A 142,999-nucleotide genomic window follows, 5' to 3' on the forward strand; every position below is an offset into this window, starting at 1 on the left:
CATTCCCACCAGATAATTTCTTAAATATATCACAAAAAAGGAGAGTTCACAGGGGGAGACACATCACTGGAAGCACTTGGTGCGAAAATCAAAGACGAAAACATCATCTGAAAAGAACAGAGAGGCAGTCTCATGGCAAAGGGCTTGCCTGGCTTTCTGACACACAAGGCTTTTTACTGATGTAGTGTCAGAGAACAGAATCAGAAACTGGTGAGTGACTTGAGAAAAAATGTCGGATAGCTGGCTTGACAGTTTGTTTTATTTACCCCAGATTCTGTGAATAATCTTAGCAAAATTGAATGTGAAACTGCATTTCTAAAGTAGTGATGTGTGATTTGTATTTTCCTGATAAAGACAGAGTAAAAAGAGATCTGAATACTTTTAAAGTAATCATTATTTTGGCTTTTTTTACTCAATAAAAGTGGCACCGAAACCTCATTCAAAACCAAAAATGAGCTGTCATGCTCCAATGTGCTGGAACACCACCTGCTGAAGGCTCAGGACAATCCCAAACAGTAGTAGTCAACCGAAGCATGAATCAGCGGAATAGCTCTGCATGAACGCCCAGTTGGTGAGTGTGAATCATATCAGCAAAATAAAACATTTGTTCCAAGGAGGAGAGGATCATGTGAGCAAGAACAACGAGGAGGGAGGAGTGTCATTTTCTCCTTCAGCTGCTGGACTTTCATTGTAAGAGAGGAGAAGACGGAAGAGTAGAGTGATGGGGGTTCATTAGTCCAAATGAAAGGTTTCATTAAGACAGAGTAAAGAGCCCACTTGTGCAGTTTCCATGGCTAACAGTTACAGGTTCACCACATAGTAATCAGATTTTCCTTTCCTCTTAAAGTCTCACTCTGATCGTCTTTTGATCTATGTTCAAAGCATTATCAGTGGACTTTTAATTATGATTTTTAGCCTAAATCAAAAACCTGTGTAATTTTTAGGGACGTGGTTTCTGCAGAGCAGCAGTAGTTCATTAGAAATTCCTCTCTGGATTGTGGGCGGGACTGTTGGCACTGAGTAACCCCACCCCTTCCCTTCCTTGTTGCTGAGAGCTCTCTGTTTACACTCCTGATTGATGCAATTTGAGTAAAGAAATACTAAGAAATGGTATTTTAATCTTAATTTCAGTTTTTTACGAATTCACCGTCAGAAAAATAACACAACATGTTAAAAGCACCAAAAACACGATTTTAACCGGAATGGGTCTTTAAAGTTACTGTCTATTTTGTAAAAAAATAATAAAGAAAACCATCTTAAATAAGTCAAGCCTGACAAGACACCGCCCTTAAACTGTTGTCTTTCTCTGTACAGATTAGGAAAACTGGAATATTTAGTCTTTTTTATAGGTTTGGATTACAAAACTGAACCCTTTTGTTTATTTAGGTAATCCTGGGATATTTCAAACCATTCTTTCAAACCTGTTTACAGAGGGAAGGTCTTTTTGAAAGATGAACTTTCTTTTTTAAGGCCACGCTGTATAGTTATTCAATTTGATTAAGTTCAATTTGTCTAGCGTCAAATCACAACCTGAGTTGCCTAAATTGCTAGAGAATGCAAGAACAACAATAAAACTGAGTAAAAGTCAAATCACTTAGGATATGTATACCGGTAATTCAATTTGGTCCAATTTATTCCAAACAGCTAAATTGACCTAACTGCAGTTTATTCATTGCCTTTTAAGTATTCAACAGATTACAAAGGAAACTACTTTGTGTAGTCCTCATATAAACTTTAAAACTACATGTAAAAGTCATTTTTTTGGCAATTTTGATACCAAATCATGCAAAAGTCAGTGCTTTGATAATTTTCCCTTAAAAAAGTGCTTTCAATGACAAACTGCCTTTGAATCAACTCATCTGAAGCTATCAAAAAATATGAAATAAAAATCAAGAGTGCGTTCATTTCCGCTCATCTTGTCTTGAGGTAAAGAAGGTTATAAAAGCCTCCTTCAGACAGACTGTCAGACTTGCATGTGCCAAACTCCCAATGTTGCCTCTTTTGGTGGTTTCTCAGCTCCATCAGAAACTCAAAGTGTTTCCAGGCTGTTCTGGGATTTCACTTTCATGCTCTCGCACATGCTGTTCACATGAATCTCGGGAGCCAAGAAGACCTGATGTGCACTCAGTCCTGCCACAAGCATCATCACGTTTAAAGCCAAAGTAAAGTGCTGAAAAGAACCAACATATGGTTGCATCACAAGTAATGACCCATTGGTTTCTATTGAGTACGATTTATTACAAAACAGACATTCTGAGAGGTTGATTCCTATAGTAATTAACTCTGTGCAGCTTGTTCTATATAATTAACCATTTTTTATTCAACACGACAGGACTCCTATTATTTAACAAGATCAAAACTCATTTCTGTCGTGGTTCTGAAAATAGCCCAATTTCAGCGCAAATTGCAGATATTTGACGTGCAGTAATAGAAATTCCATCTGGGTAATAATTTCCTATGAAAGGACTATTAGGAAAATCTAATGATTTAAGCAGTTTATTAGCATTTGCTGGAATTGCCCTTTAATGCCCAACGTCTGAAAGTGTAATTCATCAGTTTAGTCTGTGCGTCCTCAGCTCAAAGCCTGAAAATGTTAGCAATTATGAGAAACCCGGTCTGACATTGAACAACACACACAATCACAGATACACAGATGTCGTATTTGGAAAAACAGTAACGGGCAAATGGATTCCCCAAGAACCAGGGCTAATTAGCTGTTCTATTATGAGCACCATCAGAACAGTCTCTGCAGGGGACGACAAAGTAATGAGACCCAGGCAGGTACATGTGTGTGCGAGAAAAAACGCACTTTCCATAAATAAACCCAATGAACCAAAGCACTAAAACTAGCCTATTTCTGTATGAATATAATTACAGACAATTTCTCTGGACACTCAACACTATTTTTGAAACACCTAATTATGTCCTATATGCTACAGTGGTTTTTATCTTCACGTGCCAGCTTGGTCCCCCTGAGTACAGGAAAGTTGACAGTCCACTTGCATAATACTGTATAGATCAACCTGCCTGGAAACATGAATAAGAAGCTGCTGGTTTGGAGGAAAGTTTACTTCCTGAAAGTAAAAACACAAAGCAACCCCAAAAAAACCCCGCTCTGGTTAACTTGTTTCTCAGTTTATCGATTGCACTGAGATTTGCACTTTAGTTTTTATTGTCCGTCAATCTTAACAACACGCTGAATCTCTTTTGGGATTGCAAGATTGCGGGAGTTTACCTGCAGCATCTGTTGGGCCAAGGTGGGGCGCATCCAGAAGAAGTTGGTGGGCCACACACGCTAAGTACAACTTAGAGACATCAATTTACCTAAAGGCCGTGTCACACAGCCACTAAGTACATTTTGCGCATATTGCACGTATGAAAATTGTTCATATGTGAATATACGTGGAAAAGTTGTGGTCTTTACATCAAATTTTCATAGATGTATCACGAATGGACCATGTTAAAACCACGGAAGAGGTACGAAGAAACCACGCAAAGAACACGTAAATCAGCGTAGAGCGTGAACTGTGTGTGATTATTCTGTGGTTTATATGCAATTTGTTGGTGATTCATGCGTCAGTTGTGTAATTTTAACGTGATATGTGCGCTATAAACTCAACATAAAATTTGAACATTGGTGGTACAGGCGTGAAAAGTCTGTTAGAAGTACATGGAGCCTTCGTGGAAAGTCATAAATTTGGCTATGCATCATGCAAAAATCCCTCACAGTTGCATCAGATTGATGCAATTGTGTATAAACTACTTAGAATATGCATAAACTGTGTAATTCTCAACCGCCCAAAAATTTTGAACAGCTCAAAACCAGATTCATGTGAAGATCCGTCAGCTGAAACCCTCTGCGCACATCAACAAATGATGAACACAAGAAAAACTTGTGAAAGACAGAAGTTTCATATGTGAAAAATGCGCAAAATTAACACAGTGGCTGTGTGACACGGCCTTAAGAGACATGCTTTTGGACTTTGTGAGAAAGTGGGAGCACCTGGAAAACCTACATCTGCTCAATGAGAACACAAAAGCTCTACACAAAAAGGTCCCAGTCCGGTAGTGGAGCCATTGCCTTCTTGCTGTGGGGTAACAGTGTTAACCCCTACACCACCATGCAACCCCAGCTTTTGTTTTTTCCAATGAAATAATGTCATTTCCTCCACTTATTTGCTTCCATTCTTTGGTTTGTATGCATTAACACCGTATAGCTTCAGGAAACCCAGAGTTTTCTTGGTTGGTTGGTCCACACCCAAGCTCATGTGAGCTTCCTCACCTGAAAAGAGAAGTAAACAGTCTGAGGAAACAAACTCTAGATATGGAAGTGCCCAGAGAAACTTAAATTAGCACAACCTACCGTAATTAACATTATAATTTCTTTTATTTCTCAGGGACATTAAAAGCATCACTGCCATGAGCCAGAATGAGCCCACTGACTATTTTTTGTCTGTAGTCCCTGGAAAAATGCTATAATTGTCTTCCTAAAAAAACAAAAACTATTTTTATATTTAGCTTAAACAATTTATGCTTCATTCACACACACAAAAAAACAAAAATATAATTTTATCCGGTTCACTTGATGTTGTGTTGCTTTGATAAAAATTGGATTCAAAACCACGATATGATTCCGAAATGCAGCATCCTAAACCCCCCAAAAATGAGTAGTTATGGTTCTGTTTGTTGGTCAGCTTTCATTTCCCTGAACAAGAACAGAGAAACTTTGTCTCATGTCATGACCATTACACCCTATATGTGCCTTCCTAAAGCAACTTAGGAGATCTTTGTCATTCTTTCTTTTTATGATTAGGTTGCCCCTAGAGACGGATGGTGATTAGTTTTGGTTTTGCTTAAGGGTGTTTACATGGAAACCAGAATCCCCTCTACAACTCTCAATTAGCTTTTAGCAAACATTGCTTGGCTAAACTTGACAGACTCAACTGATTCCTTGGAAACGTTAATTTATTTGTTCCTTTCAAGATGTTTTTTGTACAATATTGAACATTTTCATGATTGGAACGTCAAGACTAGACCCCACCTGAATGAATTGTTCCAGCCAATTTAAATAATTCTGAGGCTGATTTTTGCAAGCTTGCATGGCTTCCTGCACTGCAGATTTATAATATCATTTGAAACTTTGCCTGATGTATCTGCAATGATTCACAAACGCTCCACACCTCTCAGGATCTGACACCTCCAACGTGTTAATTTCTGCCGACTGAGATATTGAACATTCTGTCAGATGGCTCTCTGGACGCGGACTGATGACAGAGTGTTGCTGTCCGGGATTGTTGATATGTTTAAGATGATGGTGCTTTGTTAACATCCTGTGAGCGGCCGCCAGCTGCTCCTTTCCAACTGCTGGCGGGTCGCAGCCTTTGGTCTCGGTCTGGATGGCAACAGGTAAAAAAGCAGCTCAGAATGGGCTGAGAGAAACTCTTATCTGAGGCATGACCATTTTGCCAGTTTCCTTATTTTCCTGTTGGTGACACATTACTGCAGAACATTCCTGTGGAGCATTTTCCATCATTGAGGATATTGTGAATTATTTCTTTAAGTAGCTAATTAGATTCATTATGTCTTGTCTTAGCTTTTCAATTCCGTCTTCATGCCAGATGAAACTCCTTATATTTGGCACATTTTTGGCAGAGTCCTTGTACAGACAGGATCTGCTAAATGTCAAATTGAAAAACACAAGTTAGAAAAATTGTTGCAAAAAAAGAAAAAAAAGTAGGCCTAGGTAGACCTAAACACATAAATTATCACCAAAGAAAAAATTAGAAGGCAAGATAAAATAAAATAAAAAACCTTATTAGTACATTTGTCAATCTTACGAGGGAACCGGACAGAGTGAGTTTGACATCACCTGTAGAAGATGACTTGCTTCCGGTTACAATGAAATGAAGTCAATCCGGGTGCCATTTTGAAGCCAGACAACGTCAGTAAGCAGTGATTGTTCATGTGGGTCTGAGTTAACATTTCTCTGGTAACCACTCTCACCAGTCAGGAGTGAGCTTGTTAGAAGTCACTTGTACTACTTTTACTACTACTTGTACTAGTATGCTTGGAGAACAGAACAACCACTAATTTACAAAAAGTTGGGTTGTTGTCATATAAGCATGGCTTACATTTAATGCTGCTATGCTGATTCTGTTATGAGCTGGGGTCTCTTTTGTCTCCTGTCTTTAACCATTTAAATTTCACAAACAACAAACATTTCCTTTCTTCTTTACAGGTCATGGCACATAATACAAGTACAATCCCACTTATCTTTGAAGTCAAATATGCTAATAGCGCCACGCTTTCATTCCTTCTTTGATATTAAATCTGATTTCAGGATTTATTTTTGGAACGCGCCTTTTATCTGGGCTTGTTGCTTGTGAAGCATTTCAGTCCAAAACATACGGCTCTGAATATAAAACACTTGCTGAAGAAATAAAAAAAAGTTAATTCCCATTTAACGAGGATCAATTTATGTCATTTTTAACATGGAGAACATATTCAAAGTATTTTCTTTTTTAATACTTGTGTATTTTTTCTCACCTTTTACAAATATTTGTCATCAGATTGACAATAGAAACAAGTTAACCAGGTGTGAACCTTTTTGGGTTGCTAAAAAAATTGAGATAAATTTACTGACCCGAATGTAAATCACAGAGCTTAACCACAGTCCCAGCAAATATATTAAATTCATTGAGGAATAAAACCTATCCTTCCACATTAAAATGTATTAATATTACTTAAATACAAAAAAAATAAGATTTAGAGCAGTTCTGAAATGGGAAGAGAGAAATTGTATCATTTTTTTATGAATGGCTGCAACACAGGGCATAATACTGAGCTACCATCTGGACCTCAGGAGGGAATTCTTATCAATATTTATCAAAATATGATTTATAGCTGGAGGGGAAATATGTTTTTTTTTATCTCACATTTAGTATCTTCTCCTGTGGATATTTTTCTCCAAGGTTGGCTGAGAACATTTATTATTTACTATAAGAACTTGGTTTGATACAAAGAAGAAGTAAAATAATATTTAAAGGTTAAGAAAAGATGGTAATTTGCTCTTTTCCTGAATGTTCCAGAGCCATTTTGCAACAAAAGGTTTGTCAGTTCCCTAATTAAGAGACAAGGCAATACCACACTCGAGTGTCTGGAAATCCACTTAAAGATATAATTTACTTTGCATCACAAAGCAATCATTTTTAAAGGGCAGACCAACTATTGAGAAAAAAAAGACTTCAGACAGCCCAAAATAGAAACAGCTGAGTGATTTCAATTGAGCCCTTGTGGAGCTGTTGCTATTGTGAGTCATACGTGTGAGTTTTGTGTCTTGATGACGCTGGGGGGACATGTGGGTGAAATTTGGGGAAGGTGGGCGGACGGGAGCAGCAGATGAGCTCTCGTCTTCCCCCAGACCCTTGTCACCCTCCCGGTCTGCGCTTCATTCAGACGGCCGTTGCTATGAGACAAAGTGGAAGATGACACTCCAACTGAGCATGCAGACAAAAGCATAAAAGCTGTTACGTGTTTGCACATTCTGCAGATTTGTCTCTCGGCTTCAGACACAGTTAAAGCGTCTTGCCCACATTATGTCAGTGTGGAGTAAAAGGCTTGTCTTTTTGTGAACTCTCAACAGATTTGATGACAGAATCTTGTTTATATAAGGGATAGGATAAACAGGTTTGTACCTTATCTGTGGCAACATCACCTGGTTTGGATTTTTCCATCAATGGAGTTTTTCACATCTGATCTTTTGAGGTATCACTTTCCCTTTCTCTGATTCCTCTATGCGATTTTCATTTCTTAAAGAAAGAAAATCCCCTTTGGAACACTTCAGGCCAGCTTTTTATACGTTACATTAGAAAAAAAAACCCTCCTGACGTACATCTTTAAAGAAAAATGCTGGGTTTGTCTGTTCCAGGGGTCGGCATCCTTTCACACTAAAAGGTCCATTTGGTCCAGTTTCTTACTCACCAAAACCCAGCGAGAGCTGCCAAATCCCTCTTAACGTTTTAGAAAAATGCACTACATAACACAGCGTATAAAGGCAGCATTAATAACCCCTTTGTAAACTTTAGTTCCTTTTTTATTTATTTTATATTAAGTCCCTGGGTTTTATAAACCTCAATTGTGTAATCTACTCCCATTTGAACAACTCCTGTTTAGGCAGTTTATCATGGCTAAAGCTATATAATCTTTGTTGTTGTTGTCCATTCCAAATAAAAATACAGAATAAATAAAAAGTAAAATTCAATTTATTTATGCTTTTGTGTCCATTAAGCCATTCATTTATAAAATGTTAGCCGTTTAAAACTTTACAAAAATAAATAATATTATCATATTTTTCTATAAATGGCAACTTTAATCTTTTTACTGTTGAAAGCGTCACATAAAAGTTCCTTTCAAAATAGAGCACATCCGTGTCAAAAAAGACATTTTCAATGTCGTGTGACAACAACTGGACGATTTTGTTCAGCCCGAATTAGAATATGTGCTTAACTTAATTTATTAATCGATTATTCATTGAAATGCTGAGCAATTTTCTTCAAAGCCAAAGAGACACAACTGAGGGACAAAAGAGCTGCATGTGGTTTTGGAGCAGAAGGTTGAAGACCCCTGTCGGATATTAGGGATGTAATGTTTCACTTTCTCCATAATTCGGTTCAAACCTAAATTTTAAGGTCAGTTTTGTTTTAGTTTGATTTTTGAATTGTGCATTCCAACACAACAAAAACACTTTTTTTCTAATTGGATAATATGCAAGTATGAAGAAACACCTTTCATTAGTCTTTTACTAAACCTTATGTAATGTAAATAAGGGTTAATGGCCGACGAAGTGTGCGTTATTACTTCGCGGAAGCAACCGTCCTCCGTGGCGTGCGTTAAAAAGTAAACACGCTGCCTCTTCGAAGGCCATTAACCCGCTTATACCATGGTCACTTACAAAAGCAATACATATTAACAAGTTTTTAGTCCTTAATTCTTTTTTTTCCGATTTGGATCGCTTTTTTCACAAAAAGCGGACTATTTGTTACATGATGCGGCGATATATATATGCTGATCTTTCTGATGGGTTGAATGAAGCATCAGTTCAGACAGCAAGTTCTCCTCTTACCGCTTGTTTTTGTCCAAATGATGAAGCAAAAGGTTGTTTAAAAGAAGCCGGCGCAGTGATACGAAACATTTAAGCTAGGTGACCGGAACTTTTTTTTTTCCACCGTGCGGTTATCAGGTTTTAATGCACACCCAGCAGCCAATCAGAATCGAGTATTCACCCGGGCCATGGTATAATTAAACAATAAATACTAAATCCTTCTTACATTTAACAAAACACAAGTTTGAAACTTTCAATGTAAACATACTGGTGTCCAGTTTGGATGCAACAATTCTGCATGATTTATATTAATAGTGTAACATATGGTTCAGGTATAAACTGACAATTGTTGCATCCCAAGGATATTCCTTTAAAACAAGAGATAATGTAGTGATCAAAAAGAATGTTTAAATGCTTAAACATGTGAAAAGTGCCCTAAAGTTGATCACTTCATGGCCATTTAGCAGTTCAAGAATTCCTTATGGTGGAATGCATCATTTCTTTAAGCTGAATAAAGTCCTAGAATGATTCATTTTTATCAGTTATTTTGAATTTCCAATATCATCTTCTAATCTTTTCCTTATAAATAGGACACACTAATCAAAACATTTTCCTCTGATTAAACCACAAGAAGGGTTTGGAGCAACGTTGCTGATTGCTGCAGAAAAGCTTTTGTCATACGAGCTTCTGGGGGTGTAAGAAGACATTGATAGAAAGCTTTGAGGCAAAGGGAAATGGAGGAGCCACGCTGACCAGTCAGGAAGACGGATCATCTACCTGTTGAAGCATTTTCCGCTCGACTGCCTCTGATTGCAGAGCTTTAGCTTGTCTGGAGATTCTGGCCCTGGTGGTTTGAGTGGATTCCATTGATGCTGCAAAGACTCATCAGAAATCTGGGGAATTCTTAGCCTTAACTTTTGATTAGAACGCAAAAGAGGAGGTCACTGCAAGTTTAAATAGGCAGTAACAGATACCAGGCCCAAACTGCTTAAATCGAAACCCTCTCCGACAAGACAAAATGTGCCAATGTCACATTGAACTGAGTTCCTGTATTTATAGGTTTAACTGAGCTCATTTGCCATCCAGTCCTATTAACAGAGTCCTCCACAGACTTCTCCTTGCATCCAAAAAAGGGAGAAAGTCCACCGTGGAGGTGAAGAGGGACAAAGTAGGCCAAGGACTCAGAACAGAAAATAGACTGTGAATCACTGAGGGCCCAGAGCATCCAGGGAAAGTGGAGGAAATGGGAAACAATGTGGGTTACCAATAATACTGTACTGGAAAATAGAAGAGTGGGAGTGTTGCCAGTGCAGTTAATCAGGTAAAGAGGGGATGCAGTCACCACCTGAAGGACCTCTTCACCTAAATGCCACACACTTCATTTGTTTGAGAACTTGATTTGAATAATAATAAATTTAGCTTAAAACTAAAAGTAGCTGTTTCTCCACTAAACTACCAGTAAATAAAAAAATACTGGTAAACTTACATGCAATACTGGCGGATATATTACTGTTATCTGGTTGTTCTTTTACTGCACCTTTGTAAGAGTCAAAGAAGGAAAACACAGTTAATAAATGCAGTAGATCACGCAACCACAATATAATCACCTAATTTATTTTTTGTCCCAATACTCTACTTGTAGGTAGAAAATGCAGTTTAAAACTGGAAAATCCACTTTTTGTTTCAATTATTTTTTTGGCCACTGTTAATCGCTGCTACCTAAAATGAACAAAACAGACAAAAATAATTGTCATTAAAACTTTAAAAGTCCAAAATAATTGTTCTTGGGTTCTCCAGGGTTAAATAACAAATGGTGTAAAACTTTCACTTTCGTTTCAATAAGTTCAGATACAAAGAAGCATTTTGTATAAAGTTATCTGCGTTTTGCAAGCACCAACTCCAAGAAAAATGTTTTTACCTCAAACTGTTGGACATTTTTTACGAGTGAACAATGCTACTAACCATCTACCTAACTTTGTCTTTTCATGGCATAAATTTCGTTTATATTTGCTTCCTTTGTCCCAAATGATTTGCTGGAATAAAACAAAATTAGCAGTCTTTTACAGAAATGAAAGGATCTTTAAAAAAGAAAAAGAAAACCTCAGTGCTGCCCCCATGTGGTGTTCCTTATCATGGCATGCTCTAAAAAAAAAGAAATCAAACTTGAAAAAACATCTGCGCAATCTTTATTTACAAGTTGTTGCATGACAAAGAAAAGAGGAAAAAAACATATACACGGTGGTGAGGGATAAATGCTGCAATGATTACATGCACTCAAGTATAGTTGAAATTCAAAAAACTAACAGAGCAGCTCCTCTTCTTTGGGAAGTGTTAGAAAGAATAAGATGTTTTGGTATCTAAATACACAGACCCGGCCAGCATGATCTACATTTGCAAACACTTTTTTCATTTCTTAAGGTGTTCAAGGATGAAAGAGAGGCTCATTTAGGACAACAAACCGAAAACATTTGCAGAGTAGAGAGGGATGGAGGAATTTTCAAGAGGAAACGAAATAGAAATCTTTAGTCTACATGCTTCCACATGGATTTTGGAAAATTTTGGTGGAACCTTTAAGCCAACCCCCAATTTGAACTTTCTAAACTTTACCAGAGCAATCGTCAAGTTCTGTGAATATTTTCAGACTAAATGCTTCTTAAACTGCTTTATTTCGATCTTTCTAGCAATGGGACAAAACAGGCAGTAGGTTTGAACAGTAAATCAAGGCCCCTTTTTAGAGGAGTTTGCAATCAAGTACACAAGAAAACCAGTAACTTTTAACCTAATTTCCAGAACTTTCAGGTCATTTTAGTTTCAAAACAGGTTTAATGTCTAGCTATCTATAGTTAAAAACACAAAAGGAGCTATAAAGGCTACAGGATTCAGTTTCAGTACACTTTGTTCATACACAATCTATGTTTCTGTGCGCACAACAGCTTTTCAGCTGTACAGGAAATGGGTTCAAGTATGTTACACTTGTTTATTCAAAAACTATTTAGAAAACAAGAATAGAAATCAGTAAGGTAGAAGAGGCATACGTTTCTCACTCACAGCCTTCTTTAAAAATAAAACGCCATAGGTGTAAAACTGATTATTGTTTTTATCTGAATCCTTTGTGAAATAGAGAATAAATCTACCCAAAAAGCAGCACAGCAACTGCTGATTCTGTTAGAAATAAGTCTGTGTTGTACTCTGGTGGAGGCTTTTGCTTCAGGTCTCAAAGGCGAGTGTCAATAAAAAAGAAAACGCCTAGAATTTATAGTAAAAAGGAGCAAAAACCAGCAAGCAAAGCTAGTTTGCTTTAAGAATGGTATCGGATATAAGTTTTTGTTATTTTTCTAAAGAAGAATTTAAAGCCCAGCAGCTTTCTTGACTTACATGAAGCAGCAGGATTTGGGTTTTGATGCCCCACATCTTACACTCTACTTTCTTTTCACAGCAGCTGTATCTTCTTCTTTTAGGACAAACTTTTTCCTCAGAGCTTCTGAAATCAACAAGGCAGAATCCTCTTCTCGAAGAGATGTGCAGCCTCGGTTGTACCTAAAAAAAAAAAGAGAAATATCATGAGGAGTATTTCACTACTGGTAAGTAAACGTTCTTACTCGAGCACCTCTTACCTGTCTTTGCTCATTTTCATTCGGTTCATGTCCTTCAGGATGTCCATGACATCAGCAAAACTGGTGGACTTGGACAGCGACACCGTGTCCTCCTCCGCCTCCTGGTAGTCCATGCTTGGCCGATCCAGATCGAAAGTCGCTGACGCTGTCATGGAAACCGGCGGCAGAGGGTCAGGGACCAGCTCTGACACTACGGACACCTCGTCTTTGTCGTTGTCCTCTTCCTCGTCTTCGTCTTCCTCAGTCACGTCGCTGATGACGAAAGAGGCGGGAGCGATGGCCGCCGGCTGGTAGGGCGCAGTCTCAAAAGGCGCCATGGAGAAGCTCATGCTGGTGTCGTCGGGCGAGAGCAGGTCAGGGGTCAGGGGGTTGGAGCCTGGAATCAAAGACAAACAAAGTCTGCCAGTCCACAAAGCTGAAAAGGGAAAACAATCTCAAGCTCATTTCAGCTTTTGTCAGCTGTGTCCAATGGAAATTTAAGGCATAAACTAGATTAAGCAACAGCTTTCCAACAACAACCATATCTTTTGTTAAAAGCATTTACAGTCAACCGTCATACTTTACAGCTCCCAGCTAATCGCATTTTCTCTTTGCAAAATTTGATTATAGGAGTTTAGGCCAGATAAGAGCAGTATGACACAAATTTCTGTGTTTTTCTCCCTCTTTTTTTTTAAAGAAAAAACTCATGAGCCAATTTCAAAGGAGTTTAGTTACCACTTATGTGTTTACTGAGCTCACTAAGGTGAAGTCTGCAGATGGAGTTTAAAGTCTTTTCTCTGTGCTGGTGAATCCTCCTGCCCATCTGATTCTCTGTGCACAGGGAGGAAGCCAGGCCACGGTTGCAAACAATAAGCTCATTAAAAGTAAGCTACCACATCACGCTGGGAAAAGAACCAATCAGAGAAGATGCTAAACCAGCAGGGGCGAGTATTAAACAGAATATCCTAAAACAGGCAGGAGGGAAAAGCACAGAATCAATTCAGTGTTTACAAGTTTGTGGAGGAACACAAAATTCAGTCTTTGTGATTTTTTTTAAATAAAATGCCTAAAATAGAAACTGTTAGTTAAGATTTTCTATATCTACCCATAAACAAAGATGACACAGACTGAGGGTCAGACCCTTTTTTCATTAAGCCTCTGTTAAACTGATGACCACACAGCACAGAACTGAAGAGGTAAGCTTCAGTCACTGACCTACAAATTGAGGCAAAATACTTTGGAGCTTAAGAAGAATCAGGGCAGCGTCTAAACAGCATGAGAGTCATAAAAAAAGAGTCAACAATGCTTAAAATAACACAGCAAGTTTGGAAAAAAAAAAAGAAAGAAAGAAAAAAAAATCACGACAGCAGATTTCTGACTCCTGGAGCAGTGTACAGGGATTTACCAACCTGTGTCGTTTGCGACAATCTTTGCGATCTGAGCTCGGAGTTTGCTGAGCTCATCCTGCAGGGCTGTAGTACAGTTAAGAGCCGTCACGCCGGGCTTCCTGAGCCCCTCCATCCTTTTGCCCTCCCGGCGGAAGTTAGGCACAGATGAGTTCCTGTGGAGCACCAGGAGTGGCGTGGGCCTCCACTCGTGTTTCAGAGGGCGCGTGTCACTCCTTACAAAAAAGAAAAATAAACCACAGATACAGAGATTAGTATCCAGAAAAACCAGCTTCTGTCAAGGCTTCAAGTATGTGGTTTAAACATAGCTTTTTCTGTTACTTGTATGTGGACCCACTAAATTATACATATAATGAAAATATAATATGATAATATAAATGGATGTCAGAGGAGGAATTTGCCCCTTATTTTTTACTGATTTGCCTGATTTACCTCACTCTGGCATATGTCTCCTCCTCATCTGCAACAATCCAAGCGATATCTGCCAGTGTAGGAACCATAGGGCCGTCAGCAGGGCGAAGAGACGGCAAACCAGGCAATTCCTGTCACAAAGAGTCAGTAAGATACCAAAACTAACACAGAGTTCTACATTTACAGTACAAGAATAACAGAGAATGTTGAGTCAACCTGGAAACATGCTCTCTGTGGAGGTTTGAGTGGAAGAGTGGAGCCTATTCTTCTCACAACACTGCGAGTTGATCCATGAGGCTTATTCTGCCAGATAGGTATAATTTCCTGCATAACACACACACAAAAACATGGAGTGCCCTTCAGCTGTATTTGCTATTAAGATGGATTTTGGAAAGTTGAAAAACAAACTTACTGCTTGAGTTTCCATGCTGATGGCTGCAGTGTCATCCGTTAGAGAGTTGCACGCCAGTGCTGGGTGCTCGTAGTGTCTGGAGATGTAGCAGCTCAGTTAGCAGATGTCATGTTAAGTATTTGAACTTGTTCCTAGGATTAAAACGGTAATGAGTTTAGGTATAAGTTGAAAGGAGTGTATCGAGTATGCCTGTTAAGTGACTACCCTTTTATGTGATTGCACAAAGTCTCTCCCATTTTTTCTTTTTAAATATTAAAAATATACACAAATGTTGTTGTATATTTATTTTTAAAAAAGTTTACAAGATAAAAAAACATGTTAGGTTTTAGCATGTAGTAAAAAAGAATTTCACTGGAGGCTTATGGGAGCATAAATGTCCCAGCATTCACGTTTTTATTTAAACTATTTTTGTATAAACTTTAGGAAATGTATTACATTGTTTTAAAAAAAATCAGTTTTCCAGATTTCCATATGCCAACATATTTTGATTATTATAGAAGTTATTAAAACAACATATATTCAGATAATGTATTTAATGCCGCACACAATGACAATACTAAGTGCGGCGTTAGGTTAGCAAAGACACTTAAAGCCTCGAACACGTTGTTATATTTAAACTTTTTCTTGTAAATATGGCACCAACGAACCTAAAATACTATTTCTGCTTTGATATCCTCGAAATAAATCAATAGTCAAGATAATGTCGGCTAAAGAGGCTAGCCGACCTAAGACGCAGGTTAACTTATTGGACACACAGTCACAGTCGGACATCGTTAAAGCTTTCACAATAAAAGATCAATATTCTTTCATACAGACATACAAATACATATTGTATTTTTATTAAATGCTGTCTTTCGGTCGCAACAGCCGGTGGTTAGCTTAAAATAGGCGTTTAAACACAGAAGGTTTAGCTTTAGCTGCACCAACAGCAACAACCGTTTGCTTTGACCCACTGCTGAAATAAATAACCAGCGTCTATTCATCTTACTAACTTTAGAAAATACAATAGTAATTCAACTTACATTAAAGTTATACCGTAAAGCTCGAAGCAGTTACCGGTTTAGGGATTTTTCACTTCTGCTCCTTGTCTTTCAATGTTGTTCATTAGGCCGGAAACCTGTGTCTCCCTGTCCTCAGATCTGATTGGCTCCCTGGGTTACGTCACTGACACAACAGAAAACAATGTTCCCAATGGCGCCCTCTAGCGATTGTGACAAGCAAAATGGAGTCAAAATATGAAGGTAAAAATGTATGTAAATGAACGAAGAGCTTGTAGATTTGATTGGAGAACTTGTAAAAAAGAATGTGAGAATTTGCGCACCAAAAATTTGCATCTGTGTGTAAAACTCTTATGCTGTAAAGTTTGAGAAATGAAACCCAAACTGACAAACTACAATTTCCATGTGTTCATTTAGAGTTACAACGTCAAACCGGCGATTACAACGAATTTGCTGACGCGATTTACGAGCGCTAAAACTGCGCTAGGACTTTTGCTACACATTGCTTCCAAGACATTTGTGCCAAAACTGATTTGTTTCTCCGATAATGGAACAAGGAAGAGGGGGGTCAGAGGAGGGGGAGGTCAATCAATCAGAGTACAGGACTCAGAAGACTCAGTAAAGTTGGAAAGGTCTTCACAAATTCTGACTTCAAACCTCAATAACTCTTCTGATAAACGTTCAAATGTGACAGCAAGTATATCAATCATTTTGAATTAACACATGGAGTGAACTCCAAGAGAGCCGGTTTAGCTCGTGCTAGTTTGCGGCGCCTTCCGTCCGTGAAACCAGGGTTCAAATCCAGGCTGCTCTCTGTGCCGGTCCCAAGCCCAGTTGCCTTGAGAAGGTTGCGTCAGGAAGGGCATCCGGCGTAAAACATTGCCAAGTTTACCAATGCGACTTGTTCGCTGTGGCAACCCCTGATGGGAAAAAGCCGAAAGAGGAAGAAGACATGGAGTGAACTACAAATGCATTTCAAAAGATTGCTTTTTCTGCCTTGTAATGAGAATTGCTCTCTTCGAGTTGTTAATGCAGACACGGCGACACGGCTGCCAAGGGACCGTCAACAAAGTGCAAGCTCAGAGCAAAGACCATTTTTGTAAAAATCAATAATCTCTCAAAAATGATTAAATGTCTACATTTATATGAGCTGGTAATGAAGACTCATCATCATATTCATGCTACAATCAATATTTTGTTAGAAATTCCATCTTTCTTTATTTGTACATAGTTTTTCAAATTTTAATAGACATATGAATCATAATAAAGGTGCTCAATAGTTGTGAAGATGGTAAATGGTGTATACTTATATAGTGCTTTTCTACCTATAAGGCCCAAAGCACTTTACAGTCACACACACATTCACACACACATTCACACAATGGTGGCGGCTCAGCTGCCGAACACTGGCGCCATCCTTCCACCAGAGGCAAGGTGGGGTTCAGTGTCTTGCCCAAGGACAATTCGACACATGGGTGTGTAAGGCGGGAATAATAATGTAATATTACGAACATGGGTCGACCGCCCTACCGCTGCACCACGGCCGCCCAGATACTGAAGCTATTGTCACCAAATTTTCTGTACTGACTAATCGTGACCCTATTGTCCTACTACAGCAAAGATTATGCCATAAATTCACTTTGTTTATTTTCAAGAATTTCTTTTATTTAAATATGGATCAAATTTAGTCAAAATGCTCAATAGCTCTTATTAACAAAAAGGTTAAGCTTTTTTTTTTAATACAATAAATAATAATTATTCTTTAACTTAAAAAATACACAAGTACATTTTTTAAAAACCAGACATTTCTTTAAACATTTCACAAATTGGTTAAAAAAAATTGCAATGGCTCCTTCAAAAAAAGGCGGAACGTATAAACAACGTTTCTTTTTGTAACACTACCTTCATCACTGGGGGCGATTTTCAATGCGAAAAGATATTTCTGTTTGTTTAACCCATTAAACAATGTCTGTGACAATTTCTATAATTGACTTTGATTTTCAGTATGTGTTATTTGAAAAACAAAAGATGCAGAAAAACTGCAGAGTAACAAACGCCTGCAGGCTCAACTGCCAGCAGAACACGGAACTAGAGAAAGACCACAAACACGACTTGATTTGCATAAACTTGTGCTAAGAAATGAGACAATAATCTTTCATTGACATTTTAACCTGCAGTCATTAAAACACAGCTGGTCTTACAGAGAAATCCTAAAGATCTAATATGCACTAACCTACGGTAAGATCCAGTCAATAACGTGGAGATTATGGGACTTGATTAGTAACATTTAGCATCATTTCTGCCCTTTTCTCAACAGCAGATGTTTATTTACCTTCCTCCCCAGCCTCCAGCAGTAGTTGCTGTCCTGAAGATAAGGAGGAACTGGAAACATCTGTAAAGTCTGACATGCAAAAGTGAAGAAAAGTACAGAATTGGCAAACGTTTCTCATTTTTACAACTATTTTCATCCACATTAAAATGCAAACGTTCTTGAACAGCTCTTGAACTTATTGATGTACAACCTGATGTGTAAAATTGAGATCATCAAGTTAATGTGTAATATTATCAAGATAACGACAAAATGTATCTGGAGTGGATGCTTATATTATCTGAGCTAAATGCACAGAAACGACCATATTCATAATAAAGAAAAGTTTAAAAACAAAAAGGAGAAACTAGAGAAAGAAAAAAGCTCTAAACTTACCTTTCAGGTCTGAATAGCTTCCTTCATAAACTTGGCAAATAAATCTCTCAAGTGGCTTTTCTACTGTCTGCAGCAAAGTCTGAGCACAAACTGAATTTTTTAAGAACTGATTCCTTAAACCAAAATAAAATGAGGTCGCCGTTGTAATCGCCAATTTCAAGTTGTGTGACTGTAAATGAACACATGAAAATGGTAGTTTGTCAATTGGGATTTTGTTTGTCAAACTTTACAGCAGATTTGTATACACAGATGCAGATTTTTGGTGTGCAAGTTCTCACATTCTTTCTTTACAAGTTCTCACATCAAACCCACACGCTCGTCCATACTGACACTTTTTTTAACCTTCAAGCAGTTTTGCAACATTGACAAACAATCCTGTTTAATTTGCATTACATGTTCAACAGAAATGGCATGGAGTCATGCAAAACGGGTGATACCATTGGAATCACAGTAGTCCAAATAGAGTGTGTGCAGAAATATGGAATGTGGCATAAAAACCACAGGGAATCTTAATATAGAGTAAGATCCAGACTAAATTATGTTTGATAGGTTTGATATATCAGGGTTCCATTTAACTGTCCAATCGATCACAATTATTATACATGTTTAGTACTGAAATTATAATGCTATATTATTAGACGGGTAAACAAGTAAATAACGTTCAAAAGTTTCGTTTTTATTGCTTTTTTGTGATTTAGTTTTCTCAAAGCTCAAGATACAAGATAAGACCCTGTCATCCACTTCCGCTTTCGTCAGTTCCTCTTTGGCGGAGTGGAGGCCGGAACCATCTGACCCACCACCAGCTTCTTTACTGCGAGGTGAGCGCGGGGCGGAGCTTCAATATTAATCATGTTCCTGTGTCTGCGGAGCTACCACAACCACAACACCGCTGTATTTTGAAAACACGCGCATGTGACCGACACTCGTCTCTATCCACGGGCAAGACAAAGGTCAGCAAACCCTCCGCGCAGGTTGCTCCCCGCTTGTCCCTCATCTCTCTGTCATTTGCTGCCGATGTCACGATGTGTTTCCGTTAGCTGTCTCGATTCTGTGATGATGTCGCTTAAAATGCTTTCTTCAGATGTTAACTATAGACCATCATCATTTAAGGAATATAGATATTTTTTTAAACAGAATAATGGGTTTTTAGAGCTTATTTACAAGGTTAAAGCTAACAGGGCCTCTTCTAAGCTAACCCAGTTATTCAAATCTGCACCCATGGCATGACCCAGGTATTTTGGTATGATCATGAATAGCACAATGACAACAATGTAAGCTATTCCAGCCAAACATATTTATTTTTTGTTCATGTAAATGGATGTATTATAAATTTAACGTTATAGCACTGCTAATATTGTTTTAAAATGACATTAATTCAGTATTGCTAGGGGAAATTGTACTGCTGCCATACAATATTCTATGCTAAATTAGTATATTTCTGTGAAATATTAGGAAAATGGTGCAATAGCTCATACTGACTGTAAGGTTATACAACAAAAAAGTTCCATTAGATAGGGTCATGCCCCCCCCCCAACGTCCTGGATCAGATGAATGTTTCTGTCCACATCTCTGTCTCTGTAGGTGCTGTGACCGAGAACACAGATCAGGGATGGAGATCGAGGAAGGAAGGGTGCCGTCACGTTCCCTCGTCCCATTGCATCTCCTGGCGCCGGCGCAGTGACGAAAAACCGAGAATGGCTCAATTTGTGAGGAGGCCAGAGGCTTTAGGAGCCGTGTACCTTGAGTCGCAGAGGAACAAGTCCAGGACCAGCTACTTCTGCAACGTGAAAAGCAGGTCAGGCTTCTTAACACGTCGGAAAACAAGCAAAACCGTCAAGCATTTTCCCTCTCACTTTACCTACTGTTCAGAATCTTTAACAAGATACATTAGGAAACCTCTAACGAGCAATTCTAGAAGTATTTGTAATAAACTTTTTATGAGCTGTTTCCACTGCTGAATGACAATAATAATCTGAGCATCATGTGGGTGAAAGCAGAACAGCCTTCCATGGAACTGTGGCTCCTCATTGGACAGACGACTCCCACTCCTCTATAAATAACACAGAGCAGACGGCGGGCATTGCTCCATTTGATTATTCACACATCAAGTACTTTCCTATCAGGAAAATGCATCCTAAAAAACACTTAAAAGTGTTGAGTCTTCTTTTTCTGGCACAAATACTGTTCTACACAGCATTGGTAACCAAATGAAACCAGGTTAGTGTGTAAATTCTCAACTACCAGGTGCAGCAGGAGACTTTGAATGTCACCATGTCACCCATTGCTTGAGTATTATAGGGATTACACTATACCCTATGAAGCAATCACTTATATAGGCTATTGTTTGTACACCGTTAAGACAGTTTAGCTTTAATGAAATAATCTGGATTGAATTGGATTATAGCAGTAATGGATTAGTCTTGGGTTTATGTTTTTGACCTTTTGTGTTTTGCTGTGAGACAACTTTAATTGTGAGGATGCAATAGAAAAAAAACTAAACTGAATCAAATAAATAATTACATTTTTAACGAGAAATGCAAAAAGCAGGAAAATTTTAAAAATTATTGATATTGTGCCAAAAGAAGCAGTTAATCAATTTTTTTAAAATATGTCGATAGAATTAGGTTTTCTCCCTAACTTTGTGTCAAAAACAATTTTTTTGGGGTGTTTCAAAATGTACACATCTCTTTTCGACTGCCTGTCAGTAAAACAGCTGTACAGATGTTGTTTAAACTTCTCTAGAGACCATTCAAATGAGACTGAAAACTATTCACTAAATAAAGTGTATTCAAAAATAACCTTTCTAGTCATTTCTGTGGAATTTTAGTGCAATTTTACAGAAATGTGCCAAAAGAACAGAATAAAATTGCACAGCACTTCATCTCTACGAGAGACTCAAAAAAGAAACTTCTTATTCTTTGAAATATTCAAAAACATTGAATAAAGCAAAATATTCCTTTCTGACAACTAATGCTTCCCCTAATTTAAAGAATAAATGATTTTAAAAAAGGAAATTAAAAAAAGAAAAAACAACAACAACAATTGTAGCTGAGTAAACACCATAGGTCCGCATTAGGACATCTACTTCAGTCAAAATATATGTTTCAGGTAATTCTGAAAGCTTTTCAAGTCTTCATTATTCACCTATTTTTTGCATAAAGAGTCAAAGCTGCTAAAAAGGAATACAATCTATTGTTTGGCTGCTTCAATAAAAAAACATAAACATTTTAAATAACCTTAAATTACAATTAAAGAGTTATGTAACTCTTAACTCAGGTTTCTAACAGAGAGAAGTCTGGAAAATATTATTTGCTACAATGACCCTTTTTGTAAAAAAAAAGTGTGTTATTTTAGACAAATTTGTTTCAATTTTAGTAGACATCACCTAAGATTTAAAATGATAATTAATTTCACAGTTATAAAATTAAAGTAGAATCCCTGGATTGTTGTCTCACCCCCATGAAAACTCACATCAGGTGATTTTTTTCCCCCGGAAATGTCGAACTTTGGCCTCAAGGGCCACCGTCCTTCTTCTTTGTCTTCTTCATTCAACAGCAGCTTCTTATTGGTGGAACCAATGTCTCAACCAGTTTGGAAAAATATTATTTTGGCTTCATAATAAGAGGAATGATTGAATGAGATGTAGAATATTTTCCTCTTTTTTTTTTCTAAAAAGATAAAATAAAAAATAGAATTAAAAAAACCCTCAACAAATTAGCCACAAAAAAACAACAAATGTCAAACACCGTTTATCCCTCTAGTTATGTCTTGGGTCAAACTAATCCAGAAACCTAAAACTTTAAAACTTCTCTTGCTTTGCTTTTTTTTTTAATATAATCAACCAATAGAATATTCACTGTGATGCATCCACTTGCAGACAAATAGATTCATCCGGTAATTTTAGGTTTGGGGGTGTGAGGAGCTGTAAACTAGTGGGAGAGAGTGTAAACAGAGAGCTCTCTGCAACCAGGAGGGAAGGGAGGCGGGGTTGTTCCGCTGCTCTGCAGAAACAATCTCCTAGAAAATGACACAGGTTTTTGGATTTGGTCTAAAAAAGGAGAAATCGTAGTTAAAAGACCACTTTGAACACTTTTACAATAGATCAAAAGAGGATCGGAGTGGGTCTGACAGTGAATTTAGACAATTAGATTAGACTCGGACGGTTTTTTGGTAAACGGTGCATAGAAATTCTTGTAAAACTAGTGCAGTTTTACAGGATTGAAAGTATTTTTATGTCTTTCAGGTTGGGATCCAAGCTGCCTGCTGGCGTTTCCCAGCCTCCACAGTTTGCAAAGCCCCCCTGGAAGACAATGCAGGAGGCGGCCGCTAACGGCCAGCTCCAGAACCAGCTCCAGAACCAGCCCGTTCTGACGCGGCCTCTCGACCACATCCCCCACATCAGAAACCCAAAGCTGCGGCAGTACTACCTGCAAGGTGATCCAGTGGGGTTTGGTACCTGCAGGCTGTTGAATTTGCATATCATTTGAAACTTCTTTGCAGTTTTATGTCTTTGCATGAAGTTATTTTCATATGGAGAGGCATGTGCGGCATGAGCTAGATCACATGACAATTGTCCTTGTTCTCCACAGAATTTCTTTTTCTGTTTTTCTCTTTTATAGGGACTTCATGGGACTTCAGCAGCTCTGCAGTAGCAAAGGAGCCTGCAGGTGGACCGTCACGTGACCGCCTGAGCAGCAGGGTGAGCGACACCATTCAGTTTTGGACGGGAGTGCTTGTGAGCCTGCGGCATTTATGTAACGCCTGATTAGGGTTGCTGGGGAGATCTCTTATGTTGGTGTTGCAGTTTATGGCCTTAAAAGAGTTTGACAGGGAGTGTTCAAGGTTCAGAGTGTATGCTTTGATACCATGGGAAGAGTGTGTTAAAGAAATTCTGCAACAAATACAGCTGCAAAGAGAAGACCTTTAGAAGTTTTTTTTTACCAAGGTAATCTGTAAGCTGCCTTTTTAAAATTCAACAATAAACTGCTTTGACTGTAAAAATGTCCTTTTTGGGTAAAATCCAATACTTTTGACATCACCAAACTGTGTTAAAGTTCAGATATTTTCAAGAAAGATAATATTTGTCATCTAGGACTGCCATGAGGTGAAGCTACTAATTGTAGGCTTTCCTGTTATTTGTCATGTGGTTTATTTCCCCCTTATTTTTTGCCCATGGACAGATACGTTATTGTTTGAAGCAGGAATCGGAAACCTGAGGCTCCGCAGCTACATGTGGCTCTTTTACTCCTCATCCCTGGTTTAAAAAAAAAGTTTTTAATTTAAAGAAGTAACTGTAAAATAAAAAGTAAGTAAGTAGTTAAGTAAAAGCAAAAGTAAACTCATTCACAAACAGTTGAAGGACAGTACGTATCACGAGACGAAGTTAAACATTTTGACAGACTTTTGTGCACCGTTAACCACAGAAAATCCACTGGAGGTCAGTAAACATAGCCAGAATTAAGGCACATCAGATTAAAAACTATATTTTCTATTTTGAATAAATTGAAGGATTTTAAGTGTGCCTTATAGTTAGGAAAATACGGTACGTGTCACTTATTATCTCTGATTGAATTTGGGTTAGTTAGTTTTACAAAATTCAGGCCAAAAACTGTAAAATAAATGGTTCATTTTTAGTTGTTTTTTTATGCCACTGCTGATTTTACACTTCCTACTACTATATTTTCAGTGTTGACATGATCCTGTGTGACACAGGGTGTCTTCTATTTAGAAAGAAAGCCAATAAACAAACCCATAAATTAAACCAAACCCTGGTGAGCTCTGAAGACTGCCGCATGATAACGGACCAAACTAAATCATTTGCAAAGTTTTTCTAATGTCTCTCCAAGCTCAAACAATGTATGTTTTCTGGACTATCCTGGCTTGAGCTTCAGAATAATGGTTTTTTGAAATACCTTTGAGTATCCCTAAGGATTTTTACAAGATTTAAGAAACTATATCCCCCAAATAGGACCCTGTAAGCAAACTCAGAAGCTTACTGCGAGGACTTAGGAAGCGTTTCTCCCACAGTTGGGTCTTTTGGTTTAATCCAGAGCCACAGAGAAACTCTGTCAACCAAGATAACGCTCTCAAAGTCTGAGATTTGGAGATGTTAACTGTTGTTGATGCACTCCAAAATCTGAATCTTGAGAAAGTAAAAAGATTATTTTTACAAGAAGAATTGTCTTATTTTTTTGTCTTGCAAAAAAAAAAAAAAAATCTTATCAAAAAAGTTTTTAACTGCAAAATAATCATAGTTTGAGTAAATTTGTCTCACTTGAGCATTTTTCTTGAAATATGAATTCTTGGTGAGACTACTTTTCTAACCCAACTGGCAGATTTCTTCTTGCTTACTTATTAACTGCCACTGAACTAAACTGTAGAATGTTTGACTTATTTCTGTTTTTGCTGTGTGTTTTCTGCTTGGAGCCATCAGGACTGAAGATCTGTTTGTTTTAAAAATCATGCAAACTTTTGTTTGTTTGTTTTTTTTGCATATATGAATGTAGGGATTCCCGGAAAACACAGTGTTCAGTGTTGCATCCGAGTCTAATGACGCAGCACCTTCAGCAGCAGAGGGCATGGGCCTCGCGGCTTCTCAGACACAACACGACTCATCTGCGACCTTCATGACTCCAGAGGTGAGGCCAGCTATTTCTTTAAACCAGGGGTGTCAAACTCATTTTCACCGAGGGCCACATCACTTTACCAGCTGTCCTCAAAGGGCCGGATGTAATTTATACATGTAACTAAATGTAATGAAAAATAACTAACTACTCCTGTATGTTAAATAACTCATTATTTATTTATTATAACTTTTTAAAGTGAGAATTACAGTTGCATAGAAAACAAATGTTTGCTTGTTACTCTAGCATAAATCCTTTTAAATTTGATTGTGTCAGGTTAGGTTATATAGACAGTGTTTAAGTCCTAATGTATTGTTGCCCAATCCAATATTTCAAGTCCAATTCCCCCTAGATATGAATAAATACACACTATTTTTTATTTTTTATTTTAAGAAATTAAAAACTTTTATGCTTTCGCGGGCCACATAAAATGACATGGAGGGCCACATTTGGCAGTTTGGAGTTTGACACATGTGCTTTAAACGTAGACCCTTTTTACACGCCTCTTTTGTAAGCGCGAGATTCATCAGAAAGGACAATTTCATCCTCTTTCACCATCGTGTTTCAGAAGCTTTAAAACCAAACCCACATGTTCAGCCTCACATGTACGGCCCTCAGGTCTCATGGAGTGACTGTAAACAAAGAGAGGAGGGGAACGAGCGGGCCGGCAGAAGAGGAAGTGTCTCATGTTGAACAGTGACTCCACATCGGTGTCAGAGCTGATTGTTTCATGGCTTCTGTTTTGAAGCAGCTTATCGCTAAGGGACTAAACAAAACCTCCGGAGGTGGATCTCAGCCAGAACCGCACTCCGGACATCAGGACAAGCCGGAGGCGGACGCCGACCACGACTGCTTTGTTTCGCTTACCGCTCAGCCCCACTCGCCGTCCCAAGAGGCAGATTATGACAAACTTCTGGTATGTGGAAAATATTGTAGTCACTTTGATGTCTTTGAAATGTTGCCTCATCATGAACATATGATAATGATTGTAGGTATTAGCTAATATTTATGTTGAGATTTAACACTTTATTTCACTAAAAATGTATTTTTCAACCAAAATGAAACAGAAACACCTTCCAAAACACCTTCTTTCTTTTTTTTGAATTTCAGAAAATAAAATATATCATTTTTTAAATCACAAGTAAAATTTAAGGCTTTACTGCATCAAAACAAGAGCATTAAAAGTTTGATGAATAAAAAGCAAGCATCCTGTTTTTTAACCCTGATGAGAGTTTTATTTGTAAAAATGAGACTAAATTTTAGGTACAAGATTAAATAAAGGCAATCAAGTAATGGCGTTCCCATGGAAATGATTGAAACTGATTTGCAGACTTTTAGTGCACAGAAAGGACAAATCAAATCCCAGATTGAAAGACAAGTAAAGTTCTTACTAGGAGGTCATATTTTTCTCTTATCTCTGGCATGGACAGGATGTGGAGGCGGTCCCTCTGCCTGATGGACAGCTCTGCTTACTCGCTCTACCCCCAGAGTTGTGTGAGGGGGAGGGCCCAGAGGCCATGTCGTACCTTAAACTGTTCGGCCGCCACATCACTGACAGAAAGGTGGGACGAGGAAAGACTCCTCTAAACCCTGGATTTGCTGTATTTAATAGCCGAAGTGTGCTGTTTTTGAATTTTTATTTTTTTATCAGGGTGTGGTTTCAGGTATTCTGTTGGTGACCTCCAGCAAAATCTTCTTTGACCCATTTAAGAAGCATCCGTTGGTGAAGGAGCATGGCTGTGAGGAATACTTTCTCTCTTGCTCCATTGATAATCTGGCTTCTGTGTCCTTCTTCTCCGATAGTTCACATGTTCACTTTAACACCACCAAGCAGAGGTGGGCACTGATGCACTGTTATTTTCTTAACTACAACACAGACACAGGGGACTAAAATGCTAAATTCCTGTTTCTTTTTATTCTAGGAAAAAAGAAAAGAATGTTTTCCAGAGGCTGAAAAACGCCAAAAGTCGATTAGGAAGTATCCCAAAACAAACAGTGGGAGAGTCCCTTCCTGCCTCTGCGTCTGCTTGTCCTTCTGATTTTGCTGAAAAGTTGATGGAGGAACCGTTTGAGGAAGAGGAGGCTGAAAGCAGAGACATGGCAGAGGTTGAACAGGAGTTGGATGGCAACTCACCCGGGGAGCTGTCTGAGAAATCTGTGGGTGGGTTGGCGGTCCTGAGCAGCGCTGCCTCCCTCTGCTGTGGAGGTCAAGAGGAGGCAGGTAAAGCCAGCGCGGACAGTCAAACTCCAGGTGGGATCACTTTCTCATTCACGTATAATCACTTTGCTTTTATTTCCTTCACTGAAAGTCGGTTTATTCTGTAGTGCCTCACAGGTCTTCAGCTGCTACATCTGGGTGGGTGATGTTTGTGCGGCTGCGGGTTCAGCCGCCTGTGGAGAAGAAGGGTTCAGAAGGTCTGCTGCTGGGAGGAGACAAAACCTCCACCCGACGGGACGCCTGGCTCGCCCTGTCACAGGAAAGGTAAATCATGACAAAGAAGACAACAGAAGAAAATTGAACAGATTTTAAAGTAATTAACTTTTTTTGTGTTAATTTTTTATTGTTAAAATGTTTGAAATGGACTCTTTAGAGCTGTAAATCGCTAAAAAACAGAAGTAAAACTCAAATTTCTGCCACTTTTTTATGTTTTAGCATGTTTTAAAAACAAATTTAGAACGTACTTAGGACTAATAACTTTTATTGATAAAAAACAAACATCAACGCTACTTCCAAATGGGCAAAAAAGACTTCCTTTTTCTATTGTATAGTAATATTTTAAGTTCCACCTACGAAAGTAACCTTAGACTGTAACGTTTGTCAGATTGTTCTTTCATTTAGCTCAACAAACGTAAAACCAAAAGCAGAATATTCAAATAATTACTTAGCTTTATTGTTGGTATCACTAGATGGGTGGGTGGAGTGCTCCTGCCCCAGGTGGAGGACTTTAAGTAGGTTCACGAGTGAGGGAAGATCGGAGCACGAGGTTGACAGCCGTATCGGTGCGGCGTCCACTCTTATGCGGTCGTTGTACCGGTCTTTCGGGGTGAAGAGAGAAGTGAGAAAGCAACGTTCTCCATTTACCGGTCGATCTTCCTTCTCACTTTTGGTCTTGATCTCTGGGTCATGAACAAAAGAGCGACGTCCCAAATTCAAGCGGCTGAAATGAGTTTCCTCCGTAGCATGGCTGGTTGCTCCCTTAGAGAGAGGGTGAGCAGATCACCCGGAGAGAGCTCGGATTAGAGCCGCTGCTCCTCCACATCGGAAGGAACCAGTTGAGGAGGCTCGGGCATCTGGTCAGGATGCCTCCCTGGGGAGGGGTTCCAGGCATGGCTCAGTGGGAGGAGCGGGAAGACCCAGGACACTCTAGAGAGACTACGTCTCTCGGCTGGCCTGAGAACGCCTCGGGGTTCCCCAGGAGGAGCTGGAGGAAGTGGTCGGGGCGAGGGAAATCTGGGCTTCTTTAGACTGCTGCCCCGTGAACCGGTCCTAGATGAGCGGAAGAAGATCGTATCCATAACCTGATTTGCAATGGTTTTAGATATAATAAGCATTTTTAAATAACTGAGTGAAAAACATGAAATAACTTGGATTTCTAATAAATTCAAAATGTGAAGTGTTTTTAATGGTTTTCTCTCTGAAGAAAGTTATTTTCTTCTCAAATGAACCTCTTTGGTTAAAAGACAACTCCTGCTACTTCTTAACTTGCATACTTATACACATTAAACCAAGAAAACTTAAGTTTAACTTGCAGAAAAGTTTTAAAACTGCTTTGACACGAGTTACTATGTGAAAGATGACTTCCAATCAAGCCCAAGAATGCATTTTTGAAATGTTTGTTTGCTTTTGAACTCTAGTAGCTTGACAATATTTGAATGATGAACCTGAGTTTTTTTTAATATTCATTACCATATATTTCACATCATGTTATGGACCTTTTGGCCTCTACATATTCATTTAGATAATCAGAAATGATTTAATAATGAGACAACATTCTTCGTGTGTTTTCTTGATTCTTTAAGTTTGTGATTCTCCTCCAACTTGTTTAAGGCAAAACTTTCTTTAATGGTAAAGTTTTGGTACGAGACGGAAAAATCCTTTTCCAAAAATAACTTATTTACTTCTGCGATTGCGCTCCAAAGTGCACAATAACCACTGGGAGGGGGTTTGCATGCAGCAGTGTCCTCTTTCTCAGCCGTTTGTCAGTTCAATAATTTCTTCTGATGCAGCTCCGACGAACTGCACGCCTACCTGAAGCGCTGCCGGCCAGACTTGTGCATCATTGACGGAGAGGAGGAGGGAGAGGCGGACCATGACGAAGAAGGCTTTGTACTGATCGAAGGCAGAGAGGGAGATGAGGAGGAAGCGGTGTTCCAGAGGCGCTGCAGCTCTGCTGATGATTGGGAGGTGAGCAGGTTCATGACGGTCCCACAGGAGAATCGAGCAGCAGGTCGCAGGTCACCGGAGGGGTCCTTTTAAAGCCGAACACACTCGCCTGTGGATGATTTCTACTTTTGTTTTGGCAGATGGTGCTGAAGATGGAGGACAGTAAGGACAAGCAGATCCTGGCCAGTGAAAAGGAACCTGATGGGCTCAGTTTAGTTGTGGAAAGAAGCCAGATTTTAGAGGAGTCTCATGTCAGAGAAGTAGGTGGCACCATTTTAAATAGCTTTAGAATCATGCATATATCACATACATTTCCACTATGGGTGTATTTATATAGTTTTGCAACTTTTATCATGAAATTCTTTGTGAAAACAAGCTTTTTAGGACAAGAACAATTTTAAAAATTCAGTTTTCCCTAAAATCTTAAGCTGTTCCCTATAAATCCTTCATTTTTGACTTGTGAAAAATCATTACATGAGAAAAAATATATAATAGTTTTTATTTTATGGATCACGTGAACAGTTAAAGTTGATTTTTCCTTTGATTTTTTTGCTCCTTCAAAAATAAAGGTAGAATGATATTTTAAATATGTACACAAATGGGAAAAAAAAAACAAAAAAAACAAGTAGGGCGTTACTGTTTATTTTAGAAACATTTTTGTTTCTTTTTTTTACTTATCTTTTCTATAAAATAAAATATAAAACTATAATATATAAAATCAAATATAAAAGCAATAATAGAAAAATATTATTAAAAGTGTTTTTACTAAAAAAAAGAGGCTAGTTTTCATTGTCTGTACTTAATTTTAATATCAGACAATATTCAGAAATAAAGGCCTTTGGTGTGACCAGTGATGCAATTACCGTAATAACTGAAAACACTAAGGAATACGTATTTTTTTGGAATAATTTCTTTCTGAAAATTTACGTTCTTAAAAACAATTTAAGAAATGTTGACTTGTTTGTTACAAACAAGGAAAAGTTAACAATGTAGCCTTGAGAAATTTCTTTCAACAGCAGATGCAAATATGTTTTCAACCAAAAGTTCTTTTGACTGCATCAAAAGAGGAAATGTTAGTTTAAGAGTATAAATGGAAAACGATTTTCTCCTTGAACTGTTCCTGCATATTAAACTATTGGCTGTTTAGTCTGATGCAGAAAGTTTTGTTGTGTTTTTTGGTGTGAGTGTGTCCCCAACCTGACGAGGTTTTACTCATTTTTAGACTCTTCAAAAAGAGGAACTGTAATTTAAACATAACCATGAAAGTGAGAAATGAAATATCCCTCGGTTAAGACTCCGCTACGGCCAAGATTATATGTGAAAGCGTTCAGATTGAAGTCAGATGTCAAGCGTACTCTATCAAATAAGAAATTTAAACATCAATCTGCCAGTTTGGTCTGTTGTTTTTTTCTTCAGTTTAGTGCGGAAGTTACTTATTTCCCAACTTAACCTGATGTTTGTTCATCCTGACATGCGGGGGCTGGGGGCGTCTAATTGTTTTCATTTCTTCTTTGCTAGCTGAATAAGGAGCTGCCAGCTCGAACGGTGGGTCATTCATGGCAGCTGACCTACAGCACGTCTCTTCACGGCGCCAGCCTCAAGTCCCTCTACAGAAAACTGGGAGCAATAGACTCTCCTGTGCTGATAGTCATCAAAGATTCTCTTGATGAGGTAAACTATTGTGCATTGTGCTTTCATATCCATCCTGTTTTAGTTGCCTTGTTTTATTCATTACTTCTCATCTCAGATTTTCGGGGCCTTCCTGTCTCACCCACTGAGACCCAGCGAGACTTTCTACGGCACAGGAGAGACGTTTCTCTTCATGCTGCACCCCCGCTTCAAGGTAACAACACGGTATAGGTTGTACAGTTTAATAATAGAGGATAAACTGCTTTGTATTGTTATTTTTTGTAACCATAGAAATTAAGGAAAAGTTGGTTTTGTATTGGTTAGTAGCTCATTTTGAAACCAAAAGCCCAACTTAACCTCAAGAAAAAAAGAAAACATTTGTCCAGTCCACCAAAAATCCAACATAAACCACAAAGCTCAGAGCCCCACCCTTCACATTTGGTATGATTGAAAAGCCACAAATGTTCTCTGTATTTATCAAAAAGAGGTAATTCGTTAGTTCGCAGTGGTTGGAAGATATTCAGGTGGATGTTCTGAAGAACGTTTTCACAGAAGATTTGACACCATGGATAAAGAGCAGATGGATTTGGAGTTCTGCAGAAACCAGAGCAGAAACACTAAAAATAGTGTGTTCTGTGTCTCACAGACATGTGGCAAGAATAGCTGTAATTTGTAATTTTTTTCAGCCTATTGCAGATATGATGAAAAAGAGCGATGAAGAGCTTTTTAAATTGAAAAAACTGCATTGCAGAACATCCTCCTCCAATCAGTCATCAAAAGAAAAAATTAATTTCGTTTTTTAGTCAGGCAGTAAAACCTTTGTGGTTTGTCTTAAAGTTCTGATGTTTTCTTTAAATGTTTTGGGTTTGAGCTGAAATGACTCTACAATATTTTTGATTTATTAATATTTAATTTCTGAAGGGGTCGATTAAAAGAAGATTACTATGTTTGGATAACTGATCGGAACTTTGTGATTCTTCTGTTTTTTTAGTGTTTCAAATGGACTGGAGAAAACTCATTTTTCATCAAAGGAGACTTGGACTGCTTTGCTATTGGTGGAGGCAGGTAATTCTGTTTTTTTACAATTCATTCCTAATGTATTTGATGTTGATTAAGAAGAAGGTTAAACATATTTAGGATATATTCTAAGAGTGATAGAAGCATGATTGACAGAAAATTTAGAAATAGCTTAAACCTACCTATACAACCCAAACTGATTTATTACATAAATATAATGTAAAAATCAAACCGATAAAAATTAAACTCAAACTCAAGACATCTCAAATAAATGGGGTTTTAAAGAGGCTGGGACGTTATGTGATGGCAGGTCCTGTTAAAGAGGGGCAGTTTTAAACATCTAAGACATTCAGTAAATGCCGTCAGTTCTGAAAATGTTTTTTTTGTTGCACCGGTAATGTTAGGTTGGGGGGTATGAGGGGCTAGCGGGTGAGCATGTGAACAGAGAGATCTCAGCGACTTGGAGGGAAAGGGGGCGGGGTTGCTCTCCGCTAATGGTCCCGCCCACAACTCGGAGGCAAATTTACAAGGAACTACTGCTGCTCTGCCTTGTGCTATCTTAGATGACCCCACCCTTGCCTTGACGTGTTTTCCCTACCATGACAAAGGTGGATAAAGGTGGAAAGATTTCATGTAATCCATGGACACCAGTGAAGATCACAAATCATTGAAGAAAAAAGGTTCAGCGCACTGTCTAGTGGGTCTAGATGACCCAACTCCCAATGTTAAAGTGCCTCGGATAGCACAAGGGTTAAAACGAAACTGCAAAATGATAAATAAAATACCAAATACATCAAAAGATGGTTGGAGAGGGACTTACCTGTTGTTCAAAGGCAGGATAGCAGAAGCAGTCCAGTGTGTCAAAGTATCAAATCTAAAAGCACTAATGTTAACATGTAAAAGAACGAATCCTGGTCTTAAGTCCCCTCTTTGCTTCTGTCCTCAGTGGTCACTTTGGGCTGTGGGTGGATGAGAGCCTGTACGTGGGGCGCAGCAGCCCCTGCTACACCTTTAACAACTGCTGCCTGTCGGAAACGGCTGACTTCCACATCATGGAGCTGGAGGTGTGGACGTTCAGCTGAGCCTACCGGGGGACTTCTTCTCATCTGACTCATAGACTTCGTTGCCACTGATTGGCTTCAGTGAGCGCAGACTTTATCACAAAGCAAAAAACAAAACAAAAACAGTCATTTGCTCATTCCAGTCATTGTTATCACATAGAGCTAACAAAAAATGGTGGATCTTGAACTGATCACGATCTCAGAGTAGATAATTGTAACACTGGAGTCATTCCTGTGGGGACTTGGCAGCCAAATCAGGTCTGCAGATGTAAAAAGAGCTAAGATATTATAAAAATAGAGCATTCAAATCTTTATTTCATAATAGAGCTGGTTACAAGTATGCACTTTGCTAACTTATTCATTATTCCTTACAAAGACACATTTTGTGCCTTTTTTGTTTGTGCATGTTCTGAGTTTCATGCTGCCGCTCAGCTCTTTAGGAGCACCCAAAAACTACCTTTTAGTCGTATTTAGAAATGTCTGCACTGCATTTCTGTACAGCGTGCTGTCTCACAAGCCATCTCCTCCTCCCCTAAACCACTCACCATATTTAAAAATTCTTTCATAACCATTTTAGGTGTGTGGAAACCAAAGCCGTTTCCAAATGAAGGTAAAAATCAATAAAAAGGACTTTACATTCACAGGGTTTTGTCATTCTGCTGCTGTAGATGCTTCTGCTCTGACTGACTTTGCTTGCATTGTACAAAACTGTGGGTTAGTTAATAAAACTAGCACAATGTAGACTTTAACTGTTGTATGATTGTTGCAAAGAAACACAATACAGTCCAATAAAAAAAAAACTTTAGTGGGAAAAAATGAAAACAGAATTGGAAGGCTTTTTATATAAAAGTCACTCAAAGTAAGCATTTTATGTCAAATCTTCATCTCTGTATGCTTATTTTACATTGTTTTATGGAAATACAAGAAAATAGATTGGTGTGTTACATTGAAAGGTCAAGGAGATCCTTTTATTTACCCAGAAACACCAGCTGTTTGTTGACATATGCCCATCTGTTTATCATGCTTGACATGACAAAACAGTGCTCTTTGTTATGGTCACATCTTTTGAATTTCAGATTAAAACATTTCTAAGTACACAAAGATAAATGAGCAGTCCATTTCAGTTTTCCTTCTGCTTTTGTCACAAGTCAGAGCGGGGAGTTTCCTTTCAGACGCCTCAGCAATGACATCAGGCTTCGCCCGGCTCGGATGGAGCTTTCAGGCCAAGACTTCACAGACTGCAGAAACGTAGCTGGAGGAAACGAACAGCGCTCCGACTCTGGATGACTCGGCAGCTTGAAGACTCACCGTTAACTATTGCTCATGTAAAACCACCATTGTAAAGAAATTAAAGGACATCAGGTAGGATTTGTGCTCAACTCTAATGGGGATTACCAGGTTTATATATTTTTATTCAAAGCAGCGACCAGAAATAAAGTTTTTAATCCAAAAACTGCATAAAAAATGTTAAATTAAATAGTAAAGAGAATACTAAATCCATTTTCCAGCTGCCAACACAGACATTCAAAGGCACCATCATTACGTCCTCTAGCGAGTTACTGTGCCGTGTACTCCTTTGCTTTCTGGAGCCCCTCCTTCAGGAAATTGATGTAAGTTGAGGTTGATGGGTCCTCAAACCCAGCTGAGAAGCTGACAGTCGCGCCTTCTTCCTCCGGTTTCATCGCAGTTTGATCCAGAAAGTAGTTTGCATTGATGTGGTGCACCTAAACAAAGACGCAGCTTTTTATCCCCAAATAGCAACAGGATGGCAGTTGATATGATAGAAAAGTAAATGTAGACTTAAGATCCAACTGGAGATTGTTTGGAGATGTTTTTGTGATAAATTATAAGCATTTATTAGAACAGTTATAACAATCAGGTAATTGTTTGTGCTCAATTTGATTGATGGGCTAGGCATTACTGTACGGTAAAGTTACAGTTTAACATTTTAAGACATGCTTACAATGGTTCCGTTGGGCAGTGCCACTATCATCTCCACAGGAAAACTGTACTTTTCCAGGTGTAAGCGAGCCTTTTCGCCTAACTCTGGATGCTGCACATCAGCCTAATAACAAAATAAAAAACATTACATTCATTTATTAGATCTATTTAAAGACCCACTCTGATCACCTTTTGATCTATTTTCAAAGTGTTTTTTTTAAATATTATGATTATGCTGTTTTTAGGCAAAATCAAAAACCTGTCCTTTTCAAGGACAGAGTTTCTGCAGAGCGGCAGGTGTTCAATAGAAATCTGCCTCTGAGTTGTAGGCGGGACTGTTGGTGCAGAGCGACCCCGCCCACTTCCCTTCCCCGTTGCTGAGAGCTCAGAGCAGGAAACTTGTAGCCCAAGCATATTTTCTACATCACAAATTCACTTTTTTCAGCAACATGTTTTTACAATTCAAATAAAGAAATATTTTATATATATTTTAGGCATAATTGTCCATCATCAGAAAAATGCTACTAGAACATGTTAAAAACACAAGTTTCTTTCCCCCTTTAAGGTGACCTTTGAATCTTCTGTGATTGCTGTTGCTCACCTGCATGTTTTCCAGCTCTTTGACCAGAGACCAGCTGCTGATGAAGCTCTGGTTAAGCAGAGCCAGGATGGGCGAACTTTCCAGGACCGTCTCCCGGAGAGTTCGCCCTGAACCTGCAGAGATGACAATGGATTGAACCATATTTTTTTTTTTTAAGTACAACATGGGATACACTTCATCTACCCATGTATGAATTTTTTATTTTGTTTTTTTTTTTACGTTTTTTTTGTATTTCTTTCTTACTTTTTACAACTTTCAAGTAAGCTTAATCTCAGTTTTCTAAACTCTGAAGTTTTTCTAAACAATGTAAATCAATTGATCCACTGAATTTTTTATTTCAAAGCTTTGGAAGTATCTTTTTTTAAAGTATCTCATTTGTAAGAATCTGCCATTTACTGCGTATTGAGTTTACTATATGGCTGTAAGATTGGAGAACTAAAAGAAAACATCACATTAGGTCATTTATGAAGTGGAAAAATTCCTAAACGGAGCAGCCAGAAACTCAATTTAAAGTTATTTGTCTCATGAATCCTCTCACCTCAGCAGGACTGATCGTCTAGAGCTCCCCAAAGGAGAATGGAATGCACCAACTTCTTCTCTGCCTCAGCTTTCTTGAAAGCTTCTGGAAAGGGAAAGTATGGTACCTGCAAAGAAACACACGTGTTTCTCACATCACTGAGAATCCACTAATGGCATCCTCTAAATCCACGGTGGTCACCTTCTTAAAGGGGTAGAAGGTGACCTCCAGATGGCGAGCAGCTTCTTCCCGGCTGATCTCTGAGGACCAGTGTATTTCCTCAAACACAAACTGAATGGGCTCACTGCTGCTGTCTCTTCTATCGATGATGTTTCCCTCCTCATCCAGGATGATGGACGGAGTAGAGGGGCCTGTGGATTGCAGCTCCATCTGGATAGAAAACTTCCGATGTTCAGGGATGTCTCAGAAAGTGTATTTCGTGACTAGACAAACTGAAAAACAGAAATGAATGGTAACACGTGTCACCAGTACTGCAGCACCTGAGGCAGGTATCCAATGTCCACCTCCATGTTGCTGCTTTCGCTGGCTCCATAAAGCCACTCCATGTCCACATTCAGGGATCTGCAACACAACCAGCACACAAGCTGACTGTGGAACGGGATCACGATGCAAAACTACTGCGCAACGGCTTGAAAAGGAGTCTTACCTATCATTTGGAACGTAGAGGTGGAAGTATCGAACATGGGAAGCGTCTTTAGACAGGACGATGTTGCCGGTGAATTGGCCCGGGGTGAACCAGAACGGAAAATTTGGGACATCGTTGAGCTGGAATTCAGCATGAATCCTGCAGGAGAAAAAAAAAAAAGAGTTTATGAAAAAAATTAGCTGTGGAGGACCAGAACGCCAACACTCTGACTTCCTGTTTGAATCCAGTTTGAAATGGAGTTATCAGTTCAACAAATTACCACTAGGTGGCTTGCAACACAAGCAAGTGTGTAGAACAGTCCCACTTACCAACACACATAATTACAATCTAGTTCCAAACCTACTATTATGATACGTTTTTGTTACGTTTGTCTTCTTTTTTTAAATTAAAGTCATTCTCAAATGTGTTTTTTTGCATGTTTGACACAGGTGACCTTAAAATCTTCAGCTCTGAAACGGCCTCCCTTTACTTTGGATCTGCCAAAGATGGCAACAAATCCATAGCTAGCATTAAAAAAACTTACCACACGCTGCCCATCTGTCAGTGGGAATAACATGGATGCAGGCTTTACTTGATTTTCATTTAAAAGATAGGAAATATTTAAAGTTTGGATTTTACAAAGATTGTTTTATTGTAGTAGGTTTAGGGGATGTCATCTGGACTTGGTTATTAAAGTTAGAAGACGTTTCGCCTCTTATCCAAGAGGCTTTGTCAATTCTGAATTAGCTGGTCTAAGAGCTGGTATATATATGCGTTCAAGGGGGAGGAGTCAGACCTGAAACTGAACCTCGCTCAAACCATCCTTTCTCTCTGGCTAGAATTCGGACTTCACTGTCCTCGAAAGAGTGGTTTGTGGCCTTCAGGTGGAGATGTACTGAAGACTCAGGTCCACTTGGGTTGGCTCTGCGATGTTGGTAAAGCCGCTTGTGTAGCGGTTGTTTGGTTTCTCCTATAAACTGTTCATTGCAGTTCTCTTTGCAGTGGATAGAGTACACAACAGAGTAATGTTGTGTATGGTAAGGATGGTTTGAGCGAGGAGTGAAAGAAGCCATCTTTGTCAAGAAGGATAAACCTTCTCTTAATAAGAATGGTGGTCTCAGGTTTATTCTTCCATCCATCTACGGCAGTGTTTTGAAACCTAAACAAACCAAACCAGTTCCACCTGAGTCGTTAACCGCTGAAAGAGAGGACCAATTTGGAGAGTGAGTCACTGGCTCCCCAACCCCCAGCAGAGGACAAAGGACTATTAACCACCCGAAACCATGTAGGCTTATTGGACAATACCTCCAGTTTCAGGTCTGACTCCTCCCCCTTGAACGCATATATATACCAGCTCTTAGACCAGCTAATTCAGAATTGACAAAGCCTCTTGGATAAGAGGCGAAACGTCTTCTAACTTTAAAAACCAAGTCCAGATGACATCCCCTAAACCTACTACAATGGAACCAACCTGGATGAATGAGAGTCTTCATAGACAAGATTGTTTTATGTTCATTAAAATAAAGGGTGTTTTTTAAAGGCAGATAATGCTGTAAATTTGTGACATTTTTTTTTCTTCTTTTGCTAATCACTTTGTCACTTTGTCACATCACTTTGTTAGCGTCTTCATCGTCATTTTAAGACCCACTCCGATGGAAATTGTGGTTTTGGTATTTTTAACATGTTCTTGTGACATTGTTCTCATAATAGAGGACATGTATGAAGAAAATTAAGCTTAAAATTGCATTTACGAGTTTTTCTGTATTTGACTTGTTGTTAGTAAGAAGCAGTTGGAAAAAAAATGCGTTTTTGTGATGTAAGAAATACAACGGGTGGGCCCCAAGCTCCCTGCTCCACTTCCTCCTCCAAGCTGGCATCTGGCTCAAAACTGTACGGCAGGATAGCTCAAATATTGCTCGCTATTTTTGTTGCACCAGGAATGTTGATGGCAACAAATCCATAGCTAGCATTAAAAAAAGTTACCACACGCTGCCCATCTGTCAGTGGGAATAACATGGATGCAGGCTTTACTTGTTTTTCATTTTAAAGATAGGAAATATTTAAAGTTTGGATTTTACAAAGATTGTTTTATGTTCATTAAAATAAAGGGTGTTTTTTAAAGGCAGATAATGCTGTAAATTTGTGAAATTTTTTTTCTTTTGCTATTTCAATCAGTTACCAAAACATAAACGGTAGGAGAAAATATTTGTTAAGGACACTTAATACTGAGGTGAGGAATGCATAAAATGCATTAGTGTCTAGATGATAAAAATCCACTGTTGTTTTTGCATCTTCCTGACTGACTTCTCACCTGAAGACGATGTCATAGTAAAAGTCATTTTTGGCACGGATGCAGGCGACTGCGCCCTGAGGAGCGAAGCGAGGCTTGACAAAGGGCCGTGGATGGAACAAACTCAGCAAGGAGTGAATGAGCACCTGCAGGATAAAAAAATGAGTTCATTGCAAAGTACACGAGGTAGAAGTTGAAATTCCACTGCAGAGTCGGGATGTTCAGGATACCTCCTTGCCCTTTGGAGTGGGAGGATGGTAACGGTTGTTGGGCAAGTATCCAGTAAAGATGTTGAGCTCGCTGGGAATCACCCACCAAGTGTCACCCACGTCTGCCTTGTTCTTTGGGGGCAGAAACACTCTGAACTGACTGGCGAAGAACGAAGAAGAAGGCACGGCGGGGCTCTTCCAGGAGCGGAGACCACTCAGAGAGCTGTGAGAGACCTGCCAGAAAGGAGGAGGGGGTATTCCAGACCACTGACTGTATATGAGAACTGGACCGAGTGTGACTTTCAACCAAATGTCAATTCAGTCGCCTTTTTTTTTTTTTTTTCATTACAAGCACAGCCATATTGGAGCCAGACGATGTCAGTTAGTAGTGATTGGTACAAGTTGGATTGAAGTCATTTTTTATATGGCAACTATTCTGGCCAATTGCCGTACAACTTGAAAGCAGTTGACAGGAAGTTTCTGTCAATCAAATGCTTCAAATGTTCAAGTGACAGCAACCAGGCATCACATGCTTTTATAAAGGCATCTGATTGGTCAGTTTATAATTGAACTACAGAAAAGAATAAGAAAGAACATGTAAAAAATAAGGCATCCGAGCAAAAATGGTTATTCTGATACACAGACTGATTAAGTAATAGCTGTTTATTTCTCAATTGAAGTCTATGGGATTTTGGCTTCTTGCAGCCGACAGGCACTTCCTGTTTGGAATACCCGAGGGAAAGGGTCACACAGTCCAGTTCTCATATACAGTCAATGTTCCACACTCTGGTGGCTTTGCTATTTTACACTAATTTCCAAAAGTTATAGTTTTTTTTTACATACCCCAAGGAAGCCATCTTTGCTTTTCGTCATGGAATCAAGCAGCAGGGGCTGCATTTTAGCCTCCAAGGTCAAGGTTTCTCCATTGGGGTCTTGGATCACTTCTTCATCCACATCCACCGAAGGGGTGATTCCTTTGAGGAACATCACTTTGTTAGCGTCTTTATCGTCATTTTTAAGACCCACTCTGATGGAAATTGTGGTTTTGGTGTTTTTAACATGTTCTTGTGACATTGTTCTCATAATAGAAGACATGTATGAAGAAAATTAAGCTTAAAATTGCATTTACGAGTTTTTCTGTATTTGACTTGTTAGTCAGAAGCAGCTGGGAAAAAAACGTGCATTTGTGATGTAAGAAATACAATAGGTGGGCCCAAAGCTCCCTGCTTCCTCCTCCAAGCTGGCATCTGGCTCAAAACTGTACGGCGGATAACTCAAACATTGCTCGCCATTTTTGTTGCACCAGGAATGTTAGGTTGGAGGTGTTTTGGGCTCGCATAGCAGGAGAGCTCTCAGTTATGGGTAATGGGGGGGGTCACTCTGTGCCAATAGTACCGCCCACAACTTAGAGGTGAATTTCGGATGAACCGCTGCCGCTTTACAGAAATGATGTGCTAGAAAACGACAGTTTTTTATTTTTGGCTAAAACCAGCATAATCATAATTAAAAGATCACTGAAAGGCTTTTACAATACAGATTTAAAGTTGATCGGAGTGGGACTTTAAAGAAGAGGAATGACTTGTATCATCACTTAAAATGATATAACCTGTAAGCTTTTCTGCAACTGGTTTGAACTCCTCAGGGCTGAGATAGAGGTCATGATCCGTGTCCAAGGAGGAGAAAAGGAAAAGACCCTCAGCGCCCAAAACGCGAATGCTCTCTTCCTGCAGAGGAAAAAAAATAGTGACAGCGGGTTATCAAGAATATTCCAACAGATTTTTTTTTTCCTAAAGCAAAGGAGACATCAAATCCCTTGGGGATTCCTGAGAGGGTGGCGGAGGGGAATTTGCGATGCTGAGCAAACTGAATCGGCAGGGGTCTGGGGCTTGGGGGGGGGGGGGGGGGGGGGGGTTCTGCCTGAATGAAGATCAGAAGATGATGAGTTCCGGTGAGATGCGTGCCTGCCAGCATCCGTCCAATGGAGGGGAAGGGAGGTGCGAGATTCAAGATCCTTTTGTACTTGTTCAGATGTGGTTGAGGAAGGGGGCTGGAGGGGGTTTACCAGCTGAGAGACATGCCCACCCACCCATAAAACCAGCAGGAGCTGGAAAAGCTGCACATGTAGGGGTTAAGGCATCTGATTAAAAACAATACACTGATTTAAAAGAAAGAAGTGATCTCCTCTCTTATACTGATTTATGATTTTTTTTAAATGTAATTTAACTTTTTTGTTATCTTAATTGAGCTGTAAACACAAAAAAAGTCTCACGTGACGTTTGAGGAGCTGGGTATCCTGGTAGTACTTGATCCCATAAGCAACAAGAGGGGCAGCACAGACCAGCATCAGGGTCCACACCCCCCTGTAGAACCTGGATTCAGAGGCCGGGGTTCGGAGCCCATTCTTCTCCGCTGTCTTTCGCTCTGCCTCGGAAGTCTTTTTATCCACGTCTGCGGCCATTATCGGACAACTATTTAGAGGATGGCATCCGATAGCATCTTAACCTAGACTTTTCGAGCCGGAATTCCTCCGCGGATTGTGGGGAGAGAATGTTCGGTTAGCCTGGAGCAGTTCCTGTGCGCCGTTAGTTCCAGCAGCGGCTATGAGACGTGAGTTTGCCTCCCAGATTTTCCCCACATCCAATCTGGTAGCGTCTGGGTGTTTTAGAAAAAGTCGAGTTAGCCATGGAAGCATGCGACCAAAGCGGATCTTTAACATTTTGAATTTCAAAATAAAGTCATAGATTAGCAAGTAAGTACTCGACACAAACATTTGCTTTAGTTCCTCAATATTTCATCTAATAAAGGATAGTTTGCATGACTACCAACTAACGTCAATATATTGTAAACCCAATTTATTAAATTTTTAGGACTAATTGACCAGGTCTTGACAACTTGACCTACATTGCACGGTTTTATTTTGAAAGACCCATACCGGTAGTTTATAATTAGTCCACTCCAACTTTGTAAACAAGTTTACAGCCAATTTTAAAGCGGTAGTTCAGTTTGTTCATGCAAAGAATGCCTAGTCTGACCGAAATTACATGTTTCTTAGCTGGAGGCATCTGCCAAAATCTTTAGTAACTACCCCGTCCACCGGCAGGGGTATACATAGAGGATTTGCAGTTTTAGTTATCCAATAACATCTTATTAAAGGGGTCTTTAAAATTTAAATATTAAGTTAGCTTGTGAAAAATAGAGAAATGTCCAGGCATTTTAAATGGTTTAGGATTAAAGCTTTAAGTATTTTATTTGAGTTACTAATTGTGTTGAGACGAACAATGTTAAGTTATTTAAGATGTACAGTCTTAATGGCTGTGCAAATGTTTCCTGGATGTCTTTTATAAGCTGTTTTGCCTCAGAATGCAGGTTTTTGGTAAAGATCTAGATGCATGAATGTTTAACTACTGTCACGGCTTGATATTGTCTTCTTGACACACGTACACACACAAAAAATTGTCCTCAAAAAGAAGAGGGCTGTTTTAGATTTTTTCATTCATAAATTATCTTGGCTTTTGCACTCTTTTCAAATCAATTTAATTTTAAATAAGTTAACAAATAGCAAGATTATATTTATCATATGATTCTGCAAGATTTAAACTAAAAGAAATGACAGGATTGTTTATTTACAAGTGTTTAAAGCTTCAATGGTTTAAAATAGTAGATGATTACTAAACTATTGTACAGGAGTCATTTTTTTAATGACTTTTTTAATGGTCTACACAAATCAGTCGATTTAAAAACCATATTGGACCCAGAACTTACACTAATTTACAACACAATTCATCGGAGTTGTTTTTCTAAAATTGTAATGTAAAATAGACAGAGGAAAATTCCATGGCTGCTTGTCGACTCTAAAGGGAAAACTTTGTAATTGAAGCACAGCGTTATAAATGCAGAAATAATAAAAAGCTTAATGTTTCTACCTAAATTTTATTGACTTTACATATTGATTGTTTGTTTTTTAGTCCATGTCTTCCTCCACCGGTTGTGTCTTGACTTCGATCATCTTTGGAGGAATGTAGGAGCCCATGCCTGCCGCTCTGTCTGCCTCAGCCTGGGTGTAGGGCTCCTCTCTGAGCTGCTTCAGCCTGGATGGAGAGAACAGTCAGCTCGTGTCGATGTTGACCCAAAGATCAGAATCTGCCTTCTCACCGTTTCTTGTGTACTTTAGTTTTGAAGTGCTCCTTTAAGGATCTCATGTCCACAAAATATCTCCTGCGAGTCCAAAATCAAGGTCAGTACAGCAACGAAAACAACAGTAAAGGTTGAATGCGTAAAGGCTCAAAGAGTGCCACTTACGCGCAGTGTAAACAGTAATGTTGTGCGCATCCCGTGACGTCATAGTCCACCTCCTGGTTCAACAGCTTGGCTGCGGTCTCTGGCTTCATGTCTGTGTGGATCTGATCCAGATCTTTCGTCCTGCGCTTCGTCTTCAATGTTTTTATGTTTTTATTTTTGTGGTTCCCCGTCTGTTTAGACTTACCCATGGTTCTCTACCCAGCAGGAAGGCAAATAAACAAAAAAATATTCAATTTCGCTTTTTATGAGTACCGAGTCACGAAACAGTTTTTAACACGAGTAGTGTTAACATTGGGAAAAGCCGCTAGTTTTCCACATTATTTAAGCTGAAATGGACAGTTTGATCAAAACCAGTAACATAAATAGATGTATTTGGATCTAATTCAAGCTAAGTAGATCTAGTAACTTAAGATTTTAGTTGATCTGTACTGATCGCTTACCTTTTCCACGTGAGACAGAAAGAAGTACTTCCGAGTCAAAGGGCAGTGAAGTATTTCTGCTCACCTGCAGGGGGCGGCATATTTTTTACAGTATGTATTTATTTTTACCATGAGCAATAGGCTACACAAGAACGGTGTGTAAATTGAATGTCTGTATGGATTTTGTTGACTAAAAAGAAAAAAAAAACTTAAAACGCATTTAAAATAAAACTACAAAACAGTTAAAAAAATAAATAAAAGAAAAGAAAAAATCTTTTGATTGGTGCCAGTAGGTGTCTACCACAAAGAACGTTCAAAAAAGATTTGGGAGAAAATTAAGAATTGATTTAATCCCACCTATTTTTATTCATATTTTCATGTTTTTTAGGTTTTTTATTTATTTCTAAATGATCAGTTACTGTAATTATTTAAACAAAAACACAAACCTTTGTAATATATTCTTATACATATTCTAAACTCTAACATGTACCACTCTAATACTTGAGCTTTTAGTATAGACTAAGGACATTTGTAGTACATTTAAATAGACTACCTTTTGCTAAGGGTGACAATCCATTAAGCACTTAAACCTGTTCATATAAAATTTAATTATAAAAATATCAATCTACCTCACAGTGTTTTACAACTACAGATTCTAACTAAAACAATTCATCAAAAATACAACATGATCAGGGTAAACCCATGACTAGAGACTGCAAACAACCTTATAAATTCCATTTGAAAGATGTCTCCCCCCTTTATTTTTCTTGTTAAAAATGAATACTGAGAACATAACCCTTTAACTATACACGAAAATTATGCCAGTTTATCTTCATACATTAAAACAGTAAACTTCTTTGTCACACGTTGATGGAGCTAGTTGAAGAGTCCTGAAGACTCCGAGCTCAAAACGAGCAACAAGATAATAGGTTTGAGATTCTGGAGAAAAGAGAAGACGACATGGAACAACAAGCAAGGATGAATAATGTCATTCATATTATTTATTGATACTTAAGCATAAATAATGACCTGAAATTTGTGTTGGGAAGGCATTGATACATATGAAAAGTTATGAACCGGATAATGATAAATCAAGTAATAAAATGGTTACGGTTGAACAGGGGTGGGATTATATAAACTCGTTTCCTTCCACCCGCTTTCAACCAATCTTTGATTTAATATCTAATTATCCTAAGAATGATGCGTCTTTGAACGTATGAATGCTTATTGTATTGTTTTGTGCATTATTCCTTGATCGCTTGAAATAAACCATTTCAAAACAAAACACATTCACCTATTTGTGTAAAGTGTACTTGATTATAAGTACAAGTATGGTAAATATACTAAAGACCATGTATACTAACTTAATACTTCTTCAGACTAAGTTGGAACATCTTAGTTTTACAATATAAAGTATAAAAAAGTCAACTTCAAGTATACTCTCTCACTTTTAGCAGACTATGCATAATTGTAGTACACTTAAACAGGCTACTTCTTGCTAAGGGAAGATCGGTTTATTTCTTAAATAATAGCTCTTTTTTGTTTCAATAATTTTTTTGATGTTGTATGAAATATATTCTTCTTATCTATGAACAATATCTGTGCTGTTTGTGCAAAGTTTGTTTAAAAATATTAAGTAATTTTGACTTTATGAACAGGGGCTTAGTGTGTTCAGGAGACAGCAGATTTTCGGCTATTAAAATAAAACATTTTTCCAGTATTTGCTATGCATATTGTGCTTTAAAAAAGTAATCTATTAGCCAAACCTTGGCTGGGTGTGGAGCTTGCATATTTCAGTTTTAACCAGTTTTGTATAATAGTTCTTAATGTCTGCGTTTTGATGCATTCATCCTCTCAACTTTTATGTCTTTGCGTCGTTTAACGGGAAGTTGATGCGATGTCGATGAAAATTCCGGGAGGCATTGAAGGCACCACAAGACTGTGCTGCATACGCGCCGTGGCGGAGAACGAAGATGGCGGAGAATAATGTCGAAGCAGAGCACGAATGGAGCGACTGGGCCCTAGATTCGGCCGAAGACACTTTGATAGCAATGGAAACCCTTCTTGCCACACTGAGGGCTTTTGAAGACGTCCTCAGGCAGCAGCCAATTTCCATGGCATCCTCGACGGAGTACTGCGACAACTTCTGTCAGGTAACATGTTCATGCAATGTTACGGCTACCATTAGCTTCATCATTAGCTTCCTTTGGGTTGTTTTTTCCCCCCGGCTGTCGCTAGCTAAATTAACCGAGTGATGCTGGCATGCTAATAGCAGCGTTTATTTATTGTTAGCATCTTTTCAACAAATGCCCGCGGTGTATTTTTGTTTTCAACTGAGGATGCATGATGATCCAAATTTCGTAATGATCTCGCGGTTCCTCATAGTAGTTGGGTAAACCGCATCTGTAAATTATTCTAGCAGGGTCACTAAAGCGTATATTTCGGTGTAGCCTTTTGGATTTATTCTTAAAAGTTGTCGCAGTAAATGTAATCCAGATGTTTTTGCTCCCTAGTAGTACATTGGCATCGCGCTAACATCAGGGATTACTGCATGCACATGGGGCGGGGCACCGTCCCTAAACATTTGTACTATAATGCATTTTTTTTGTATGAATGCATTTTGGTTTAAATGCAAAGACAGTTTTAGCTCATGAATAAATGAGGAGAAGAAAAAATTCAGTCTGCCATGGTTGTGTTGCAGCTGGAAGCCATGCATTGGATGCCATTCTGTTGAACACGGATTGTCCTCATAAGCAAACTTTAAATGGGTTTCTAGATGATTTGCATGAAGGTTGGCCTTTAGAAACAGTCTGAAATGAGTCAAATCTGGATAATAACAACGTAATAATTCTGATAAACCTGCACTGTGTGTTCTAAAACCGATAGTTAGGTTAAAAGATCTCCAAGGATGCATCTGATTTCCTCTGGTAAGTGATTGGATTGTGAAAATTCAAATTCAACTTTATTTATACAAAACTTTTCCTTCAAATTGCTTTACAAAAAATGAATAGATAAAGATAATTATATGCTTCTGTGCTCTCATCTCCTACATTAGCTAATTATACATTTGTAAGGGTGTAATGGTTCATTTTAACAACAATTTGATAATATCATAATTGCCGATACGTAGCCATTTATTCATTCTTAAAATGAATTTTTTTTAATGCTATTGGATAATTTGATGAACAACTTGCCTCAGACAGATGGATCTGATTGGAGCATAGGAAAATAAAACAATTGATTAAGTCAATTAATAATTACACCCCCTATTTATTTGAGCTATTTATGAATCAAAGTAGAAAAGAAAATATGTAATTTGGATTAAGTCAAATCGTCAAATATTAACAATACAGGGCATTTATTTTGCAAAAGAGAATTTATTTTTGAAACATGCAGTCAAAATCTTTTGTCATGTTTGTTGAAGACTGCTTTAGCATCTCACTTCGTAAAAAACAAACAAAAAAAACCTCAACCTGCAGCTGTGACCCTTCTGGTCCTTGGGTTCTTTCTTTTTTATTTTTAAGTGCACCCCTGACATTTGATCTCCACTGAAGGTAAATAACCCTATTGAACAAACGGATTGTTTGTTCGTTTGTTTGTACATTTAGATAGAAGATGGCGATGAGACATTTTGACTTAAAAGAATGAATCTTTTTATTTCCATCCTTTAAAACAAGTGTTAACTCAGTTCCAGTCAGGAGGAGTGCTGCTGTAATTACAACACTGATGCATCTCCCATGAGGGTGAGACTTTTATTTTTGGCTGATGATTTAGATAAATTGGAGTTAATTTACTGTCCTTTAAATGTCTGCAAAGTTTAAAAGTTATTTGTACATATATTTTTTTTAGATGTTGGCTTTATTGTATAGAATCAGTGAGAATAAGAAGCAGAGTGAAATCCCATTAGACCTAATCAGAAGCACCTTACTCCAGACGGTCAGCTGGGATCGATCAGGTGCAGACTGACATTTCCCCTCAGAGGACCCCCTCTCCCTTTGCTTTCATCCAGACAGACGACTCCCATCTGATCTCCTCCTCTGATCTCTTTTCCAACAGTTCACACATCTGTTTTCTTTTTATTTATTTTTTAATACTCCTCTTTTACTCCTGTTTAGGCACTGATGCACTATGCTGGAAGCAGGAACTCCATGGAGCACGGTCTGCCACTTTTGGAGGTCTACTGCCTGTCCATAAACTGTTTCGCTGCAGCGCGATCTCACCTCACTGCCGAGTCTGACAGAGTGGCCCTTGTTTTAAAGAGACTAGCTTTGTGAGTACAAAAAAAAAATTCAAATTAATTTTATTTCTAAGGCACCTTTCACGTAAAAAAGACCAGCTCGAGGTGGTGGACATAAAAACAAACAAGAATGCAAAAACTCCAATTCCCAGCGAAAATAATAAAATAAGCCCCTCATAATAAAATGCACAACAAAAAACACAAATAAAAGAGAAATGATTATAAAAAGCTAAATTAAATGAAAAAAACTGTGCACGGAATACTAGACAATGTCTGGATAGTACCTGGATCATGTCTACAAAAACGCAAATATTCAGCAAACATCCTCAACTAGTGAAGTCATTTATTATTTAATATTATTATTATTATTTGCTTTGAACTATTTATACATTTTTTCATGTGACTACAGATTTGTATAAAATTTGTAAAAAATGTGGCCACGAAGAAACATTTTGTCTTTGAATATGTTTAGAATTCTTGGTAACAGCCTGACATGCAGTTCATGGATAAAATAGCATTTTTCATTTCCCACCAATGCAGCCTCAGCATAGCTCCATATTAGATAGTGAACATGTGCCACACGTACCAGAAGCTTTTCAGACTGTCAGGATCTTCACTTGTTTTAGGATTTTACACAGTCTGGCTGTTTTGAAGTTGGTGCAAAGCAGAGTTTTGATTATAAGTGCAAAATCCTTTGCTTGTAAAGCAGAGGTAAAATGAATAAAAGTCATGTGAAATCAGACGTGGTGCAACAAATCAAACGGTTTTAAGACTTCAGAAACCCACTCCAATTTTTTGGTGTTTTTAACATGTTCTTATGACGTGAAAAAAACCCTAACCCGGTTAACAGTCGTGATATTGCAGGCAGTAAAGCGACGCCAAAGTCCAAAAGCGTTACAATAATCTGTTCAAAAGGTAATCAGAGCATTGATCGCTGTTTGAAGAAGAATCAAGATAAAATCTTCTTGATAACTCCGTTTTTAACCATTAAAATTGTCAGAAAATTATTTAAATTTAGTGCTTATTGCTAATCTGTAAGACTTTTATTTGTCTTTACACTTCAATCTCAATTTAACTGTTTATAATCAGTGCTTGCTGGTTTGATTACATAGGATGTCCTACTAAAGCGCTGTGAGAAACCTTGAAGGGTAGGTTCTAAAAATATGAGCTTATCTAAAACAATGATTTACTGGTACCATTAAATAATGTTATTTTTTAATGTTAGTTTTACACTTCTTCACAATCTGTGCTTTATTTGAAAGCTGGTTAACAGTGTTAGTGGCTAAGGATATGTCACTTGGTACACTCTTTCATCGAATTGAGGGCAGTCATTAAACATTTTTATAAAACTTCAATTTGATAACTCTCACATAACTTCATCTTTTTAATCGACATGCTTTGTTTGTCTTGCAGGAGCTGTTTTGAGCTTCTGCTTTCGGTGCCTGAGAATGAAATCCCATTTGAAGCCTGGGTTCAGTTCAACCAATCTGTTCAGGTAAAGCAGCTTTAAAAGAGCTTTTAGCTTTTTGGTTGCAAATTCAGATGCAAATCATGGAGTTAAGTTGACATTGTCATAGCTCCTCTGTCGTCAATACCTTATGCCAACTAATGCAAGCTTTGGAAGATGCTACACTAACAGGGTTACAGCTTTGAAAACGCATAAAAGCCACAACTGTTTAATTTGTTGTCATAATGATGAAATAAGTCATTGTGCTTTAGTTGTGGCCCAAAATTAAAACAAAATTAGGAGGGAAAAGGCATAAAATTGAGATGTATTATATGCGTTGATACAGAAACTGGTGATTTCAACCACGATTGACTACATTTGTAAATAACAAAATTAGGTATTCTACTATTTGTATCATGTTGTGTTTAAAGGCTCTGAATTCTTTTAATGCTGAATTAGATTAATAGGTTTTTCTAATAGAAGAAGTTTTGTTTAAAAAGATTCTGAAAAGATTTTAACCAGACAAAGATGACAAATCAATGAAACAAAGTTGTAAATTTGTAGAAGTTGTTTCTGATTTGAAAATAATTCACCATTAAAAACACTGAGAACTGAACCCAGTCTCATCTTTCAGGTTAAAGCAATTTATCATTTTGTTTTTTCATTGTGATTTTCTTAACAGATGTCTGCATAATTCAGCTTTGCTTGAGGAAAATTCATAAATGTCCTTTTTACAAGTGTCCACAAATCAGAAAAAACGTTATTTGATTGAATCCTCATTCTCTTTTAAATGTTTACGGCTGGTTTAAATTGAAATTTTTGGGATGAAGATTATCCTTTTAACGTCAAATCGGATGCTAACTTCAGCTGCGTCCAGCTTTTAAGCTGAGACGGAAAAATAAAGCAAAGTAAAAGGACACAATCGGCGTTCAAAAGTCAGTGGCCGCATATCAGGCAAGCGAGCGGTTTTGGTTCGTGGGAACAACGGTCTCAATAGATCCGTATTTGGAGGAAAACTTCTGGTTTTGCAGCTTTGTTTTTCTTTGAAATCGACCGTTTCCTCACTGACCCGGGCCACGGACTGGAATTGGTCCGCGGCCTAAGGGTTGGGGACCAGTGCCCTAACACACAAAAAAGATGCAATAAAGCTCAGAGTTCAAACTTCTCTTTTTGAGGTTTTACTTGGGCATGAAGTAACAGAGGAACGATTACAATCTGCGCATTGGAGGTGCGTTTGTAAATCACAAATAGTTCAACAATTCTGATTACACAAAAACAAGGGTTTAGCATGTTGACTGTTTCTGAGACCTGGACAGAGTGAGTGTGACGTCACACATAGAAAATGACTTACCGCATTTTACCGTGGTGGAGGGCGCACCATCAATGAAAGACCTATTTACACATTTTTGTCAAATATAAGCTGCATCAAACTATAAGGTGCATTAAGTGAGACAAAAGAGTCACAGATAAGTCCATCAGTCAGTCAGAAATGATTAACGCCGTTCTCAGTAACTCTAGTACTTTTTTGTAACACACTACACGTTTGAAGCATTGGCGTATTCACAATACATCTGACTCCAAACCTTGTTTGCAATTCTTAAATAACCAGACTGATATCACTAGTGCAAATGTTACTGTGACTAAAGTAACTCGCAACCTTTTTAGTAACACGTAAATAAAAATCATAGACCAACACAGCTCCACATGAGCCACATTAGTGGAATTAGACCAACACCCAACCTTGTTTGCAATCTGGTGTAAAAAACAGACGGACATTTTGACAGAGCGCTGTGTAAATCACAAAATCTCTTCGACATCAGTAAACAACCAGAATCAATCCAAAACACATGCCGTCATTTTCTTGGAAAACTATTTTGGCTCATAGTGTGGAATATACTTTACTTAAATCAGTCGCCATCTTTTTGCGATGCGGACACTGCCATGTTAGAGCCAGATGGCGTCAGTAAGCAGTGATTGGTCTGAGTCATCATTTCTATGGCAACTGCTCTCGCTAATAAGGAGTGAGCTTGTTGGAAGACCACACCCCTTCTACTATAAAGCCAGCTCAGGTGAATCTGTCAATCAACTGTTTTGAACGTTCCTTTATTGAGATATCTGATTGGTCAGTTTATAACTTGAATAACTTTTACTACAGAAAAATTACAGCTAATAAGAACTTTATTAAAAAATGTAGCAGAACACGAATGGTAATTCTGACAAACCGAATCACTGAGTAATCACTGTTTATTTCTCAGTAGAAGTCTAAGGGATTTTGGCTTCTTGGAACTAGCGGTTCTTCCTGTTTGGAAGTCGAAAGGGGCAGGGTCAGTCAGTCAGTCCAGTTCCCAAATATAATCAATGGCTTATCATTATCCCACAAACTGCATGTTTGCGCCCTTGAGTTCCCAGGTGCTGCTGTAAGGGGTGGACTTGCAGCGAAATAGAAAATATAATGTGGAATGTTTCTACAAATGGTGTAATAATATGTATTAAACTAACAAACCCAAAAATATATGTACAAATTGTAAAACGGGTGGTAAAAGTTCATACATAATGTTTATACTAAAATGCGGTGTGTGTTGCAGATTGCCCATGACAGCTTACTGCAGTTTGGAAGTACAGACCTCCAAGCTTTGCTGCAGATCACAGGAGAAGGTGGAGCATGGAGCAACCCCATCCTCACTGCCCTCCTCACTGGCCAGGCCACCAACCCAGACGAAGGTAGATTATTTTATTTTATTTTTGTCCTATTTGGATGTGTCACCTAAAAACTCCGGATGATTTTTTTCCCTTCTGTTCAAGGCAGATTTTAACAAACTTTGTTTGTAGTTGAAGCTTATATACTCTTGGAGGGCGAGGGCTTCATGGAGATGCGGGTTAAACACCTGGAGAAGATGGGCGAGGTGGCGAAAGCGGTTGTGTTGGCCAAAGCCTGCAGCGAATGCAGCTTCATTCCCAACCAGGCCATGTTTCGCCAAACATTCGTCTCCCTTCTTTGTCACTTGCTGCCCAACGAGGAGGCAATAATAGAGGTACGGGAGAATTTTCAGTACTAGTACTTGTTTTAGTCAGGATGGATGTATTTTTTTTTATTAAATGCCAAATGTTTTCTGGATTTTTCTTATTAAAAAAACTTGCTTTTATTCTTAATATTCCATCATAAACCATCTGCATTTCTTGCTATCTCCAGGACATGTCTATGATGTCTCCAATTTTAGTGTTCAAGTGGACAGTGACAGTAAAGGCATATCTATCTATCTATCTATCTATCTGATGTGACAGATAAGGAAATAGAAAATGAAAAATCAAAGCAGTCTATAAAAGAACAAAAAGACCTCTTTTGGTTTATTTACGTCTCCAAAAATAGAACTTCCAATCCTCATGCAAGTGGAGCTCAGAACTCTGTTTGAGAAGATTCATCTGTACAGGACAAGAAAATCTGAGTATTTTGTGGCTTCTTTTCAATTTAATCCACAACATGTCTGCCAAAATCTCTCACCGCATCATTTTCTTTTTTCTCTATATATTCTTGTCAGTTATTGAAATACATTTTTTAATAGATTTAATAAATTATGTAGCTTTTAATTATTATTGTCTTTTTCTTTGTTTTAGTTGGGAAATTGTTTGAAATAAACCAAATCAATCAATCAAGCATTAAAACAGAAGTATTACATGAAAGAAGTGATGGAACTAATTGTTCACTATCTGGAAACATTTTTCTGATTTTTTTGCGTTTCACAAAGAAATTGTGGCAAGTTGAGTTTCCAAAGCAATTCTGGAAAAATCGCATATATCTGGTATGAGTCTGCATACACTGCTGGCCAAAAAGAAGAACCACCTTTATTTAGCAAACAGGTGCTGCACAATGTGACCAAAGATTTCCTTTTTTTTATCAGTCTTTTGTTGTTTTGTTTTATTCTGGGTGAGGATTTAGTTTTTATCTGAACAATATGCAGGATTTATAGGTGAAAAGTGTCTCGTAAAAATGTTGTAATATTTAAATTAAAATGTATAGTTGTGTCAGATCTGTTTAATTCAAGACCTGACCTTTTTTTTTATCAGATATCCAGGCTTGACTGTAAGGATGTTCTGGAGATCACATGTAATTTGGAGATGGAGGGAGAAGAGAACACAGCCTTCATCCTGTGCACAACCTTCCTAACGCAGCAGCTGCAGCAGCAGAATCTTTACTGCTCCTGGTCAGTAGCCTCAATTTCATTCAAGAATAACAATTGAAATGAAAAAGCTTTAGCTGACCTGGAGGTTTTCCTGTTGTAATTGTAAAGGGAGTTGACTCTGCTGTGGAGTAAGCTACAGAGGAGACTTGACCCCTCACTGGTGTCTCTTTTGGAACGATGCCTTCAGCTCGGTGCCATTGCCAAAACAGTTCAACACCTGCTTTACCTTGTTCGTGTTATTCAAACAGAGGTGAGTGTGCACCGACAAACCCCGTTTATTTGGATTTTTAGGTAGTTTTTATACATAAAGTGGCTGTTTATGCATGAATTAATGCTAATATTCTATCTCTTTAGGCAGAAGAATTGGGAACACCTGCTTCTGTTGAACTTTGTGTCAAAGCCCTACAACTCCCAAAGCAGGAGGACTCTGAAACCAGAATATCTGTCTGCAAGACAATATCTTGTCTTCTTCGAAATGATCTTGAAGTGTTGCGTGCCTGCCAGCTCACCGAGTTGCTGCTTGGCTCTAGCCAGGAAGCCTTTACTTGTCTTGAAGAACTCTACTTACGGCCCGACCAAAAATATGACCAAGAAAACGAGGTTATTCCCAACTCCCTACGCTGTGAGTTGCTCCTTGCACTAAAAGCTTACTGGCCTTTCGACCCAGAGTTTTGGGACTGGAAAACTCTTAAGTATCACTGCAATTTCTTGCTGGGACTGAATGCCGAGTCAGAAGGGGAAGGGGAACAGGAAAAGGAGGTGAAGACTAAAAAACTTGAGGTACCAGTGGTTCAAAAGAGGGTTGAGACTGACCTCCACTGCAGGATAAACGGAGGACTTGGGAGTCACGAGCATCAAGACAAAAAAGAGCCTCACCCAGAAGTCGATGCGTCTTCTGAGGTAAAAAGGGAAAAGTTTTGCTGTAAGATTTGTAAGAGGTCATTCACTGATACTCAGATCGTTCACCACTCCAAAAGACACTCCCAGGAAAACAATCACCTCTGTCCAGTTTGCCTGGAGAAGTTTAAGAGCAGAAAAGATCTTGTCCCTCACATGAAAAAACACATTGGAAGCAAATCGATTCCTTCTCAAAACAACACAAAAGATGATGAGGAGGATGATGTAGAACCTGGCGAGATCACCTTAGACCCATCTTTAGTGCTCTACTACAACTCCACTCGAGATCCAGATCTGTTGCATCACATCGTACAGCAGACCAAAACCTCCAAAGAGAAGAGTCCGGACGATGATGAGTATGTAACGTTCGATTACATCGAACACCACTTCAAGCTGCAGAACCGGGATGAATATCCATGCCCGGGAACCAAGTGCAAGCGGGTTTTCAAGCATTCCAAGTATCTGTACGTCCACTTGAAGTCAGATCACAAAGGTGACGAGAATGTTAAGTACTTTCACCAGATGAGAGACAAACGGGAAAAGTGTGTGTTTTGTCGACGGCATTTTGTCTCAGCCTACCATCATCGCAAACACAGACGGGCCCACTACGGGGATCAGCCTTACACTTGTGTGGTGGTCGGCTGCGGTGCGAAGTTCAGCACATCGAACGAACTGGTTGTGCACAAGCAGACCCACGGCTATCAGCTGAGCTACCAATGCGAGCTTCAAGGCTGCTACGTCACCTACGCCGACTTGGGGCAGCTGTATCACCACGAAGCACAGCATTTCCGAGATGCAGCATTTGCCTGCTGTAGCACTGAATGTAAGAAATACTTCCTATCCAAAAAGGAATTTATGAAGCATTTATCAACACACAAGATAACTTTCACAGAAGAAGACTTTGAGGCTCAGAGGAAGGCAAAGCGAAAACTTTTTAAGATCATCACTGAACCCCCAGTGGGTTTCAACCAGCTGAGCGATCCAACAGATGGCGTCAATGGAGAGGTTCTGAACCCTCCATCAATGAGTTGTGCCTCCTCTGTTGAAGATTTTCCCAACAAGGAGCCCAAGGCCACTATGACCCTTGTGGCTGTGTGCTTCGATGGCAGCAAATTTACCTGCGGCTTTGAAAAGTGTGGCATGACTTTTTCCAGAGCCAGAGATGTCCAGAGACACTTGAAATGTGCACACCCGGAGCACCTTAAACTGGAGAACAGAGAGCACAAACACGACAAAGAGCAGGGCTCCAAGGGGATGGATACCAATGTGGCGCCAGACGGTGAAGAAAAGGAAACGGATGAGCACTCGGCTCCATTAAAACCAGTCGAAACTGACAAAAAGACTGCCACCCCTCCCAAAAGCAACGAAACAAGCTTTTTGAGTCGCCATGCCAAAAACGACGGACTAAAAGAAATTCTACTTGGGTTGAGTAAACTAAGTTTGAACTCTGTGCCTCTTAGCTCGCCAAGTGAGCCCTCTCAGTCCAGTCAAGATGCGTCTTTAAAGTTTAGTCATCAAGCTATCCTGGAGAAACCTCCAGTTGTATTGCTCAACAAAAATTCTGATATGTCTGACGAACAAATGGTAGTAGCGAAGGAAGAATACACCGAATCGCTAGGTAATGCAAAACCGTACGTCTGTGTGTACGCAGGGTGTGGCTTCAGGACTGCCAAGAGTTACAGTTTGCTGCGCCACTACATCTCCAAACATGGCTGCAGCCTTGAAGAAGCCCGTAAAATGACCTCTTTCAAAACCACCTCGTTCAAACCCTACGCCTGCCAACTTTGTTCCAAGAGCCACAGAGAAAAACACGTACTTAGAGCTCACTACATTCAAGCCCATAAAATGAGCGGGGCTTTGGTGGATAAAATAAGCTGTGGAACAGTACAACTTGAGCAAGACAAAAAGTCGTCCTCTCAACCCTTGAGCAACATTGATCCAAAAGGGATAAAGAAAGAGACAGTGATAATGGAACACCAGCAGAAGTCAAACACGCCGAGTCTGATTAGTGAGAACGGACAAAACTCTGACAATCATTCACCATCTGAAGGGGAAGGAGAAGACGAAGTAGGGAGGAAAGAGGACAACGAAGAGCAGAAGGAGGAAGATGAGACCAAAACTACACAGCAAGTCAGAACAAGACGTTTGGTAGCCAAAAATAACCTGTGCTATATACTGGATAAATTCAGCAAACCCTTCCATTGCGTGGCGAAAAACTGTGACGCAGCGTTCTCCACTCAGGGAGGCCTGGTGCGGCATCTACAGTTCATACACCATTACAACCGCTCTCAACTCCTGCTGGACAAAGACTCTGATGTCCAAGGTCCAGAGGTCCGAAAGGAGCCCGCGAGGAAAAGAGCTCAGCCAAACCCGGATGAGCCTCAGCCTCAGTTTAAATGTCACTTTGCTAACTGTCATGCCGTCTACCACCTCAAAAGCAGTTTAGTGCGTCACACACGGGATTTTCACTCGCAGCCACCTGAGCTCATTAGATGCAAGCATGAGGGCTGCTCAAGGGTCTTCAGTCACAGCAGTGCTCTTAAAAAGCATATGCTTTATAGTCACTGTGAATACTATGATTCCCTGGTGGTACGACTTCAGAGCACTCACAAAAAGTCGATTACTGGATGCCAAAATAAGCTTGTGGTGTCACAGGAGGGTTGCCAGAAAACAGACGCTGGTTCACCAGACACACATGATGGGACATCGAGTCCAAGGGCCGAAGGAACAGAACAGTTGGAAGAGAACAGAGGCAACAGTTCACAAAAGAAAAAAGAGTCGGGGGCAAAGAAGTCAAAAAGAGCTAATGTCAGCGACTTGGTCTTAAGATCCCATGAAGAAGCACTACAGATGTGTCAAGACCGCTGCTTGCGCATGGCCTACCCATGCATGGTCCAGGGCTGTGACTCTGTGGTGAAGTACCTGCACAGCGTGCACCGTCACTACATGAAAGTGCACCATTTGGGCCGGGAAGAACTTCACAAAAACGCAGACACCCTAGTGTTTCATGCTGAGAGGCTTGAAGAGCTTATCCAGAGGAAGTCTGCTCAACCAGCTGCGACGGGAGCAGGCAGCCCAAATGAGGGACAAGAAAAAGAGACCCTAAAAGAGTCAGAAAGCCCAGAGGAGCAGCCAGAACCCACAGGGGTCCCATCAGTCCCAGCTGAGTCGGAAAGCCCAGAGGAGCAACCAGAACCCACAGGGGTCCCAGCTGAGTCGGAAAGCCCAGAGGAGCAGCCAGAACCCACAGGGTTCCCATCAGTCCCAGCTGAGACACAGGATGGAGGCTCACCTGATCCACCAATTTCTACGGAGGAGCAAAAGGAGGAAAAGGAGGAGCCTTCACCTGTCGAGACAAATGAAGTCCCAGTTGGTTCAAATGAGGTAGTTGAAGGTGAAGCAAGCACAGATGAAAAGCCTGAAGAAATGCCAGTAGCACCACAGAGCTCTCCCAAACTTGAAGAGAGATTAAGCTTAGATCAAATCCGACCTCTTCTTCGTCCCGTTACAGTTGACCTTTCACCTCCGTATTCATTACGCTTTGCTCCAGAGGAGAGCTCGCAAGATACATCAGAACACAAAGAGGATTGTAAAATGGTGAATGGGTCGGCCGCGGTGAGCTCTCCTACCGTTCGCCTGCCACTAAAACGCAAAAATGAAATCTCTGAACAGCCCTCAAACGTGAAGGACACTCAGCCAAGCAGTCCTCAGCACTCGTTTGACATCACTGCCTACAAGCCCATCGGCTTTGAGTCCTCCTTTTTGAAGTTTATCCAAGAAACCGCTCCGAAAGACGAAGAGGCCCTCGTGAAGCGGCGAGACACATTCAAACGCAGCTGCTCAGTCAAAGAGAACCACCACCTGGGAATCTCTCACACCCGCGGCAGGCGGACTCATTCCCCACTGCTGAAGTCCAACAGCACCACTGGAGACTTTACATCAATCCAAAACTTGAAGTCCATCTTGGACAAAGCACTAGCTGGGTGTGGGGACCTGGCCATCAAGCAGCTTCAGTTCCTCAAACCAGTGGTGGTCCTTGGGAGACCCGTGTGCACCACCCTGCCTGACCTCTTCCCATCAGACACCAACAACAGCAAACTGCTTCTTGGCAGTTAGTTGAATTGAGCACCTTTTTGACTTTGCTTCTGGCAGATTATTTAGTATCTTCATAAGATATATATCAGTATTTTTGTTTTATTCACAATTTCATATGTTTTTTTTGTAAGGTGCCAAATTAAAGTTTTGTAAACATTAGCTAAAGGCAAATAAGATCCAGTCTGCATTTCAGACTTCAGTCAAAACCCACTTTGTATTTCAACTCATCACCACAAGTGTAAATATTGTAGTGCTCCAAGGTAAATGTACAGCTCTTCAGATTGTTAGAAATGGTCAGTAGCGCAATGCAATGCCTTTTCACTTTTGTGAAAATGTGACTTAAAATATTTCTTGACTGCAATGTCCTAAAGGTTCATGTTTGAATTTTTTCCCCTCCACTCCAGTTTATATAAAATCAGTGTTTGAATGCAGTGGTCAGACTGTGGGGCTCATGTATGTAACACTTTCTAATAAAGTAAGTGAAAAGATGGATTTTGAATAAATTGCTTTTATTTAGTCAAGAATCAAGACAAAAAATGCTTAAAAACAGAAATAAATAGATAGATAGACTGGAAGAAAACTTCACACAGATTAACTTTTAAGTTTTTAACTTCTAAAAGTATCTTTTTATAAATCTGATTTTGTGTGCATATTATAAAAGTTGTAATTTTTGTATTGAAAATTTGAATTTTGAGGGTACCCACCCTCCAAAAAAACAAAACAAAAAAACATCTGCAGCAATTTTGTAAGGAATGTTGTCAAGGTTTCAATTTTTACCACTGAAAGTGGAATATCTAAAAAAAAAATCTAACAAAAATAAAGGCCCTCCTCAGATTTCATTTAATTTTTTGCAATAGTATGTAGATTTTATAATAAATGTATTCTTTAGTATATAGATTTGACGTTTTTTGCAATATGCTGTTGTAATTTATATCCTTAATTTTTACTGATTCTTACTTGAGGGTTTATCACAAAAAAGTATTGAAACTTTTTTTTCTAATAAAAACAGCTATTTAAAAGCCCACAAAAGAGTAATGATTTAAAATCATATTTAAAAGAGTTCTTATTTTTTTAAAACATTGGCACGACAGTTTTAAGTAAGAATCTTAAACCAAAACGAGTATATCAATTCGGCACAGAACCAAAGACGTTGATTAGGCGTTTCCGGGGGACTGAATTCATCGAAACGCATCACCGACAGGCACTCGATTAGCATCTCGCATGAATGGAGGGATATTTTAACGTCATGGCCTCAATTTAGAAAATGGAAACTGTGTGCAAAGATTGTGTTTTTACTTTGTACGTAACACTTTAACTTTGCCAAAGTTATCTCGTCGTTTGGATTTAAAACGTGTATCCGTTTGTTGTTGAGCGGAAGCTAAGTAGCCTTTAGCAGGGGTGCCAGCGAGGCTTCGTAAAAGGACCGAGCCAACAGGATTGCAGCAAAAAATATTACCTGCCAAGATGCTGGAAACCATACTTAATCTTCCGGTGGAAAAACAGATATTTTATGCTGTTTTGGCTTTTTCGTGGACAGTGTATCTGTGGGAGGCCTACCTTTCTTACAGACAGGTTTGTTCATGTCACTCGTTGTTTGTTTTCGCCGATAACTGAAAGAAAAGTCAGATTAACCAACAATCGGGATCAGAAACAGAAATTTAAGAAAAGTCACTCCTTTATTTACATGTTTTCCAGAGAAACGTGTGCAAATTTCACCCAAAAGTTTCTTTAGTTTTTATATCTTAAGTAAAATATGTGCTTGCGTAAGTTAAGTAAGTGTGAAAATGAAAATAATTTTATACCTAATATGTGTACTTGAAGTGAATAAAAACACTTAATTTGCTTGTTATTTATATACAATATTTTGGGTTTTTTATTTGAACATCTACAAAGGTTTTTGTGAAAATTAACCTTCAAAATAAAGCTTTGTCTCCTATATTGCTCCCTTTAAATATCTGTTATACATTTGTTTATTTGAATAAATGTATCATGAAAAAGCTGGATTCTTTTTTGTTTTTGTTTTGCTAATTATTTTTATAATTCTCCTAAATTTTGTACTGACAAGTGTGACACGAATCAAATAATCAACATTTACTGCACCTTAAAAATCTTAATATTTTTTATTTCGATAAATGGTTTTATTCTGCTCTTCAAAGCTGTACAGCACAGGGAAGTAAATGCAGAAGTACCATTGGTTTTGTAGTTAATTTTGCATTTCATTGACTTAAAATTAGACCTAATTGGAACCTAACTTCATTTAAAACCTGAATTACCTGAATTATTATTTTTATTTTACTGGGTTTTCATCATCTCCTAACATTGTCTCTTTTTTCCTTATAGAGGAGAACATATAGATCAACGACACATGTACCTCAGGAACTTGGAAAGATCATGGATTCTGAAACCTTTGAGAAGTCACGTCTTTATCAGCTCGATAAAAGCAACTTCAGCTTTTGGTCTGGACTTTATTCGGAGACGGAAGGAACGGTGAGAGACTCAATAGTCGCCATTTCTTTAATATAAGTGTCAAATTGTTCACGAAGTGATGCTCATCTATCGAAACATTTTCAGCTGATCCTGCTGCTGGGTGGAATCCCATTTCTGTGGGACATCGCTGGGTCTCTAGCAGCTCGTTTTGGATTCACCCCGGAGCACGAGATAACCCAGTCCCTGGTCTTTCTCACACTTGCCACGCTGTTTAGTGCCTTGACTGGACTTCCTTGGAGTCTGTATAACACATTTGTAATTGAGGAAAAGCATGGCTTTAACCAGCAGGTAAGTTGATTAATATCCTTGAAGAGCTCAGTTTGAGTGTAAAATGTATCAATTGAAGGAATCCAGTTGCTTCCTTGCATAGAGATGTTAACTGACGTCTGATCTTCCCTTCAGACTTTGGGATTCTTCTTCAAAGATGCCGTGAAGAAGTTTGTTGTGACCCAATGCATCCTGCTACCTGTGACCTCACTGCTATTGTACATTATAAAAATAGGCGGAGACTACTTCTTCATTTATGCTTGGCTTTTTACTCTTGCTGTATCTCTGGTTAGTAGCGAAACATCTTTTTTGGGTCATGTATATTTAAATATTGCAATTTTTTGTCTGTTTGGATGGTTAATGTGCTTATGTCATCTGTTTTAAGGTACTGGTGACCATCTATGCTGATTACATTGCTCCTCTGTTTGACAAGTTCACCCCATTGCCAGAGGGAGAGCTAAAGACTGCAATTGAAGATATGGCTAAAAGTATCAGCTTCCCTCTGACAAAGATTTATGTAGTTGAAGGTAATTTCCTCTAATTTTTTTCTTTTTGTTGTTGTTTTGTGCTGCTTGTTGGCGGTACTTCACTCTATAATGTACACGTTTGGCTGTAATTTCAGGTTCCAAACGTTCGTCCCACAGCAATGCTTACTTCTACGGGTTTTTTAAAAATAAACGCATCGTGCTGTTTGACACTCTGCTGGAAGACTACTCCCCTCTCAACAAAGCTGGAGAGTCGCAGCCCGAGGAAACGGAGAACGACGAGACTGTGAGCGAGTCCAAAACTAAGCCCAAGGTTGGAAAAGTTTCCTTTTTAAATCGGAAAATGATTTGTCTTCATTAACAAGAGTTCTTTAAACTCTTAAGTGATATTATCTTTAGAAAGTACTATCTGCCTTTATGTTAAAGAGCGATGGGCAATATGGCCTGAAAATATAATCTCCAATTTTTTTTACAATAAATTTGATTGTTGATTGTTTGGTTTGATTGTTTTTTATTTTACTTCCTTAAACAAAAATTTCAAATGACGAATTATATTTACCAGAAACTTTTATTTTAACATTTCCTTTGGGAGTTGACCTTAGTTCAAAGGGCAAAAAAATACAAGCTGTAAAAATGTTTCTCGCTTTAGCATCCTGAACAGAGCAGCACTTCCTCGGGGGTTGAAGCAAATTCACTGTATTCCCACTTTTGGTAGCAACAGCCTTCAGGCATCCGGTTTGTTGCTTCAAGTCTGGAGTCACAAAACCAATGCAGTTCCATATAAACTGTAGAAAGTGTTCCTGTTTTTATGAACAAGTTCCTCTTTGTTAGTTGCTATTTCAACGCTCGGGCGGGCTGACCTGACCTTACTCTTACTTTTTAATTGCAAATTCCAATTGATCGATGAAATCGATTTCTCGCCCAACCCTGTGGTTGAATTTTAATGGCTTTATTATAAAAAAAACTAAAAAAACCTCAAAGATTGTAAATCATCTGGTAATCTAGTGGCATAAATGCTGCTTTTCTCATAAATCAGTTTTTTTGTTTTAACAGAACAAGAAGCAAGGATGCAACAACCAAGAGATCCTTGCTGTTTTGGGTCATGAGCTTGGCCACTGGAAACTTGGTCACACCGTCAAGAATATTGTCATCAGTCAGGTAAAATAATACCAACTATTTTTGTTGTGTCTAAAACTATATTTAGCTGCATGTGTTGTTACAATTTTATAAAAGTTCATCCTTTTTTTTTCCTCTCTCCACAGATGAATTCCTTCTTGTGTTTTTCTCTGTTTGCTGTGCTAATCGGACGCAAGGAATTGTTTGTAGCTTTTGGATTCACCAACACCCAGCCCACTTTAATTGGCTTGATGATTATCTTCCAGTTCATCTTTTCTCCGTACAATGAGGTAAATATGAAATTCCATAAATGCTAAATTACAACAAAACTTTCAAAACTATATATTTATAATTTTTTTTTTGTTGTCTTTGCAGCTGCTGTCTTTCTGTCTAACAGTGCTGAGTCGTAGGTTTGAGTTCCAGGCAGATGCTTTTGCGCGCAGTATGGGTAAGGCTTCACAGCTCTACTCTGCCCTCATCAAGCTCAACAAGGACAACCTGGGCTTCCCAGTTGCAGACTGGTTGTTCTCCATGTGGCACTACTCTCACCCTCCTCTCCTGGAGCGCCTTAGAGCCCTGGGCAGTGTTAAGCAGGACTGACGGGGCTGGAAGGAGGAGCAGCGACCTCTGCCTCCTCCAAAGGGCTTTCGCAGACCTCTCCTGGCCCTGTGATGCATCTGGATGTCCTTCCCATCAGCCCCAACTTGTTTTAACTTATTTTAGTCTTTTCTGGACATATTTTCCATTAGTTTGTTTTGAACTTTTATTTCACACAAAACCAAAATATTGGCCTGATAAACTAATTTCTTGTTAAAGCTTTTGCTCTTATTTTCTCTGAAATCTCCCATGCACTTGTTAGCAATTCATCTGGACAATAATTGTTAAAAAAAAAAAGGAGGTATTGTCAGAGTATGGATGGATTTACCAGCTAGAACTGATATTTTTCTTTTTGAAGAAATTTGGCTTTTTCAATTGACAACTTAATTCAGAGACAAAGGAAAAATTAAATGTTTTAGAGTGGGATGCCGAAATGATGGCCATTATCTTTTAATAGAAGATTTTTTTTTTAAATAAACGCACAGGTCGGTTTTGTTTTTTCCCAAATGCGCAACCCTTCTTGGACAGTTTTTTTTTCTGGCAAGCTCTGTAGAGATTTTCTACGAAAAGGCCTTTTTCTCAAATTCCGTATTTTGTTTGAGGAGATGTGCAGAGGCTTGGTCACCTTTTAGGCCTTTTAGGTTTCTAGTTTTAATTGTAAATAAAGCAGTGCAAAGACTCTGATTCAAAGTTAGAATTGAGATTTTCATTTTATGCAAAAAGAGTGGATGTTTTACTTTTTCTGTAGCACTTGCTTTCCACCAAGGGTCCAATTTCAACTGTAAATATGTAACTATTGGTTAGTGATGGGGATAATTGTAAAGAAGAAAAGGGGGTTGAATTTGGTTTAAACAATTAAGTTAATTCAAAGCTTAGTTTCTTTTCTTGATTGTGGCCCATCCTTGGCTGATGAGCAAAGGGGACTTTGGGAAGGTTTCAACGCATGAGCCAGACGTTTGGTTTGTTTGCTGTCTTTGATGTGTTTAAATAAAGTTATTGAAAGCACATTTAACGTTCTAATTTTTCCTTCCTTGTGTTAATATTTATTAAATGTTGAACTATGTTGCCTCTTGAGACACTGATGAGAGCAGTGCTGCAACAATTGTGCTGTTTTTTTATCAGCAATTTCCTACATAAGATTCCTTTAAACATGAATTTATCTTTTTGAACACATTTATTTCAACTTTGTAGGGTTTTTACATCAATAATGATGCTTTTTCGGGATTTATATATTTATATTTTTGTTACAATTGCTAATTTCAAATATGAATAAATACTGCACGTTATTAACGTACGAAATAAAGAATTCAGTATCTTTTAGTACGTGAAAACGGCTGTCATTTTGAGACTGTACCATTACTAAACACGCACTTCCATTTCCTTCATGGTATGTTTATCTTATCTACCATATTTTGTATTAATTTTAAACCATTAACGCGATTGTTTAACTCTCTGAAATTTTACCGAATACATTTTATATTCTGGTGTCTTGATTTTGAAGACACGGTGACACGTGTGGAGTCACCCGCGTTAATGGTTTGATCCTATACAGTGTTTTTGCAGACAAGGACAAGCTCCAGTGTCAGCGCTGTTTTCATTTAGCCGAATCAAACATGGCGAGGTTCCTTAGGCCCGGTATCAGGAGTTTTGTCACCTCTCAGCTGAGAATGTCATCCGACCAGGTAACTTATACAAAGCCCGACATTACCTTGTTCGACTGTCTTCCTGAATAGAGAACCGTTGATGCTAGACCAATTTTATTTGCATCATCATTCAGCCTTGCCGTTTGCTAGCGGCAGCCAACTGCCAACTCATTTCTCTTTTACAATTAACAGTTACGTAATTTTACACATAATTTTCATTATTTGAAGAATCGAACTATTTTGAATTGATAAGAAAGGTTCCCTGGAAAATATATTTGTTAGTAACACATACATTTAAATAGTTATGTTGAGGTTAAACGGTCCTTAAGTAAGTTTTATTGAACTTATTTTTAAAAATGTCAAATTTATTGCAATAACTAGTCAAAATGTACATTCTGAGAAACTAACTTATTTTTTTTCTCTCACAATTTGACCTTCATTAATCGTTTAAATCTCTTCCTTTTACCTGACGTCCTATCAACAAAAGTTTTTTTCCCCTCCCCTAACTTTATTTAAAATGAGACAAGAACAGCCATATCTGTTCGTATGCCGTAAGTGCGCAACATGACAAAGCATGGGAGGCAAGAAAAATTAATAACATCAGGAAAATATCTTAACATAATAAAATAATAATTAAATAGAAACAAATAAAAGATTTATTTCCGAAACAATCGGAAATAACAGGTGCCTAACCTTTAGACTTTCTGACCCTTAATCAGGACTGGTATTTTTTTAAAATGTAATTTACTAATGAAAACCAGGAAAAATGGTTACGTATTCAGTATATTTGCATGTATAAATATTATTTTTGGCTGAAATTAAAAATGACCCTCAAAAATAAATGTTCTTAGTGCGATGTTCACAAAGAATCAAAATCATATGCTTGTATTAAATAATGGAAGAAGTTTGTTTTGGAGAAAAATAAAATACCAGACTTTCTTTTTGGGTGCACGCCAAGAATAAGTACGTTTATTATAAGATTAGCTCCTGATATTAAAAACGTCTTGAATCAGTACGAAGTAAAATATTTATCTGGCTGTTACATATTTTAAAATGTTTTAAAATAACACTTCTCTAACTCTGTTAAAATAATCTCTATGTCAACAGCCAGACCGCTTTTTTGGGGGGGAAAGTTATAAACTTTTAAAGTTTGTAGTTTAAAAGGTTTGTGAACATTAATGCACCAAAGATTGAATTCATTGATGATTTCTGTGGTCTGTTGCTCCTCCCTTAGCTGGGTGAACTAGGTAAAGGTGCAGGGAAAGGTGGAGGAGGCGGAGGCTCCATTAGAGATGCGGGTGGAGCCATGGGAAAGAGGCAGGCTGCTGAGGAGGAGCTGTACTTCAAGTATGTGTCATTTTATCCTGCATTAACATCTTACTTCAGTGCTGATAGTCTTGGCTTTTTTTTTTAAATCACATTTTGTGCTTCTTTAGACGTAAAGAAAAGGAGCAGCTGGCTGCGTTGAGGCAGCACCACGAGGAGGAAATCGACCACCATAAAAAGGAGATTGAACGTCTGCAGCGTGACATTGACCGCCACAAGGGAAAGATCAGAAAGTTGAAGCACGATGACTGAGTCAATCCCTTCAAAACGTCCAACCTTCAGTCATCAGAGGCGCCTTTTTTGTAAACACACCGATAACAATGCAGACTGTATTATCTGGCAAATCCGGATAATATAGGATGTTCTCTGTAAGTGTTGACAAATAAATAAAACTGTTCATGAAATTACATTTGCTTCACTTCCATGCTTTTTCAGAACAACACAACATTGTTCTCACTACACAAACTGTTAAACTACTGTCCTTTGGGTTTTGTGTTTGCAAGTAAAACAGAGTAGAAATGTCGAAATGCAGTTTTTAGATCATTGCATGTTATTTAACGGTATTTCTTTAAAGCCTGATGTAATCAGAAGTGGTATCTTTAAAATCTGTCAAAGTTGAAAACTTCTCCAAATAGAAAATAAGCTACTTTCTTATTACTTTATCCCCACTTGGAGCCTTCTGTGCCTAATTTTTGTTAGTACTTTGACTGAAAGTGATCAGAGTAATTAGTAAATGGCAAAAGTAAACTAAATGTTTTTTAAACTGTTAAGGTGGGAAAGGCTTGCTTTTTATGAGTATTTTTAACCAAAGGAGTTGTTTAGTAATTAATCAGACAGGTGATTTCAGGTAATAACTGGAGAGTTGCAGGACAAAACACGAAGAAAGTTATTACATGTCAAACCATAACAGGCTTTGTATTCGGCAAACTAGGCTGCTCAATTGTATCTTGGGTTATCATGCTAAGGGCTGCAATGTGAACCAAAATATGAGTTTATAAAAGAAATGATGGGTCATTTTGTGCTACACGGTCTTGTTCGCCTCGCAATGGAAGGCCCTGGTTTGAATCCCACCTGAAACCTTTCTGTGTGGAGTTTGCATGTTGTCTGGGCACTTAGACCTTTTTGTCACAGTCTAAAAACATTCTTCGTAGGTTAATTGTGTGCCCTGCAACAGAATGGTGACCTGTTCAACCAGGGTTTACCCCCCCTTTACCTAACAGCGGGGAAAGTCTCCAGCAACCCTGTGACCCCAAAAGGGACAGAGTGGTTATAGAAAATAGATGGATGGATGGGTCATTATGTGTTTTACAATGAACCCTTGATGTGTCATGAAAAGAAGTGTCAATAAAGTTTGGTTGAAATCAATTAACTTCAAGTATGTACTGTTTTTTAACGTACTTTATAAATCTTGCACCAAATAGTTATGTATGTTGATTTTTTTTTATTTGTTATAAAGACTATCTTGCTAAAATTAATATGGGTTGGTAATATATAGACTGTTTTAAAAATATTATTATTGTTGTTTTCTTTTTTAAATATTATTTATTCAGGTTGCACCTTACAGCCTATGGGTGGCACTCATCATGCTCTCGAGGAAATGTGAACGTGCGAAAAAGACGGATGAAAAAGACTTAAATGTCGTCACTTCCTGCCACCCCTGCCTTTTACCATGAGCAACCCCGTTCGTCTTTCTTTTCGCTCATCATGGCGGACCGGTTCAATAAGGTGCGTGGAAGCTGCTTACACATATTCATTGTTTTTTCACTGTTTAGTGTATCTGGTCTTTTGTCCTTGGTTCACTTGTATTGTGCGATCATTTGTGTTGCAATAGATTCCAAATTTGTGATTTTCGGGTCATTCTCTTAGCCTCAATTTGAAACATTTGAGACGAGAAGCCGAGAGAACATGCCTTCATAATGGCAGCCTCCCTAAGAAAAGGGCTGATTAGCTTGCTAGCCTTACTTTATTTACGTCAACTTTAGTAGTTTGCACTTAGTTGGGTGATTTTGAGATTAATTAATTGAGCTACTTTCTTATTTAGGAAAGATCTGTAATATCTTACCGTAACGATATATTTACGTATTGTTTGGAAGGGGAGTTGATGCATTAGCATGCTTGACGTGTACGCTAGGGGCTATCATCGTTAAGTTAGCCGGCCTGATTTAAAATTTTGTAGCTTTTAAGAGTTTTCCCCTCGTTTAATAAAGAGTTATTTTTTGTTCACCGTTAGTTGTGTACAATTAGAAATTTAAATCACCGTAATTTGAATGTAAATTCATTATAACACCCCCTCGACCACATGTCGCAGTGTACTAACACAATAAATCCTCCTTGCAGGTTCTGCTGATAGATGGCAGGGGTCATCTATTGGGCCGGCTGGCTGCCATTGTGGCTAAACAAGTTCTGCTGGGTAAGTTATAAACGATCTCTAATGGTATTTGGCTACTGGCTCCATCTATGATGATTCCACATTCTCCCTTGGTTGAGTTTTAAGGACAATGAGAATTTTATATGTATCTGAGATTTTGGACAATTGGGATTATTGATCAATTTGTTATATTTTTTTATTCTTAATTTGTCCATTTTTTTTTTCTTTCTTTAGGGCACAAAGTGGTTATAGTGAGATGTGAAGGCATCAACATTTCTGGCAACTTCTATCGCAACAAGCGTAAGTCAATATTGAAATTTTGGCTTTAATTTTTATTTTATAAATGTTTGTCTGTGATGTTTTCCCACTTGTATTTGAGTTTCATTGACCTTGAAAACATTGTACATGCACTACCATCTGAGACAAGCATACATCAATTCTCAGCCGTTCTGGTGGATAGAACATAGTTTAATGTTTGACTTGTTTCTGACAGTGAAGTACCTGGCTTTCCTGCGCAAGAGGATGAACACCAACCCGTCTCGTGGGCCGTATCATTTCAGAGCTCCCAGCAGGATCTTTTGGAGGACAGTTAGAGGTGGGGTGTGAACACATTGAATAGTGCAACACTGGTGTATTGATGTAAATTACATGGGACAAAAGAACAGTTGTGTATCAGGTGGATCCTTGCTTTACAATGATGAACTTTTTTTATCCCGAATCTGATTGAATCACTGATGATCCAAAACTTTACGGATCTGATTTCTGAGTTAAGCAAGGATTTGATGTGTTTATAAGATCCAGAGTGTTTGTTTTTATACGTTAAAATTGATGAATGTTTTGCTCCCAACAGGCATGTTGCCCCACAAAACCAAGAGAGGCCAGGCTGCTCTGGAGAGGCTGAAGGTGTTTGATGGCATCCCACCTCCCTATGACAAGGTGTGCCACTGTTTGATGACCTATGGCCAACTGTCTGACTTTTAAATCACATCTTTTGTTAAAAAAAAAGTTTTTAAATGTATGTGACAACGCAATTCCATCAGTGGAAAATGTTTGTTTTTTAAATTCCTACTAAATCTTTGGTTTTGACTTGCAGAGAAAGCGCGTGGTTGTGCCAGCTGCTCTTAAAATTGTGCGGCTGAAGCCCTCTCGCAAGGTAAGTCTTAAGAATAAATAAATCCATGTTTTAATGAACCGTTGCCAGATAAAGGTCAATATTTGTTTAAAGCATAATCCAGCAAGGTGATAATTGCACACATGTTCTATGCTAGCAATTTTCTGTTTTTATAAAAACAATTTCTTTGAGTAATTTCAGAGCCTAAGTTTCTGTTGCTTCGTTTGTCTTCAGTTTGCTCTCCTTGGGCGTCTCGCCCACGAGGTCGGCTGGAAGTACCAGGCTATCACAGCCACTCTGGAGGAGAAGAGAAAAGAGAAGGCCAAGCTCCACTATGTCAAGAAAAAGACATTGGTTAAGCTAAGCAAGCTGGCAGAGAAGAACGTGGAGGGCAAGATCGCAAAATACACAGATGTTCTGAAACAATACGGTGTTCTTGTCTAAAATGGTTTGTTCTGGCGAATAAAGATGAATAAATGTTTATAAAAAGTGTTTTGATTCTTTCTTACTCAGCCCTGAAGTACAGTTGATTAATTATGGGATTTAAAGAGACATATTAAACGGGATGACTATTTAATGCTCTAAAGTAACTTGTGCAGATCAAAGGAACTTTTTCCTGGAGTTTATCGGAAAAGCATTTAATTGATAAACAACTATAGCATTCCCAGTATAACATTGTGGGCTTCTTGCACCGCTACTTTTTTTTGTCTAGAAGTCTGTATTTAACAATCACACAAAATTGTGGTTGAGTGATGGTGAAAGGGTTAATGGATTTTCCATATATTAAAAAATATTTCAGGCTTTAAATAAAAAAAAAATGGCTTCAGGTTCATAGTTTATGAGGGAAGCTGGTAGTAAATTTCTCGGAACCTCATGGAGTTTTCTACCAGCAGAGGGCAGTATTGCAGCATTTTAGAGTGACAAATCTGCAAAGCTTTGGAGTGACAGTATTTGATTCGTAGTTTAAGATAAATCTCTTGACAATAACCATCTTGGCAAAAACTGGTCATAAAATTCATTCTAAGAGCAGAGTTTCACTTGTGTAAAACTGTGTGCAGACTAGATTTCTCAGTCTAATGTATTCAGTGCAGTGGAGGTTTAGGTGGAATTTTTATTCTGGTTCTCATGGGAGGGAGAGCTTTTGTTGAGCAGTCTGTAGTTCCACTACCTCATTTAAGACACTCATATCATTACCAGTTCAACTGCTCTCTATAGCAGTCCTTTAATAATGTGCCTCATCTGTAATAATCTTTAAATTGAAACCGGTTCACTTGAAGATGATTGACCCTTTAATGCATTTTCCCAAATGAAAACCTTTTTTTAACACAATTGATTTCAACTTGAATAAATTTAGCAGTGACTGATAAGCAGAATCAGGTGTTCCCTTTTGTTTCATGTCAGCATTGTACAGGTAGCCGCTTACGGTGTCTGACTTTTATTTTATGTATTTGTGATGATTTTCCTTTTGCTCTGCTCGGATACATTTTAAAATCACAAGGGGAAAAAAGAAGATGAGAAAACATTTTTTTGGACTACAAAGAATCACCCAGATGGATTTTGGGATGTCTGAAGGGGTCTCACAGGTGTACCAGTGGTGTTGGATATCAGCAGCTCACTAATGATGTTGAGATGAAGCAATCTGTTCAGATTAGAGGGGAAAATTACTTCTTGATAGACACAATTTATACAAATTGATCAGAAACAAATAACCTTCATACTGAGGGAGTACTGAAAAGATTAGAATTCACTGTCTGATTCATCCATTACAGGTTTTGGTAGGGGGTGGGGGCAGGTTACAAACTAAGTTCTGAATTAAAGCTGGTTTCATTAAAGAAAATTATAGCCCGGTTACTTCATTAGGTAACCTTGTTGCACTGACCAAGCTCAGGGGTCTGCAACCTTTGATGCTGAAAGCCATTTGAGCCAGTTTCTTACTGACCAACCCTCAGCGAGAGCCACAAAGCCCTATTTTATTACGCAGAAAAATACACTTTATGTTTTTGTGGCCATTAAGTCATTTATTTAAAAATTTAGCATTTAAATATTTACAATAACTTAATTTTTACACTGTTATGTTTTTATGCATAGATATAGACAGCAGTTCATTTAAGTTCCTTTCAAAATAAAATTCACCCCGTCTCAAATAAGATCCTCTTGCTACAGCAGATTTACTTGAATAAAAAATACTGGAAAGGTAAGTCAACCATGACATTTTTTAATCATTTTGGTGCAACGTCTTCCTTTTTGTCCCTTTACTGTTGAATTTAAAAGTTTCAAAATTGGTGTAGAATCCATTAAACATGTACATGTCTTATATACATTAAGAACTTTGCCTCTAAACAGCAACTACACACTGTTGTGCAGCAGAAGATGATATTTGCTCTACTTTTTGCAAATAAGGAACAACACTGACTGTAGATTTATTATAGATTTATTATTATCTGACATGTTTTTGTATTTAAGAGAAGTGGAAAAGCACACAAAACCTACTGATTTTAGTGTAATGTCAGCAGTTGTACAAAAAAAAAACCCAAATAACTTTATTAATGTTAGATCGCCTCAGTTTAAAAAACTTACTTAAATGGCATAACTTAAATAATCTATTATTTATTCAAAGCATTAGAATCTTCCTTTAAAGCCAAAGTGATATATATAAAGTGATTAAAAAAGGCTGCATGTGGCCCCAGAGCTTCAGGTTGCAGCAGACCCCTGACCTTTCACAATAAAAGCAAACATATTTATAAATAAATAGAAAAAAAATTCTTAATTACTAAGATAATTATTATTTGTTTAGCCTTGAAATTGAGCAGAGATGGAGGATCAACCTCCCTTTTGAGACTGCTTTTAAAAATGTAATATATCTCTTTTTTTAATAAAAAAAAATCAAGAGATTAGTTAAACAATACCTAAATAAGATACTGACAATCAGAGACAACTCCTTTATATGCTTACACCGGCTTTAGGTTGGCACTGTTGGAACCACATTGGATATCCACTCATTTACAGTCAATTGAACAGTGGATAGATATGCTTTTTTTTGACTGATAATCCAGATCCAGACAGTAAAGAAATAATATAAACGATTTGCCTGACAGAACCAAGAAACTCCTGCTCAAGAAGCCTGGAGCACAATTTTCAACAAATGCATTTTCCACATTATTATAGCACTTTGTTGTGCTTAAAGTTCCATTCCGATCATCTTTTAATCTACTTTCAAAGTGTTCCTAGTGGTCTTTCAATTACGGTTATGCTGTTTTTAGCCAAAAAAAAAAAAACCTGTGTAGTTTTCTGGGACATTGTTTCTGCAGAGCGGCAACAGTTCATTAAAATTTCATCTCTGAGTTATGGGTGGAACCATTGGCGCTAAGCAACCCTGCCCCCTTTCCCCTCCCTGTTTCTGAGAGCTCTCTCTTTACAGTCTCTCCCAATAGGTTACAGTCCCTTCTTTCCCCAACATAATGGTATTGATGTAAAAAAAAAAATCACAATGATCTGAACAAAGAAATACCACTTTTAGCCAACATTTCTTTATACATGACCTTCAACATCAGATAAAGGCCACATAAACATGTTAAAAATGCCAAAGATTTAATTGAAGTGGGTCTTTAAAAGGATTAGTTGCAAATGTATGTATGGGTAGTACTGTAATTGGATTACACTGCCTTTTTAATTTTGAATTATTTCAAATGACGGAAAATACTAATTGTCTCCCTGAATAAAACTGGTAATACATGAACTATTTCTTTCATTAGCCAAAGCCAGGATGACAAGGCGCACATTCTACATCCGGATCTTTTCCTCTCTTTGTTACTATAAACAGATACGGCCCTCGGTGAAATGTGTGCCATTGACGACGAGGACCAATCTGCCGCCTCTCTACCTGTGTTAGGGAAAGGACATTGTGTTCCTATAAACAGATGGTGAAATCACTGTGACTGCTTCAAAGATGAGATGTTTGAGTGGAGCCTGTAATAGATCACTCCCTAATCACAGCAGCTAAAACAGATTGAGAAGACCATAACTGTCAGCAACGACTCCTCCAGGACTGGGTTCCTATACAATTACAGTCCTTCCTGATAGGTTTTCATCCACTGCCCACATGGTGAAACTTTGCAGAATGTAAGGATGTATTGAAGATTTCAACACACCTTCTAAATGTTCTAAATGTATGTGCAGCTTCTATAATCCCACGAGTGACCCCAGTAACCTTTAAGTTACCTTCATTCTGCTGGTTTTGTGGCAGTGAAACGTTCAAAAGATTAAACCACTCTCACCTGACGTTTTACCAATGTGTGCATTCAACTCACACAGCGTGTGAGTAATGAGGACGATAAAAGGTTTTTCCCACATGCCAGCATGGGCTGATTGGTTTCTTAAGTTCCTATTCCCACCGTGTCTGTCTCAATCTGATGCTGCTGAAACAATTTTGAACAAAAAGATGGCTTTAAGATCAAATTAAAAAAAGAAGGGCACCACGTGGGAGAACTGTTAAAGTATGTTTAATGAAGTCTTGATAAATTGCTGCATGTTGAGTACACAGAAGTGTTCTACAGTAGACTTGCTCTCTGAACCTTTTGTTTTTCCGGGTTCACCACAAAATCCAGAGTGTCCATGAAAGATGGATTTTAGTTAAGGTTTACGCATCTTCTGATCAGTGGTTTTCACCAAACAGGAACTGGCAGCAAAGCTTTTTACTGCACTGTTGTACGATACAATAACTGAGCGGTTCACCTCTCCTCCACACAGAAGGACAGATCATTTTGTTCACAGCAATAAACTGTCAATGGACGTTAACTGTTTCTTTCAGTCGTGCAACGCGTGCAAATCAGTTTAAATGTTTAGGCCATATTTCACAAGTACTGAAACTGTTGTCAATAGCAGCCCTGATTTAAAAATAAAAGTGGAATTTATTTTCTGTAATGTTGAATTTTTGCAATTCACATGAGAAAAAGGTTAAATTCCAAAATGTTTCCTTGTTTTAGCAACACTTTGCGACAGTTTCTGAGATGCCCAAGGCGTGTTTTTTGTTGGCTGTGAAAACTGCAAAGTAGTTTAAATTCCTTGTTTATTGCGGGGTAACGCTCCATAAATAACCCACGATAGGGAAAATCCGTGAAGTAGAGTCATAGAAGTTTAAAGGCTGTAAAACTCTTCACTACACACTACACATTTATTTAGATAGACAAGAACATTTTCACATTTCTTTTCCTGTCCGGTATTATAGAATGAAAGCAAAGATCTGCTCACAATTGAAGATTCATACAGACATGACAAACTGAATGCTTAGGAGATTGACCCACAACGTCAATCAGACCAATCAAAGCCAATCATTCTATAGAGAGGGACCACTGTACCTCTCCTAAATAGATTTTCTAGATTTCAGTGGAGGCAGTTTATTTCAAACACAAAATAGTGGAGGTAAGAGTTTTGTACATTCATCCTACTTTAAAGTGTACATTTAAACCAGAGGTGTGCGAATCCAGGCCTTGAGGGCCAGTGTCCAACATGTTTTCCAACCAACCTGCCACTCCTTATTGGATACAGACACCTGATCCAGGTATTCAGCAGCAGATAAGGCAGGATTTCTGGAAAACCAGCAGGAACCCTTGGGGGCTGGAGTTTGACACCTCTGATCTAAACTGACCACAAAATTAAACAGTGCTAAATTCAGGTGGGGTTTCAACTCATGAGAAGAGAGAAGGAACAAAATAATGATTGGACAGGGTTTTTCTTTGTAACAAAAAGTGCAAACTAGAGGTCAACTGATAAATCGGTTGAGCTAAGCCTTTGTTCGATATTTGGTATTTTGACGTAAATCTGTGTCAAACTTTTTGCTTAGTGAGCAGATGAGAGGTTAAGTTAAAACTTTTTTTTTGCGGCTTCGATGCAGCAGTGCCACCAGGTGTCTCCAGTATCATCTCTCCCAGAGCACCACCTGATTGGTTACAGAGGGCACAACAAGGGTAAGAGCCAATCAGAAGCTGAGTAGGGTGGTCGGAAGCGGGTCCTCACACACAAAGGCAAAAGGTTTTCAGCGTTTTGAAATGTGGTACATAAAATAATGAAAACTCTCCCGACATGTTTATAAATGTACATCTCCTACATCTATCAACTGTTTGCAGCATTACTTACTGTGATCAGAAAACCCCAAAAATGTCATAAACCTTAGAGGCAGGTCTGCTAGCTTGTAAACCATAGATTACACCACCTTGAAGACTTGCTCAGAAATGCAATTATTAGCCTAATTTTCTTTACTTATGTCATCAGAAAACTTTCACAAAAACACCAAAAACATGATTTTCGTCTGTGTCCGTCTATAAGAGGAAAGGTTCTTCACCCCAAAACTTGAAAAGAGAGAAAAGGAAAGATGAGAAAGGTTCCGTTTCTGTTATTTTAAGCAACATAAAAACAAATGTTGATCTAACTGTACATGTGATCAACACTGGATTCTTGGACCAAATTTAACAAAATGGCAAGACAATAATAATGGATTTGATTTATCTGCGCATTTTCTTGGTGATCAAAGCGCTTACAATGTGTCCATTGTTCACTCACTCCTCACACCTGGTGATGGTAACTACTAATGTAGCCTCAGTTGCCCTGGGGCAGACTGACAGAGGCGTGGCGGCCATACACATTCCCACACCAGTAGAGCCGCACTGGAGGCAGAGAGGGGGAAGTGTCTTGCCCAAGTACAACGACAGCTGGCTGGGGGAGTGGGGATCAAACCACCGACCCTTCGATCATTGGACCACCTGCTCTACCACCTGAGCCACTGCTCCCTCTCCGCTTCAGTTCATTTCCTTTAAAAAAAAAAACGTCCGTCAGTGTTTGTAAAATATTGTTTAGTTTCTGATGTGCTCCATTTATAGTTGCTGGCTTACAGTGGACAAAAAAGAAAAAATGCTGATTTGCTATCTTTGCATAAATCCAAGAAAAACAGCTTTTTTCTCTTTTTTGCTCAACTTTCCACAGGCTCCCAACTTTTTCCAATGAGCTGTAATAAGTCTGAACACAGCTTCACTTCACTGCACTATTTTCAACCCACGCAGGTTCCCTGATGTCGGGTCATAAGTACATTGCAGCAAAACCTCCTTTGCATGATGTACGTTAGGTGTGCAGCCATAATGCATTCTTACAAATATGAGCCGCAGCAGGGCATGTCCATGTCTTGTTTATATTCACTGACCCCAGGTGTAATTGAAATGATTTAGAGTGACAGAGGTGCAACTCAATTCACACAGTCATGCCGAAGTCATTAGATCCATTTGCACAGAGGAGCGGCTGTATAATTTAGACATAAGAGACAGCGAGAGATTGCTGTTGGGCTCATGGGGGAACAAATTGAATTAAGGATATGAAAATGGCCTATCACAGAAACTTTTATCAACTTCATTTTAATGAAGCACCTCTTGCTCAGGCAGAGGCACAAGACAAATGTTGCCTTAATATTGTACAAAAAAGGTGGACACTCCAAGTGTCCTTGAACTACAAGAAAACATGCAGTAGCTGCAGATTGTTGGCATCATAATTCACCTTTGCATGCACAAATTCTTGTATGAGCTTTTGCAATAGTCCAGAAAATGGACATCTTGTAGCCCTGAGTGAGCTCCTTTATGCAGTTTATAAACAACAAAATCACTGAACCTTGTGGTAGTAAACTTTGTCTATTCCTACATTAAAACATGTTTAGGATGCTCATTTTAGGCCATAATCTGGAGTTATTGTGGCCTCCGTTTTTTGGAAAAACCTCGTTAGCTCTTGTTTGTCAAGAAAAAGGTGCTGTCAATGTGCTCTTTGCTGTCACCAACAAAGATTTACCTGAAAGGAGAAGAACTACAGCATGTCCAACAATTTAAGTACCTTGGTGGGATACTGGACTCAAAACTTTCTTTTAAAAAGCATTTTAAAAACATTGTCAAAATTGTAAATTATAATTTGCACAGTTTTCTACACATCAGAGCATCGTTGACAGTTAAAGTGGCACATGTATATTTACACTCATTGATCTTATCCCTCATAAATTACTGTCTCACCACTTGGTCATTTTCTGGTTAATCTGTTCTTAGACCTCTTAAATCCTGCTACAAGAGAGCCCTGAAGGTCCTGGATAAGAAACCTTGTTTTTACCACCACCACCACCACATTCTTCACAAATACAAACTCCTGAGCTTTTAACATTTTAAGCAGTTTAAATCGGCTTATCTCGTTTATAAAGTCCTACATGGTTCAGCCCCTCCACCACTGAATGCATTCATTAAGCAGAAATCACTGTAAGCTCCAGCAGAGTAACTCGGGCTGTTAAACTCTGATTTATTTCATTTAACAACAACCTGTCAAGGGACTACGGCTATAGTCTGGCATATTTACCTTATTTTTTTTAATGTTCATTAATATGCATTGTCCCGTTCTCAAAGAAGTTAATTAAACTAAAGTATTTTTCAGAGTATAGTTTGATTTGAGGTGCGACTTAAAATCAGGTGCGACCTATACATAGACACTGTAGGTGTGAGTATCAGAATTTGCTACTGACAGCAATGCAGACGAAGAAAAAGAAGCAACATGTTCTTAAAAATACTGTAATTGTGTCTCTGGAATGTCTCTGATCTCCGTTGGAGGGAATAAAGTTACAATGTCTCAAGGAAATCTAAGTCAGGACATGTTCAACTGGAAAAAGTAATCAAAGTCTTGGAAAGATTTGGAGTTATGTCCCAGTTATCTGAAAAAAGTAGCCTATTTAGATGAAAGGCTCACTTATACATGTCCTCTATCATCAGGAAAATGCAACAAGAACGTGTTAAAAACACCAAAAACACCATTCTCATCGGAGTAGGTCTTTAAGATTGATCTTTTTCCAACACTAAGCTGGTGACCTCTTTGAAGTGGTCTCCGGTTGATGAAAAATTATTTATCTTCCAGTATCTCTTCACAAGGTTAAAGAACGGTGAAGAATATTTTTGTGATAAAACTAAATACAAGTTTAAAAATCTTCAGCAAGAGATCAATCTGTTTCCCACACTCCCACAAATCTAGCATTGCGCAATCGCTGATAACAAGACTCAAAAAGGCAAGCCATAGTGAATGTGAGGTATGAGAAGTGGACACAGGAAGCTCAAATAAAGCTCCTGTGGAGTTGAGAGCTTTGGTTTGTTTACAGGTGTTCATGCCGTAGGACTGCTCTGCTGCCTCTGGTTCACTCGCTGAACTAAAGGAACCTTGAAATCAGAAGATTACTCAAGCATTTTACAGCAATTTGCTGGGTGTTAGGAGGAGCACGAGGTGAAGCAAGGTGAGCCTGAAGCCTCGAAGAGAAAAAAAAAACTGTTTAAAAGTCTCTAAATGAGCTCTGGAATGATTTCTAACAAAAACCTTTGCACTTTTGCCATCAATTGGTATTTGGGCTTGTGATTTGTTGGCCCTTATATTGAATATCTAACTTCCGTAAAAGTTAGAGAACCAACCACGCTAACACCTAACCACACATTTTGCCAAAGCGCCATGAAGTCTGCCTCTCAAAATCACTTCGACATCAGTGACCACAACCAGAAATATTTCATATATAAGGTGCTCTGCGTTATAACGCCCACTGTCAATTTTAGAAAAAAAAAAGGCTTTTAAATATGCCATACAATGTAAAAAATATGATAATTAGCCGCAACAGACAGATTTTTGTAGTTCTTCAGTCATTAAACCACTGAAAAATAGGACTGGCTATGTATCCATTATTACCTTGAATACATCAAGTTTATGTTCGGATGGGGATAATTCTCCATGTAATAACATGAACTACAAGGAGCCACAAGACAGCTTCAGGTTCCTAATTTATAATTGCTCAAATGCTCAAGCCAGATATAATGTGCAAATATATTTTAGTAACAGGGGAAAAGCATAAAAAGATGGTCAAGGTCACTTTATGATGAGCAGATATCAGCCCATTTGAGATCCTGCTGAGCGAAAAGGTTACCGCCCACATGCTGAATGAGCGTAATACTGGGAGGCAAGAATAAAAAAGCCCTCTTAGTGTAAAAAGAACAGTTTCTCCTTTATTCTTTCTTTTTTTAAAATTATAAACCGTTTCTCCTTTGTTCTTTCTTTAAAAAAATATTTCATATAAATTATATTTAAAAAAAGTGTAATTTAACCTCATATGGTTTAAAAAGTCCTATGCTTTCAAATGAAAGCTCTGTGCAGGACATTATTTATGTGATAATCCAAGTAGAGTCACTGGGAATAATGCTTGCTTCTGTGTCTAACCTTAGGAGAATTGATTATTGAGATCAAATCGCTGATCTACAGAATAGAAAAATATTAATTTACAGACTGATCCAGGATCGCTCAGGTTATGAAAGCTGCCCGATAGAAGCCTTTTTTCATAAGGTGTCCCAGATGAACCGAAAAAGAATTGCTTTCTATTGATTCGCGGTTGTGGATTTACAGCCGCTGTCTAACACAGAGGCGATTTGTGTTAGATTTCCTTAGGATAAAAAAAAAGTGTTGTCAAATGTGAAAGCGATGTGAAAATAATGTACATCATATGGCTTTGATGGTCCTGCCAGATGCATCTATTTGGCTTTCAGCTGCCTCCCCAGTATCTGCCAGCAGGGCTTTTAAAGCGGCATTTAAACAAGTGGCGGGACATCTCCGTCCTGCTGCTCAGCAGACATCTGCACAGTATGGAGACCATTAAGAGTTCAGATGCACCTCCTGCCTCCCAAATGCACAACTACACATGCTACGCACAGGCACGCTTCATTGAGTGATGCTCATCCAGACATTTTATTTTCAATCAATTCATTTGAACTATGAAATTAAAGATGGTGTGGTGTTTTTCAGTTTGAGGAGGCCTTTAAATCCATGTGAAATTTTGATGTGACGTGGCAGATATTGAGATAGACAGTCACTAGCTCCTATTTTTAACTTATATTTCTTTAATTATTATAAAAATGATCAGGAAAAATCCCTGCCAGGAAGGCATTTCTACAGGTGAGAGGCGTTGAATAGAAGCAAAACAGATTTTTAAACATTGATCTTATCCTAATATAAATTAATCAAAATACAATTCCTGCACAGTTACAGAAGAAGAAGAAGAAGAAGAAAAAAAGCTCAGGGCAACTAGTGAAGCATCTCATAAAATAAATAAATACATAAATAAATTAATTTAAAAAAATACTCTAGAGAGAGTTGGCTGCTGCTGATCCACTGCTGTACTGAAGTACAGATGTCTTAGCTACTCTACTGGTTTGAAAAGAGTTCAGACTGGTAAAAACCATTTTAATGACCATTTTAATAAGTTTAGACAGAACATTTTGTTTTTCTGCTCTGCCAAGAGGACATGTTATTCTTGGGTTGTGGATTAAAATCGAGCCCCTCCTTCTTTGAAAAATGGGCATCTTAATCTCTGGAAGGGTTGTCTCCATATGCAACTTATATTTCGCATAATATCCCCAGTGTGTGGGTGCAGATTGTTACGCAGATCATTTGCAAGAATGTTGTCGGTGTCGGGTTCACTTTATCGTTCAGAGGAGCTTACTGTGAGATATAGGGGGCTGAGCAGGGATTAAAGACTCCCCTGAAGTGGTTAAGAAAATGCAGATGCAAAACATACTTTAAAAAAGTCTGAAGTTCTTAGAGAAAAACGTTTTTGAGTTTAAGATATTTCCCTCCAAAGAATGTTGTGTTGCAGCCTGATTGTTTTAGAAAAAGAAATCTATTCACACAATGCACTGAGATCAAATAAACAATAGATGCAATTTGCATTTTAGCTTAAGGGAGAAGACCAGACTCCATGTACAGTGAGTGGGAAAGACAGTTCACTGGGAAAGAAATCATCAGTCTTTCTAGACCTGATTGCGGCAGAGCTGCAGCATGAAGAATGTTTTGTTCTTTTGTGAGTATCTCATGCAGAGGGTGCACATCGTTGTCCATTATGCTGAAAAGGTTGCAAAACATTTCTCCTTTCAAAATCAGCTTCAAGGGCGTCAGAGCTGATCCGAACACCAATCCAGACTTCTTTATCGGGTCTTTCAGATCTTCTTTATCAGATCTCCCAGCATCTCTGGCTCCAGAGCTTCAGCTCCAGAGGAAATTGTTCTCTCCCTTGCAGACCTACATGGAAGAAAAAGAATCTGAGCTTCATAATAAATACCAAGCTGTACTCACACTTCAGAATACTTTGGGTCAGAAAATACTTGCAAATTTATTTGAATTTTTATTTATTTATTATCTTTTGTAAATAAAAATTAAAAAGGTCAATGTGAAGCATTGTTGCTGCTATATACTAAGTAGCAGTCACTCCTAGTTTACTTTGTGACAGATTAGTGACGTTTGTATCTGATAATTACACTAAATATGCTTCTATCGACGATCGAAGACTTTTTGTGGAGCCAAGCCTCAGTGAGTACTCACTGAGCCCTCAAGGTTAAAGGCAAAGCTATGTTACCCCATTCATATTTAAACACCGGTTCATCTCAAGGTCAGAGATGGAAGTGAGGTGAGCATATTCTGGATGAGTCCTCAGGGCTTCAGAGGTATTTCGACATGATTCATTTAATAAGTATGGAAAAAAATCCCTATTTCTATCCCTGTTTGTAAAAATGATGTTTAGTCAGAAAACAGCTTTTTCCCCCCACTGTAATGGGTAAAAAATGACAAAAACCTATTAATTAGAATGTTTCTACAGCCAGAATCTTTGTGCACTAAGACATTTTAGAAGTTCATACACTGGGGGAGCTGGTATGTCTCATTAAACTGAACACTTTGCAGTTTAATAAAGGGATTTAACGGGCTTCAAGTTGCTAGCAAACTGTTTCCTTTCTGCTCACTCAGGAAATCTCTCACAGAGACTGAAAAGAAAGACATCTGCATTCTCAGTTTCCAACATCTCCACTGATAATTTCAGAAAGCTGCATTTATTTTTACAGTAAAGAAAGCGTTGCACTTTCCCGTGTGCTCACCTGTGGAAGCTTGATCCCATCCTCAACATTTCTCCCCATTTGTCACACTCCTGCTATTGATATTAATTGAAAAAGAGAGAAGTTTTCGGTGAAATGATCAAACTCCCAGAGTTTTACATTCAGCATTGATTTTCTTTGGTGTAGGGCAGCTCATAGCGATGCCCCTTTTCATGTTCAAACTTCTCCTTTACAGTTGTGGATGGCTGAACGTGCAAATAAGAGGCTGCTCTATCTCCAGCAAGCACCACAATGCAGGCGCATGGGAGCTTCTGCTTCCTCAGTCTTCACACAGGGATGTCATTAATCATTCTTCCAACAAACAGGGCTTTTCATGCTTCTCTCCTCAATGTTTCCTGTTTTCTGTCCTCAGCTAAATGTCTTCTTATCTCTGATAATTCCTTTATTTGTTTTTTCATTAGGGCTTTTTTTTCTGTTAAACCTTGTGGTTTTTGTATTAACATCTATATGCAAAGAAAAGAGGGGAGGGGTGTCCTAGTTATTTTTAAGATGAAGTAGGGAGATATATTCAATGCAATTCAAAGCAAATCAGTAAGACAAAAAATCTATTTTTTCTTGTTAGAAATTTAAAAATAGTTTTATAAGTCTTTAAACTAGTGTCTGATATCTATGGTGGCCCTAAAGAACAAAACTCACCAACTAATCACTCAATACAAAAACATATTAAAGATCACAAAAACAAATCTTCTTCCACTTTCGGCTTCTCCCATCAGGGGTCGCCACAGCGAACAAGTCGCATGGTAAATTTGGCAATGTTTTACGTCGGATGCCCTTCCTGACGCAACCTTCTCAAACCGGGCTTGGAACCGGCAGAGGTAGAGAAGGGAACAGGGAGCAGCCCGGAGTCGAACCCTGGTTTCACGGACGGAAGGCGCCGCAAACCAGCACGAGATAAACCAGCTCCCAAAGATCACAAAAACAAATAAAAGGCAAAAAAAACTATTATATTTAAGAAAACAAAATTCCAGAAACCAAAACACAATTCCAAAAACATGAAAAAGAAAAGAATGAAACGTTTCGGAAAACACAATTTCTTATATATCATTTGAGCTCAAAACCCAACTTTATGTTTTAAAATCAGAGATGCACTGTTATGTGCTTCAGGTTGCACCAAGAATATTGTCTGATTTTTGGCTTGAAAGCCTGAAGCTTGCAGAGCTTCTGCAAAAACTGAAATTTGGCTGGCTGCCATGTTACATGGGCAAAAAAAAAACAACTCAAATTTGTTTATGCTTTAATTACATATGTAACAAGTATGCTCTTTTTTAAACTGCATTTTTTGTCTGCTCCTGATTCACAACTATTTGAATAAAGAAAAAACTTAAAAATGCCAGTTTGACCTCAATTTTCTAAACATACAAGTATGTCCTCTATCATGAGAAAAATGCCTCAAAATCATCTTTAAACTATTGACATCAAAGTGGGTCTTTAAAGGGTTGTAAATAGATATCTACTTTCTCTTTGATTCTAACAGTGATAAGAGTTTTAATGGTTTTTCTGTACTTTTACTCTGAAGGCTCACTCATTGAATAATGTGTAATCAGGTTGTCTATGTTTACCTATTTTTTCTGAATTTAGCATCCTCTTTGTCCCAGTAACATAGCCACATGTTCACATCTGTTTCCAGACAGAGTTTCTCCTCTGCCCTCATTACCTGATTTTGTGTTTTTGACCCGGACCTATTTTTTGTTTTTCTTCATATTTGCCTTGTCCTTCAATTTTAGTCTCAATATGGATTTGGATTGAAAAGGGACTGTAGATGTTACTAGTTTTTGTGATTATAGGGTTAAATTCGGGAAATTTTACTTTGGAAACAGGAAGGATAATTAAAAGAAGAGTTTATGTCCTCTAATTCGCACAAATATCTTGTGTAGCTCTTTAGTGATTTTAAATCCTCAAAGCTATTTCCTTGTTTCTCCATAAGTTGTCTTTCCATTGACCCGTTGTCTCAAATTAAAGACGCACGTCAACGAAAATGGGCTTTTGGGTATTTTTAACATGTTTTTGTTGCATTTTTTCTGATGACGGAGGACAAAAGTAAAAAAAAAACTTAAGAGAAATTGCATTTTGGTGTATTTCTTTAATCCAATTTACTTCAAATAGAGTTAAAGTACTGCCTGATAAGTTATATTTGTTCACAAGGCTGCAGCTTAACAAATCAAAACACTATAATCATTTAGAATGACTGGATGATGTATATATTTTCCATGTAGGTAAATGTTTTTAATGATTTTGCACTGGTGCAAAAAAAAGCAAATTCATTAACAGATTATACTTTTAAAAGAAACTTAAAGACCAAAAGCAAAAGCATTGTTTATGTATTTATTTATTTAATTATTTATTTATTTAGACTCTGCTCTGTACAGTAATTGGTGCAGGAAAAGTGATGTTTTAAACTCCTTCATATCCATTAACTTAAGCTAAACTGAAGAGGGCTGGAGAAAGAATGTATCAATGCACAGCAAAGAGAAAATATCAATATTTAGGGATATAGATTACAGTTAGTTTAAACGTCTTCCAGGTCAAGGATTAATAAATCAGAAAGACTGAATAAACAAAAACTGGAATGACTCCCTGCTGGTTGCTGTTTGTTATTACGGGATGGAGATTGGGAAGGTTAACAAGGGGTTTGCTTTTTTCTGGTTTTCATGAGGAGGGGTCACCACAGAAACCTTAAATTGCTTACAGAGGGAAAGAAATTTAGGATACATCCAATTAGCTCCAGAGAAAACACTTTGAAAAATATCTATACAGCAAAATTCTGTCAATTTTAGCCCCAATTTAACTCACTTTTTAATGGGGCGGAGCTTCATTTTGTAAACAGTGTAATTTTAGAGATGTGGTGTCAAAAAAAACATGTACCTTTGAAAGATAGAACAAATCAATAAGTTTTGCATAACGTGTGTTGTTTGACACAAGATGAATACTGTGAGCTCTGAGGAGAGTATGCACCTCGCCTTTCCCCACAGGGACCGGACAAAACAATCAAAGCACAAGACTCCTTCCCTGTCTGAATTTATGCATGATGTTTTCCTGGATATACAATAAATCACCTCTTTCCTTTGCATCTCTGGGCCTGGTTGTCTGTCTTCATTTCTCTTGAGTTTTTCTCCCAGAGCAGAAAGTTCTCACAGAGAACGACAGCGCTTTAAAAAGAGCTGGAAAAAGAAAAAACTAAACTTGGTTCCCTTGGAGGAATTCATTGCCAGACTCAAGGTACAATACTTTTACTAAATTAAGCAGGGCAGGCAGATGATGGCAACATTTTCCTGGTTTTACATGCATACAGTAAATCACATTAGATCTGATGCATTCTGGTGCAGACAATTAGTAAATAGGATAAGAGAATAGCAAGACAAAAGCTCCAGTTGCAAAAATAGGAAAAACTAGTAAAATAGTCATTTAATAAACCATTTTAAAGTGAGGTCTAGTAAAAGCAGAAAGTTGAGAGCTTTAAAGGAGCGAGGACTTTCACTCTTATTTAAGTGCATGTGGCTTGGGGGCTTTTCCACCATGTGGCAGACCGTGCTGCAGCCTTCATTTTTAATACCTTCTCTCCTGCAGATCAAAAACACTCTGATGTGTTTCATCTGTTTTCAAAGCGTTCCCTGTGGTCTTTTATAAAAAGACTCTGTGCCGTTTTTTAAGACATAGTTTCTGCAGAACGGCAGTTGTTCATTTGAAATTTGCCTCTGAATTGTGGGCGGAACACTCCCTGTTGTTGGGAGTTAAGGGCAAGGAGGTGTGGCCTACCCAGACACATTTTCTGAATCACAACTAAGCTCCCTTTCAAACTTTTTTCGTCTCTGCCTGATTTACAAACATTTGAATAACTAAAAAGTCAGACAGACTGGCGACCTGTCCAGGGTGTCCCCTGCCTTCGCCCATAAGTGGCTGGGACAGGCTTTGGCAGCCCCGCGAGTCGCGACCCCAAAAGGGATAAACGGAAGAAGATGAATGTATAAATGAAAAACTCAGAAATGCAATTTTACTGCCACAAGAACATTTAAAACACAAAAAACATGATTTTCTTAGGGTGTATTCAGACTGGACACATTTGTTTTGCTTATAGTGAACCAGAGTTAATTTCCCCCGATAATCTGGAAGAAATGTTCAGTGAGTCTGAATACGCCCTGGTCTTGGACCAGGAACCCCTCTTGGACCCATCTTTTGATATGGTCTCGGTTCGTGTCCAATCGGACTGAGCTTCAGTTCACTCTGAGTTTCCTCAGACTGAAAAGGGTCGAAGCGGAGCAACTCAACTGAAACGGTCACAGTAAACAGAGAGCCGTGGAACAGCGTTGAGACACAGCAACTCATTGAAATTTGGTTGGATGAATGCTGGCGCATTAAAACAACTTTTAACGTGATCCACATTGCTTCTCACACTGCTTTCAAGATATTCTAGATGTCATAAACACTTATCAGCGTACATTCTAAGCCTACGCCTCCTCAGTAACCGCCTTGCAGCCTGCCTCTGCCGTACCGGCGGTAGAAAGTGTTGTACCTGACGTTCATGCAGACGTTTAAAATTGGTCAGTGAAATATAAAATTTAAATAAGCCAGCAAAGAATGCCAACAAGGATTGCAAAGAGTAGGACTTTTATAGTTTTTTCCACTAGTTGCTTTGCCCCGCCCTCTTAATTTCTGGCCAATGACCAAACAGATCCTTAGTAATGTGGCTTTGTTTACAAGCTTTGGTTTGAAATCTCTGGTAGATGCCAGTCGCAATGAAGACCAAACCCATGGTTCAGGACTCGATCTGGACCAAATTAAGGCATTTTTAAAACCTTGCTTGCAAATCAAAAACACTTACATATTTCTATTGTCGTGCACAACTTTTTAGTCTCTTTTAACAAATTTAATGTTTAACTGACATCTTGTTTAAAAAAAATAGAACATGAAATCGGAGATTTTCAAAAATATGTAAATTCGTTTCTTCATGAATATTATTTTAACGAACAGAAATATTTACTGTCGGAATCATAAAACTGATTGCTGTTTTGCTTCCTTGCGAAATGCCTTAAGTTCTATTCAGATTTTATTTGTTTTGCTTACATTCAAATAGTTCACGTTTAAACATTTATTCTATCACAGTTGCTAAAACCTGCATTATGAATAATTAAAAATTCACATTTGAAGCCATAATTATTCATTTATTTTCATTGTAAAGACCATTGCTGTGTTTGTGGGCTCTGAACGCCACTGAGATATTGCATTGCTTAGTGATTCCTCTCATATCAAATGTGCCATTATTGTAGTTCTCCAGCAGGTCTTGTCATGAAAGTCTTTCAAACACAGATGTTCCTGCATTCAAAACATTAACACAAAGGAATACAACCATGACAAAAAAGTTGTTAATTATTCATAACACTGAATAAAAATGAGCCATTTTTTCAGTCTTTTGCAGGATAAAAGCACGCTCTGTTCCTGCATATCCTCCAGGAAAACAGTACAATATTACTCAACCTACATTCAGTGTGTTAAACGGATGATGTGACTTTAACCCTTTTATCAAAATTGTGGGGTCAGGAAAGTCCAGAGTGGTGGTTTCTTCATCACATGGATGAAAGGCTCTGAACTTTATGATGGTAGAAAAATGTTTTGTTTTTATGAAGTGGCTTTAATAATCTTTTCCAGCACAGTTGTTGAAACACAAAATTTTGCTTATTTCTTGAATTTATGAAAAAAAAAAATCAAACCTGATTACAGCGTGCCACCTGGGAACGCATTCAAAGTCAATTTTTGATATTCGTAAAAACAGATTTTCAAACAGAGGAGTGGAGCTGCCTTTTTTCTAATGTTCTAAAAGTTCAAAAAGGGTTATTTTACCTGAAAAACCATCATGTTTGGAGTTTGAGCAGCGTAATGATGCTCTTCTGTGAAGTGAGCCATGCTTTCAGACACAAATGACTGACCTTCTTGCTAACCTGGAGGTGTTTGGAGCTTCTGTATGGCTGCTGCCATCCCTGGTTCCAAAATCCTCTGTCAACGGGAGATTTTTTTCCTTTCAGTGGCGGAATCTTTTTTTTCTCCTTTAGCCCTTGTGCTATCCTATGGGGTCCAGATGACCCGATCCTTACATTGACGTGTTCTCCCTACCATGACAAAGGTGGAAAAAGGTGGAAAGATTTCATGTAATCCATGGACACCAGTGAAGATCACAAATCATTAAAGAAAAAAGGTTCAGCGCACTGTCTTATGGGGTCTAGATGACCCCACCCCCAATGTTAAATGGTAATGGTAAATGGCGTATACTTATGTAGCGCCTTTCTTCCTACAAGGACAAAGCTCTTTACAGTCACAGACCCATTCACCCAGTCACACACACATTCACACACTGGTGGCTGCTCCGCTGCCAAACACAGGCGCCCGCCTACCACCAGAGGCAAGGTGGGGTTCAGTGTCTTGCCCAAGGACACTTCTACTCATGGGCGTGCAAGGCGGGAATTGAACCTGGAATATTACGATCATGGGTCGACCGCCCTACCGCTGCTCCACGGCCGCCTCTCCTTAAAGTGCCTAGGATAGCACAAGGGTTGAATCAACTCGTGTCTATCACATGCTCCTTGTTTCCCCTAACTATAGTCATGAACATTAATTTTGAGTGACAGAGAGAGTGACGAAAGTGACATAGACATCTTCTATGGTCCTGTCATGGGATTAGTTTGTTTGAGAATTTAATCAATTGATTTATAATCAATCAACAAGTAATAATTAGATTATAAATGTATTTTAACCTAAACAAAATATTGCTATAAAAAGCATAATTAAATCAACTTTAAATTTACAAGATTAAAAAAACTACTAATTGATTGAATATTTTGTTTCCTTTGTAAGTGACCATGGTAAAAGTGGGATAAATGCTCATTAAGGTCTCCATTATCTGGAATGAGTAAACTTTCTTTTGACTCAATCAGTCATGCATTACTTTATGACAACAGACACCTTGTTGCACATTATGCCTTAAATATTAGTTAATAGTTTTAGATCAAAAATGAGATTAAAGTTAAAATAATACTAATAACGCATTAAGTTGTCCAAAATTAATTAATCATAATATTATGGCTTTTTTTCACTTGACATGACTTCCCTTTATATTTCTTGCCTGTTTTCCATAAGTATTAGCCACACTGACTGTCTTGTCCTCTTCCTTGTTTTTTTTTTTCCTGCACCTGTGGATGTTTTGGGCAAAATTGCCCCCAAATTTCCAGCTGAATTAACGCTTTAACAGCAGAGATGTCACTGGCAATACCCAAAGAATACATGCTCTTTGGCATTCATGTTGTGTGTTACGGAGGAAGGAGAACGATAATAAAAGAAGGTTTCCCCCCAGCAGAACTGCTATTAACTCTTTAGTAACCCCCTCTGGAGAATCTGAGGGTCCGAACGGGGAAGTGAACCCCAAAGGAGGATCCGCCTTCAGTCCTTTGCACTTCTGTTAAAGGTTAAAGTTAAAGGTTCAACACCACGCTCGGCCATTTCGCTGGAAATTTTTCAAAAAACACCCGGTTGCGATAAGAGCCCTGGAGTTTGGCCTGAATAGAGCTGTCACCCCAAATATGAATTAAATCTGTGACCTCGCTTTCCTTCCACTGACTGGTCTCAGCAGCATCGTCCGCCATGGTTGATGTTTATGTTCTCGTTCCTGCCTACTTCAATGCAGAATGATGACGTTTGTAGCGTATCAATGATGTACAGGTCCGATTCATGTGGTCTGGCCGTTCAGACGGCGGTCGCATTTCACAAGATCGGATACGTATCGGATTCAGGACCACATACCCAAGTGGCCTGGGTCGCATTTGAAAAGATCAGATCTGTGTCGCATTGGGGAAAAAAAATCGTAATCGGGTCGTTTCAGCCTGCAGTGTGAACATAGCCTTTGACACACCATGTAGAGAAAAGTGGATTTTCATAGCAGCTTTGCACCGATATGCAACACATTGCTTACTGAAAGTGTTGCATAACAGCTCAAAGCCGCTTTTTTCCGGACATAATCAGCTGATGTATGTTGATTGTGTAAGCACTTCACTACTGTTATGCATTGCAAAATTAACCAGTGAAAGCAAGCCAAACCAACATCGGTAAACGTTGAGCTGTACTTTTATATTTGACATTTAACTTCTTAAGAATTTAGTACATAGTCTTTATCTGAAATGTGTTGCAACAGATGAAAAGGCATGAAAAGGCCTTCTGAAATAATGGCTCAATATATTTAACCATATGTTTGAATTGAATTGAATATTGTTGCTCCAAAAATAGTGATAATTGTTTCCCCCTACATTTATTATTAGGTTATAAATTAAAAATGTGTTTAAATGCATTAAAGCTTCATGTCACAAGAAACCATTAAACAGTTGAAGTGATCTCTCTTCCTGTTAAGATGTTTGTGTAAACTGAGTGGTGTGAAGCAAGTGGTGTGACTGGATGCAATTACCACAAGAAGCTTGAGGTCTGTTTTTTGTTTTAAACACAGCTTTTTGGTGACAGGCAGAAACGAGGATGCAGGTGCTCAGGTAAGGGTTTAGAACAGCGCCGGCTAATCAGATCTATGTCAGCATGTGACTTTTCATCAACCTGATGGTTAAATCCTCAAAAGCCCTTCCCATTTTCTCCAAGATCCACATTGTTCAAATTACTCAGTTGCCCTCAAAAGTCACAATGGGAGTAGGACTAATGAGAATCTAACAGTGCTTAAAAGTTTAAACTGTTTTGCACTTGTAGTCTGTGATTGCACGTTCAAATCGCAAAGCATGAAAAGGCATCTTAAGGAAAGTACAAAACAATATTTATTTTCATGAAAATATATATGTGTTTTAATACAGTTAAACTATCACTTGTTTTGCCTCTATAGAGCTGTCCCACCCATCAGCATAGAGTCTTATGGTGTACTCAGACTGGAAAAGTCAGTTGGTCCAGACCGGGTCAGCTCAATCTTGTCCGGATCGAGTCCTGAACCTTGCATTTGGTCTGTATTCAGAGTGACATTCAATCGGACATTTTTGTTTCAAACCAAAGTTTTTAAACAAATCAAGTGATAGGCCTGCACAATAAATCGCAAATTTATCATTATAGAGTAATGAAGCTGTGCAACACTCATACCGCAAAAATTGCAATAAATTCTCCTATGTAGACGAGGGTCATTTAGAGTGTAATTGAAGTTATGTTGACACTTATTTAAATTAAACTGTGTGAAATGGAAATGATGCATTTAGTTGTTCTGCTATTTGTGGATGTATCGCAAGTTACATCGTCATCGCAATATTGATCGCTAATGTCGTAAATCACAAGTTTTCCTCAAATCGTGAAGCCCTACCACGTGACAAAAGATCTTTTCAGTAATTAACCAGGAATTACGAGGGTGGGGCAAAGCAACAAAAGAAAGAATAATGCAAGTCCTGTGCTTTGATAATTCACATATTCCAACTTTATATTTCACTGCGAAATTTTGAACGCCTGTATTAACATCAGGTACAACACTTATTTTTGCTGCTTTGGTACAGCGGAGGCATGCTGCAAGGGGGTTACTGAGGAGACGACGGCTAAGAAGATAAGCTGATAAGTGTTTATTAAATGTAGATTGTCGGGAAAAAGGTGTGAGAAGCAATATGTATCACGGTAAAAGTTGTTTTAATGAGTCTGCATTAACTCAACCAAATTTCAATGAGTTGCTGTCTCATCATCATGGTTGCTTCTTTTCTGCTCTGTAATGTCCATCTACGGTAGCCATTTGGTCCAGTTGTTCCGCTCCAAGCACGAAGTCTATTCAGACTGAGAAAATCTCAGAGCAAACTGGTGCCTTTACACCCAAACCCCTTACAATGAACTCTAGTTGTTAGGAAGGAGCAGTACTTATTGACCCAAATGCAAATGTCAAATGGATGGGGTGGCCTAGTGATTCATACGTACCCATAGGATGCCCACAAAAACTACACTCTTATTGTTTAATTTTATGGTTTTTCTAAACATCAGGCTGTACGCAAGTTCAAGAGGTGACTGCATTATTCCTTCCAGAAAAAGCAGCTTTGGACAGACTGTTTTCTCCTTTCGACCCTCTCAAACCTGGAACACAATCCCTGAAAGCATTCGAGAGCTCTCCACACTTCCATCTTTTTCAAAACAATTAAGATCATGGCTGCTGGAAAACCAAACTTGCACTCATAGCTAACTTTAGGGACAATGCCAGAAAACTGTTTGCTAACAAAAGTAAAAATAAATCATTGGGGGGTGAAAAAAGTGGACACAGTTGTCATAGTATTGTTCTAATTTTGGCAATTTTATTGATGTATACTTTGGGGAACTATGCATTTAAAACTGTTTTAAATGTTATCTGAGTTACGTTAATTTTATGTCATTTATTTAATGCAATTTTACGTTATATATGTACTTTTTTACTTTATTTTACTCATTTTATTTTTAGTCTCTAGGTGGCTGGCCATGGTCAGAACGGGACAGAGGATGGAAATTAGCCTAGGCTACAATCCTACATATTTACAGTGTCTCATTACTTTTAGAGTACTTTACACTGTTTGTTGCATGCATTGTACCTTAAATAAATAAACACAAATACAAATACGCAGAGAGCACACACTTATAATGGGAACAGCATGTAACGGGCCCCTTGCACAACCTGCAGGATTCTGGGGAATTCTGGTGGACAAATCTGATGCTCTGTTCCTGACAGTCCACTCTGCTAAGGAAAACAACTTCATGGTTGGCCTCAATTTTGGGAGTAGAAGGTGAAGGCGTAATTACACTGGAGTTCTTAAGGTCCCTGAAATGGATTTTGAATTATTAACTTTCCTGTCTTAGAAAAAAAAAAAAGGACATATTTTTTGTCAGATGAAACAAGACAACAAAACAGTGAAATCTGCACAGTTAGTGCTCCATATTGTTTCATTTTTTGCCGTTTTTATTAATAAAATTGGTAGGTTAATGTCACCCCCCTTAGAAAAGTTTTTGTACGATGGTAATCAAAACTGCATGAATTTGCAGAATATGATTTTACTCTGCATGTGACTATGAGTGGGACTTTACTCAGATAAATTTCTATTTAATGTTATCCGTGAGCTCTATGCCTTTGATAAGTGAGAGGAAGAGGCAGAAGAAGCATATTGGAGACCCACAGAAATACATGATTGTATATGATGAGAATACAAATATGTGTACTCTGATCTTCCTTCAGAGTCCTCTTGCAACCCTTGCAAGTTAACAAAGCAGTAAATTGTATGATCTCACTGCAAATAGTGTATCTCAGCTTTCTAAAATTAGATTGACAACCATTGTCTGTCTCTCTGTACTATGTTATTAAATCAGAAAGTTTCTGTTGCTTCTGGCGGTCTTTCATATTGAATTCCCCTGAGATACCGGTACTCTGCTCCAATAAGCACAAAGGCAGAAACAGAACACCACTGGAACGGCTCCTTAAGGCCAACCAGCCTTGAGGTCTGAGGCAGAAAACATCGGGGTGTGAGCAGTCGTCAAAAAGATGAGATGCTGCTAACAGAAGTCCACCATCTTACCAAGTCATTTAACAAAACATCCAGAATGGTGCAGCCATGCAGACAAATCTCAACAAACGTCTATTTCAGTTCTAACGTGCAAAGCATGCGTTCAAGTGACCCCTGAGTCAGGGACATCCATACTTCTGACTAAATGTAAAAGGTAAAAAGTTTCTGCCTTTTAGATTTGAAACTTCATGAAAATCCTTCAAAAATGATAACACACCAAGTTGAGTAAACTATACAAACATGTTCAAATGTGTGCACCACAAATAAACATGTATGTGATGTGAAAACATTGATTTACTCAAAAACGAGTACATTTATTTGAGAAAATACAAGTTAGAAATTATAAAGTAATACAGGTGTGCAGTGTTTGGGGGTTTACCATATTTTTGCCGTGGATGTGGCAGCGTATGTTGCCGTGACAGCTATTTTTTCAAAACCTTTTTTCACTGACTTACATAAGGTATTTAATTTCCTTTTAAGTTGGGCAAACTTTATTTACGGCCCTCCGATGGACCAGGGTTAGTCTCCAGCAATCCAGCAGGAAATTAAGCAAGTTTGGAAATTGGGTGGATGGACACATCACAGTAACCTAAGATTGTTAAAGTTGTATTTTATTACAGAAAAAGTACAAGAATAATGAGCAGCAATTCATTTTTAAACTAAATATATCTTGCAAAATGCATATAAAATGACATTTCTGAATCCTCAAGAAGCCCCCGACAATATCTTGATGGCTTAAAATAATAATGAAACATACCCTCTGAGACCACTTAAAATGTGTTGTACACTCCACAACTGATATTTATTTTTTAATACTTTTATGGACGATGTGTTGATGCATCCACTATTCATTTTAGGGTTTTTTCTATTAAATATCGCCGCCAGTCCTGATGTGATAGTGACTTAGTGCTAATTGTTAATAAACATATAAACTTCTCCTTTTTTCCTCCCTTTTAGTTTGAATGAATGTTATTATTTTGTTTTCTTCCTTATTTCATAGTCTTGTATTTTTCTATGTACTTTGTTTTGCTTTGTATAAAAATGAATAAACCTATAGCTAGGCCTATCAAATAATAATAATAATAACAATATCAATAATAAAACGACATTTTTCACAATGAAGTAGGCTGATGTAACAGAATAAATGTGAATCCACTTGCCCCAGGAGTTGTCATTTATTTATTACTTTAATGGGCTCTTGGGCGCCCCCTATCGGTTTATTTATCTGAGTAAATTTTATGTGTAGCAACAAAAACGTTATTAGTTGTGACACAGACGTGTACTAGACGTGTCGCATTTTGCAGCACTCCGCATTATTATTTATTTCAATTTATAATCATTTTCTCATTGTGATATTTTCGTAGTATTTCATTTTAGTGTTTCTTTGTTTGTTTAATGTATTTTAAGTTAGCTAACCTAACTAACTAATTTAGACCCTTCAGTTTTTAATAACTACAGAGAGCATTGAAGTTTTAAAGAAAAGGCTAAAGACCCATCTTTTTAACCTGGCATTCAGCTAATTTTTTACTACCACTATTTATTTGTTTTATTTATTTATATATTTATTTTTAATTATCCATTTTATCTTGTTTTATGAACTTACACTAGATTTTAATGTGTTATTTTATTTTTAATTTATCTTATTTCAATGTTTTATTGTTTGTTGCTTTTATCAATATGTTTACTTTTTCATTCTCATTTTCATTTTCATTTTCATTTTTATTTCCGGTGCTTCCTCAGTTGGGACCTTTCCCTCTGGGCCGGCTGCTGTTCAGCCACTGCGGCTCTGGATGGGGACCCGCATCACCTCTTTGCTGTGGTGGAGCGGCCCCCGCCTCTGATGCTGCATTTGGCTGGTCATGTGGCGGTTCACAGAGAGGAAGATTCCAATTATCAGCGTTTCCAACATCTTGTTTTCGTGCTCAGCCTATTTCTTATTTCTCATTTCTAATTGTCTTTCCCCATCAATTATGGGGTGGGAGATGTGTAAGAAGTGGGGGGTTGTGTAGGTACGGGGAGGGGGGCCCTATTTTTATTTTTATTTATTTTTTGTGCTTTGTTTATTGTGATGAAATTAAGTTTAAAATATAAATTCTATTTCTTTATTCAAATCGTTGCGAACTAGGAGCAAAAACTAAAAACTTAAAAAGCTGTTTAAAAACGCTTCTTGATGTGATGTAGAAGCTACAACAGGCGGGGCACTAGCCCCCTGCTCTGCTCCATTCTGATGCATCCCCTTGCAGACAACTGGATCCATGCACGTCTTTGTTTTCCTCATCCATCCGGCTCCAAACTGTACAGTGCAATAGCTTTCATTTTTCTCTCTATGTTTGTTGCACCCGCATTATGTGGTTTGGTGTATGAAGGGCTTTAAGCTAGCAGGAGAACATGCGAACAGATGGGCGATAGGAGGTGGGAGCGGGCTTACTCTGCGTCAAGTTTCCCCCATAACTCAGATGTAAATTACTGATGAACTCCTGCTGCTCTGCAGAAACTATGTCCTAAAACGGCACCGTTTTAATTTTTATTTTGGCAAAATATGGCATATTTATAATTAAACCATCATTGGGAACGCTTTGAAAACAGATCAAAAGATGATCAGAGTGGCTCTTTAACACAGAAAACATCCAGCAGACCTGTAATAAATTGCATTCCTCACAATTTAAGACTGGGATAAATAACCTTAGCCTTATGTCAGCTTGTAAAGATGTAAATAATGCGTCAATATTTTTTTCCCCTACACAGTACACAGCTTTGCTGCCCTTTTAAGTGTCTTTACAACAAAACAAGCTTGCCTGAGGGTTTCTCTCAAGCTGAAAGTAGAATCTTGTAAGAGTCTCCACTCTCAATACATGGAGAAGATGCTCCTCACTCTCTGCCCGCTCTAGGATTTTACCTCAAATTTATTTTTTGGGCCAAGGAGGGCATAAGTAGGGAGCCCTGTGAGCATCACATGACAATACTGCTGTATTAACATAAAAAAGCTGTTTTAAATCTTTAAATTAACTTCCTTATTGAAGTGATTCTATTTTATTTGCGTTAATCCATTTTAGTAATCTGAAAGGCATTTTTGTTGATGTACAGCAGTAGACCAACTTAGACCATTTCAGATAATAGAGCCTCTGAGCATGTCTTTGTGTGAAACACCTTTCTGCAGGGAATAAAATGTGAATGGAGATTTAAACTCAGCAGTTTTAAGTTGGAGAATACTAGAGCTGCATGAATGGAAGTTTTCTTTTATCCTCTTTCTAAACCGCAGCGACCCAAGTTGAAAAGTGCAATGACCACACAGCAGGAAGATGACAGAACTCCAGAAGTTATGGTGCTGCGAGTTGTTTGCAAGTCAACTATTAAACCTGAATGCTCCCGTGAATAAGTTCCAACCACAGTGATAAAATTGGATCTCATCCTGGGAATCTCTCCCTAAAGACTGAGGGTGAATTCAGAGTGTGAGATGAAGCATTCCATCCTTCTTATATACTTTAACCCAAATCTGACTCTTAAGTTCTTCTTTCTGTTGTTCTCTCCACTGAGATTGACGTGTCAAAGGCCGCCAAAGATAGGAAAAAGCTTTAAAAAAGGAGATATATCTTAATCCACATTCAGTGCGAGTGGGAAAGATTGGTTAAAAAAAGATTGAAGAAGTGGATTACTTTGAGCATCAAAGAAGCCTTTAATCATTTCGGAGAATCATCAGTCGAGTGATGAAAGTTATGAGGATCTTGACTGGTTCTATTGTTTGTTTCTGTAAGCAAGACGATGACGCAAGTGGCAGGTAATCCTGCTGCCTTTTTATTGTTCATATCCATCCCATTATCAAAGCTGTATATATCACAGGATGTGCATTAAAAAGCACTGGGGAGGGATGATTGGGATCAGGGAAAACAAAAACTATTTCTGGTGATGCAGCAGGAAAAAAAGGACAAATCTACAACATTTCACTTTGTAGACCCTCTCCAATGAAAATTGTGTTTTTGGAGTTTGTAACATGTTCTTGTGGTGTTTTTCTCATGATGAAGGACAAATATAGAGAAAATTAAGCTTAAAATGGCAGTTCTGAGTATTTCTTTATTTAAATAGTTGTGAATCAGGAGCAGATGAAAATATACAGTCGAAAAAAGAGCTTAGTTGTGACGTAGAAAATAGGCATGCTCTGCGACGGAAAGAGCAAGGGGGGCGTGGTTGCTCTGCACTCAGTCCTGCCCACAACTCAGAGGTGAATCTCTAATGAACGTCTGCCTCTCTGTAGAAAGTAGGTTCAAGAAAACGACAGTTTAAAAAAAAGTTTGGGTTAAAAACTGTATAATCATAATTAAAAGACCAAAACAGATGAAAAGATGATTGGATTGGGTCTCTAATAAGAACTAAAAGGGAAATTGATTTGTGGCATCAAACTGTTTTAGGTAATTAAAACTCACTAAGAGAGTCCATACATCGAAGAAAAACAGTTTTTCCCCCTCATAATTTTTTTCATTCATGTTTAAATTTTATTTTGGGCATTTTGCCCCCAAATGAACAACTGCCAGATGTTTCCAGAGGATTGGATCCAAAATGTCCTAGAACACAGTGGATTCTTGTAACAGGTGCAATCTGCTTTGCATGAAACCTGAACCATTTTCTTCTAAAGACAACATCGCACGGAGGAAAACTTATAGTTTTTCCTGTTTTTACTTACTCACATGAATTATACAAGGATTTGCAGCCACCTTACAAAAAATAACATATTTTTCACAAATAAAACATTAAATAATCATAGATAGCCTCCACTGAAAAAGAGAAGAGATTCTCTTACACTGAGTGTCCTATCAGCCTTCTTTCAGGCACCTATTTGCTGTAGCCTGAGAGGCAAATAAAGTAGAATAACAATTATTTCCACAGTTATCACAACACCTTATTATTGTTTGTAATGAAAACAAATCAAATAACTCTTGTCTCTGAGATTCCTATTAACACTTCTCTTATCATCATCATCCCTCTTCTTCTGTTGTGCTTCCCCTATAAGTGGCATGACTTGGGAAGCAGCAAGAACAGAGAAGTAAACGACCTCACGGATAATTGGCTGCTTGACAACCAAATAAATCACTGCCAGAAACGAGGCTGATTTTAAAGTTTTCTGAACATTAAGGAAAAAAACACTGTCTTACTTAACTTGGATCAAAAGGCGAAGAAATCACACACTGAAGCTCAGTTAAAGCTCGGACTGCACAATTCCAACTCAGTCTTGCCACAGAGACAAAAATATGTGATATGAATTTTTCAATTTTTGAAATACTTAAAAAGAATAATTCTGTAAAACTGATGCGGTGCATAAAAAATAGAAGATGAAAGTAGGATTTTTGGCGTTCTGTAAACTGGAAATTTAAAATTACATCCCAAAATGACTGCAAACTCAAACGTATTTAACTATTTTAACATAAAAAAATAAATCTGTTTTACTTTTATAAATCTTTTTTCACTGTAAAGCTATTATGGTGAATGTCATTTTGATGAGCTCAAAATCTACAACTTTTAAATCTAATGTTTTTTCCCAACTAGCTTCATAATGATGCTGTAGGGATTAGGAGTGGACGAATGAAAATCTGTTGCAGGAGTTTGACTCAAAACTGACCTGTTTTCAAGGGTGAAAATGGGTCAGTTTTGACCCGAACACAATATAAGGGTTAAATTCATAGAAGGTATAAGTTAATTTTTTAAAAATTCAAAACGACTGCCCCTTCCAGAGGTCAAAGGTCAACCAAACTTCGGTTGTGCCTGTAGACTTAACTTGGTGGGGTGTGCACAAAACTTCATGAAAGTTGCTCAAACAAAATGTTTTTTCCCATATTGTCTTAAACTGTAAAAATCGCCAAATGTCATACTTTGCCACCAAATGGCCACCAAGCTGTAGGTTCTATGGCCATCCCATAACAATTTTAACACTTCCTTTGGATATCCCCGACTCGTGTGTGTTGTGTCTTGTTCATGTTTCGTTCATGTTTACTCCATGCCACTAGGAGGCGCTGGAAGAGAGCTGCAGAAATGAGAAATGTGGAAGTGGAAGAAAGAAATGAAAATGGAGAACTGTTGCTGAACGTAAATAAAGCTCCTGTTAATCAACTACGTTTTCTTACGCCTGAACACTACAGTGTGCTTTGGTTTCGTTAGTTGATTTTGAAATATTTTTTTGTATTTTGACCCCATTCAGTTTTTACGCTTTCTCCCGTTGTGATGTTATTTTTTGTGAGCGGGGGTTATTTATCACCAGGTACAAGGTGCGTGCAAACTTAAGTGAGTTTTTGAGTTTGTGGCGGGGGCAATATTTTGGCTCCAAGGTGCAGTAAGAAAGAAAAAATCTGGTCCTTACAGTCCGGGACTGCTGCGGGACATGAACAGCATAGAGAGGAAGGCTGACATGTACAGAAAAACAAATGTAACGTATTTATTTTTTACCACATCTGACAGAAAAACAATTTTATGCAGAAGAAATGTGCTTGAAGTTACAGAAAACGCAGTAATGGGTGCACATAAGGTCTAAATGGAAACAGCAGCGTTACTGAGAAAATAAGGGAAGCACGGTACCCTCTCTGCCACTCTCCTTCTTTATTATTCTTGGGTTTGACAAATTACATCCACAACAACTTGAGATGTGTAGGGAACCATGCCTGCGATGCTTAGACACTCAAAGTGATTTTCTCCACTTTTACATTTACTTTACTGCATCCAATAGACGTCGAGTTATAAGGCGTCTCTGTGAAATGCATTCTTATATCTGACAGTTGTATTAATGAAAAAAGCAAGAGCGAGATCGTGAAAGAGTCGAAGCACTCATGGATATCACCGCATACTGAAGGAGAATACTTCCAACCTTTCTCGAGATGTTAGAGTGAGAAGGCAAACAAAAAAAATAAAAAAAATTCAAGGTATCAAAAAACTGCAGTTTTCTAAAATATAATTATATTTCCACATGACTTATCAACACAAAATCTGATGTAAATCCAATCTGTTTTTTTTTCCGAACTCTAAAATAATAAAAAAGACTCGGAGATGTGTTTCCAAAACGACTGCTTCTCCGCTTCATTAACTGTCTTTGCTCTTAGCCTCCTTCTCTTCTGGGCTTTGTTAGCCGAAGTCTTAAGAAAAAACACAAATGTGTATGTCAGAATGCAAATCACGTTCTTTCCTGTGGAACGGCAGTAAAACTTGTTTCTGCAGCGTAAAGATGCAAATGGAGTCAGACAGATGTGCCAAAGTTCCCAAGACTTAGTGTTTTGCCTTTTCTAGGTTTGCATAGAAAATGACTGAGTGAAAAGCACTGATAAACTCGCCATCAACACATTGTTATGTCTGACACGCCAAATCAACAGGATAAAAAGCTTTTGACAGTTTAGTTGGATGATTGACGGTCTCAGTAGTGAACAAAAATAAGATCCTCTGTTCTTTGAGAGAGATAAACTGACGAGCAATTGTCTTGAGGAGACATAAGTAAAACTTCACCTTGGTGCATTTAAGACAAAAAAGCTTTTCAAATGACACCTTTTGTTTATAGTCAGTTCAAAATATTGCATTAAAAGCTCATAAACATTGACCACACCTACAAACACACACACACAGTTTCCAACTCAAACACAAATTAACTATATTCCCAAAAAAATGTGCTCCCTTACCTTGACTCATATATGAACTAAAGTGCCATCCTATTCCTCATCCATAGAGTTTAATATGATGTCATTTCACATTTTGCAGCTATTACAGCTTCAACTCTTTTAAAAAAATGTTGTTCACAAGGTTGAGGAGTGTGTTTATAGGAATTTTTGACCATTCTTCCAAAAGCGCATGGGTGAGGTCGTGTAGACTCTGTCATCCATGTCTTTATGAACTTGCTTTGTGCACTGGTGCACAGTCGTGTTGGACAAGGAAGGGGCCCTCTACAAGCTGTTCCCACAAAGTTGGGAATAGGCCTGCACAATAAATTGCAAATTTGTCGTTATCGCGATATTAAACTGTGCAATACGCATATTGCAAAAAAATTGCACCAAACATTGTGATAAATGGTTACCTTAACAAACATATGGCAACTTGAAGTACCGGTATTTAGCAAATCAAATAAATCCCTTCATGCATTTGACCATTTGGATGGACCTCTTCACATCGTTGACCAGTTGGATGGAGCCCTTTTATGTTATATGCTCACCTCCTTTGCAGACTAGAGTCATTTGGAGTTTAACTAAAGGTATGTTGACTCTTTTTTAAATCAAACTGTTGCAGTGAAATTGAAATTATGTTTACACCACTGTATCCGATAATTTGCATTGAACCTGGATGCAGCTGCTCGGCCATTGAAACCCATTCCATGAACATGTCTGCGTATTGAACTTGGGCTAATCTGAAGTTCACATGAAGTGTGAAGCTCTGTAGCAACTGACTATGCAGAAAGTCAGCGACCTACTTGCTCTATGCGCTTCAGGATCCGCTGGCCCCTCTCCGTCATTTTACATTGCCTACCACTTGGTGGCTGATTCGCTGTGGCGACCCCTGACGGGATATGCTGAAAGGTGCACAAACATCTTATTTGCTACAATAACATTTTAAAGAGGTAAGAGAGTACATACTTTATTTTCTGATAGTTTGTTGCCATCAGTTGGAACAAATTTCTGAAATTACTACTATCTGCCCTGAAGAAACATGTTTACAGGAATGTTACTGTTTCTGCAACACATGTTGAATCCTAACATGTTTTCTCCCTAAAAAAGCTTTTTATTTTCTATATTTTGTGCGAGTAAAAGTTGCCATCAGCATAATTAAGACAACAAAATTGGTTTATGTTTGAAAAAAACAAGAATTCAAATAATTACAAAAGACCCATAAACAGAAGTTTAAGTTCAGCATGTCGTACATAGGCACCAGAAAACGACAAAAGAATAATTTTGGATTTAAATGTGGAAAAAGCAGGGACACATTTGAACTCATTGGGTTGCAGGTCCCACATGTGTAGAGCTTAGTAAGTAAAAGCATGTTCACCCTGTTTGGTTCTGACCCGATGTTCTGACCAACTGCTTCCTGCTGATCTCAGAGCCCTGCTGGGTTTTTGTACCACAGGAAGATCACAAACATTTAGGCCTCTCATCCCATCTGTTTAAGCCTCATCCCATCTGCACCAAATTGCTCGTGGTTCAGGCTTGCTTGAGTCCAGGCACAGTTGGCAGCATTGCCCAAATGTTATCCCCATGGCAAACAGGCAAAGTTTAGATCAATGGAGTTGTGGCTTAGTTTTCCTGCACACACACGTTGAAGACTGTTCACATGTTTGTCAGACCGAGACATGAATGAAAATTCTCAGGCAGACTTTGCTGTCGAGTTTGGTTGTTGTGGCAGGACAAAAGGAGAGCAGGGGCGTGTGGAGTTTAGTTTATACATGAATGAAAAACAAGAACTGAACTTCCATTACAAACATTAACTAAACCATCAGCAACTATTGACTGTATAAAAGAACTGGACAAAGTGATATTTCCCCCCTCGTGTTCCAAATAGGTAGTACCTGGTGGCTCTGAGAAGCCAAAATTCCATCTTCAGAAATAAAGAGCTATTACTCAGTCAATCTATTTGTCAGAATTATCATTCTTGCTCTAATGCCTTTTTCTTAACATCTTCTTGCTAATTTTATATTTTTTTCATATTTTTTCTTTATTACTAGTTATCAAGTTATAAACTGACCAATCAGATGCCTCAGTAAAAGCATGACAAAACATTTGATTGACAGTCCGCTTTCAGTGGAAGGGATGTTGACTTTGGACATGCTCAGTCCTGATTGGCGACAGGAGAAGGCCCGTTTCCATTTCAGTCAAATAAAAGTTTATACTGTATGTCACTGTATCAAAACAATGTAACAATAACCCTCGCACATACAATAAATTACTAAGGTTAAAGGTTAAACTACTTGAAAGTTTTTCCTTTTCATGCTTAAGACAACAGAAATTATCTATTCTGTGCATAGCACAACTGAAAGAACAGTCTGTCAATGGACAGAAAGCAAAGATAAAAATATCTAAGCTATTGCCTCGTAACTCAGAGGGTTTTTTGGGACCTATGATTTCAGTTTTTTACAAAGCCACACAGAAAATCTAAACAAAGTTAGACTGGCTACATCTCATGGTAGTTTTAACTGTAATAAAAAAATGTATCAGTGCTCCTTAGTACTGAGATCTTTAAAGAGCGAAGAAAGAACCACCACCCCTGACCAAAAGCAGACATTTGTCATATATAACAAAGAGCATCCAGATGAAAAAACACTTGCAGGGTGAAAGAGTACAAGTTGGGGAATGATGTTGACCACAACCAACAGATTAATTAAATCATTTGAAGGTTTTTAGTAAAGGAGCCAAAAACCTGTGGAGGGATCCTTCTTTGGAGATGTCTGGGAAGACCATATCCAAACAACTTTTTAAAAAGATTTGAGGAACTATAGTGTCCAGTTGTCTGTCCAGTTTTTAGAAAAAAGATAAATGCTTCAGAAAAACATGAATGTGCAGCATTTTTGTAACCGACAGAAAGTCCTGTCTTTGCAAAAAAAGCCAAATCTGACAGCACAGCTTGCTGCATGTGCTTGAAGCATTAATTGCAAATGCCATTGCAGCTAGCAACGGCTTTCTACGGGCGAAAAGTGAGAATACCTGTACAGGGCAATGAGCGTGCACTGATCATGTGAACAGCACCTTAGCCAAGCACCTCCACAGTCCACAAGATTTGGTCGGGTTGATAAAAGGAAAACTCTTTCGACACACACTGCGTCTCACCTATCCTTACTTACACTTGCATAGGTAAATACTATAACCTGTTGCTAGAATAAAAAATTGTACATAAACATTTGCACTCAACAGGCTGACCCAGCGGACTACAACCGTGATATTTTATATTGTGCAGCCACATGCCGTCTAACAACTATGTCTTGATGTATCTGACCAATGAGTTATTTTGCTAGAGATGCTACACTAGCCTGTTAAGATAGTAAAGAGCAACGCCATATTGAAAATGTCTTTAAACAACGAGACACGGCTTAGCACTAAAATGACCATAAAATGTTTAATTTTGATCTGATTTTAAAAAGAAAAAACTCTGATCATCACAAAAGAAGACCCAGATCATGGTTACATCACGGTTTTTGTACAAGATGTAACAGATGAATGACATTTCAAACTTTTCTATAAATAAACACATCATTATATAGGAAACACAATTTAGACCTCATAAATGGTTGTGATTTTATTCAAATCTACGCACAAACTAAAATGTATACAAACTGTTAGGTTCCTCGGTCCATGTTTCAAAATAGGTTGGTGGGTAGCCGACATCGCATCGTCCTGCAGCCGCGTGACGTGGTCGAAAACAGTGCAATCTGGATGCAATGAGCACTATGGTCCAAAGCCCTGGACTGTAGTGCTTGGTTAGGTCCCGGCGGCGTTCACTGTAAAGCAAGGCACAGCTGAGGCTTGTTGAGCCGGTCGTGACACGGTTAGTTTCTTTTCCTCCGCTTAGTGTTAGACTTTTATTCAACAGTTCATCCTGCAAAAAGCAAAAAAAGGTTTGGTGGTCCTGTCAGAAAAAGTGTAAATAGTGCAAAGACTAAATAGCCTAAACTTTCTCTATTCTGAGTGTAAACTCACTCAGATCTTCCCTAAAATGTTTTCCACAAGTTCTCCTTTATTAACTGACGGTAAAAATGTACTTGTGGAAAGTCACATCCTTGTTTTGCTGGCTCTGTTTATGAAATCGTAGAGCCAGCACCTCAACCTAACAATCCAACTTTGCGTGTGCAACAAGCCAGCATAGTGACTCTAGCCCATAAAATGTATTGTACCTCACTTCTCCTAAGAAAAATATTCTTTACTGTTGGTCACAGTTTGCAGGAGTCATACAATATTTGCGTCATACCTGCAGTTGACTCACATTGAGTAAATGTGAGTCAACTGCTAACATTTGTGTTTCCATCACAGCTCTTACATTTCATTTTGTTCAGAAAGCCTGAAATGCAATTGAAAGGTGTACAAAAGGATATAAAAAAGTCTTCCTGTACCAAGAGAGTACAGGTTTTTTTTCTTTTAGAAAAAGGGTAGTACATTTAACATGGCAATTGCTGCATTACTGCACAACAGCGGGTTGTAAGCAGATTGTAGAGTGAGCATGGATGGTATTTTTAAACTGGTTGACAAATGCCAGGGTAGTTCAAGATGTTTTTTTTCAGCAGAGACTAAAGGAAAGTCATTTTTATCCGTTGATCAGTGTGAAAGTGAACTTTACCTTTTTTATTTTTTGTGGAAGGACTGTAGTAAATACTTTTTATGGTGGAAACAGCTATGCATCTTTGTCTGCAGTCAGTGCAGACAAAACTATATTTACTGGCTTTGCTTTTTAAATTTAGGTTTCGGTACGTCAGGCTATACAACCCTGTAAACATTTTTTAGACCTTTGCATGTACACTGACGGAGACATCAACTTTAATTTTCCATTATATGTGATTGTAGTTATTTTATTTCAGCTGACATCCGTTATTTTCAATGACTCTTTTAATAAAATTGATATGAGGGGAAATAACTAACCTGGGGATTGCATGGTTTTGCACGGTTTGAAAGGTTTAAAAGATTTAGCTGTTGAATTTTAAACTCTGACATTCAAAGTAATTTTTTGCTACAGCTGGTTGAGTGGGTCGCCTCTGATTACAGAAAATTGGCATCTGCTTCTTTGCCCTTGCCAGTAATCTCTACTATTATCTCCCCATCTGCTTTGCTTTTGAAAATAAATGAAAGGCAGGCTTGTGATCTTCTGATTGCTCCAAATACCGGCGAGCAATTGGAGAATCAAAGTGTCAAATAAGCCAGTAGAAGAGAGAGCCTAATATTTATTACATTTTTTTTGCCACTCTTTTCATCTCATCCAGTTCCTCAAGAGATCATGAAATCAAATCCCAGATAATTGTGAGTAACAAAGACAGGAAGGTACCTTTACTAGGTTTAATTTTCTTTGATCTACTGGGTAATTACGATCAAGGTTTGAAGATATAAAGCACAAGCTAAATTTCAAACTCTTCAAGTTAAAGGCAACCCCACCTCTAGGATCCAAAAAGCTGCATGCTTTGAGGCAACAGAGTAGCCCACACTTGTGTCCCGCGACTTGCATCAGTCTTGCTTTTCAAAGGGTTAAACTCTGGTTGGAAAGAAAGCACTGATGGTTATTGTAGGCAAACACAGCAGAAAGCTGTTCTTTTTTTCCAGAGCAGCTCAGTTTGATGTCGGGAGACAAAGCTTTCATCTGACAGCAGCGTGGGTGTTACACGCTGTCCAAGTTGTCCTACAACATGCTTTGAGTCATCAGAGAAGAGGAATAATGAGGTGAACGAGAAGTGTGGGAAGCTGAAGCAACTTACTCTCACCTTAGAGTTGATCACAATCAGCCATTACATAAACACTCAATAAAAATGAACTGAATTTACTATAAACCTTTACATTACTGAAACTACAGCAGCACAATCAAGTCATTTACAATCTTTGCACTGAGGTGAAAGTCTCCTCTGAGGAAATGTTTATTTGTTTGGTAGCTAAGGCTGTATGTCATTCACTGGATAATTAATCAGGGAGAGGCAGGACGTGGTCACTGGTGTTATCATTGTTTTTATTTGTATGAAGGATCACCTTAATAAACACCGAAATGCCTAAAGAAGAAAACAAGAAATACACACTGAGGAAAAGGATCAGCCGTAGGTTTAAACAGACCAACTTTGTTTGGAGGGATTGTTCATATTTCACCACCAGAATAAATAAGAGTGATGTATTATCGAGGTAATACCCTAAAGGCTCTGAAGGGAATGTGATGAATGTTTCCCAAATGTCTTTAGAAGTTAACATTACTGTGTGTTATCCAGCCATTATCCAACCTGTAAGCAGTGGAGGCCTGACGTTCTAATTTATTCCAGAAAATGGAAAGTGAGTTTGTTTTCAATTGATTTGCAGATTAATTTTTAAGGTCCATGTTGGTGCAAAGGTTGAGTGACTGAAAGAAAACAGCGATTTTTCTAATACTATGAATCTGTGATTTTCTACCAAGAAGTAGAAGATTGAAGATAGTGAGGCCAACAGCTGCACCTAAGATTGCAGGTCTAATTTCTGCTCAGTCTGCCTTTGCGTCAAAGTGACTTTGAGCAAGACAACAAACTCCCCAGTGCCCTTGGAGTGCTCTGCCATCATCAAATCATTCTATGAATGGGAATATTTTCAGTATTTTGTTGAGTGACCTAAGCTTTGAACATTTAAATATGTGAAGATTCAATGGCATAACAAGAGGGCAACCTTTACTAACTCCTAAATTCTGCTGGTTCATCCGTGTGCAAACAGACTTAAATTAACCAAAAAATAAATAAATAAATTCCCAATGGAATTGGGACTAAAATGGACTAAAATGCTTTCTTTTTCGGATTCCTGACTTTTTAAATTAGCACATGATAATAACTTTTTGTACTTTTATCTATAATTTGTTTAATTGGGCTCCTTTGGTTTACCTGAGGACTCCTGCGACAATCCAACACCATTTTAGTCCCCATTAACACAAAAAATATTTAAAATAAATCTCAAAATAATTTTGCAATTTACTAAACTTATCAGCAGGATAATGTAATCCCTCTTGTACTCTGGCATCCCACGGGCCCTTTCCTTATTAGGCATGCTTGGAATATGTAAAGGGAGAGGCATCAAAGCACCTCAAGTGGCGTTTTAACCTTAAAGGGTGTAGAAATGGTGGTTTTACCCTTGTTCCTATGGGTAAGCTGGAGCTTAGTGAGGGAAAACTCAACTGTGCCCTTTGAATCCTTGATCTAACTACAGGCATAATCCTCCAGGACCATTGTGGAATCCCTTTTTAGGCTTCCAATTTTCTTTTAAGTCAAGCAAACTTCTTTTGTGTGAAGAAAAACAGAGGAAAGAACATCATTAAATATAAGCTGCCACATTTTTGTCTTTTTTGCATTTCATTGAATCAACTGTTTATAATTATATCCCAGTTGTTCTGCAGCGAAGCTGAGCAACATAAGATGTTTGTAACATTGCATCACTTTCTGTTGCATGTCGGCAGTTTTTTTCTCTTAAACTATTGGTGGGGATGCATAAACTGCTAGCCTGCAGTTATGATAATGAATTGCAGGATTTAATTAAGCTCTGTGGGAATCTAAAGAGTCGCTGGCTGTGCTGGACCTATTAGTGATACGCTGAGATTACAGAAAGAATTGGTATAAAATGGTTTTTACAAATAGTCTCTGCACATTTAATTATTGAGTGTGTACATTTTATTTGGTAATTTTGATATTCGTCAATCCTTGTTGTTAGAGATAGAAAACGCTTAAGTAAGGTAGTGTGATTCTGAGAAGTTGTAACATTCATGAGTTGTGCAACAGTTGCTAAGCAGAGAGAAAAGTTAAGATGGTTGCAAAATAAATAAATAAACAACAACTCACCATTACATGGCTCATTGTGCTCCAACAGTGTTTGTACCTTTAATCAACCTGACAAAGCCCGGTTGGAAAGCTACTGTGTCAAGCTATGTCCCGCTGTCAGCAACGTGCGTTCAAGTGACCACTTCCAATGAAAGGTCAATGTATATGCTTCTGCATTTAAAACTCTTGCATTCAAAACTCCCATGCTTAAACCTCTGCATGCAAGGCATGCCTTGTGAGGTGTTGCTTTAAAAAAAAGTGAATTCCTTTTCGTTCTACTTTTATCCCCCCATGGTGCAGAGGTAGAGTGGTTGACCTCTGATTGGAAGTTTATAGGTTCGATTCCTGCCTTACCCAAGAGAATCTGGCTGCAGACATCGTTAGCCGGAACCAGAAGTCCTTGAACACAGTTGAAAGTTCACGTTCTCCCCCTCATTTCGATTGAACAACACTTTTTTATTTATTTATTTATTTTCAAAAAAGAGTCATTCAACTGGTGAACCTAATAGTTCTTTTTTTCCCCCCATTTTAAGCTATAAACCTTGAACACTGGAGACGCCTCTGTCATCATGCAGACACACCGGCCCTGGAGGCCTGCAGTGGACCACCCCTGCAAAGGCTTGCAGTTATACGTAAACCTCGAGCAGTCTTGTTCACTGATCAGTGCTGTGCAACCATGGATGGTCTGGATGGATGGAATAGCGGGTGGTTGGTAGATGGCCATCATTTCCCGACAAGGCTGCGATGTCAGCAAGGAGGTGGTGGAGTCACGTTTTGGGTCGGAATCATGGAAGGAGAGCTGGTCGACCATTTCATGGTCTCAATGCATTTTAAGGCTTTTATTTTTGAAATAAATATTGTTATCTTAAGTGGGTTTGTTCAAGAGCATTTACTGTCATATGTATTCTAAAGATTAGTGACTTGAAATTACTATCAGTTTTACAGCTGACTGTCATTTGCATTGAGAATTTGAAAAACAGTTTGACAAAACTAAACACTTTTATTATGAATTTTGAAAGCAATAAACGATTACCACTACAATTTTTTGACCCATTTTAAGCTCGTCTTTCACACTAAAACTATCTTTACTTTCTACTGAAGATCAAAACCGTTACCATTTATTCATATCAAAAAGTTTTAATAAAAGGTGCAACAATTCTGAAAACTTGTGGAATTTCAACTTCCAGCTGATGATGTCTGGGCAACCATCTTGTCACCGTCGCCTTGTCTGCCCATATGTTGAAATGCACTTGGGCAAGACACTGAACCCCATTGCTCCTGGTCGTTATAGGTTGGCACCAGTGTTCAGACGCAGAGCTGCTGTGTGAATGTGCGCACGGGACTGTGACTGTAATGCACTTTGGGCCTTAAAGCAAGGTAAAAAAGCTCCATAAAAGTATACAGCCTTTACTACTTAAATGGGTAATCAGACAACTTTTTAAAAATTGAAAATGCTGCACTGGAACTTAGTAAAAGCAGTGTACAAATAAAGGTTTAAAACGTTTAACTCATGGTTTAGCAGCTGAATCACTGAAAATGAATCACAATGGCTAGAAGTCCCAGTTGCCCAGCGAGACCTTCATGCTTGTGTGTGATTTAAAGGTCTTCTAAAAACGCAGCTATGATAAACACAGCTGCAGAGACCGGCACTCTGTTTGGGCTAAAACGAAACAGCAATAAAGTGTAACCAAATCAAATCACTGGAAAGCAAAACGGTACCGTTGGTTAAGTTATCCATTCTGTATCCGCACATTCAAAAGAAGTGGGCTGCAGTTGGACGTGAAATTTCTGCTCCACCTCCGTGTCTGGCAACAACTCCACAAAGATTCAGCCAAAAAAAGTCAGGTATGATTATTCATTCTGTTATGTAATTACAAGCTCAGTTGTTGAAGCTATAAAACTGATCACTGACCATTACGAATAACAGGGTACATTAACAGAGTTTATAAATATCCATTATGGTAATGGCCAAGAAACTAGGCTAAACTAAAGTCAGGAGCTGCTGATTATAAATTCAAACGACAGTATATTTTCCATATGAAAACAACTATCTGTTTTGACAGCAGGAGCAGTGAAATGAAACTGCAGAGCTCATATCTTTCAGGGGTAGATGACATCCCTCCTGCTCTGCTTGGCAATCAGATTACACAACAGCACATCAAATTGCAATCACAAACACATGCAGATGAAAAAAAAAGTTAAAATGTTGAAACTGAAAAGAGAAGATGGCAAAGACAAACTGTGCTGTCACTGCAGTTAGGTGCGTTTTTTCACTCCTCCACCAACAGACGCATTTTTAATAACACAGCCATCTTTTCTTCCTGAATGTTCACCGATCATCAGCTACTTAATTTCCTGTTGGGTGTGCTGTAAGCTGTGCACATCCACACTTGTGCATGCTCATGCACCCATGAACACGCCTGCACACAACGGCAGTTCATTCCTCAAAGGCATTGAAGTAAACATTAAAAATACGGCATTTACTCTTTTAATATTTCATTAATTCCTCCCTATATCATTATATTTATCAAAATACAAGTCTGTCAAAACCAGTTCTACCTGATTTGATATCAAAAGGATGTTCACCTTTCTGATTCAGCTTAAGTCATCCATCATATCCTTCCACTCAAAATTTAAATTAGTAGATATATTTCTTTAGATTTCTAAAAACACTTTAAAGCTGATAAAAATTTATTTGACAGTAATTTCTTGGGGATGCTCCATGCCCACGCTTGTAAACTTCATTGAACCCTACGGGTTGACAGTCAGCCTGTTCACTGCTAAAACAGACCCCCCTAAAAATGAGTCAAAAATTCTTAAAATTTGATTTTTTTTTCTAAAATAAACAAAAAAAATTGCAAGAAAAAAATGGTCTTACCAAAAATGATTATTCAGTAAAAAGATTACTGTCACAAAGAAATAATTTCATAAACTGAAATTATTTTCTTTCTTGATAAGATTCTAAATTATGACTGTCTGCAAATTCTAACAACCTGTGTTGTTTTAAGACATTGTTTCTGCAGAGCAGCAGAAACACTATTCATTATATGAACGATGATGAATGATCTTTATTTCTCATTTAATGTAATTTGATTCAAAGTAATAAGTTTACACACGATTGATAAAATATAAAAAAAATTAAGATAAATCTGTTTACAGCAACCTTAATGCAGCTCTTAAGAGAACGCCTGCTGCTCGTTCAAGCAAGGGGCAAAAAAATGTTGAGCTTTTGACTCCTGTTTACGATGTTTTCTTATTTGATTTTATCCATACGTTAAAGGGTTTTAATTATTTTATAGTCCCTCTAAAAGTAAGTAAATTGATGTTTTTTTAGAAAAAAAATGCAGAATGGGATGCTCGAGTATCTAGTGTCACAGTTTTACTGTGATAAATCACAGAGAAAAAGTAACTTCAAAACTTAAAATAGTAATCATCATCCTAATATGGTAAATAGGATAAGATGCTAAATTTCCCCAATCAACTGAAGCACCGAATTCTTTTGTGGGATGGATGGAAAGCTGATTGCGTGTGCCCTGTGTGGTTCCACAGAGTGTCTCTAGATAGCAGCGTTGCTTATTGCTGCTTGATCTACTTTAAAGAGATCAAATCATCCAGTTAGGTCTAAAGGTGAAGAATATTTATTGGCTAGGTATTTTGGTCTTTTTTGTTATTTTTTATTTGCTGAATAATTGTTCTTTTTTTGCACTTGGATTGCTATGTTTTTTAAAATTATTTCATATGTAATTTTTTAAAATCCACTTGATGTAAAGTGAAGCAGCTCATTGACGGCTCTCAAGATGAATTGCTGTGTCACAGCATGGAGGGAAGTGCCCGGGACGCTCCTTATTGTGCCACCTGTCTGATTACAATGGTGTCTATTTAAAGCAGAGTCGTTTTAAATTAGCATTACTCCGCTTCAACATTCGTGGCAGGGGCTTTGTTTTTTTTTTGTTTTTTTTAACTAAACTCATTTACAATGAGTTACAAACTGGTGGTTTGCAGAGCTGCAGAGGTGCATAGCGAATGCTCACACAACACGTAGTATTAAGTGAGGGTGAAGTAGGTGAGACAAAGGCGTGTCTTATAGAATTATCCCTTTACTAAACCCCCGTCAAACCATCTGCACTGCACAAGTGGCCACTTAGTGCTGTTTAATTGATAAGTATGTGCTCCTCGTGTGCAGCCTCATCGCTGAAGGTGAGGAAATTACAAAATCAGGTTTGTGTGGGCATCCTTCGACCACTTGTTTGCAGCATGGGGTGATAAACATACTTTACTAACGACCTGAGTGTGGAATAAGAGCACCGTAGGTCATAAGTGCGTGTAACTTACATTATGCTTACAAATACTTCACAATACATTTACCACACACACAACAATAGAATGTTCCATTTTCATGACGTCCCGTGAGGTGGCCGTACGAGCCTCAAGGGAACTGCAATACACACCTGCGCTCCCCATAGGATGCAGCACCCTGCTGTTTAGGTCCCTCCACGGGTCCAAAAACCTGCAGCACCTGTACGGGTCAATCCCCGTACATGTGAACACAGGTTGACAAAGTCGCCATCTTTGTGGGAATGTGTGTGTGTATGGGTGAATGAGATTCGTGAAAAATTAAGGTCGATGTATCGGCTTCTGTTATGAGTAACTGTCTTTATAACTTAATGATCATGACAGTGAAACTAATGCACAGCAGATGGTCTACAGAATATTTTCCATCCTGATTCTCCATTAATGTGCATGGATTGTAAACAGTGGATTATGAATAGATTACAATGGATTTAGATAAGGCTTCACCTACCTTTCACATCTTAGTGCAGAATGACTCTCATGATTTCTAATTAAACCTCAAACAGAAACTGTGGCATCATCAATAACAGCTACTTCCTTCATATTATTCTTGATAAACAACGGCAAATGGTAAAACAGAGCATTTTAGAAGAAACTTTTTTATTATCTACTGCTAAATAATAGCAGTAGCAGTAGTTCTTCCATCACTGAAAGAAAAACTAACTTGGGGAAAAAAATGGAACTCTGAAATTCTCCTTTAAAATGTTTAAACCTTATTAAATATAATATGGACAAAAAAACTACATTTATTCAAATTAATATTCATTTAATTTAATTTTCTTTTTTCATAAAGTGTGCACGGCAACCCCCCCCCCCCTTAGAAATAAGTCAAAAATTATTCAAATTTGAATTTTTTTTAATGGGCGGAAATTCTCCTCATGAGAAAAATTGATGCTACCTAGAATTTTGAATCTTAAAGGTAATTTTTCTTCCTTCTTTTTCAGTATGTGAATGTGTGTGTAAATAGGTGAATGGGACTGTGACTGTAAAGCGCTTTGGGCCTTTGCAGGAGGTAGAAAAGCGCTACAAAAGTAAACGCCATTTACCATTTATCACTTTTTTCTTGAAACAGGGGTATTATTACTTTCTTAAGAATTAATTTTTGCGTGTGTAGGCACTATGGAAATGTTTTTTATTGTTGTTTAGCTTTGCCCTTTGAGGCTTTATTTTTTGTCTTGAGGATTTTCAGACATCTACATGTCTGATTTTCAACCTAATTGTGTCTTTAAATGTTTTTTTTTGTAAAGCATCAACCTTTCATCTGATTCATCATTGTTTAATCAAAATATGTGTTGTGGCATCTGTGACAAATCTTGTGAATGCACATTATCAAGCCATGACAAAAATGTAGTTACCACGTTCCCATCTCCTGTTTTACAGCGTCTGCAAGCATTGGTTATTAAAACTGGGAGTCCACAATCATCACAATTCTACCATTTTCACTTGGGGATCCTGAGGAGAGATTCATGAAAGGAGGTTATTTTTATGCCTGTCTCTTTTTCAGCTACAGATGTATAAAAACAATTTCCAGTACAGTCACAGTGGGAAAGAATGTGGCTAGTCTGCAATGAACAAAACAGCTAGTTCATTAAGTTTAGGTTTTGTTTGTCTATCAACTTTTGTTTCTCCCCCTCATGTCTGTCTCGGATTTCATTTCTTAGCAACAATACTCGGTGCGCAAGCAGAGCTCATTTGTCAGAAAGCCGCTCACTCCGTTAAGGATGCAGAATGTAAGCCAGAGACGACAGGGCCTTGTTTCAACGCTGAATGAGCCTCTCGCTATGACAACAAACCCAAAAGCAGAAGGAAAACACAGTTTAAAAATCTTAGAACCGAACAATAGTCTGATGAATGATTTACTTTTGAGATTTTGAGATGAAAACCCACAAAGGAAAGTCCCTGATTTGCTAAAAAGGAAAAAAAAAGCAACCATAAAACGTTTGAATTTAGTTTAAACTCTTGTTAGAATGCATGTATGATTTGTAAAATTTGCATTAATAGGATTGTTAGCAGTTTGGTTAGAAAATGATGCAAATATTTTACTTCCAAACGTTTCCCCCAAAAGGAAATACAACAAATCTTTTTCATGAACCTGTCATTTGAGCAGTAAAAGGGAAAAATGCATTTTTCCATTCCAACAAAATTTACAAAATATTCTTTACTGGTGTTTTCTGTCTGCATGTCGTTGGGAAAAATAACCAAAGATTATGACTTGTTAAAATGAAAGCCAATTGCAGTGTGGAGGGTGCAAGCATGGAACCAAATCATTAAACACTAACTTGTTTTTAGCTCACATACTCACATAAATTGATTGTCCCGCCAATGTTTTCTGATCAAGACTGCTTCATGACAGCCTTATTATTGCCAACAATGACAGTCTGTAAAACTGAAATTGCATTTTTCATCTAAGACAGCAAACAGGCATAACTTTACCACAGTAGTTTGAAATTATCTATTTACAGGATATTCTTGCATGCAAAAATAATTTTTGAAGCTAAAAAAGTGTTTTTAATGCTTTATTTTTAATAAAATTTCAGTGATATGCAGATTAATTTTTTTTTACCATAAATCGTGGGAAACACAATCAAATACACCAAAAATAGTGAACAAAATCCCAAAAATGATTTCCCTTTTCTAATTTGGACGTTCAAATATTCTTTCCTTCTGAATTCATAAATACTTAAAAATACTCGTCATTTGAACAGAACTGCAGCCTTGTAACACTCGATTTATGTAATCTGCTCTTAATTCAGTTGTTATGAACAAAACCTTTTTTATGTTCCAGCCAAGCCTTCTTCTTCTGGGTCTGCTCTCCAAATGTTTTCTCTAACAAAACCTAAATTCTTTCTGAGAAGTGATTTCATTAAACTGAATTAGTCTGGTATTGAATGACAGAATTCTGCGATCAGTATAGTTCATCTTTCAGAGAAGAATATGCCCAAAATAATTTTTAAAGGTACTCAGATGTAGGTCTTGAAGATGCCGTCAGTGGACTGGCAGAAAACCCTGCTCAAAAATTGAGGGAATTTAACCATTCTTTGGAAGAAATCATGTAAATCTTTCAGTTTATTTTTCCATTGCTGCATCAAACTTGGACCTCAGCCGACATGTTTGAGGATGAAACGTTTTTGAAGCAGTTTTGGTTTGCATATTCACACTAACTTATTCTTCATGTTTGGTTTTGGCTGTGGAACAATTCCCAGTGAAGAAGGAACAAAAAAGCGAAAGCTGCCATTCATCAATGTTGGCCAGCAGCTTGGAGCTGGAAAAACGAGGCGTGGAAAGTGTTGGCTTGGTTGTGCAACATTTCATAAATGACCACAAAGACTGTTTGCTGTACAATGCAATGCGTTTTTTTTTTGCTCTTTCATCCATTATTCATAAAACATTATTTTTTTTTTGTTTATTTTTTTAAATATTTGGTTATACACGAGTCTGCAGATTAAGTATATTTTTTTATTTATTAAAAAAGCACTGCAATGAGGCCAATCTAATTAAAGTTATCCTGGATTATTAATTCTCAACATGTGCTTTCATTTAATCATTTTTAATGGACAACCCCCAAATCAAAAATGTCTCATTTGTTTTCAAGTCCATTAAAAAGAAGGTGAGAGAAACAAGCCATTTGCAATTATGGGATCTTTTGGTTAAAGGGCGGGATGATTAACTGAAGACAAATTGGGCATCCATCTATCAATATTTCAAACTACTCATCATCAAGGTCACACAGCACCAGAGCTTTTCCTGTTGAGGTGAAGATCCAATTTAGACTTGGAGGCTTTTAGTGTTGTATTTGCATGAGCAACAGAAAAAACCTAGTAAAGCTGGAATAAATACATTTTAAAAATGAATACTCAAATGATTTGGGATTGGATGTTTGCAATCAATGCAGCACAAATAATTCACTCAAAAATGTGTCAAATCAAGAATCTTTTGACTGGGTAAACTTCTTTTCAAATTAACAGCAATGACTAAATAAAACATTTGTACACGATTAGTAATGATTAAAATATAATTTCAAAAGGAAAAGGAATTGGAGTTTATAAGTAGAGAATGTTATTCCATCAAGAGATTTATTGCCATCAATAAACATGACTTTTTTGAAGATTTTTGATTTAGATAAATTAAAAACCAATAAATAAACAAGCTAGCAGGTGAAGGTGTTTTGAGGTTGTGCATTATTGTGGATTTTGAGCCTTGTCGTGCAGGGTGCACTATGGAGTAATCTTTTGATAGTCTTGTAGCTTTTTCCTAGATTCTGGCAAAATAAACAGTCTAGATCTGGAGGTTGACCTCCCATAATCCCGTGTGCTGTCCTCACTACTCGGGCTAAGTCTTCTTCCCTTGTATAAAAACAAGAGCATGCTCTGTCCACCTTCCTGTACTGGACTTCTTGTAACCTATTTTGACCTTCTTTGTCTTGGTGATGTTCAGCATAGGATGGTTTCAGGAACACCACTGGGTCAGCTTTAAGATTTATTTTCTTTATATATGTCCTACATCATGAGAACAATGCAACAACAACATGTTAAAACGGCAAAAACAATATTTAGTATTTATTTAAAAGAACATGACAACTGTGATCAAAGTCAGAAAGAAGAATAGAAACATAAGGGAGGGAAAAGCAGTTGGACTGAGGATGCATTTAATGGCCATTTGATCATTTGGTCCTTCACAGCGATCTTCTGCTTTCAGAAATCCACTCTATATAAATGGATTAAAGCTAAAGAGTGGCTTAGTTGCTCAAGTACCAGCTTTTTCTCAGTGCATTCATCATCCTGACTCAATCTGTCTGTGCATCCATTCTTTTTCATCATTTGAGGGATGCTGTTTTGCTCCTGTCAACACCCCCACCTCCCCATCCTCACCTCCTCCCCGAGGTGGAGCCTAAAACTCTCAGTAAAAGCTGCTTTGTTTTTCGCCCAGCATATTCAACAAGCTGCATTTTCGGATTTTTCCACATCACAGAGCCACTTAATCTCCATCCTCCACTACTCTTGTCTTTTCCCCTATGTCATGGATAAGAGGTTTTTTTTTTCTTGCAGAACAACTGCAAAAGTCCAGGTGGAAATGTAGGGTTCAGTTGTATGGAAGCATAAAAGTTACGCGTACAAAGTTAAAAATATATTAGAAGATATGTTAAATCAAAAAATCAAAAGTAAAAAACAGTTTTCTGACACGAATACATCACATTTTTAAATCTTCAACAGATTTTTGTCATCGTTCAAATCCTGGTGAGGTCCTTTTTATGTCCTTTTGTTTTCTGATTTCTTCTAGCAGTCCAAAACATGCTTTACTGTTTAAATGGTGACTCTAATTTGACCCATGGGAGTGAATGCCCAAACAGTTGGGATAAGCGCCAACAACCCCTGTGACCCTGCACAGGACAAAGCAAGAAGATGGACAGATGGATGGAAACTTGCTTCCATACTTCATAGCCCACATTTTTACGGAAATTTTAAAAAAGTTTAATATTTGACTTTACTTCTTCAAAAATTCACATAAGAGCTCACGACTTTAAAGTTTATTCAAGCAGTATGACCTTTTCCATGAACGCACAAATAATTCTTTCCTTTGGCTCAGATGACAGCTTTTTTAAATAATGTTGTCTTATTCCTTAAGAGTTTTTATCTCTCAGCCTGTATTAGTGTCAGTTTGCAAAGGTTTATTCCAGTATCAGTAAAAGACGTCTGCTACTGGAACATTCAAGCCACCAGAACGATAAGAAAAAAGGATTTTACAGAGGACTTGAGGATATTTTCTTAAACTAAGCTGCGAGCAGAAACTTGTCATTTTAGAGCAAAGTGCATCTGACATGAATTGAAACTGACCACAGCTGCTGTTTCCATAAAAAGAAGGAGGAATCATCGTACTTTTAAACAATAAATCATTAATTAGTCTGCATGTTTGGTAGAGAGGGTGACTACAGTCAGAAATGTCAGAAAATGTTAGGACATAGAGTTTTTAGGTTATTTTTCTTCCAAAGGTATTTCATAATCTTGTCGGTTCTATTTAAAAAATCAGAGATCAGATTGACAGTGTTCATTTTGACAACTTTGGACGCTGCACTTTAACTATTCTTTAACTTTAATATTTCTTTCATCAACCAGAGCTGTGTTTCAAATGGAGACATGTAGGCCATCCTAAAGAAGGCCCAGCAGTGCCTGCACTTCTTGAGGGCACTCAGGAGAAACAGCATCAGCCAGAAGCTGCTGAGGACCTTCTACTGATCAGCCATCGAGCCCATCCTGTCCTACTGCATCCCTGTGTGGTTTCCCCTCTGCACGGAAGCAGAACGACAGAAGCTCTAAAGGGAGAGAACCATCAGACACCCCTTCCCCTCCGTGACAGACCTCTAACTAAATGAAGGGTTAAAACACCCTTTTTTGCATGCAACAACACATTCTAGAAGCCTTGCATCATTTTGTTTACGGCGTATGCCTTCACTATTGTTTTCTTGGCTCTTGGTTCCTCTTGTCTGTCCCTCCAGGTTCAGGTTGTCAATTATCCACAGCTGTCTCTAATTCAAGTAATCATCCACAGTGTTATATTTAAGTGTCTGGATTTCAGTTCAGTTTTTGGTTTCTCATTTTGTTCATGTGTTTTTGCATCTTTAAGTTTATTTATTTGAACTCTAATTGTAGGTCCATACTCTTTCCTCTTGTCTGACCACTCCAGTTTAACTGTACAATATATTACCTCATACTGCTGGGAGCAGACTGCACACAACTCGCTCTGTACCTCACCTGTACTTTCTCCCACCATTTATTTTTTTCTGTAGTGTACACTGTTCCTATGATCTGTCCTTTGCCAAACATTAAACCAGAGAAAACAGAGGCTCAACCGTCTAATTACTAAGTAAACTCAACTTCATTGACAAGAAAGGTTATGCCTCTTCTGTTGAACCCATTTCACCATACTGCTTCTGCCAACTCAGGAGCATAAAACCAAGTTATTAGCTTTTTGGTTTAATAAACTCTAAAGATATAAAAGGACCACCAGTTAATAAACTGAGTCAAACAGTCTCACGGTAATAAAAGCACATAGCTAAAATGGTACCGTTGTATATTAAAAAAAATAAAAAAGCAAAAATTAAACGTACTCCAAATAGATTTTCTGTTTTTCATGTTAGGGAATATTAAAAAAAAACATTAAGTTCATATCTTGTCTAAAACTGGTTCTATATCCATTTTAAATTCATTTAAAGTTTATTCTCATACACTAAAGTATTTCATGAGGGGAAGTTATTTAAGACAGAAGAAAATGTTTCTAGGAGTGGGCTAAAAACCAAATCAGGGTTCGATTCCCAGGGGGCGCATCATGTTTCATCCAGTGTGGGTCCTTAGACAAGACCCTTTGCGCTGCTGCCTAACTATGTAGCCACCAGGGGGCCCAAGTCGTGGTCCTCCTGTATCGGTCCTGAGCCCGGATAAAATACAGGGTTGTGTCAGGAAGGGCATCCGGCGTGAAAATCTCTGCCAAACCCTGATGGGACATGTCAAAAAATGCAACTTTACACTCAGACTCATGCTACAGTGCATGCAACATCTCAGGCATTTCACCATCTCAGTCAAGAATAACAATGTCAAAAATATTAATCGCATCTAACTTTTCCTGACATGTCCTTTACTCACCTTTTTGTCTTTTCTCCTTTCTTACTGTTTGTCATTTTGGTTGTTCTTCCTTCACCTTAGTGTAAAATCTTTTAAGTCATTTTATGTCTGGTTTTCTAAATCCAAGGTAGATTAATGGGGAAAAGTAAATGAACTGTGTTGAATCACAAATCAGGATTTACACATTTGTTACAACTTTGCCTCCATGCATAGTTTTGCTTCCTGTTTAATTACGTTTATTACTCTCAGTAGAAAACCGAATAAAAGTAAATTTTCTAATAAACTCATAACATTTTTATAGTCCACCACAGTAAAAGAAAGAAAAGTACAAATAACTATTTTTAATGTCCTGCAGGTGCCAAAAAACAAACAAAAAAAAACCCCTGCTAAATAAAACATTTTCATTTTTGATTGTAGGGGTGATGCTGTGAGCAGATGTGATTTTTTTTTTAATGATAACATTTAAGCATATTATCCTCAGCTGCTGTGTTATGGTGGAAAGAGAATTTTTCAAAATAGAGGAAAACAGGTTTCCATAGGTCTTAGTTTACATGGTTAAAGTTTTGAAAACTTTCTTTTAGTTTTGTTTCAGGTTAAAGTCTTAAAAACATCAAAGATTAAAGATTAAAACTGCGTCACAGAGTATCTCTTTATTCAAACCGTGCGGATCAGGAGCAGACGAAAACCTGCCATTTGAAAAAGCTCCAAGTTGTGACAGCAACAGAAATGGGCGGGGCAAAGTCTGTTTGTATATTCACAATACCTGTAACTCCCAAACTGGTATGCAGCCCATGAAAATACAGACTGATACCGCTAAAACAAACATTACTGTGACTACGTCAACATCTAACCTTGCCAGTAACATGTCATGCCTGAAATTGCTACGCGTTAGCCACAGTAGTGTATTTACAATCACACCCAACCTTGCTTAAAACTTGACATTTTGACAAAGTAGCCACCTCTCTCTTAAACATCAGTTAACGCCAGTTTATCCATGTAAAAAGGGCTCTGGATAATAAGGCACACAGTTGTTTTTTGGAAAAACAAGGCTTTTATATTTGGCCAACAATACGGAAAATATGGTTCCCAGAGTGTGCAACCCAACGTTTTGGATACTTCTTCTGGAACATTTTTAGTTGAAAGTGACTGAACACTCTAAGGGTCAGACTGACTAAAAACACAGATTACAAGTATTTTTGCACACCAATAGGTAGATGTGTCTTAATAATCTCTTCCTTTTGTACTCCAGAAGTTATTAAGATGAGAGATGCACTATCTCAATCGTCTTTCATTTTGTCCAGACCTCCACCTCAGAACAATGACTGCAGTCACTTGGGGGGTTTAGTTGTGCCAGATTGCCTTTCAAAAAGCAAAAGGTAAAACAATGCATGTTTCCATTTAATAAATTACATTCTGTGCATTACATTCATTTATTTGCATCCTCTAAACTTCTTTTGCAAGTTCCAACACAACCATAATGCAGGTATACTGATGAATGTGCAAAACAGATTGCACTGTTTTACCTGTACAACTTTTTTCGGAATGTAATGTTAGAATTCAGCACATTTCTACACACTGTAAATCCAGCTCTAAGAGTTTTTCAACTTTTAATAGTATTTTTTTTCTTTTCTGGTTAAACAGTAAACACCATGGGGCTTCTAACAACTCTAGAAGCATATAATTTAGTGTCATTCATACCCTGTTCAGTGGAGCAGAAGGAATTCTGGTCCATTAACTTTATAATACATAGAAAATCTCAGCTGAGTGGTTTTCCACTGGTGAATTCATTTGTTTTAATTTATTTAGGTCAGTCAGGCACACTTGTACAGAAGGTTCAAAGTCAATATACAGACAGGAAACTCGTGGTGCATGATACTCTATGAAAATCATGTCTACATAATCTGCAATCTATATTCTAGTTCTGCTTGAGTGTGGCATATCTACTTAGTCATGCATGAAATTTCTTGCCATATCAGATTTACACAAGAAATAGAAAACATTTAAACTGATAAAAGCCCAGATTTATTGTAGCTCAGTATTGCCTCATAACCTTAAAACCTAATGGGTCCACATTGGTGGGTTTTTATTACACAAAGCTGGAGATATGAGCTGAGGGCACGGCGATAACGTTTTAGCACAAGCACAGTGTGCCCATACGATTAAAGGGTTTTCAAAGTTTATTTTAACATGAGCCACTCCTTTTCTGAGAGGAAGGAGCTGGCTTGGAAGAAATTTCAGTGAACTATTTAATGCTTTCATGCAGACCTGGTGGTTACGTTTTAGAATTCTGCTGTTATTCAGCACTAAATGCAAGAGGACACACATTTATATTTAAATGTTAAAAAAAGAGCTTACCAAAGCCTCCCAATGTGATCAAACTGAAACCTCCAGAGTAACTTTGATTAAAGACGACAAAAATATCAGCCATGATAGATGAGATATTGTAAATAGTCATAACCTTCAGAGAAAAACAAACAACTTGTTCAAAAGCCTTTAAATAAGCCTTATGCTCCTGTTCGAAACAGATTTTGTTTCTGCATAAAAAACCCAATTCACCACAAGTTTAATTTTAAAAAACATGTTATTTTGCAGAAAGTCCAGAAAAGTATAATTTGCTTTCCAGATTACTCCTAACAAAGGCTGCACTGTCATTTATTAACAAAATCTGCAGCAAACTGAGAAATTATGTTATTCATTTAATGTAAATTGGTCACATGCTATGTGTTTGTGCTTGAGGAGACAGTTATCCTGCAAAATAAAGTCTTTACAAAGTTGTTAGTCAGTGTTGTCTCGCAAGTAATTCTGGGCTAAAAGTTGAGATAAAGCATGTTAAACATGAAAACCCCTGAAAAATAAACTCCTAAAATGATATCAGATGAAGCCATATAAATAAAAAATATTTATGAGAATTCTACAAAGGAAAACCAATCTTCTCTTCTGTTTTAAAAAAAAGTGTTAAAAAATAAAATACAATAAAAAAGTATGTTATCCATATTTCAAAATTTATTAGAATTTAATGTAAGTCTTAGAATTATAAACACCTCATTGTTGTTAATTTAACCATTTTTTGAAAATTATTCATACAAAGAAATCCATATTTTTAAGTACCTTAAACTAAAATTTTTGTGTATCATAAAAAAGAAATATTAAAGGGTTTCCAACTCTTTGCTTCCCTCTGTTCATTTGTGAGGGCTTTATCCCTTGTGCTGTCTTAGATGACCCCAACCTTATATTGACGTGTTATTCCTACCATGACAAAGGTGGATAAAGGTGGAAAGATTTCCTGTAATCCATTGACACCAGTGAAGATCACAAATCATTGAAGAAAAAAGGTTCAGAGCACTGTCTAGTGGGTCTAGATGACCCAACTCCCAATGTTAAAGTGCCTAGGATAGCACAAGGGTTAAAAATGGGGTTAAAACATTGTTTGTCTCTTACTTTAGTCACTGTTGTTGGAAATTATTTCTTTTTCCAATAAATTTATCAAACAACAATAGAATCCGATTAAAAACATGGCGCTTCTGGTTGGTTAAAGCCTGACAGGTGCTGTTTATAGTTGGGATTAGAGTAAATCTGCAGGAAATTGATATAAGGGAGTCATTTCCTCTGAAGTTATTGTAAAGCAAATGTAGGTCTGTTGGACGGTACTACAAAACAGAGTTTTTCTGCAAGAGCAGGTAATGTCATGTCGTCAACTTTTAGCTCCCAGAGGATATCATGCCATTGTGACTTCCATTCACAGCAGTGGTAATCCTTTAGCTTTCTGCGTGTATCTGAGGGCAGCAGCTACCATGAAATGCTTTTATTCCACAACCTCTGCTGCACACAAAGGAATAAAGCCAGCCAGATGCTATGCTACACTCCTCTCACTTGTCTATCTTGTGGTCTTTCCTTTTGGCATTAGAAAACCAGACGGTCATAAGCATTTTTTTGACAATATTAGAAAAAGTGAGTCTTTTTAATTTAATAGAGCATTTTATCTCAATCGTTTACTGTAAAAGTTTGTCATTCTTCACATTTCAAAGGTTTAAAATTGGTTAAATGGCAATAATCTACAACCAATAATCCAACAACCTGACCTGTCAAATAAAGTTGCATAACTAAAAATATCTTGGAGTCCTCCTGGACAAGAAGCTGAACTGGTCGGTAAACATAGACTCCATAAATAGGAAGGGGCAGAGCACGTTGTACTTTGTAAAAAGACTCGCCTCTTTTAATGTCTGCTCAGATCTCCTTTTGATGTTTTATCAATCTATTGTTTTAAGTGCCCTGTCCTATGCGGTGGTGTGTTTGGGGGGGTGCGCGAACAAAAAGGACATAAAAAAACTGAATCGTCTGGTCAGGAGGGCAGGCTGTGTGGTGGGGCGGACCCTGGAGACAGTGGAGGTGGTGGCAGAGCGGAGGATGCTGTCCAAACTAGACAGCATCATGAAGAACACTGGTCATCCCTTACATGGACTCTTTAGTGACCAGAGGAGCGTGTTCAGCGACCGCCTTCGCTCTCTGCCATGCTCCACAGAAAGACTCAGGAAGTCCTTTGCACCGAGTGCAATTAGACTGTTCAATGCTGCTGGAAGGGGAGGGGGCATGAGGAGGAGTCACTAAACGGGCATCTACTTTTTACCACTTTTATGGTTTTGCTTTTACTTCTTCTATTTTGTTTTTACTGCTCTTATATTTTTGTTCCTTTTATTCTGTTTTTAGTGGGGTTACTATTTTATGAATTTATGACTATTTATTACTCAACTACTTTAAATTTCTATTGAATGTTTGTGTATTTGAGCAGCATCGGATGGTTATGCAAGTTCCCTCGGGATTAATAAAGTACTCTATCTATCTATCTATCTATCTATCTATCTATCTATCTATCTATCTATCTATCTATCTATCTATCTATCTATCTATCTATCTATCTATCTATCTATCTATCTATCTATCTATCTATCTATCTATCTATCTATCTATCTATCTATCTATCTATCTATCTATCTATCTATCTATCTATCTATCTATCTATCTATCTATCTATCTATCTATCTATCTATCTATCTATCTATCTATCTATCTATCTATCTATCTATCTATCTATCTATCTATCTATCTATCATCTGCAGCTTTTAGAGACCCCTTCCAGTGAGACTAGAGTTTTTTTTCCTGTTTTTAACATGTTCTTGTGGCAAAAATTTTTTTATCATGACAAATAAGCTAAAAATTAAATTTCTGAGAATGTATTCATTTAAATAGTTGTGAACCAGGAGCAAATGAAAAAAGGCTGTTGGAAAAAAACTTGCAGCACTGATGGAAGTGCTACAATCGATGGACCACAAGCTCCGCTCTGCTACTCGGTTCCTGTGTTCGTATATGGTTTATTGTCTTAAACACCCTCTTACAAAGGGTTGAGTTAAGTTCCAGAAAATTCCCTCAGTCATGGAAAGTTTAAACCCCCTCTCCCAGGGGAGTGACCCTGCATTATCAACCCTCTGAGGTATTTAATCCAGCTGTGCACAGCTGGATTAATTATGTATTACTTTTTTTAAGATGTCAATTTAGTTTTAAATTACTTCAGAAAAAAAAAGAAAGTACATTTTTCTTTTTCTGCTGCAAATCTAATTCATCAGCCACATTTCTGCTTTCCTCGTGCTCTCTGCATTATTGCACATTGGGCTTCATCGCAGTTATTCATGCTCTGTCAACTTTAGCCAAAGAAGTTGTAATTTATGTCATAATTTTCTACCACTGGTGCCTACACAGAGAAACGTGCAGATCCGTGAAAAGAGATGGAGCCCAATGAAAATGACAGGAACAGGGATTAAGAGCACGCATGAACAAATGTGTGAACGTGCAGATGCATCGTTGAGGATTCAGGTGCCAGATTTCCCGTACAGTCAGCCTGAGTGAAGAGATTCACTCTCAACACCTTCTCTGGAAGATGGGGGCCACTGACTTGATTTCTGATAACAACAGGTAAAATTAAAATAAGTACAACAAAAAAAAGACATGACAAAAAACCCACTGATTTTATGTTAACAGAAATATTAATAAATAAAAAGGAAAAAAAAATAGAAAGAACAGGAAAGTACACACTGTCTTTACAGCTTCTTATATAGTTAGTTGCTGAATATTATGCATTATTTCAGTGTGTGGGAACAAGTGTCGCAATAAATCCATGTTTGGAGTATTTAGTCTTCTGCTTTTTGTATGTTAAGAGCAGATTTCTTTTCCTTTAAAGTCAAAGCATATTTTTCTGTATTAAAAAAAAGTTTAAATACGTTTGTTTTTTGTTAACTTTGCTAGCTTGAGGGTTTCAATTTAGCAGTCTGTGCAGTGGCTTTAAGAAAGTTTCGACACGTGACTTGACGTGCATCAAGAATGAGTCAGATGTGGAGGGGAGAATCCACTGTTTTTTCAAAATAAAACTTCCTTCAGAATCAGGTTACCTGTGAACTGGAAAAAGCGTAGCTTGTGTTTTTTATTTCTCTGCACCTTGGTACCAGCTATCCCACGGAATGGTAACATATTTTTTCGAACAAGTAGCAACATGTAGTTTGCTTCTTTTTTTTTTTTTACCTTCAATAAAACTTTCAAATCAGGCACTCTCAGAAAAGCTTTTGAAAGATACCATCGTACAAGAACAGAGACTCCCTGAAGGAGAATGGATGATGGGAACCTTTGAAAGGAAATTCTCTCAAAGCAAGCATCAGCTGTCACTGTAGCCTGAAGTTTGAATTCCAGTCATTTGGGGTTATATTTAGGGGCTTCACAGTCTAATAAATCTTGAACCAAACATTTATCAGTTTTTTTTAGGAAGAATAGCCAACTGATGCTTGAAAGAAACTCTGCCTCTAGAGCTGTCTGCACCTTGAGCAAATAAAACTCAAAAAATTCATGGTTTATAGGTGAAATCCAGTTAAAATCTTTATTTTTCACAACAAAGTCTAGTTAATGTGCATTTATAGGGAGGTTATCATTTAGATGACATGAATGAATCGAATCTTTTAACTCCCGACGCCTGAATTTGTCTTCAATTTTGAAAAAGGAAATCACTCATGTTTTGGCTTTTAAGCAGACGCTAAATAAAGTAAAGTTTGGAGGGGAAGCAGTTTGACGAGTATTAGCATCAATCGGCGTTCTTCCTCCTCAATGGGTTGCAACATTCATCAGGGGCTGAAATCAAGTAGATTATGAGTGACAGCATTGTTAATTTTCTGCTTCTTTTTTCGTTTTTGGACCCCTATTTTTTGGAGTTCCACAGGGCTCTGCTTTGGGGCCTTTTTTTTATTGTTTCTTGAGGTTTTGCTTGGTCCCATGCACAATTCCTCTATTTTTTAATGTGCAAAGCTGTAGCTCTAGGTACATTTATAGGTCACTTTAAAACAATCACAGTGTTTCTGTTAAAATACCTCTCAACTAGATGGTCTTAAAGTCCCAATCTGATCATCTTTTGATCTATTTTTAAAGCATTCCCATTCTTGTAATTATGATTATGCTGTTTTTAGCCACAATCATAAAACCTCTTGGACACAGTTTCTGCTGAGCGGCAAGTTTGCTTGTAATTGTGGTTGGAACCGTTGGCATAGAGCAACCCCACCCCCCTTCCCGTTGCCTAAGAATCAGCTAAAGTGTTGTGTTATGTAAAAACATTGTATATTCAAAACAAATTTATTGTTTTATACTTTTACAAGTTCTTGTGCATTTATTGATTAATTCCTGACCCTCACCTCTCATAGTAAAGATTACAGTTACATTTCAGCAAAACAAGGAATCCATGAAAAATGTTGTAAATTAAAGATAGGAAAGAACACATCTAATCTTTAGGGCAGGATCAATTGAATAGCTTTTTTAAATAAATCTGCTTAGATTTTTATAATTATACACGGTAAATTTTTTTTAACCAATGAGGCAGCAGTACAAACATACACTCTCAATCATTTTGAGCTTCATGCCAAACCAGACTTATTTCTGCAAAGAGCAGAGGCATGTTGAGCCTTCAGGAAGCACCAAGAGTGGAAAAGAATTGTAGCTTAGATAAGAGATTGTATAACTGATGTAGTGTCTGTACCCTGCAGCCCCCTATGTTTTAATAATGCACAATTATACCCTGGCGTAAGAAATGTTTTGTAGCTGAACAACATTTAGATCAATAGCAACAATGTTTTTGTAGTATTGGAGGTGATTTCTGTTATATTGTTTTTGATGAAAGAGATTTTCTAGGTTTAAATGGTTTAAATGGAATGTGAAATATTTGTGGTACATCAATTATAAGTGGAGTAGTTGGTGTTGTTGATACAAAGAGTGAACTGAAATCACTTTGGAAAGTTTTTCAAAATGGGGAATCGATGTGAACACATGGACTGCTGTTACTGGTTCCCAGGGGTGAAAGTAGATTTTTATTTATGCCGGTAATATAACAAGTTTCATCAACACAAATGTTTAAATAGCAGTAAATGCAGATTAGGGGTGTAATGATTATTCCATGGATTGATTAATCCAACCAAATTGATCTGACTGATTTTAAGTTAATTGAATCAAATCAAACTTTACCATCATAAAATCGATTCAAAATAAAAACAAATTGATGATAATTGATATTGGAATATACCATTTGGATTGTGACACGATTGGTTTATTTCATCCTAACGTAAAAACAACCAAGTACCATCACAGCGAACAACACACGTGTTACCAAAAAAATGATCAAGCCATCACCACAGTCCGATGAGTGGAAACACTTTGAATTTGGCAAAGACGTGTTACCCTACATTTTTTTGTCGATGTAGTCTGTTGTTGTTGCACCTGCCGCTCTCTCTGTGTCCCTCATACCTGGGCATGCAAAGATTCTAAACACCCCCCCACCCCTGCCAATAAATTGCATAACAGTGGATTCACGTTTATTATTATATTTTAAAACATACTAGTTTTAGTGACCTACTTTTTTGGGGGGGATTTATCCGTCTCACCATAAAGTCAGACGAGGCTGTTGTTTGTGTCCGATTTTTTACCTTCCACTTTGACAGTTATGGGTTAAGGGAAAATCTAAATCACATTTTAATGGTTCCTAGGGTACAAAAAAGTTTAACTAGCTGCAGTTATTTTTACAGAGTGAACTTGACCCACAAAAGTTTAGGGAAATTGGAAAAAAAACAAAAACACATTTTGGACACCCACTACAGCCTTGTTTAGTCCAATCTAAAAAAATATTGTCTGAAATTAAATCGGTCCGAGGCCTGACCAAAGGCAGAGTATTGATACCAAGATAAGTAGCTTTTTGACTTATATAGAAGTAATATAATATCACATATTATATAGATGTATAGAATATGGTACTAAGAGTAAGAAAAGATGAGCTTTGTGTAAATACTTGGAAAAGTCAACAGGTTTTGAAAAACATGCTATAAAAATATTGCTTTTTTTCCCCTTTAAGTTTAGGAATGACTCAGAAAAAATACAATAAAACTAAGATAAATACATTTCCCAGAGTTACTTTCAAAATACTTAACATTACCTCACACTAACATCAGTATTTCGATCTTTTATGCTGTGGTCTGTCTGCATGTGTTCCTCCTGTCACCCCTGAAAGAACAAATGCAGCCACCATACGGAATCATTTCAGAGCTAAATCCTGCCTGATCTTTTTGTTTGTTTGTTGGCTCAAAGTTCTCAGTGTTACCGTTGCAGTGCGTCGACTCTGCTTCGATTAGCTGCTTGAGTTCCTGTAATTAAGACTTACCTGTGCATGGCTCCCTGCCCTCTTGGGTTGCTGAGCATGCTCCTTTTTCTAACATTTAAAAGCTAGAAAATAGGGTCGGAGCTACGTTGTTTGCAATGTTAGCCAGTTTTGATTTCAAACTGCTGTAAGTTTTCCAGGCTTTTCCATTTCAATAAAAAGGAAAATAAATATGAAGGAAAAGCAAACAAAAAAGATAGTTTGCAGAAAGTTAAGAAAATAGTTTAAACATTTTTTATAGAAGCTGAACACGAATTATTTAAATTTTGGGAATAGACCATGTTTGGTATTAATGACATTCATGTAGACTGACCTCTCCGTGTTTTGCTCGTAACACAAACATTGATGGATCACCAGTGGATCACAGCTATAATGACTTCAAACAAATACTGTGTTGGCATGATTGTTCATTTTCTTCTCTACATGGGGATTAGACTTATTGCTTAAAAATAAAACACTGATGTGAAAATTGTGATTTTGGTGTTTTAACATGTTATTGTTGCATTTTTCTGGTGTTGATGGAGGACATATATTCAAGTTGCATTTCTGAGTATTAATTTTTTCAAATTGTTGTGAATTAGGAGCAGATGAAAAAATGCTGTTTGGAAAGCCTTGTAGTTGGGAAGTGAAAACTACGAATAGTAGATGCACCAGCTCCCTGCTTTGCTCCATTCTGATGCATCTGTACATCTTCATTTTCTCCATCCGAACTTGTAACTGAATGGCTTGATAGCTCCAATAATACTCACCATATTTTTTGCCTCAGCAATGTTAGGTTGGTGCTTTAAAGTAAGCTAGCAGAGAGCGTAAACAGATGGATGATAGGAAGGGGGCAGGCTTACTCCATGCCAACAGTCCCGCCCACAACTCAGAGGTGAATTTCTAATGAAATACTGCTGCTCTGCAGAAACAATGTCCCAGAAAAGGAGACACGTTTTCTGATTTTGCCTAAAAACGGCATAATCATAATTAAAAGTCCACTTGGAACGCTTTTACAAAAGACAAAAGATGATTGGAATTGGACTTTAGTATGTTTTTATGCTCATCTGCAAGCCCCAGAACATAAAAATACGACCAACATTTACAGCTGACTTTATAGGACGAACGCTGGAATGATGTTAGCGCAGTGTAAATTTGATTTAGTGTGATGTCTTTCAGCAGTACATGGAGTTGAGTAATATTATATGAACTGACACAGCTTATCTGTAACATTTATCTTGAGCGGTAGCTGGTATGACAAAGGTTATTCATTAAAAGGATTTACTCTCATGATGAAGTAATTCACACTGATGCTATCTGAGAGAAGAGACACATGATATAATATAGAAGGTGGCCAACCACACACACAAGTATTACACAAGTTACACAGACATGAATGATCCATTTAAGACATCTGATGTAGATCTAATCAGGAGGCTCGGTCAAGCATCACGCTAATGCACTGCAGCACAGAATAGATGAACATTGAGCTGCTTTTACCTCTCTGTCTGTCTCCTAAATACTGACGAGGAACAGTGCATTTCAAAATAGAATAATGTTTATAAACATGTTCTATGTATTCTCTGCTATAGGTTTATTTTGGTTGAAAAAAATTCCACTGGAAGACTCTTGGCCCCTTCATCTGTTACCTTTTACAAGAGCACTATTATTAGACTTTAACTTTGGAACTTGAGATCCACTATTTTCATTGTTTGAAACTATGGAAAGGTAATCATGAGTAAATTCTAAGTTTTGCATTTGTGTGCAGCTTTTCCTTTAAAACATTAGTTTGTACAACTCAAATATAGCTTTTTGATATCTGACCTTTAATTTAATAGTTTAAAAAAAAACCTTAAAGATGTTGAATCATCTTATTTTCAAGCCTTAGGGTTTGTTTTCTGACAGATTCAAGTTTGCTTTCAATTTTGCAGACTAAATTTCTCAGATGACATTATGGTGTTAAACAAAATTTAGTTTTATTTTTTATTTTTTGCTATGTTTTAAAGTATTGGAACATTGAAATAATTCTATCCCCCACCGATAAAAAACACAGGGCTCTTGTTACCAGTCCCAAATGTGGAGGTATTGGTATGTACGCCTCTTTACATTTTTTGGACTACCGCAATAATAATTTGAATTTTACATTTGGGATTTAATTGGGAGTTCCAGCAGGAGCTTGCTTAAGGGCAGTACACACAACAACGATCACTGATTGATTTATGCTTATTCAATCTATCTGAAAGCACAAACAGAGCAGCTCCTAAGCCTTCTCAATGTGCACAAAACACATAAAGACAGAAAAAGTCCAAATCATATGAGATGCACACTCTTAGAAATGGTATTAATGTATTCTGCATGCAATTATTGCGAATAATCTGTCTCTGGCTTGCCTCTGTTCCTACACGGTTGGCGATCCTGTCTCCGGCTTGTCTCGCGCCCCCAGCCGTCCCCCAACTTCAACTGGATGAAGATCATTTGCTGGACTTTAAACATGTAGTTGTAGAGTTAGATAAGCTAATTCTTCTCTAAGAGTTCTGGTACATCGCCTGTCTGTCCTGGGGGAGGATCACTCCTTCATGAGGACACCCCTGAGGTTTCTTCGTTTTTTTCCGGATTCCATTTTTTTTTTGTTTTTCCTTACCGCGAAGGCGGGTCTAAGGGCAGGGATGCCCAGTTAAGTTAGTCTGTTTAGTTAACGTTTTAGTATTATCCTATTGAATTCTATGCATTTATGATCCTTTTTGATTGTATGTTTACCTTACAATTACCGATACGAAGCCCATTGAGACGACTGTTGTTGTGAATTTGGGCTATATAAATAAAATTGAATTGAACTGAATTTAATTATAGATGCATTTGTTTGTTCAAAGTAAAGTCAAAAACCCCCCATCAGCCCTAAAACCAAAAGCTCTAAATGAAGCTGTAAAGAAAAAGAATAGAAAAATTCTCTCTTTAACCACTGTGTTAAACTAAAAGGCCTCATGAGTGCCAATGTGAATTACCAATCATCTCTAGTATGTTTGTTTTTAAAATAAAAAATAGTAAAATTATCATCTGGGAAAGAAAAACCCCTTCGAAATTAAATAATTTCTATTGTGCAACACTGAAGCTCACAGAAACAGTTTGGTGTACTTATTTTCAACTGTTGATATTCTTTTTAATGCCATAATAAAATTAATCTAAAAAATGACCAGAAAGGCCCAAAATCCACGAAATAAAAAATAAAAACTCATGATATACTATATACTGTGGGTTACAACATTTTTAATAGAGGAAACTCTTGCTCCAAGCTCTCCAAAGAGGTTTCTAAATTGATTCTGCAGGTGTCCTGACTGTAACACTCTCCCCCAGAGGTCCCTTTTATCATTATTAGGAGCTTACTGTAATTTCTGTTTAACAAGCCGTAAACGTTCAATTACTGGTACTTATTGTGGTTGAGAGAGCTGCGTGGAAAATTGCTTGTTCGCAAAATAAAATGTGTGGCTGTTTACTGCTGGACGGAAAAAAAACCCTCTGTTGAATGCAGCTTCTATAACTTGCAGTTTTCAATAAGGTTTTTAGTTCTAGATAAGACAATAAAAGCTTATAAAATCCATGTTAATTGCCTGGTGTGGCTCGATTCCTTGGGATTTAGTGACCTGATGGGTTCTTAAATGAGAAAAAGGGTCAGCCTTTCGATCTAGAGGTGACTCTCCAATGAGGTTTGCTATTGACATTTCTTAGTGGCTCCCAGCAGAGAGTCAGGCAGCAGAATCTGTATCGACCTCTTTAGAAAGCAGAGAAAAGCTGGAGCAATGTGATCAAGTTAAGGCGTGCATGTGCACTCTACTGAAACCCTTATGATATTTTTTTTCAAAGGATCACACAAAAAAATAGCAGGAGACCTGGTTTTGACAAGCGCAGATTACATGACTGTCTTGTACCCTTGTAGTGCCGGTTCAAATGAGAACATCGAAGCTGCCTGACATGTCCCAAAGACGAGAGAGGTGCCAAATATAAAGAAAACATTCAGCATTTAACATTTTATTTGAAGAGCAAATATTTTTAATAAACTAAAACTTATTAATTTAAATGATTTTTAGATTAACAGGTATATTTAAAATCCATTTGCAAACCATAGTTACTATAAACCATGAAAGACAAGAAACCAAACACTGAGGCCAAATTGTACTAAACAATATTTAGGTTTCATTAAAAATCCTTTGGTAAATGAGACAATTATTAGTTGGTTTTGTACACAATTAGGCTGTCAAAGAGTTAATGTCATACTCACACGCTTAATCTTCATAAAAAGGGTTGTAACGTAATGGCTTGTGTACACTTAATACAAAAAGATATTAAAACGAAACACAGAAACCATATTTTTATGATTTGAGAACGTATTCCGTAAACTGAATTTTAAGAAAATAAAAAGACCCATTGCTTCAAGACAAGTTTTTTTTTGTCTTGCACAAAAAACTATCCTATTAAGAAAGTTTTTTAATAGCTAAATGATCTTTGTGTAAAAAAATATACTTCAGTGACTACATTTTTTTTCTTAAAATAAGAATTCATGGTAAGACCAATTTTCTTACCCATTGGCCATTTTTTTTAATTTGCTTATTCAAGGAACAATTTTCAAATTTTAAGACTTTTTGACTCATAAGGGGTCTTTTTGCAGTCTGATGCAAGACTTTAAGCTTTCAGCATTTTCAGCTGAAGGTAAATCTGGGCTTCCTGCTGCCCGACACAAGCATTCAGTCCAATGAAGCCGCCTTCAAAGTCACGCCTGAAGAGGTCAGGTTTTGTCAGTTAACAACCACTTATCCTCCTGGGAAAACATCATCTTGATGACCTTGATATGTGCCATTAAAAACATCATTGGTGTCTTCACATGTGAACGTCACCCGATGCAACCATCGCAGATGTCTGCATTTGCACTTTTCACTGATAACACCATCTGTGCTTTTTAGGTACGTTGGTCAGAAATCCAATTTGGTGAGCAGAAACACGGAAAACTGACCGTAGAACCTGCAGTCAGTGAATTTCTGTCTACATAAGATGTCAAGATGATTCTACCTCTTCACTATTTATATTATAGTTTTGTTGATTTTCTGATAGAAAGTAACACAAAACAGAATAGAATAGAATGGAATAGAATCTTTATTTATCCCAAATAACATCCCATAGTGGCAACATTAGCACATCAGAAAAAAATAAAAAAATAAAATAAAACTATAAAAACTTTCAAAAATTAAAATGGATTAATTGAAAATGCATCTGTTTTCTTTGAGAGGAACTTAGTTTCATTTTCCTGTGCTTTACCTTTTAAACTATATTTAAATGAAATCCAAAGAAAGAGGCCTCCGTATCTCAAGGTTTTTTGAATATCAATGTAAATCTGTGAGCTTTTCAGGACTGCAGATATGTATCTCATGTTGACCGCTGTGGAGAGCTTCACCTCTGGGGTTCCGTCACAATCTGTGGATAATAGTGGGAGCGTGGATGACAAACTGTTTCTCCCGGTGCTGCATTGTGCCAACAGAAGCATCGAGCTGTGTCATATGGGCTGTCACCAAAGGGAACATTTAGAGGGCTTCACCTCTTCTCTTCAGGGTCTCCGTGGAGTTTGTCTTACTGCTACTACTTTTAAATCAGGACAGATACTCTGGGATGTAAACTTTTACAGTTATGTCTCAACGTCCTTGTTTTGCAGTGAAAAATTACACAAAATAGCATTTTGGCCTTTTGGTTTTACCTCTGAGGTGGATAATTGACTTCAGTCTATGTAAAAATCAGTTTTTTCCTGACCCAGATTATCTTGTCTTTACCATTTTTTTAACATATTTTAGGTTTTCGGTTTAGGTTTATTTGCTGAACTGAGGTCCTGTTCATGATTTCCCTGCATGTGGATCTTCCTGACCCCCATTACTGATAAAGAGATGTCGTTCATGTGAATGTTTTATTTTTTCAAGTGAAACTAAAATGAATTTTATTTTGTGTCTAACCCTTGTGCTATCCTAGGCACTTTAACATTGGGAGTTGGGTCATCTAGACCCACTAGACAGTGCGCTGAACCTTTTTTCTTCAATGATTTGTGATCTTCACTGGTGTCCATGGATTACATGAAATCTTTCCACCTTTGTCCACCTTTGTCATGGTAGGAAGAACACGTCAATGTAAGGGTGGGGTCATCTAAGATAACACAAGGGTTAGTATCTAAGAATGTTTGCTTTCTATTGTGTTAGATTTAAGAAAAATACCAGACTTTTCACAACAAGCAGCGGGTGCTGCTTTGATCCATCCCTTACCTCAAAGCAGTGACAGCAAAGACTCCCGCCGTCTTCTCTACTCGCTAAACGTTTTTTTAGCCATCACTTTTTGAACAAAGTAAAACCATGATTCTAATGCAAGTTTTTTTTTTAATAAAAAAATGAACTAAGTGAAAAAGTCACACATTTTTAAAAAACAGCTTTGAATTTTCACTGTTTTTGATCTATTTTATGGAAACAGATTCCTTTTTACCAATTAAATTCAATGAGTCCCCCAATTTTGGATAATAATTTAAAAAATTCTAAACATGTGTGTGTTTACAAACAAATATTGAAATGTTAGTTGAGAGTTTTTTTCACATAAACGGTGGTAGTAGTGTGATGTGACCACCTGCTGCTGCTGGTGGTTTCTATCACGTTATCAGCCCATTGAAAGCCAAAATATGTTTTTAGTTTGAACACTGACACAGTTTTTTTTTTTGTACAAATGTCATCGACAACATATTTGTTATTATAACTTTTTTTGGTGTCTGAAATCCATTTATTTGCCAATTTATTTATAGTTGATGATGGAAAAATTAATAATTGGAATGTTCAGAAAAGCAGGATTGATGACAATGATGGTAACTAACTTTTTATGTGGTAGAATTTCCATACACAAAAAAAAAGTAATACTTAATATGCCTTTCTCTAAAACAATATGGTTTGAGGCAAAAAACATGTTTATTTCATGCTTTTAGAAACATGTGCAGCTCAGTCAGCAAGTCATGGTTGTCCTCTGTCCTCTAAACTGTGTTTGAACCTATTCAAAAAGACCCACATCTTCAAAGCCTGTGAACATAAAAAAAAAACTAAGCCTAAACAAATGTGGTTGTGATATTCAACAATCCAGAGAAGGATGTTTGCTGAGGGCTGTGCTCTTTGTGAGTCACTGGGTTCTGGCTACAAACAAGCAGGAAAGAGTCAGAGCCATTTGTTGGTTTGGGTGAAATGTTGAGACAGCTTGTTGATGGCAGGCATCACATCCTGTCAAACTCTGCCAGCTCGGCTGACACTCCGCTGCTGACAGGGGGGTGTCATAGTGATAAACGGGACTCCACTGCATAACCCCTGATCCTCCTGAATTAGTGAGAAGGCTTGCAGAGTGAGGAAGTACCTGCTTGTATCTGAGGATCCTGCCTCCCACCACTTCTCACTGAAAACTGGAATCAGTGAAGAAAAAAAGGAAAAACTGAAAGTAAAAGGGGATTGAAAGAAAGAGGAGATAGAGACTGAAATCAGCTGCAAGTTCCAAACAAAACCTATAACCCATAGAATAGAATGTTACATTTGGAAGATTAAAAAAAATAATCAAAGAATTCTAGAAAAATAAATGTTGCAACCCTGTAACCTGAACAATTTCTAAAATATTTGAGACATTTTTTTTAGCACTTAACAAAACTATTTGAACTTACAAAGATTGTGATGACAGCCTTGTTATTCTGGTTTGAACATCTGGATTTTAACTTTCTGGAACAAAAAGCACAGAAACGTGTTGACATGTTTTACTTTAAAGGAACTTTGGTGTTTTTGACATTTTTGCTGCATTTTTTTTCATGATGGAGGACATATAGAGATAGATAAATAAGATTAAAACTGTATTTCTGAGTGTTTCTTTTTCACATCAGGAGTAATAAAAAAGGCAGTTTTATATGAGGTGCCGTGTAGGACATTATTCAGAATTAGCATTCACATACACATGTGAAATCTCTCACACACACTAGTGAAATGCTTGTATACATACAACTGAAAATGTATTCATTCACATACACGTGTGAAATCTCTCACATACACATGTGAAATCTCTCACATACACATGTGAAATCTCTCACATACACATGTGAAATGCTCTCACACACACTACTGAAATCCTCTCACACACACTACTGAAATCCTCTCACACACACTACTGAAATCCTCTCACACACACTACTGAAATTTTCGACAGAAACGGAAGGCATTTCAGTAGAAACGGAAGTTGGCTGATTATAGCGAGATAATCATTCGTCTGAATCATTCGAAAATGGCAGCCGGTTGCGCAAGGAAAACCACCGAAACGTGTAAGTATATTAAAAAATATCCAGTATCTGTTGTAAAATATATTTGTAAATACTTAAGATGATGTGTTTAATATGTTATATTCCTCAATCAACAACCTAGATTGTTTTGAAGCTCATCAATTTCAGTAATGCTAAAGCTAACGCTAACGCGAATTAGCGCCGAAGGCTAAAAACAAACGCTAGATATTACATCAAAAAGCAGTGACTTCTAACCGTAGTCACAAGTTATTAACACATGTTTTAAATGTGTTCATATATGTAGGGACAGACGAGGATGAGGAAAATCCGATCCATTTGCGGATGGAGAAAGATAGCCTGTTTGTTTTCAAGCTAGCTCGTGCCAGATGGGTAGAGACACATGATCAGATTTGACTTCATTTTAATAAACGGTTAATCGTTGTCGTACTGGGTTAAAGGTTTATGTTAAAGACCCAGAAGAGAGAGGAGGAAAGGGCTAGAAGGGAGGAACAGCGACAGGAGAGTCTGTTAAGTTTACTTGAGTTGAAATTATTGTTCTAAAATGTAATGCAGCCATTGTTTTTCCAATTTGTTTAATAAATGTATGAACAAAAATGAATAATTTACATGTATTATTTAAATCTGAGCTATTTTTAACAATCTTAAAAGGATTTTCATATAAATATCAGATGTACATATTTAGAATTTCGTTTTATATGTTAATATTTATTTTTATACATGTTAACAATAATCCTGGTCTTCTAGAGTCATGTGTGTCACAGTTGGAGCTGAAAGGAAAGCAAAGATTTGTCCTTGCAGACGGACGTGACTCTGCTCGTCCTGCATGTTCCTGGTGTTGTCCTGCTGTGGCTCAACATCTGTGGCTAAGCAGTCGCCTTTGCTGATGCACAGAATGTGCAGAATTGAACTGCAGGCAATGATTTTCATTGCAAAGTTTGGTTTTACTTCCAGTTCCCTCAGAAATATTGCTCTCCTCCTCATCTTTATCATGCCAAATGCTCTCTTCTCAACAGAGTGTGTTCTGGAGTGGTTCTGGTTGTAACTGCCTCAATGGCATTCCTCATGGGTTCCCTGTAGGGTGTCAGCAGCATGATGGGATGTGCAATGCAGGGATACCCACCATCACCCAAAAGGATCCTTCAGGTGGGTTTGTTTGATTTACATAAATTGGGCTTTTACGTAGAACCCGTGAATCATGGATTGATCCTGGATTCTCAACAAAAATATCTATAAATTTGGCATTAGAGTCACATACAGCATGCATTTTAATGGAATAAAAAAGCTTCCTGTTAAAATAACAAGCTGCATTATCTTTTAGGGCCTTTATTCTTATGTGGCAGCCATCAATGCTCCTTGTGACCCTTTGGAAGGAGAAAGACCAAGCGAGCTGCTAAAATCCAGAGGCGACTTATGGTAGTTCATTCCCACTGGGAAGCTGGGTGACCCTGCTCATCAGCCGGAGGATGCGGTCTGCCGTCCTGTGGACAACATGGCTCACGGTGGACCGTGTCATGTCAAAGACTCTGGCTACCACACTGTAAGATGTGCCACACCCCAGCCAGAAAAGAAACACCAGGACGTCAGTCTCCTGTGACCCCCCAGAGTGTGAGGAACCCGAAGCTGATGCTTCAGGACCATCGACCCAGATGCTCGATGGTCCTGCGGGTCAACCGAAAATCCAGTCTTGTGTCGGACTGACCGTCAGCGTAAAGGGCCAGGACAGACACCTTTGTGTTGGTAAAGCAGTAGAGACGTGGAAGACCCTGGAAAATGCAACATTAATTATTTCATTGAGGAAATTAAATCACATTTTTTTAATGTTTCTATTTATTTTGATGTCTTACATTTTAGATTATGAAGTATTTATTAATTCTGGAAAATCTCGTGGTTTTTATTTGGCTGGGTTTTTTGATTTTCATTTAAACTTTTAAAAATGAAAGTTTTTGTTTTGTTTTTGTTTAAAACAAGTGATATGGTTTGACTCTGAATAAAAAATTCTAAACTTTGAACTCACAAGTGTTTCATGTAATTGGACTACACAACTCACTTGAAAAAGAATGTTAAACTCTTACCAAGCAGACTGTGTAACCTTGAGCATGATTAGTAACAAAGTTTAAGTTAAAGTTTAGGTTTAACTAAAAAAAAAGCTTTAAGTTTAACTCACAAGTTATTCTGTCTGGTCAGGGCATCCAGAGGAAATCTTCTGAGATGTCTGCTTGTCCTTGCCGTCCTGTGATGCTGCATATCTGCTCGTTTTCAGTTTGATCTCACGAAAAACGGTTGAATTATTGCCAGGAACACGGACAGATTCATTTTCAAAGCCATTTTCAGTAAGGTGTAAGAAAACTACAGAAAAAAATGCCTCCTTGCAAGAGCCCGTTAATCGTTCAGCGGCACAAAAACAAAATAAATATTGGCATGAAAAAATAACTTGGGGGTTTATTTATGAACAAATACATTAAATCAACACCAAAGTGTTTGTAATTTAATTATTTATAAATCAGTCACGTTTTCCATGATCAGAACACAGCAGATTCATAAATAGTCTTTGTAAAATGTTC

The 142,999-nt window shown here is 37.9% G+C and overlaps 8 protein-coding genes, 1 long non-coding RNA gene and 2 other non-coding genes across 27 annotated transcripts; 8 read left to right on the top strand and 3 right to left on the bottom strand.

Annotated features, from left to right (window-relative positions):
- Positions 1-11,263: 11,263 nt before the first annotated feature.
- On the bottom strand, positions 11,264-16,095 carry mtfr1l (mitochondrial fission regulator 1-like). 4 transcript variants are annotated; one of them, XM_011490307.4, is made up of 7 exons: positions 15,979-16,095; positions 14,923-14,998; positions 14,727-14,834; positions 14,532-14,641; positions 14,103-14,314; positions 12,715-13,090; positions 11,264-12,637 (listed from the first exon to the last, which is right to left on the bottom strand). In XM_011490307.4, exons 2-7 carry the CDS (start codon positions 14,935-14,937, stop codon positions 12,520-12,522), a joined length of 939 nt encoding a protein of 312 aa, XP_011488609.1. In that variant the 5' UTR covers positions 14,938-14,998; positions 15,979-16,095; the 3' UTR covers positions 11,264-12,519. The 4 variants fall into 4 exon arrangements, with proteins under 4 accessions (XP_011488609.1, XP_004082297.1, XP_011488608.1 ...); XM_004082249.5 differs by having other exon boundaries at positions 15,945-16,085; XM_011490306.4 differs by having other exon boundaries at positions 14,923-15,053; positions 15,945-16,082.
- Positions 16,027-34,445, top strand: LOC101173106 (oxidation resistance protein 1). 14 transcript variants are annotated; one of them, XM_020713488.3, is made up of 17 exons: positions 16,027-16,163; positions 19,323-19,442; positions 20,206-20,419; positions 22,868-23,058; positions 23,244-23,323; positions 25,131-25,262; positions 25,996-26,163; positions 26,678-26,809; positions 26,899-27,083; positions 27,170-27,498; positions 27,573-27,729; positions 29,475-29,652; positions 29,772-29,891; positions 31,150-31,302; positions 31,379-31,474; positions 32,252-32,325; positions 33,224-34,445. In XM_020713488.3, the coding sequence occupies exons 1-17, from the start codon at positions 16,145-16,147 to the stop codon at positions 33,357-33,359; spliced, it is 2,484 nt and encodes an 827-aa protein (XP_020569147.1). In that variant the 5' UTR covers positions 16,027-16,144; the 3' UTR covers positions 33,360-34,445. The 14 variants fall into 14 exon arrangements, with proteins under 14 accessions (XP_020569147.1, XP_020569145.1, XP_078796703.1 ...); XM_020713486.3 differs by having other exon boundaries at positions 32,252-32,321; XM_078940577.1 differs by having other exon boundaries at positions 25,999-26,163.
- On the bottom strand, positions 34,123-42,249 carry selenon (selenoprotein N). Its single transcript, XM_023951986.2, has 12 exons — positions 41,812-42,249; positions 41,149-41,266; positions 40,386-40,516; positions 39,564-39,776; positions 39,355-39,479; positions 37,065-37,202; positions 36,898-36,979; positions 36,599-36,787; positions 36,419-36,524; positions 35,881-35,993; positions 35,302-35,403; positions 34,123-35,062 (listed from the first exon to the last, which is right to left on the bottom strand). The coding sequence occupies exons 1-12, from the start codon at positions 41,998-42,000 to the stop codon at positions 34,895-34,897; spliced, it is 1,674 nt and encodes a 557-aa protein (XP_023807754.1). The 5' UTR covers positions 42,001-42,249; the 3' UTR covers positions 34,123-34,894.
- Positions 42,250-43,456: 1,207 nt separating this feature from the next.
- On the bottom strand, positions 43,457-44,396 carry znf593 (zinc finger protein 593). The gene is made up of 4 exons (XM_011490302.4): positions 44,282-44,396; positions 43,842-44,035; positions 43,695-43,757; positions 43,457-43,630 (listed from the first exon to the last, which is right to left on the bottom strand). The coding sequence occupies exons 2-4, from the start codon at positions 44,027-44,029 to the stop codon at positions 43,504-43,506; spliced, it is 378 nt and encodes a 125-aa protein (XP_011488604.1). The 5' UTR covers positions 44,030-44,035; positions 44,282-44,396; the 3' UTR covers positions 43,457-43,503.
- Positions 44,397-46,175: 1,779 nt separating this feature from the next.
- Positions 46,176-59,606, top strand: rlf (RLF zinc finger). The gene is made up of 8 exons (XM_004082517.5): positions 46,176-46,413; positions 48,376-48,530; positions 49,911-49,992; positions 52,530-52,665; positions 52,774-52,976; positions 54,007-54,143; positions 54,231-54,372; positions 54,477-59,606. The coding sequence occupies exons 1-8, from the start codon at positions 46,234-46,236 to the stop codon at positions 59,133-59,135; spliced, it is 5,694 nt and encodes a 1,897-aa protein (XP_004082565.1). The 5' UTR covers positions 46,176-46,233; the 3' UTR covers positions 59,136-59,606.
- A 643-nt stretch (positions 59,607-60,249) lies between these two features.
- On the top strand, positions 60,250-65,073 carry zmpste24 (zinc metallopeptidase, STE24 homolog). The gene is made up of 9 exons (XM_004082248.5): positions 60,250-60,686; positions 61,455-61,601; positions 61,686-61,889; positions 62,004-62,156; positions 62,254-62,395; positions 62,491-62,666; positions 63,407-63,511; positions 63,616-63,759; positions 63,845-65,073. The coding sequence occupies exons 1-9, from the start codon at positions 60,579-60,581 to the stop codon at positions 64,067-64,069; spliced, it is 1,404 nt and encodes a 467-aa protein (XP_004082296.1). The 5' UTR covers positions 60,250-60,578; the 3' UTR covers positions 64,070-65,073.
- A 324-nt stretch (positions 65,074-65,397) lies between these two features.
- On the top strand, positions 65,398-67,442 carry atp5if1b (ATP synthase inhibitory factor subunit 1b). Its single transcript, XM_004082246.3, has 4 exons — positions 65,398-65,453; positions 65,619-65,748; positions 66,944-67,056; positions 67,146-67,442. Exons 2-4 carry the CDS (start codon positions 65,680-65,682, stop codon positions 67,285-67,287), a joined length of 324 nt encoding a protein of 107 aa, XP_004082294.1. The 5' UTR covers positions 65,398-65,453; positions 65,619-65,679; the 3' UTR covers positions 67,288-67,442.
- A 1,161-nt stretch (positions 67,443-68,603) lies between these two features.
- rpl13a (ribosomal protein L13a) lies at positions 68,604-71,003 on the top strand. The gene is made up of 7 exons (XM_004082243.5): positions 68,604-68,760; positions 69,373-69,445; positions 69,638-69,703; positions 69,897-69,998; positions 70,254-70,339; positions 70,497-70,556; positions 70,749-71,003. Exons 1-7 carry the CDS (start codon positions 68,671-68,673, stop codon positions 70,956-70,958), a joined length of 687 nt encoding a protein of 228 aa, XP_004082291.4. The 5' UTR covers positions 68,604-68,670; the 3' UTR covers positions 70,959-71,003.
- LOC111946894 (small nucleolar RNA Z195/SNORD33/SNORD32 family) lies at positions 69,750-69,830 on the top strand. Its single transcript, XR_002872707.1, has one exon. It is a non-coding gene; the product is annotated as a small nucleolar RNA Z195/SNORD33/SNORD32 family (small nucleolar RNA).
- On the top strand, positions 70,093-70,172 carry LOC111946896 (small nucleolar RNA SNORD50). The gene has a single exon (XR_002872709.1). It is a non-coding gene; the product is annotated as a small nucleolar RNA SNORD50 (small nucleolar RNA).
- A 69,212-nt stretch (positions 71,004-140,215) lies between the features above and the next one.
- On the top strand, positions 140,216-142,454 carry LOC144989009 (uncharacterized). Its single transcript, XR_013653137.1, has 3 exons — positions 140,216-140,459; positions 141,183-141,581; positions 141,757-142,454. It is a non-coding gene; the product is annotated as an uncharacterized LOC144989009 (long non-coding RNA).
- The last annotated feature ends 545 nt before the right edge of the window (positions 142,455-142,999 follow it).

Source organism: Oryzias latipes, chromosome 22 (genome assembly GCF_053564925.1).
Source record: "Oryzias latipes strain Hd-rR chromosome 22, Olatipes_Hd-rR_3.1".
Classification (NCBI taxonomy): Eukaryota; Metazoa; Chordata; class Actinopteri; order Beloniformes; family Adrianichthyidae; genus Oryzias; species Oryzias latipes.

What these genes read in the sequence shown, in the direction of transcription:
- rlf (XM_004082517.5), top strand. Translation starts at nt 46,234, where the DNA reads ATGGCGGAGAATAATGTCGAAGCAGAGCACGAATGGAGCGACTGGGCC. An exon ending in AGTTCAACCAATCTGTTCAG is followed by an intron (nt 49,993 to 52,529) that starts GTAAAGCAGCTT and finishes TGTGTGTTGCAG; the next exon opens with ATTGCCCATGACAGCTTACT. An exon ending in CAGAATCTTTACTGCTCCTG is followed by an intron (nt 54,144 to 54,230) that starts GTCAGTAGCCTC and finishes GTAATTGTAAAG; the next exon opens with GGAGTTGACTCTGCTGTGGA.
- rpl13a (XM_004082243.5), top strand. Translation starts at nt 68,671, where the DNA reads ATGTCGTCACTTCCTGCCACCCCTGCCTTTTACCATGAGCAACCCCGT. An exon ending in GGCTAAACAAGTTCTGCTGG is followed by an intron (nt 69,446 to 69,637) that starts GTAAGTTATAAA and finishes TTCTTTCTTTAG; the next exon opens with GGCACAAAGTGGTTATAGTG. An exon ending in CTTTTGGAGGACAGTTAGAG is followed by an intron (nt 69,999 to 70,253) that starts GTGGGGTGTGAA and finishes TGCTCCCAACAG; the next exon opens with GCATGTTGCCCCACAAAACC.
- atp5if1b (XM_004082246.3), top strand. Translation starts at nt 65,680, where the DNA reads ATGGCGAGGTTCCTTAGGCCCGGTATCAGGAGTTTTGTCACCTCTCAG. An exon ending in TGAGAATGTCATCCGACCAG is followed by an intron (nt 65,749 to 66,943) that starts GTAACTTATACA and finishes CTCCTCCCTTAG; the next exon opens with CTGGGTGAACTAGGTAAAGG. An exon ending in GAGGAGGAGCTGTACTTCAA is followed by an intron (nt 67,057 to 67,145) that starts GTATGTGTCATT and finishes GTGCTTCTTTAG; the next exon opens with ACGTAAAGAAAAGGAGCAGC.
- mtfr1l (XM_011490307.4), bottom strand. An exon ending in CACAGAGAGCATGTTTCCAG is followed by an intron (nt 14,642 to 14,726) that starts GTTGACTCAACA and finishes TCTTTGTGACAG; the next exon opens with GAATTGCCTGGTTTGCCGTC. An exon ending in GAGACATATGCCAGAGTGAG is followed by an intron (nt 14,315 to 14,531) that starts GTAAATCAGGCA and finishes CTTTTTTGTAAG; the next exon opens with GAGTGACACGCGCCCTCTGA.
- LOC101173106 (XM_020713486.3), top strand. An exon ending in GTGACCGCCTGAGCAGCAGG is followed by an intron (nt 23,324 to 25,130) that starts GTGAGCGACACC and finishes ATATGAATGTAG; the next exon opens with GGATTCCCGGAAAACACAGT. An exon ending in CGACCTTCATGACTCCAGAG is followed by an intron (nt 25,263 to 25,995) that starts GTGAGGCCAGCT and finishes TCTGTTTTGAAG; the next exon opens with CAGCTTATCGCTAAGGGACT.
- zmpste24 (XM_004082248.5), top strand. Translation starts at nt 60,579, where the DNA reads ATGCTGGAAACCATACTTAATCTTCCGGTGGAAAAACAGATATTTTAT. An exon ending in ATTCGGAGACGGAAGGAACG is followed by an intron (nt 61,602 to 61,685) that starts GTGAGAGACTCA and finishes AAACATTTTCAG; the next exon opens with CTGATCCTGCTGCTGGGTGG. An exon ending in TTACTCTTGCTGTATCTCTG is followed by an intron (nt 62,157 to 62,253) that starts GTTAGTAGCGAA and finishes ATCTGTTTTAAG; the next exon opens with GTACTGGTGACCATCTATGC.
- znf593 (XM_011490302.4), bottom strand. Translation starts at nt 44,029, where the DNA reads ATGGGTAAGTCTAAACAGACGGGGAACCACAAAAATAAAAACATAAAA. An exon ending in CATTACTGTTTACACTGCGC is followed by an intron (nt 43,758 to 43,841) that starts GTAAGTGGCACT and finishes TTGGACTCGCAG; the next exon opens with GAGATATTTTGTGGACATGA. An exon ending in ACTAAAGTACACAAGAAACG is followed by an intron (nt 43,631 to 43,694) that starts GTGAGAAGGCAG and finishes CTCTCCATCCAG; the next exon opens with GCTGAAGCAGCTCAGAGAGG.